Below are 121,896 nucleotides of genomic sequence, written 5' to 3' on the forward strand. Positions count from 1 at the left end.
ATCTTTCCTCCCTTATCACATTAAATTAATCAAACCAGGCTCCAGGAATAATTAATTTTTTAGAAAGATTAAATGGTTTTCAAGTTCAGGTAAAATATTTTTTTATAAAACATATTTTTTTGGTTGGTTTCGTTAAAATAATTTTATGTGGATTAAACAAATGGAAAAGCTAAACTGAAGAGCAAAAAAAAAAAAAAAAAAAAAAGCAAATAAATAAATAAAATAAAAATAAAAATTGACAGTTATTTTTCAATGTTCAACGATTTTATTAATTTTTTTTCTCTGCAACTAGTCAACTGATATAGTTTTAAATTGAGTTATAAATGTTAAACTTTATGAGTAACAAATTTACTTAATTGGTAAGTTTCGTCTACATTAAAATTGTAAGATTTTCTTTAAGAAAAATGAAAGAAAATAAAATTTAATGAAAGGAAGTAAACTTAAAATGAGTAAAATAAAAATTAGTAAAATTAAAAAGATTAAAATTAAATTGAGTAAAATTAAAATAAGTAAAATTAAAATTAAAGCAAAGAAAAAGTAAAATTTACTTATGCGGAGCAAAATATAATGTAGGTAATTGAAAAGAATTTGTAACTGCGAAGAGTTTGGACAAAGTATAATTATTCTTTCAAATAAATATTTCATAAATTTAATTTCAATCTAATTGTTTTCAATCGAATTTTGAATTTAATAAAGAAATATTTTATTATGAAATCCCTATTTTTTTTATACAGTTTCGGTTTAAATAGTTAAATACAAAACCAAAATTTGATGCCGGGGGACTATTGAACTTTTGTTTAAATTCCTCTTACATTTCTTATTAAATTTTTAATTTCAAGGACCCTAAACTAGTAAAGCAACTAAGTAAAGCAAACTATAATATAAACTTGGGGAGTTTTGGTTATATCTTAAATTTTTATCTAAATTAAGACAAAATATTGAACAAAAAATTACAAGTTTTCAAAATAATTTCGTGCAAATTTTCATAATTTTTTCAATAAGGAGATTATTAAAAATGCAGCTTTAAAGTCTTTAAATTGTCTTTCAGGAAAATATCGATAAAATTATTTTGTATTCAAATTTATTGAAGTGAATATAAAAATAAATTTTAAAAATAACTTTAAAGCACTAATCTTTTTTTTTTCATAAGCGTGTTATTAAATACTCGTTGCATTATACAATCATAAATAAGTTTGTGAAAAATCAAAAAAACTTCATTTTGATTTGTCTAGTGATTATCTCAGACAAAACATCTTGACAAAGTAACTTTTGTTAAAAAATATTGATTTTTTTTTCATCTTACTTTCGCGTTGAGTTCTACTAGCAATAATATATATGCGCAATGGATGCAAAAACAGACTATCACTCGAATTTTACCTTGCTTTAACATTAAAGAAAATATTAATCGCCTATGAAATTTTTTAATGGAAATTATCAGAAAACAGAGTGTCAAAAAAATTAAAAGAAACACGTATGAAAAGTTAAAAACATTTTTTTGTAATATTTTTAAAGAAATCACGAATGAATTTTCTGCCCATTTTATTTGGCACTCCCTAGCGATTGCTTAGTCCGCCCCTACCCAAACTCAGCTAGGTTTGGTGAAGAGACTTCCTGGTTGCCAATTGGCAATCATAGATGAGCAGTCTACCTATATTATTAGTCTATGAAAGAACTCTTCTGTATGTGTAGCTAACTTTATTTATTCTGTTTTGTGCTTTACATGAAACAGACAGTAATATTTTAAGTAAATGTGGATAATGGAATGTTTTTAATGCCTTCTGGGTTCAATGTTTCAAACAAATATGTATATAATGCAGTAAATATGTAAATAAGTTGATTGATCTAATGGTCAAAAAATTGATTATCAAACATCTTATCACATACGTCTAGCAAAAACGAATCAAAGAATCGTGATTTGTCTATAAAATTTGTATATTATTTTACAAATTAGTGATATTAACGTGTTGTGTTATCAACCGCAAACGGTTGCGCTTAGTGAAGGAAAATACGCTGAAAGAATTTTTTAAATCGCCAAATTTAAGAGAAAATAATTGTTGTTGATTGACTATCAAATTTACTACATCGATAGTCATATGTCTACTTTTTACTCTTTAAAAATTGTTGTGCATTGTCTACTTTTTAAGTATTTCATTTATGATTTTAATATTAAATTTTTTTACAGGTGAAACTAATGAATATTATAGATTTTTTTAGCTTATCGAAGTCGTTGTTTAGTGTTCTCTGATCTTATTCGTATGGATGAATGGCTTTTTGTTTGCATAGATGAAGAGAGCAAGAAATATTCGAAAAATTCTCCAAACTAGTCTTTTTGTATGTTAGGTAAGTTTAACAATTGTATAGTGATGAATTCATAATAATTTAGGACCCATTTACATAAAAACTAAATTAAATAAAAGGATATTTTATTTACTATTGAGTGAAATCCACTAGAATTCAGAAAAATGCAGTATTTTTGAAATGGTACAATACGCAAAATGAAAAGAAAAACTGAACTAATGGGCACATTTTTACGTAGTATGACTCAATCTTAGTGGCTCAAGGGTCAAATTTTTAATATGCTAATTAATTAGTGCAGATGATATTTCCAGTTACGAAATCTGATACAAAAACGCACTTTCTCTGAATAAACATTTTGTACTCTACTGATTTGGATTCCGGACCCTTAAAATATGGGGGTGGGGATAGTCAGAATCAGGAAAATAATGTTTCAATAATTTGATCAGGAGAGCTGGCCGAAATTTGAACCTTGGAGCATTTATTTTAATTTTTGTGTATTTTGTCAGATCTCTTGAACTTTTTAAACAAAGTGAATAATTTTTGTACTCAATTATGCAATTCATTTATCCAAAGACAATTCCATGCAACAAAGTATTTTAAATAATTATTTATCATCTTATTTACTAATGTTTGATAAAAGTTTGAATCGTCAGGTATACGAAGTTGTACATAATTTTAAAGAAATAATTTTAAATTACCATGTAGAAAATTTCAACGAAATAGACAAATAGTTATAGAGAAATTTGATTTTGAATATAAATTTTTTTATATAAAAAAAAAACGCGCACTGATTCACGTTTTGTAAACGGGTCAGAATATTGACTCTTTATCATACAAATAAAACACGTAACTCAAACAATATCTACAGTCCAACTTTTCTTCAATTCTTTCGTTATTAAGTTCTTTCAACTCAAGCATTATCGCTATTCACCGCTATTGCAAAGCTGAAAATTATTGCATGTTTTAAATATTTGAAGTACTAAAACAAAATCGTCAACAGTTTAATTTTTAACAATGGCTAATGCATATCCCATAAGAAATATTCTTTTTTTAAACGTCTTTTCCCAACAAACAAATGAATGAAATTTCTTGAATCATTTTTAGGAAGGGAGGTTAAAATTTCTCCTCGAAGCCGCTATCCAAATTTTAGAACCCTTCTACGCAAACGATTCTGGATTTATAGGAGGAACACGCGGACGCAAACACTTCCTTTTATTATTAATGTAATGTTCAAACTTGTTCACATTAATTATTACAATATGTACAATTAAAGAAAGAAAATCGTAATGTCATTTGTTTATTTTTAGAATCAAGTCAATAAATATAGCCAACCAATTAGTTAACAAACTTTTGAACATTAACCACATGAAGCCGTATATGATCTCATTACCTTGGGACAATGAGGAAAATACTTGATTCTGCTCTTTAACGGAGCAGTTCGGTTAATCTGCAAATTATCTAGATAGGGATTCTGACATCTTAGTTTTCATAATGTTAGGAAATTTAAGAAAGGGGACAAAAATATTCCATTAAAATACAATCATTCTATTACTTTTACGACATTGATGTAATGATTTTAATATAATGATCTTTAATTTTCCCTCAGGATATCAAGAAAAATGAGCAAGACGCCTTGTAAAGACCCATCTAACAGTCATTAATAGTAAGGTAAGGTAACTACAGGTAAGTTTTACTAGCTTAAAAAATATGAGGCTCAATTCATTCAAGAAATAGTATGATACTCTTCGTAAGCTTACTAATAATTCTTAATTTTATGGTAAGTTATTTATTTTTCCTGAATTTCTGCTTCTTATGATATTTAAAGTAATCGTAAGAAGGCAGAGTGGCTGATCTAATATTGCCGTTTTTTATATGATCTAATATTGCCGTTTTTTATATGATCTAATATTGCCGTTAAAGGCAACATTTTGTCCGGTTTTTTTTTCTTCTTTTTTTCCCCGTTTGGTACATTTTTGTTCGAGGGATCCCGTCACACATCGCCGCTTGTTAAGTCGAAAAATTCATCATTACTACGTTTGCGTTATATTACATGCAACGAAATTTGGTCGTTCCGTCATCTTATTGCGTTTGCGCTTTCATATTTTGGTTACTCTATTTTCACAGTATTTTCCATTTCTTTTTAATTTTTCTTTGTGTTCTAAGACTTTTACCACTTTTTTTCTCCACTTTCCATTGTGCTTTTTCCACGTTTTATTTTTTTCATTGTTTCTTTTCCAATTCTTTTTTTAGCTTATTTCATAATTTTTTTTTATTGATGCATTTTAAAATTGTTTATCATTGTTTCTTTTCCATTTTCTTCCCATATGTTTTTCCTATATTTTTTTTTCCATTCGTATATTTTTTTTTTCGTAATTTTTTTCTATTTTTTTTCATTGCTTTCTAATTGTTTGCAATTTCTTTTTCTATTCTTCCATTGTGTTTTTCCGATTCTTTGCAGCGTTTATTTTCTATTTCATATTTGTTATCCATTTGCTATTTTCCACTCCTATTTTCCATTATTTCAGTGTTTTTTTCTATTTTTTTCCAGTGGGTTTTCTCCATTATGTTTTTCCTATTCTTTGCAGTGTTTATTTTCTATTTCCCATTTTTTTATTCATTTACTTTTTTCCATTCGTATTTTCCATTATTTCAGTGTTGTTTTTTTTTCTATTTTTTTGTTTAGGGTTTTTCTATTGTTTTTTTTCTATTTGTTCCATTGTGTTTTTCCGATTCTTAGCAGCGTTTATTTTCTATTTCATATTTGTTATCCATTTGCTATTTTCCATTCCTACTTTCCATTATTTCAGTGTTTTTTTCCATTTTTTTCCAGTGGGTTTTTTCCGTTCTGTTTTGTTTCTATTTTTCCCTGGTGTTTTTCGGATTCTTTGCAGTGTTTATTTTCTATTTACCATTTGTTATCCATTTGCTGTTTTCTATTCCTATTTTCCATTATTTCAGTGTTTTTTTCCACTTTTTTTCCAGTCGCTTTTTCCATTGTGTTTTTTTTCTATTTTTTCCATTGTGTTTTTCCAATTCTTTGCAGTGTTTATTTTCTATTTCCCATTTTTTTTATTCATTTGCTTTTTTCCATTCGTATTTTCCATTATTTCAGGGTTTTTTTCTATTTTTTTGTTTTGGGTTTTTTCATTCTGTTTTTTTTTCTATTTTTTCCATTGTGTTTTTCCAATCCTTAGCAGTGTTTATTTTCTATTTCCCATTTGTTATCCATTTGCTATTTTCCTTTCGTATTTTCCATTATTTCAGTGTTTTTTCTATTTTTTTCCTGTGGGTTTTTTCCATTCTGTTTTTTTTTCTATTTTTTCCATTGTGTTTTTCTAATTCTTTGCAGTGTTTATTTTCTATTTCCCATTTGTTATCCATTTGCTATTTTCCATTCGTATTTTCCATTATTTCAGTGTTTTTTTTCTATTTTTTTTCTTGTGGGTTTTTTCCATTCTGTTTTTTTTCTCTTTTTTTTCCATTGTGTTTTTCCAATTCTTAGCAGTGTTTATTTTCTATTTCCCATTTGTTATCCATTTGCTATTTTCCATTCGTATTTTCCATTATTTCAGTGTTTTTTTTCTATTTTTCTTCCTGTGGGTTTTTTCCATTCTGTTTTTTTTCTCTCTTTTTTTTCCATTGTGTTTTTCCAATTCTTAGCAGTGTTTATTTTCTATATCCTATTTGTTATCCATTTGCTATTTTCCATTTGTATTTTCCATTATTTCAGTGTTTTTTTGATATTTTTATTCCCGTGGGTTTTTTCCATTCTTTTTTTCTTCTTTTTTTTCCATTGTGTTTTTCCAATTCTTAGCAGTGTTTATTTTCTATATCCTATTTGTTATCCATTTGCTATTTTCCATTCGTATTTTCCATTATTTCAGTGTTTTTTTCTTTTTTTTTCTTGTGGGTTTTTTCCATTGTGTTTTTTTTCTTTTTTTTCCATTGTGTTTTTCCAATTCTTAGCAGTATTTAGTTTCTATTTTCTATTATTAAACTTATTATATTTCAGCTTTTCAGGATTTGCTCAATTACCCCGAATAAATGAATAAGTGTGACTTATTGGAATCAGCCAGATTAATTCCAGCATTGCCTGACTCCTTTTCGTGAAGCAGCATAAGAGGAATGGCAGCGTTTGAAAGATAAAGACTGTAAGTAGAAAGTTCCATCCTTATTTTTCTGTCTTAACTGTGTTATGCATTGCAATTTTTTAATTTTACGCACCTGTCATGGAACAGTTTTTTTTAATAACTTATTGGAGATTCTAACTCTCTTAAGATCTCCCAAAAGACGCCCTTCTTAAAAGCATCATCCTTAGTGCAAAAGGATTTTAACCCCCCCCCCCGTCTACTTTTTAAAGAAGAAATTATTTTTAAAAATGATCACAATCAGAATTTTTGAGCTCCATATAAATTCTATTAGTAATTTTTACAATTTTAAATGAATAGCATTTCCAGTAAAAGATTTGGTTTCTATGTTTTATTACTTTAATTTTATTTATTCATGCCAGTGAAATATTTTAACTTATTACTTATTAATTTATTATTTAACCTAACAATGTTGGTAGGTTATAATAAACTGTAACGAAATAATTTCCATTTGCCTATTTGCAGGTTAACTTCACTCAACTTCTGCTTCAAAACGTTGCCCGTTTTAGAAAATCGTTATCTCGCTCCCGCACCCCAAAAATTTTCGTTAACTCAAACAAAAGTAATGACCAAAATAGGTTTTAGATAATTTTTAGCCTAATTTAGAAAGTAATTTGGGCAACAAAAACTTTCGATAAATCACCCAACAAAAAAGTCTGACTAAAACAAGTTTTTCAACTAGAAGTTGTAATTCTGCCTCTTGAAAATCATGAATTTATCGTAAATTTTCGTAAGCGCATTCGTCTGAAAGAGTTACGTTAGAGCAGTGGTTCCCAAACTTTTTTGACCCATGGACCCCTTTTTATAGTCAAAACTTGCCCACGGACCCCCAAGTGAAAAACTGCATATATGTACGGTATAAAAATTACAAATTAAAAAAAAAGAAACTTTTTGTTGGAGAACTATTTATTGAAATTATATCTTTTGTTCAAAATAAAATAAAAAAATTAATGACTTGGATGAACTTGATGAGATTTTAAGAGTGTATTTATATCCGGCTCAATGTTTGTGAGCACTGATTTCTAATCATTTATTTATTATTTTTTTTGTGATGGAGTTTATTACGGCACTGAAACTGAGAGAACAATATCCTCTTCTCAAGTTTTGTTTATACAGAAAAAGTTTTGCAACAAACGCAGTTTTACGATTTTACTTTTGATTAAAATTAATTGTTCATCTTATAGTTTCAAATTAGTTTCGTTAAGTTTGGCAAATGTACTGAAAATAGCCAGAAAACCTCGGTATCTTTCTACCATTGTCGGAGTACCGTCAGTAGCTACAGAAATGATATTAGTCAAGGGTATAGCTTTTAATTCAGTCAATAGCGTTTCACCTTTCGTATCGCTTTCCAAACATTTAGCAAATAACAATCCTGGTAAAATTTTTATTCTTTTACAAGGCTTACATGAGCTAAAAGTAAAAGTTTCGTTTCCAGGATAAGTGGACTCGTCAAGCTGAATAGAAAATTCAGATATTTTTAAGTACTCACATAAGGAATTTTCTAGACACTGAGATATTTTGTCAGTCCTTCTTTGTACATTATTATTGCTCCCTGGAATTCTTTTTACAATATTAAAAGCTGGTTTGTACAACCCGGTGAGTATTATCTCACTTACAGATAGTAAAATAAGCTCTTCAATAGTGTTAGGCTTTCCGTATTTTGCAATCATGTAATATGCAGAAACATGCGAAACTGTGAAAAACATGCAATCCATCGTCACCTCGCTTAGATGTTGTCCCAATAAATTGTTGCAGTGACGATGTTTACAGATATTTTTCTTTGACTGTTTGAAAAATAGTTAAATCTTTATCTTTTTTGTCACTATGGATTTTTATCAATTCTTCATTAAGCTTGGAATGTTTCATTGAATCAGTTATAGTTTTATTACATAGAAGACACATAGGTAAAGTACTATTTCCTGGTGAAGAAATATAGATATACTTCAAATATTCCACACTGTATTTTCGGCGTTTTTATTTCAACTCATTCATACTGTTATCTCTTACAAAGGGAACAAAAGCTATAAGAAAATTTGTAAATCAACTGTTTAATTTGTAACAAACCACTGTTAACAATTATAAGCACCCACCATTATTTATTGTTTACTTAGGATATAAAAATCGCTACTATTTTATTTATCTTAATTTTCATAATAATAAAGACCAATCACAATGTTATTATTTTATATAAAACCTCACGCGGACCCCCTGACGTTGTTCAGGGATCCCTAAATCAGTTTTTTTTTCACGGATCCCCTGACTGGTACCACGGACCCCTGGGGTTCCATATGGACTACTTTGGGAAACGCTGCGTTAGAAAGTTATAAATCTAAGTTGAAATTTTTTGAAGTTGTTCATCAATGATATTGTATTTTAAGAAAGTTGATTACAAATTAGGTATAAGAAAGTTACTAGGCTGAAAGAGCAAAGATATTGAAAAGAATATTGGTAGGAGTTCAGCCACTCTACGCGTACATTTGTGGTGCATGTCTATGGGTTTACTCATCCAAAAAATTTTTCCCCGGACTGTTACCAAAAATGAATGGGAAACTTTATCTGATTTCTGAACAAATAATCACAAGTTTGAATTTGAGCTCGGAATGTCTGTATAATTTAGTAACTCGTTCGTCCAAAACAACATTTTCGTTAGCCCACCCACCAAAATAAGTTACGTCTGAAAAAAGTTTTAGCCAATTTCTGACTAAAAAAAAACCAAGTTTGAATTTTGCCTTAAACGTTAACCTATTGTAAGCCCATTTAAACCTAAATTTTACCCATTCTCCAAAACTTGAATTTTGCCTCGAAAACTAAGCCCTATATTTGGACGTTGTTAGCCCTCATTTGCCCACCAAATATCTACTCTCACATACCTCTTATAAAAAGTCTTACTCAAAGAGCTACAATTTATTATGAAAACACAGATTTAAATTTTGCCATTAGCCCACTTGTAGTAACTTATTATCGTATCAAAACTTATCATTAGCTTCCTCATTATTAAACTAATAAAGTATTAACCGAAAAAAGGTTTGCGATTTTTTTAACCTTATATCATGTTTAAATATTGCATCGGAATTCGAATTCATTATAGAAAATCCTTAACCAAACCTTTATCTCTCCAGAAATACTTACAGTAATTCCATCCTGCGTGTGGGGCAAAGGTCATATCAACGGATATAATCCATCAATGTATCAAAGGGGGAAATGTATTGTTACCCAGGTTAAAATGTTTGATTGTTTTCCATTGATGGACCAACATAATTATGATGGCATCCATCCATAATTCCATCGTGAAACATATTTTTGATGGTAACCAACAAAAGTAACCATCATCCTAGTGTATGAATTCTGACTGATTTATGATGGTCCAACATAAGAATAGCAACTTGTTTCGATTGTTTTTTATGCTGAACCAACATAAGAATAGCAACTTGTTTCGATTGTTTTTTATGCTGAACCATCACGAATTTCCATCATAGTTTCTTAGAAATCAAATGTTGGAACGATCATGTACCACTATCATCCTAATGTAGGAATTTGGACTGGTTTATGATCGCCCAACATAAAAAAAAAACAAAACAAATTGTTCTGATGGTATATTCCTGCGAACCAACAAGAATTCTAATTAAAGCATCATGTAAATGTTTAGTTGGAACATCATGAACCATCAAAGACAATCATGAATTGTTGGTCCATAAGAGTTAAGCCTCTCTTGATGGTTAACCCTCATAGTATTAAAGTAGCATTTTCTATCATGGAATGTTTGGAAGGAAGTTTGTTAGCATATCCGAAACAAGGAAGAATCAATGGAAAATGTTGGATGATAATTACCATCAAATGATGTCGACCATCATGAATAGCACTGAAACTAGCAAAAATCATCAAAATGATTTGATGGGACCATCAAGAATTTTGACTTGGGGTATGAAGGACATGGGGATTTTTGAAGGACAGACTCCCGAATATTGACTAATGTTCGTCTCTAAACATTTGGCGAATGAATCAGGTTTAAAATTAGAGTTCTAGCAACCCTATATAGCTATAGCAACCCTTAAAGATTATACCACCACGTGTAGTCAATATTAGTAACCTCGTGTAGTTAATATTGTAATAAAATAGAGTAGATAACTTTCCATAATTCGAAGTTCGACAAAAAATTCTAGAACATATTAAACATCTCTAATACTTCGATTCGAACTTAAAAACTAATTGAGTCTCGCAGTGAACTGATCGTTAAGACACGGTTCCCAACAGATCACTGAAGTCAAGCTTCACTTGCTGCGGTCAATGTGCGGGTGGGTGACCACTTGGATTAGTCTGTGTAGGGACCGAAGGGTGTACGTTATGGGTCCTCGTTAAACTGTTCCACCGTAAAGTGCTCGACTTCGAGTGCAGGTCATCGGGCCACCGAAGCGGGGGTACCATCCCCTCGACAGAGGATCAAAATTGTGATGGCATGTCTTCAGATCATCCTTAGGGATGCTTCCCAAACCGTCGCTAATTGCCCATTGTGCAAATTCTAGTTCGACGTAAATGAACTACAACAACAACAATAAAAAAATAGAGACCGCTTGTATTTGTATCCATAAAAAATAGCTGCAATAATTTACATAATGAATGAACCACCATCAAAGTCATCCCTGGTCAAAATTCTTGATGGTTCCATCAAAACAATTTGATGGCTTATGTTGGTTTTGGTGCGATTCATGATGGTCCAACATCATTTGACGGTCACCATCATCCAACTTTTTCAAATATGTGTTCATGGTTTTTCATATGCCAACAAACTTCCATTTTTTCATGACGGAAAATGCTACTTTAATGCTTTGATGGTTAACCATGAAGAGAAGTTTGATTCTCATTGACCTACCATCTGTGATGATCCATGATATTTCCAATTATATATTTTTATGATGGTTTAGTGGGAATTCTTGTTGGTTCTCAGGAATCAAAACAGTTTTTTTTAATTGTGACCCATCATAAATTAGTCAGAATTCTTACATTGGGATGATGGTTGTTCATAATAGTTTCAACATTTGATTTCTAGGATACTATGATGGAAATTCATGATGGTCCATAATTTCTATGATGATTTAACGAAAATTCTTGTTGGTTCAGGAGGAATATACTATCTAAACATTTTTTTTCCATGTTGGACCATCTTATATAAGCCCGACTTTTTACATTGGTTACTTATGTAGGTTACTATAAAAAAATATAATGGTTCATGATGGAAGTATTAATGCGTATCATCAAGACTATGTTGATCCATCAATGGAGAGCTATTAAAAATTTTGACTTGGGGAAGGTTGAATTTAGTAGTTTCACAGCTATCGTTTGTTATGATTTTAAAATGATTGGTTACTATCAAAAACCAAAAGAATAAATAAAGAAAAACAATTAAAAATAATGAAAAATATGACAGTCGAAGCTTACGTAGTCAGGGGGTACCAGCCCCGGAAGTCGTAATTGCAAAACCTTTTCGATCGACAAATGTCTCAGTTGCTCTCTCTGAACTCAACTCCCTGGACTTTGCCAAAGTCCAGGTAGAGAAAATACAATAAAATTACAAAAACAAAATACAAAAGTATAAAATCTAAACTAATACATAAGAATGCAATGCATAAAAACTTACTTGAAAATAAATCCCAAAACCAAAGTACACAACTGACTACCAAGCATCAACTAATTTGAAATAAACGAAAAAACAACGCTCCCAAATTTAATGCGTAGAAGGAATTAAAAAGTCGCCCTCATTATTGAGAAACGAAACTAATAGTTTTCAATCTTTTTTCTTTAATTTTAAATTAAATATTTCAGAAATTAAAAGTAAAACCAAATTTTACTATAATCAATAATTTTTTATTATAAAGGAAATCAAATGTTAATTTTCCAAATTTTTCAAAAAATTACTTGTTGCCTCTTGAAAGCTCCCAACATGATTGCAAATTTTATTAATTTTATTAGATTGAGAAAAAACTAAACTTTTGAAAATTTTACTGCACAAATTAGTTTTAAAATGACTGAAAAAAAAACGAACTTTAAAGCCTACCTTTTATCATAAGCACCAATTTTAATTTATTTATTAACAATATCAAATTTAAAATCTAAATATTCAACATTTAAGCAATTTTCAGTAGTCTGCTTCAAAACCAAATCCTTAAGATATATATTAAAAATGAAATCATAATTATCATAATTAAATAAAATTAAATCATTAATATACCTAAAAGTTTTAAAATCATTAAATTCAAAAAATTTGGCTTCAAAAAAAGTAAAAAAATATTAGCAAAAGCTCCAGAAAAAGAATTACCTTGTGAAATCCCTATATTTTGTTTATAAAAATCAAGGCGATTAAAGGAACATTTTCAAAAAGATTAAATTTACAAATATCTAACCAATAAGATTTATTAATATTTTCATTAAACAAATATTTATCATAAATGCAACTACAAATATCAAATATTTATGCATGAGGTATACTGATACATTTAAAAAAAGTAGCTGTAGTTAATATTTGTAACAAAGTATAATTGTAAGTGTCGTAAACTACAAAAATAATGTAGTTTTCCCAATTACTAATTGAATGATTGCAAAGATATTGACACGAAAATTGCAATGAAGAGAAAAACACGCATCAGATTAAATAAACTCGCTATTAAATTGAATGTAAGAATATGTAAAATAGAAAACAAATAAATGGAGCTGAAAAGTTCCTACTTTGACTTAAATGATAGGTAAACTCTCCTTAAATAGTTGTTTACTTAAAAATTTTACAGATATTTAATTTAATTACAGAAACTTAAATAATAGAAAAAATCATTTGTCTCTGTGCTGTTACAATCTACGCTCTTTTATATATATATATATATATGTTGTTTTGTTGAAGTCCTTAGCTCGGGTCCTGTTTATGGTATTTTTGTGGACTCACAATTTAACAACGTCAGGTTATATCGCAAATTTTTGTTCAGATAAAAGGGGTTGTTACCTCAAGTATTGATTGTATATGTTTATATATGTATATTTATATATATTTATAAATAGAAAAAATTTTCTCTTTTCAGGGTGATCTTAACTATGAATCCATTTTAGAACTGACCGGAACAATTATTCATGAATGGGTAAGATCTTGTGATTCTTCTGCTAATTCGCTGGATTCCGTGAATCTCAAAACAGCTGATTCGTGGATTTCCACGACTGAATAATTTATATTCCAACAAAATTTTCTCAGAGTTCCCCTAATCTAAAATTATGCGAAATCTCGTTAATGAGATATTTAACTACCCCTAACTAGTACCTTCTTTTTTTTCTATCAAATTCTCAATCATGCACAATAACTCTTTTACGTAACGTTGTAAAAGATTTTAGTTTTCTTCCCATATAATGATATTCTATCCAATGTTGCTTAAATAACTAATATTTAGAGAGTTATTTATATTTTTAAATCTACTGTCAAACAAAATTGGATAGACTATTCAGGAGTCTGTCCAGTGTAAATTTACTACCATTTAGCGGAACCTTCATAAATTCAACTTTAGGGAAAATGCTAGTTTCACAAATAAAAAAGCAAGCTCTCATGAAAAGCCCGTTCTCTTTGCAATCTATGGAGAGAAAAAAAGGAGCTTTTCTGCCAGTTGTCTTCGTAAAGGTATATGAAAAGGTAGCACGAGTTTGGTCGTGTTTGGCACGTGTTTGGTCAGTGCTATGTGGTAAGCCTAACAAACAGGTCACTTACGCCATGTCGAAGTGATTTTTTTTTTTTGCACTGTGTTTTTTTAAAATGAAACGATGAGGCTCTCCCTATAAAATTTCGAATTCGAACATTATCTTAAACACTATTGTAAATTAATTCTAACAGAGCTTTATTTTTTTATGAACCATTTTTTTTTTCTCTGTGAAACTTTTTTCTGGATGACCCAATTGAAAACGTTCTCATAATGAAAATAATTTTTAGTGCTAGTACTGTTAAATGCGTGTTTTTATTAAATTGAAGTTGAAATTTAACTATGGACAAAGATTTTTATGGATTTTGAAATTTTGATACAATTTTTTGCCCAAAATTTTACAATAGCAGAATTATCTTTGAATATAAGGGGAAATATAGATAGAAATTTACCAGTCATAAATGAGTTTTATTTGTAGTGACAAATTTTGAAAATATTTCCTTACTTTACCATATTTTTGTGTTTTTAATTAATTTTTACCAATTGTGTCTAAATTTTCTCAAAATAGATACTTCCAGAAAAAACCTAGACAGACCCCTGAAATAGGCATTTTTGTAATATTATGATCATTCCTAAGGATTCTGAATTAGAAAAGTTCTTATTGATCTAGGAAGAACAGATTTCCTTGTTTATCCAATAATTAATCTCTTTCGAATAATATTGGTTTCATTTTTGTCATTTTGCAATGAGTTTATGAAATCTAGTTACCAAATTTTAATTTAAAAAATAGTTTTAAAAGTTTTTCAAAGTTCAAGTTTTATAATTACTTACAACGTCTGTGGCAGAATTTTTTGGGCTTTCTGCTACAAACCTCTCTAGTACTAATATCTTTCTGCAAGATACTTTTAATAATAACTAATATACATCTAACTAACTTAATTTAAGGTAACAAAAACGTTGTGTTTACAAAAAAACTATTTAAATAAAACTGTATTTTAAATGAATATGTGATATTTTTTTAATTCTAATATCATGGGCGAGATTCTCACATTTTATTAAACAAGAAAACGCATTATTTCCTTTTTCGCAAATCATCGCATTAAAAAAGAATGAAAAATCATGCAATCTGTATCAGTAACAACCGAAAAAAAGTTCGATGGCGAAATCACGCGATTTACTGCTTGGATTAATGAGAATATCGGCGCAAAACGACCGATTTCTTGAATCCGCAATTCGAATTTCGGGTGGCTTAATAATATCGGTATATTTCAAAAATTCATGAGAATATAAATAATAGCTGAGCAATAAAAGACATTGAGATTTCGAAAAAACGAAGCAGAAATTTGTTGCAATAACTGACTCAAAGACCGATTGAAATAATTCCATGGATTAACGAGAATATCAGCGCAAAATGAGGGCGTCAAAGAATGATTTCTGGAGAGGAAAGAAATCTTTCTGCAAATCATTATTCTACATTTTTCATTCTTCTCAAATAAGAATAGAAAAATCATGAACATTTCTTCCCCCCCGATGTGCGAAAAAGGTATCTTTTAATTGTAATTTTAGAGATAAAAAAAATTCGGCTGAAAACCAATTTTGTTGCAATGTCTGGCCGAAGCCAGTCATTACGGACTTTTTTTTTTACAATCCAAAATGAGAATAGAAAACGATTATTTCTTTCCACCTCTCTGATGTGCAAGAAATAAATCTTCGGAAAAAAAAAAAACTTCGAAAAATTATTCCGAAAGGAAAACTACTTTCAATCACCATCTTTCTACAAAAACTCGGTACCTTTCTGCGACTCCAAAAGGTAGCTTCCGCGTCACTAACAGCATATTTTATCATATTTAGTCACTGTGCAATCTTTGACTACGAGAGTGCTTTCGCGTATTAAAATATACTCTTTTTTTTCTGCTCTATATTTAAGCAAACTTATGTTGAGGCGGCGACTGCATAAGGATAATTACTAGTTAGTTTGCGCTTTAAAAGCTATCAAAGATTTTTGGCTGCCAAAATTATTTATATTAATATATTTGGTTAGATTCAAGAATAATTCCATATTTAATTATAAAAGAATAGGTTTTTACTTTGTTTTGATTCTTTTTATTACACTTTCTTATTACGTATTTTTACTTATACACTTTTTTGTTATTATTATTTTATTGTTTGATAAATTTAAAGTGTTTAGAATGTTTATTTTGGAAATAGCTTTTCATTATAACGGCGTTAAAGTATTTGCGCATTTTGCATCGAGCGTTGATACATCGACCGGATAATCCCAAAGTGGGTCAACGGGATAGTACAGGTTGACGGGATAATCCAGGATTCCCGTCAATGGGTCAGGGAGAACAGGAAAAACCTGCAATTGTCAGGGAATATGATTTTAACTCCAAAAACCAGCAAATAGTCAGGGAAAGTTGCAATTTCTTTACAAAAAACTGGAAAATTCCTTTTAAGAATCAGTCTTAAAATTACAGTCTTAAATATACAGTCTTAAAATTGTCAGTAACTGTAATCAGTTATTGAGATTTGAGTTAAATAATGCTTTTATAACTTCGATTACAATTATTTGTTATAAAAATTTCACATTTTAACTGAAATGTTCCCTTTCTCATTTAATAATATTTTTTTACACAGAAAATCTAAAATTTCACATTACAGATAAAAGAATCAAAGTTTTCTGATGAAAATATGGTCTCAATTTTCATTGAAATTTACCTGAAAAAAGTCAGGGAATATTTTTTCTCTCTGAAATTGAGTAGGAACCTTGTAATCCCAAAGTACAGGTCGGCAAGATAATTTCAAAGTATTCTATTTTTAATACCTTTGTTTTCAAGGAAAATTGTTGCAGAAACCCTATAATTGATTAGTTTCTTATTACGTTATAAAATGATTGTGGAAACCAAAATTGATTGTTCCATGTAAGTTGCAGTTTATCAATGCACTGATTGGTGAAAAACATTATTAAACAAGCTGAACAAATTTCATTTCGTCAATGTCTAGCACCCAAAATTTTTTTTTTAAATTTCTGCCCTGAATAAACAAGACATACGGGTATTTTTGGGATTACATAGTTTGTACCCTTTATAAGGGTATTTCAAACATTTTTGGTACTCAAACTATTTTACCACATTCGACACTGTAGTTTATGTAAACCATAGTTTTGTTGTACAATTTTTTACCTCCAAATTTCTCATTTTTCACGAATCCAGTTATATGATAATGTGCAATAATTGTTTTTATTATTTATCTCATTTATTTTTGACGTCACATTTTAAAGTTTGAATAAAGATACCTATAAAATCAAGCCAATTAGAAAGGAAATCAACACTCCCAAGCGAGGATGCTTCAATGTACCTGAGGTGACTGATTATGAGTTGAAATAAAAAGTTTAGCATTTAAAAGTTACAAAAATAAAATCTTCTTTTGTTTTTGAAATTTAATGGTTTTTCAATTCCAACTGTTCCGATCGCCATTAGTAACCGCATGTGGTTTCAGCATGATGAGGCGCCAGCCCACTTCAGTTGCTCGAAAAGCCTAAGCTGCTTCACGGAAGCTGTCAAGCATATATCGCCATTTTGCATCTATCGCATTCACGCATATATTGCTGGTAAACGCAATTTTGAACAGCTATTGCAAACCTTACACATGGCAAAGACGCTTTCAATAAACAATTTGTTTTTCATTTCGTCTCTTATTTTTGGTGTTTGCACCTCAACGCGTCACTTGCGCCCATACATTCCTATACAATAAATGATTCTTACAATGTCCTGTGCCTATCCTTAAAGTTTGTGCTATGAATTCGGGACCACCCTGTATACTGGGTGCTTGTACTAACCACCATTAGTATAGAGTTTTTAGTAGACTTGTCAAGAAAAAAAAGCAATAACTTAACAAATTGGGAGATGCAAATTACTCTTAATTTGGAGATAATTTAATATTAAGAGAATAGAGAAATGCATCATCAAACTCCATCGAATTTTTTACAAAGACAGAAAAATAAAAAAACAAAACCAGTTTGATTATCTGATATAAGTTGGAAATATTCACAAAAATCACGTTTCACCTCCTATCTATCTTCTTTGGCAATCAAGCAGGTTTAGATTCTTTAAGCCTCGCTTTCCTTTTCAAAGTGATTCGCTGGACTTGGATAGTGTATTTTAATTCTTTCTTCGCTAAAATATTTCTTGACGAGCACCAGTTCGTTATTATTATTTATTTTTGCTTCAATGTTGACAAAGATTTCAAAATATATATTCAGAGTGATAATTACAGAACACCTTTCAAAATTAATTAACAAACAGTTACGCATACAGATTATTCCATAACGATTACCTTTTATATATTTTTTCCATAATTCTTCCTAAAATTCAAACAAAATGGTATATAACATTGATATAACAAATATTTCAGAGGAGAGAAAAAAATCTATCAAAAGTGAAGATGGTACTTACTGAAAAATCAAAACATGCTTGAATGCCGCAGGAAAGAATGAGTAGTTTGAATGTGATTTAGAAAATCTTCCTAGTTCAATCAGGTACTGGTTTTCATGTTTTTCATCTTACGTTTGATTCGACAGCTTTTATCGTATGATTTCTTTCTTCCTCACTTAAATAATAATATGACTTCACTAATAAGAAAACATATTTGCTTCAATTTGAGCAAAAAAAGTTTTCAATCAATATTAAAGGTCAAAACATATTTGAATGCCGTAAAAGAAAGAGTAGTTTAAATGTGATTTAGAAACTCTTAGTTTAACGTACTGATTTCAATGTTATTCATCCCATCTTCTTTACTTTTGATTCGACATTTTCTGATCGTATATTTTCTTTCTTTCTCGCTTAAATCATAATGTGAGTTCACTAATAAGCATACATATTTACTTCACGTTGGACAAAAAAGTTTAAGGTCAATATTAAAGGAAATCTACAACTCAATAACTCTTTTATAAAAAAATGTTTTACAACGTTAGTATCTTTAAAAAGAAATAATTAACTAATATATATTTAATTAGTTCTGCAAGTATATATATATATTCAAGCTTTTCCTACATAAATTAGTACTATTTCTCCATTAATTTAGCTTTCCATAACTTAATATTTCAGTTACTGTTGATTTTAAATTATTTAGTTTCATAGATTCACGTCCTAAAAACATTGCTATAAATAAAATAAGTATAAATTAATTTTAAAACTTGTAGTTTATTATTCAAGGTTTAAGAGAAACATATTTTGACCATGTCTTTTTTATCACTATCATTAGAAGTAAAATTTAAATTTTTGTGGAAAAAGGTAGGTTAAAAATTATTTTGACTGTTACTTCTTTTCTAGTTGGTTAGCTAAAGAAAATTTTTGTTGGCTCCATATTTCCTATAATGGTGTAAACATTTGTGGCAAAATTTAAGATTGTGCTTTCCAAGCAATGAATTAGCTAAACTCTATTTTACCCAATTTATTTTTGGTGGGTGAGCTAAAGTATTCTAACGATTTTCTTCGATATGTTAATGTTACAGACTAAAGCATATTTGCGCACATGTTAGACTAAAACATATTTTGGCTCGTGTATTTTTAGATTGACTCATTCAAAATTTGTTAGGGCTTAAAATTGAACTTGTGGTCCTACATGTCAAAAATTAATTGAAATTTGGTCGGAGGTGACTGTTTTTTTCGTATGTGAGCTATCGACAAAATATCTCGAACTATTGTGAATTCTTTATTTCTTACAATAAACTTTTTTATATCAACTTTCAAGGTTCAATGTAAGCTGAAACTTATTTCCATAACTCTTTTTCGTTAATTTAAGTAACGGAATGTTTTTTCAGGCTAGCGTATGCTAGTGATTTCCAACATTGTGCTAAAATGGGTAACCTATTGCAAAGTTTCAATCTTGCATTCTCGCGCTGTAGTGAAAACACTGGATTACCATATCGATAATCTTTAGGTAAAATAAAAGTTAAAAACACACATTGGTTTTTAAATAAAATAATTTTTATTCTTTAATATAAAAAGAAACAGTTGAACTTTGTGCTTTTATTTTATTATTATTTTAAGTGATAAAATTTTCCGAGACATTACAGCGATTTCATGCAATTTTATTCCGTCAATGCAAGTTATTGTTTACAGTTATTGTTACAAGTATTACAATTATCGTTACAAGTATATGTTATAGCTATTGTTACAAGTATTGTTAATGCAAGGTATTGTTAATGCAAGTAATACATTTCCGAGCGTTAATCTAAGGAATCTTTCCAGGTTTTAGAAAGATTTCATAAAATGATCAGCAACAGTGACTATTGCTTATCTATCACACAGAAAAGGGATAAATCACACAGGTATGTGCATTTCTTCAAACTTTTACACAGCAATTAATAAAAAGACTTTAAGCTACAGGAGATTTAAAGTGCACCTTGCTGCAAATACGCACTAGTTGTTTTGTTTTCTGTCAGAATCGAACTTACGGCCCCCAGGTTTCTATCAGAGTGTGTTATTTTCCATTCGCAGTGTTCTGCAGTACATCTCAAAATGGGATTTTTTCTTTCTGGTAGATTAGCTTGCAAATCCAGCAGACGAAGCTAAAATTTTAAGAGAAAAAAAATAAAACACTAAATTTAAAAATATCAAGCATTGAATATTTATTTAAAACTTTGATTATTTACTTTGAAAATATCACGAAATTATATCCTTTGTAATAAAATTCAATAGGTGGATATCCCCATCAATACCAGGGCGAAAAAAGTAGGTACTTCAAAAACACAAGAATCAAAAAATGTAACAGAGGGAAAGTGATTAGCTAAAAGAGTTTAATTTATAACCACTCAAGTAAAAATTTTATTCTTTCTCTTTTCAAAAAATTATATATATGGTACAAAATCCTTAAGCTTTTTTTCCTCCAAAATCCTTAAGTTCTCTAAGGAGTGAACATTCCGGCAAATTCAGTTACGAAAATATATCAAATTCAATGGTTTTAATTTTCATGCATCTCACAGGCTTATGTGAAGCCAACAGGAAATGTTCCTATTTTTTTACCAGCTTTGCTCTTCATTCACCAAAAGCACCATTTTGAATGGACCATAGTATTGTTTAGTTTTTAATCATTTGCTAATTCATGTAAATAATGATGCATCAAAAACATACACATCAGTCTATAATCAAGAAATTTCTATAAAAATTTAATTCATTGTTTTACAATATTTGAAACATGAAATTTTAATACCGTAACAATATTGCTTGTATTAAACTTTAAACATTCTACAATGTAATGGTTTCAATTGAGCTGAAAGTAGCTGATTATTAATTCATAATTATTTCCGCATCGCAAGTTTGTTAACAGACAATTATATTTTTATCTCTTACATTGTTGCAGAAAAATGCTGTCTCAGACGAGTAACTAAGCAAACGTTTCACAAACACATTAAATAACAGTACTTATTAGTTATACTCAGACAATACGTTTTAACAGAGACGTCAACTACTACGTGCGAGCTACTCATTGTCCATAATGATCACAACTCATAATATTTACTGACTTTATTATTAAATACATGATCGTTAAATTAATTCCAAAATGTTTTGATTAAGCGGTCAAGATTATTAAGTACAAGATTATTAAGTTATTTTTTAGTTTTAATTTTATATATTTTTATCATTTGTCTTATTCTATGTTTAAAATCACTATATAAATGTTTGTTATTCTGTTTAGTTTTAGCAAGTGTTGCTATTTATAAATCGAGAGATCAACATTGGAATTTATTAGCTACGAAAGACCACAAGGACGTTAATCTCAGTTCTTTAAGGTTACTTCTTATTGCAGATGGATCAAACCCTTGTAAGTTTTGTTTGTCTTTAGTTTTCTTCAATTTTTCCGTGTGTTACATTATTTGTAAATTTACACTAATTTTTAGGGTCCTTCATCATCATACGATCAATTTATCAGTGTGTTTCACAGCTTCGGCCTGCGTCCTGATGCTGTATGTCCTTGTGCAGCTTCTCCTGAGGGACTCACAATTTCTGTAAGAAAGTTTGATGATAAATATTATTTTACCATATAATATGGCTCTAATATTATATCTATCTTAAAACATTTAAGGCATGTGAGTTATTAAAATTATAAATAATTTCTTTTAATTAAATAGATAATTTGCTTTTAAATAGAAGATAAAGATAAACTCATTAGTTGCATTGCATTACCCAACCAGAGGTATCATAAGTGTGGGGCAAATGAAGGCACTTATACTTAGCGCCAGTGATGATAAATTTTTAATAATTATAAAAATTTAATTTTTTAAAAGAATTATTTTTGTGTTGAAATTTGTTAACATCGTTTTCTATTTTATTACGTAGACGAAATGAGTGAAAAGGCAGTAATCTCCCCATCTATATAGGCCCCACGTAAAAAAACATCATTTAATTATGAAGTATAGAAACTAAATTAATTAGAAACTAAAATTTATTTGATTATCTTTAGGTGGTTATTTGTGACCCTTAAACGCAAAATCTTCCCTTCTAATAGTCACTAATGTTTGAGGGATAAAATGTAAAAATGAAATGGTAAAATAAAATTAGAAGAAAAAAATGTCAAGTTTGCATTTAGAAATTAAATTCAGAAAATAAAAATAAAGTATACCTATTTAAATATTATAGGCAAATCAAAAATCTGATGTAAGAAGTAATTCATTTACTTAGAAGCAGTGCTGAAAAAGAATACTTTAAGGGCGTCACAATTTTTTTTTCTGAGTAGAGACTTTTCTGTTGTAAAAATTTTTTTTTCGTAATTACGAAGGAATGTCTCACCTGTAAATTAATATTTCTAATTTTTGAAACTATAATCCAATTTTTCAAACTATAATTGAATTTGCCCATTTGTTTATGCATTCAAAGTTATTAAGCTGCACAGAACATGAAAACTTCTCATTGATCATGTTAGTTACGCTCATTAAATTTCAAAGTATCATATAATTGTCTTGGTGATTATTTTTTAATAATTGTTATCTTAAAATAAGCATATGCTATCCATTAATAAAATATATATTTTCCAGGTTTTCAAAAAGATGTCCAACAAAAATGTTTTTTTAATCTTAGACTTAGAATATAGACTTAGAATAACAACTTTGAAAAGTAAATATTATCCTTGTTTAGGTTAATTGGAGAAGTGGATTAACTATCAATTGTCTTATTGTATAGTTATGAAAAAATACTTAAGAAAATATATTAAATAAAATAGCCTTTTATCAATTCACAAAATATATTTTTATCTGCTTGCTCCTAAAAATAAAACAAGAATGTTTTTAAAATCTGAGCATACACTTCATTGTATCACCCCAACAAGGAAAACACTTAATAATATTAAGAGGCAAGATTTCAAATAAGTATGAAGAGAGGGGCTTTCAGAATTTTTAAAGCAGCAAAAAAATCTTATGTTTTTCAGATTTGTCATTTAAAAATACTATAATTCATCTCTTAATGATTTGATTTAAAACTATTGATATAAAATTTTTTAATTATCACAGATTTGTTAAAGAGTGTAGGGATAATATAATAATTTACTTCTGACAAAATTTTTTTAGCTTCAATATACTCATTGTATTTGCATTTAAAAATTATTTAATTTTTTTAACTATTTCATGAATGAAATACTGTACTTAGGTAATCAATTTTAATTAAAAAAATTTAGGGTCCATTCACTAATTAACATTTGCAAAATAAATTTATTAAAGTTTGCTTAATTCTTTACATATTTATATAAATTCGGTATGATCAATATTAATCTTGTTAATGTTTTGTTGAATATACTACTATAAATAACATTTATTTAAATTTTAAGAAAAATATACTCAATAACCTTTAATAGTTAAATTAATTAGAGTTTTAAATTATCTTTTACAGAATTAAATAAAGTAATTATTAATTTAAAAAATAGTAAGAGCCACTCAATATTGAATTTATTTAAATTGCTTTTGCCAAAAGCTCATTTTTAAGAAATATTTCAGCTGTATTAGATAAATTGTTAGGTCTTTTCCAAACTGAGACACCATTGATTCACTTGTTGTATGATGAAATGGTGTCTCTAGTTTAAGATTGTTAGGGCGGTTTTTAAAGAGTTCTGCTTTTCTTAGTTTGACAGGAAAGGACTTAAAATCTTTGGATGTAGAAAATACAGAAATTTGGACACAATTCAAATTTAATAGATGTTGGACTAGATATCACAAATCCGATGACATCTTTATCTTCTTCAGAAAAAAATGCTATGTCCTAATAATTCTATTCCTCTTATCTGAGGCTAAGTCGAGGATAGCAGAATATTTAACAGCATTGGAAGATACCAAAAAGAAACTTAATTTGTTTATGCAAGGTTACTCCTGTTATTAAATTCATGTTTTCATTTTTTTATTAAATATGCTCCAAATCTTTATTTTGCTGCTCCAAAATTGCTTTTCTCTAGCTTCAAAACCATGTTTTGCCACTTGCACCACTTCCAAAAAATATAATTTTTTAAATGGATCCCCCCCCCTTATTTCATCCTGTTCCAAATATCTGAATTCCTAACAAAATCACCACTCAGGCATATGTTATTAGAAAATAAAATTATTTTATCATGTTCTTTAAAAATTATGGTGTTCTTTCAAAAAAATGAAAGAAAAAACATCATTTCTAGAGGGAATTATTTTTTAAACTCTTCGGTGATTTAAGAATTTTTATTATTTATTTTTTTTAGAAATTTTATCAGTTTAAAATTCTAGTTGAAGCAAACCAGTCATTGGCGAATTTTTTTTTATTCCGAAATGAGAACAGAAAAATCAGGAGTATATCTTTCCTTTCAGATGAGCAAGAAAAGTTTCTTTAGAATATAATTCTACAGAAAAAAAATTATTTGCTTTTGTATTTTTTCAGCTATTTTATTGTTTCAACTCTTTCTTTACTCTGTTTTTTAAATTTAAAATCTATAACTTTAAAGATGCAGAGTATAGAAGTTTCGGTTATACCTATAATTTTAATTAATGTTATTATAATGCTTTTTTTAATTTATTGTTCTGTTTTTGTCCGTGAAAATAGTAACTGTGTTAATTCATGAAAAACTCTTGGAATTAGTCATAGAAAATCATGAAAAGTCATGAATTTGAAAATCCAAAATGTAGCAGATACCCTGTATATAGCATTTTATTTATCAATTTATTTTAGTTAGCTGTTTTGCACAATAAAAAAACTTTTTCTTGGAATTCATGTTCTTTTGTCATAAAGAATCGGTCAAGGCTAATATTTTGAAAGTTTTCGTTTTTAAAAAAGTATTATTACAGAAAGATTATAATTTTCTAATTTGGAGTATTTTAAAGCAAAATGATTATTTGAAAATCTATAATAACTGATGTTGCTTATTTTTCTTTTCAATTTTCATATACTATATATACTGTGTAAAATTAGAGTTTATTTGTAATTAAAATACTATTCAACAAACTCCTTGTATAGTAATTTCCATTTTTTAAAAATTAATATAAGAAATAACATTATTATTTGTTATGAAATTATAAAATAGATGTCCTTTAAAACTAAACTCTATTTTCAGTAGTCCATTATGATTTTTCTGTAATTCTTACTTCTGTTTATAGGGTGGTCTTGTATTTGTGTGCGGTACTAAAGATATATTTTACTAACATGTTTTTCTTAAATTTATAAATTTACATTGTAGAATCACTGTGTTTTCTGTCAGAGTGTTACGGGATGAACGGATATGCGTAATTGCAAAACAAAGACCAGATTAGGCTGAAGAAGAGGTAAGTAATTTAAGTATACTTGTAAATATTTCTTCTCTTGTTCTATAAATTCTTAATTTTGTAATTCTCACCTTATTCACTAGCTTTTTCTTTGATTGATATATTTTTCATTTCTTAGCTTGCAATTTAACAAATATTTAAAAAATTTACAAATTTAATATAATTGGTATTTACATTAAAGTATTACTGTTCTATCAGATTTAAAATTACTATTAAGTTATAAGTCATTGTTTAATAAACAGGTAAGTTAACTAATTTGTCATGATTTTTATATCAGTAAATTGACAATTAGATGTATCTTTCTATCTCTCAGTTTGAAAGTTGATAATTAACTGATTTATTACAATTACCATATCAGTAAATTCATTATAAGCTGAGTCTTTGTCAGTCACATTTTAGAAACAAGTAAACTCACCAGTTTATAAGGATTTTCACACCAAGAATCACTAGGGAAATTTCCAAAATGTCAATGTACACAAATTTTAGAGGAAAAGTTTGTATGGGTAACTTTTTATTTTGCAACTAGTAAAAGTTTCTAGCACATTGTAATTTTGTTTTCCCCTAATTGTCAAGTTTTTAATTTTTGAATTTCCTTCCAATCCAAGCCAGCCATTCTAAAGTGAAAAAAAACTTTTCTTCAAAGTATACCTTTTTTTTAATTTCTGGTATGCTTTTAAGTTTGCTGATTATACAAATCTAAGTTGCAAGGTCAAACTTAAAAATAGTTTACCCAAATGGCATACGTCAAGTACAATTATAACAATTAAAAAAAAATTCAGGTAAAAAAATTTATTTTCAAATTCTTTTTAGTCTTTTCAGGTTGCCAGCTACAGATCTTAAAAGTTAAAAATTAGTTTTTCAAATATGGTAAACATATTGTCTCATTAAAACAGAACAAAACTTAAAGATAGTATTTTTTGATAATTATGAATCTTGAATCAGAATTCATGAATACTTTCATAGTAAATTTAGTATGGATGTTTTTAAGTTGTAATATATGATTATGAAAACCCCAAGTGCCATAATTTTATGGAGATGCCATACTAACATATGCACAGCAACAGCAAAATTAGATGTTAAAGACGGCCCATTTGAAAATTATTTAGTTTCTTTAAACTAAATAATTATCAGATAGGCCGTATTATCATATTTAGTGCTGTGGGTAAAGAATGGGTTTTCAAAATATTACTATTATTATAAATATTACATTAATGAACGCGACTTGTTTCTCTTAATTTTAAATTGAAATGATTATGAATTTCCAGCTTCTCATTTATTCTTTATTAATCAGAAAAGAAATAAATGAAAGGAAATTCCAATTATTAATGAAAAAAAATTACTCAACTAATCTTCTTGAAAGCCCTGAATCTTGGAAACAAGGTTTTATCTCTCCTGCATCTTTAATTTTCATTGGTTGTTGAGGAAAAAATCGATTTTTGGTGATTAGGAGTCTCCTCTTCTCTTTAATTTTACCAAAGTATATAAAAATTGCTTGAGAACTGAGACGGAAAAGCCTAATGATCATTGATATGCTGTGTCTCAAAATACTGCTTAATATACTGTATTTTAAGAGAAATGTTCATAAATGTAATGCTTAAAACCACAGGTAATCCTCTCAAAACTATGGCAGTACTAAATTTAAAAAAAAATTATGTTTTGGGAAAACTGCTGCAGGGTGTTCACTATATTGTATTCTATTTCAATTTTGACAATTTGAATTCAAAAAACAATTTGATCTTAAAAATATTTAATCTTAGATATTTATTTTTTAAATTTTACTTTTATGTTTGTTTCCAAGACATTATTGGGCTAAAAGTACCAATTAAAAGTGTTGAATTCTGCCTTGCTTTTTTACAAAATATTTTATGTCATTTGTTCTGCTTATAGTCAAAGGGTTATTGGGATAAAAGCAAATGTAACAGTATTGTTAATAATTTTTCACTCAATTTTTTTGTTAAAAAAATATAATTGTGTAATTTGCTTTGTGATGATAATTCTAATGAACTGTTTCTATTATACTTTTTAGAGTTTTCAATGGATGAGTACTGCAAGCTATTGATAGTATTCATCAAGTTGGAATTTGCTGTCTTGCTTTAGTTTTGCCCAATTGTTTGCCAAATGTAAGTAAAAATATCCTAGAAATATCAATAGAAAAATAGATTTTACAACCAGTTTACTCTTGAAGGTTTGCTTCTTTCAATTAGGATTATTTTGTCATATTTATCAAAATATAATTTTTGTTCACTAGTCAAATAAAAACAGGATGGTCTTACTTCAAAATTGTAACATCTTGTGCAGATGTTTAGTAATTATGCAGGCAAGTCTGCCTTTTCTGCAACGATTTTTTTACTTTTCTTCCTAATGGTGTATTTGGTAAGCATTAGTGGTTAGCTTTTTTACTCTTAAAAATTTTTTCACTTTTTTAGTGTTTTTTTTTAAGATGATTAAACTGAATTTCTTTCTGAAAAATGTTTTGTGCATAAAACGCTGAACGTAAAAAGTCTATTGGATTCAGTCTAAATGCTTTATCAGTTTCTTCATTGTATATTACAGGGTGCGTAGTGTAGCAGTTTTTAAAAACTGCTTAAAGGTGCTTATTTTTGATTTATGTATTTTATAAGCCCTTAAAGGTTTTTTTTTTTGTTTTTTGTAAATAGTGCTTAGTTTTCTATCTTTAAAGAGATATTTTTCTTTGCCGAGTCGATTGTTGTTCTAAATTACAAAAGATGCATGATTTTCGCTGTAATATTTATCAGAAACTAGAATTTATTGTATTTATGTTTATAAATTTTAATGATCGAAAAAACAATTTTTATTACTGTACAGATCCTAATTAGGATTTTTGCTTGTGAAAGTGCTTAAAAATATTTTTTGAGTGCTTAAAAAGTGCTTATTTATGTTGAAAAATCTGTCTACGCACCCTGTATTAGTTTATAGTATGCATCTATTCATGGTTTTTTAAGGTAAACACCAAGATCCTGCATGTGGGTAGCATATTTTTATGTTACCCTCACACATTTTATGTTATAAAAACACAATCGAACTGAAGATCAGTTTAATCTTTTGCTTTAAATATGAATTTGATCATGGTTGGGCCAAATCTATGTGCCTGAAATATGTACTACTTTTTTACCATAAACAATCTTTGATGTGCCACCTGCCACTACCTATTGTTGTAGTACTTTTAAAGTTAATTATTTTTCATTTAATACCAATTTCTGATTTTTAAAAATGATTAATAACTGATAGAGGTAAGAATAAATTTGAAATGTTATATCTTTACAATGGAAATAAAACTCATTTAAGGACAAACAAACATTAAAAAAGAATCAAGATGTTTTTACTTATGCTGCTGAGCAATACTTGATTTGTATAAAATTCATCTCAAAAATGAATGTAGGGTTGATTTTGCAGGAATATCTGTTAGATGTATTGTGTTATGTAGGATTATGGCTAAAAAAACACTTTTTAAAAATGCCTATTAAAAATCTTAGAAATATTTACCATATACTAAAATATTTACTATAGATAAGGAGGAGTGTTTTACAAGTTCTTTCAGTGTTTTTTTTCCCTATTAATTATGATTTATATGCTCTGTGTAATTAATATATTTAACATGGCTTATTGTACTTTTTTTTAAATTTTTGGAAATTATTATTGTAAAGTAATGAAAATTTTTAATTTTAAATTAGATTTTTAATTTTTTTTGCCCATAGGAAGCTGTCACTGTTGTTTTTATAAAGTCATGGCCTTACTGATTACATTCCAAAAAAGAAATTAACTGGCATAAGTAGAGCCCCAACTCCTGAAATGATAGCTTATTTGGATTTAAATGTTAGCACAACTGGAATGCTTATCTGATATTAAGGTATAAAAATATTTTACTGTTTTATTTGTATTCTTAAAATATTGTTTTAAATGAATTGGGATTAGATATTTATAACTTTATTCAGTCTATGTATTTTGACTTAAAAAGAATTTCAGATGTCCCATGCAGCATCAACCTTTTTCTGTACAAGTATGAAACTTGCCTGTGAATTATATTCATCAAGACATATAGCTCTTTACCTTGATCCTTACTGTGGTTTAGGTTTTACCTTATGGTGTTTGAATAGGTAACTTCTTAACTTTACTCACATCAATTAAATTAGTAAAGTTTTTTTTCCTCTTAAATAGTTTAAATCATTTCCAATTTTTTTACATGTGTTATATCAGCAAAAAGAGGATTTATATTGAATTTTGTAAGTCGAGGCAATTAAAAAAATATATCTGACATCAGAATAGTGAATAAAATCCGTTCAATTAAGAGAAGATTATAAAATAAAATTTTAAATTATGTTTTTAATTTAGTCAATGAATGAATGAGGTTTTCATTTTATCCTTGTCTTGTTAACTTTATTTATAAAGTCTTCTACTTGAAACATATAACAGCATGAAGTATTATACATTTCTATTGAAGTTTCTGAGAATTAAATAACAAAACCTGCAAAAGCAATTATTTTTAAAAACCAGCTCCTGATATTTTCATTTTGCAAAAAGAAAAAAGAAAAAAAAGAAGAAAAAATTTTCTGGTAAAAATAAAAAAGTATTTTTGAGAGTTTATTCTCTTACTTTAATTTATGTAGTAATTATTCGGAAAATTAAGTTGTTTCAGTCTAATATTTTCAATGTAAGGCTCTTGATTATCATTTTTGAGTCTCTTTACAAGTGTTGCTTCCTTAAAGCCTCTCCATAAGTTAAATAATTTTCTTTGACTTTCACACTAATAATATTTTAGAAAGTCTATTTCTATCACTATTATATTACTCTTATATTTAGTGCTTTTTTTCTACTGTGTTATTAAGCAGATGATCAACATTTTGTTATTGTCATATTATTAAATATATTAAAGGATGCAATGCATAATAAACATTTTAAAATTATCATCCATTTTTGTATTTTCTGCTAAAAATATATTGCGATTCTTAGAAATTAAAATTTTCATAACATAAGAATTGCATATAGTCGCTATAGCTGTGATCTCCATAGCGATGGAAAATTCATTTAGTGGGAAATTGTTAACAATTTATTCTTATGATACAAAGATTTTAATAACTTTTCAACCTTTAGGCTTGATAAATGCGAAAGAAATTCTTTTACTATCTTATGAATGGTTGCATTCTTTTCTCTTCATATACATACACAAAAACCTTTTGGTTTTTAATATTTTTGTTGAAATTTTTTGTTTAATCTCTAAAATTCAAAGATCAGATCAACAGTGATAGCAAAATAAATATATAAATAAACTGTTTACACATGCGTTGACATAAAGGAAATATTTTTTAAAAAAATTAATACAACATTTTCTCCAAACTGACTAAAATTATTTTAACAAAATTATTATAATTTGTGTCTAAGATTATTTTTAAAAATTTTTGCCAGAAGTACTTCTTAAATTAAATGTGTTATAAGAAAAGAGTTTTAATTATTATCTTAAAGTTTTCAATACTTTTTCATGAAGCTTTGTACTTAAAGGCATCCTTTTTTTTATTGTTGACTCAAAATAATCAAGTTCCGAATATCAAAAACTAAAGAAATTTTGTCTTTATTATTCTGTTCTTGCTACAGTGGTGTAAAAAACTTGCATTTATAGTTGTCATGACCTTGCCAAGATTTTCATTCATATAATTTTTTGCCGGCACTATTACAAAAATGGCACTTTTTGTTTTGTTGATACTTGAACTTTGGTGTTGGAGTGTGTTTGCCCAACCAAAGTTTTTTTATGCTCAAAAGAAATAACAACAAATTTAGTAATTACAACTGGACTGTTTTGTGATTCTACAGAAACTGTAAGTAAGCTTTATAAAAGCTAAATACTGATATTTTGTTTTTAATAAAAATGGAATTGATGCGTATTTATTGATAGAACTGAACTCTTTAAGAAAAAGTATGCTAAAACATTTTTGATATGCTACGAGAGAAAAAAAATTACTCTTAAATTAAAAAAGAATAATTTATTGATGAATTTAACTTTCTCTTATATTTCTTCTATATTTGATATGCAAATTTTAAGGTTGAAGTAATTTTTAAATGCATTTTAGAAATTGTTGATATTTATATTTAAATAAAATGAAAATATTTAATGAAAATTTAAATATTTCTATTGTAAGAAGCCATCACTGCATGTATTGCTAATTTCTTTCGCATTAAGACATATATTTTTTTACTTTAGTGTTTATTCAGGTCACCATACCATTTTAATCCCACCATCTGAAGTTGAAATTAATCCTACCCTTTGGTTGTCAACAATTAGGCAATACAAAGGTTATAATTCATTCTAAATAATAAAAATAAGTAAAATTTTGTTATTTTTTTAATAATTTCTAATTTGTTTTTTTTTATTTTAGAGTTCGTGATACATTCTGTTCCTATGGCATTATGGAACTTTACACAAGAGGCTTAGGATCATCTATCAGCCAATTGAAGGTAATGCAATAGCCTATATTTTCACTTACAAAATTTCTCAGCCATTTGTGTGTGTGTTTACCCATTTAGAGGGTTTTCAAACACATTCCGATCATAATGTATTCTTTATCCTTTGATTCTATTTTTAAGGGAATTTTTTTGTTACAGTGACCATTAGGATAGAAACTAAGCTTGTTTTAAAAAATTCATTTAGTATCATTTTGCCTTGTACACTTTTTTAATTTTTTATAGACAAATTTTTAACTCCATGCACCCTCCTATACTCAGAACCATTGCCTTGTACCAAAGAATATTTTGAAACATTTATTGTTCTTTACAGGCTGATATAGTTTATAATGCTTAGGTTTTAGATTTAAAATTTATATCATAGCAATGTTTGATCTATTTCTGGCGAGATTCTATTCTTCGGCAAACTGTACTGACAGGTTGATCCAGATAAAACTAAATTTAAAAATTCCACAGTTATTTGTTTTATTCTCTTTCTTTGAAAATACATGATGATTTTTTAAAAGCTATTTATACATTTTGCTCTGTTAAGCAAAATTTTTTTTAGTATATGTTTCACAACTTAATAAGACCAAACAAAGTTTGTTTCGGTGATAAAATGTTTAATTTTGTACTATATATGTCTTTATCTAAACAATGTGCTCTAAAGCACAAATAATGCTTCATAAAAAGACATACCATATTTCTAATTTTATAATTATGAAACTTCCTTAGAGTGTACAATCAAACTGAAAGAGAGAAACACAGAGATGCAAGTGAAACTTATAAACAAGTTACAAAAAAGGGGGAAAAAGTGGCTGGGCTACAAGCTTTAACTGATTAATTAAATAAAAGAATAATAAAAAGTGTGCCGTTGGTGGGGTGAAAGCTATCTATGGAATTCTAGAAGGAAAATTTTGATGAATTCTAATTTTTAATTTCATGACTTTCTTTATAATATTCTATTCTTTCCAAACATTAGAAAATCAATTTTCTTATGATTTCTACATTTTAATATTTCATGGGCTGTTCCGCTACTGCACCTGTTTCTTATGTCCTTTCTTTTGCTTGATTAACTTCTTCAAGTTTGAATATTTTCAGTTTATAAGTTTTCACAATTAGAAAACATATTAGTCTATTAAGAAATGGGTACTAGTTCAAGACTGTTTTAATCCTATAAATAATGCTATGATTTCTTAACTTTTTCAGACATTCTCATTCACTTTTGGATTCTTTTCATTTATTAAAACTTTTCCACATATTTTTTTATCCTTTGATAGTGTTTAATAATTTAAAAATATTTGTTTTCTAAGCATTTAAAAAATTTTATTATAAGATAAAAAGTGTTATAAATTTCTGTGTTTTTATATTTTAGTGACTTTTTGTTGACTGTCTCATATTTGGGTTGACTTTTGAACTCAGCAATACATTTTTCTATAACTTTAAAATGTTGAGCCTGTTTGTTTGTCAGTTTAATTACTTGCCAAGAGAGTTTTTCTATTGCATTTATTAATTTATTTGGTTTTGATTATATTTTAAAATTTATCCATTTGAGAAACTGTAAAAATCTTAATTAAATCCTTAATTTCATATATTTTTTATCCTGCAAAAAATTTTATGAATATAGATCGCTATAGAGAAATGTCTCTACTGATTAGCATTCCTATTTTTTGGGTAGTAGGCTAGAAAGCTGAACTTAAATTATACAATTTAAGTAATTTTGTTGTAAATATGTAATAAGTAACTATTTGTAAGTATATGAGTCTATGACTATTTTTGGTAGGAGTAAAGAAATTTTTTTTAACATAATTTAATTATTTTTCACAGAACGGGATAAAATTATTATTTTTTGTGTTTGCAAATAAAACACTAGAAGTTTAATATTTGTTTTTGTTCTAATATGTTTTATATATTTATATATTGTAAAGCAAATAAAATTTGTATCTTTTTTTAAGCTACTCATTTTAATTATTATTATAGTTAGTCTTTTTCGTTGCAGAGAGGAATAAACTTGAGATGCGTTCGAACCTGTGTTGTTGTAGCTGAGGAGAGGCCTAGAGCTGGATTAACAGCCTCATTCTCTAAATATTTTCTGGTTTAGGCTTATCTCTTAGAGCTGTTAGCACAATCTTTGGATGTCCAGTAAATATTGCCATTTGTTTGCAGGTAAGTAATGTTTTTAATTAATCAGACATGCAATTTTTCTTAGACCCACGGAATTCAGCTTTTTTTCCCTGATTTTCATAATAAACTTAACAATTCTAAGATTGCAAAAATTTTATATATGTAACAAGGGACATCTACAAGTTTTACTAAAGTGATTGAAGTATCTTTTCTATTCAATATGTTCCTGAATTTTAATGACACTTGAACAATATTTTATAAAAAAAGAAAAACGAAAATTTTCTAATGAATTTTTAGAAGCATAAATGAATACTAGGTCCGAGTACTTATTAACTACTTTTAGTGAAATTAAATCTTGGTGTGTTGGCTATTTGTTTTAAATATTTGAATTGTTCTTTTATTTAGTTTTTTAGAATTATTTAATCCAATTTAGAATTCAATATGCACAGAATTTTCTAAATGATAAACTGAGGGGACATTAACTAACTGAATTTTTTTTAAAAAATGCTCATCTGCATTCATAACAACTGAAAAACTTTAATTAGAAATATTAATCCAAATTCAATTTTCCCTCTTATTGACTATTAGTAAGAAATTATCCTAATAGTGATTTTAATAAGCAATGGCATTTTGAATCAACTAGCAGAAGAATCTTACATTTTGAAGTGAGTTAACTCAAGATGTTTAAAAACATTTAATTTGTATTTTATTAAATACAATAATTTCTTTAAATTTTAATTTTCATTATAGTTTCCTTCATAACTTTAAAAAACTACTTTTAGTGTTTTGCTACCATGCTAAATTCAGTTTTTTTCCCAGAAACTGCTGATGCATAGCTGATTACATGAAATTGACCAAATTTTTATGATATTTTAATTATGTATATAAAAAAATGTTTTAATTTATAGCGAGACTCTAGTCCAGACCCAACAGCAGTATATGCTGATAAGAGAGCACTGCGAAATGATAGTCACATTAGTTTATATTTGATGGAGTCTGGTAAACTTTTTCCAGGAGTGAAAGTAGTCATTGCCAATCCGGAGACTAAAAGACAATGTGGAGATTCTCACCTAGGAGAGGTATAAACTACATTTTGTATATTTTAAATAAATCTATATTATCAATCATAGCTGCCAACTCTCTCAACTTGCAAAAAATAATTTTAAAAAAAATTTCAATTTTTTGTATTTTAAAATCTTTTTATTAAAATATCTAATTTTGAAAGGATAAAAAATGTTTTTGGCGTTCGAAACTAAAGAATTGGCAAAAGCAATCTAAGCTTTGTTACTACTTGAATGCCTAATGTGATCATATATTTCGCATTTTTATGTAACGTAAAATCAGTCACCTATTTTAAAATTGTTAAACATTCTGGATTACTGAAATTCTCATTTACCAAAGTTGTGAATATTTTCTTCCTGAATTTCAACTGTAAATTTCACATTACATAAATTCACATTACATAAAATTTCACATTACAAACTTCATATCATATTTAAATTCGCCGAAAGGATTTTATATCATAGTAGTACCACATTAATTTAGAATTAGAATTATAAATAGTACGTTTTACGACAAGCTGATTTAGTAACCAAATATTTCACATCTTAGTTAAACTTACCAAAATTATTGCATACTACAGTAATACCACATATTTTCAATTAAAATTATTGCACTTGACTTCAAGCGTTTTTGATACCAAATATTAGCAATAAACTAGCCAAAAAGTTTCTATTCCACAGTAGTACAGCATTATTTTCAATAAAAATTATTGGCTTTGTTGCTTGTACACTTTTCAGTAAGCCTACTTAATAACCAAAAAGTTCATATTTTAGCTAAACTTGCTAAAAGGATTGTGTGCCATAGTAGTACAACATTATTTTTACTTAAAATTATTACTAGAACATTTTATGGTAAATCTATTTAGTAACCGAAAAGTTCATATCGTAGCTAACCTTGCCAAAAGTATTATATACTTCTGTAGAACCAAATTATTTTCAATTAAAATAATTGTTGGCACATTTTGTATTTTTATCTATAAAAGCTGAATGAAATATAATTCCCCATTTTAATTATTTAAGTGGCATGTATTAGATGTTTACTTCACATGCATATGCCATTTCTCAAAAATTACAAGACAAATAATTTCGTAATCTTTTCATTTTATACCTTCCTCCCATTTTATGATGAATTTATCGCATCTGTAAATGAATTAAATGTTTATGTCTTTTAATCAAATTCTACAAAAATGTACATGATTTGTATTTAAATTGAAATGAAGTAAGAGCTTTAATTCGTAGATCAAACGTAGATTCGGAAAAATAAATAAATAAATTTAGATTGAACGAATATTTAAATTAATAGATATTAAATTAATATTTAAGTCAATTACTTTACTATTCCACCTTTTCAAAAACATTTAGAGGAGTATGGGAAAAAATTGTCGATTCTGTCATTTCCATGTCTTTATGTCTCTTCGGAGTTTATCTCATCGGAGTTCGGAGTCTATGCAATTCTTCCTTTGCCTCTCTTGAATTCAAAATTCTTTGAAAGAACAACTTGCATATGTGCATGTGTAGTTTTGAGTACTAGATAAGATTATCATTATAAGTTTAGTATTTAAGCAAAATTTACCCTGACATCATTTTGGCTTTTGTTTCATATTGTTTTGCATTAAAATATCTAAGTTCCATTTGGCATTCTGGTTATCAAAATTATGTGTTCTGTAGTTATTTATGCTACTGTATTTATTTTGTTATTTTAATTTACATTGTTATTTGAATGTAGCAGAATTCATAGATCTACCCTGTAAGAATATATTTTCATGGAATGTACGGAATCAACGATTCTTTTACTCCTCGGGGGGCTGTTGTTCATGTTCTGGCTACTTATAAATGTGTCTGATAGCCCTCTTGGGGAAATATTTCGATTGTTAAAAACTAAGATCATAAGCAGCGATAATAAGGCAAAGCGGCAATTTGCAACAACTGCAGCTTGTGCTTTGCTTTATATCAAAGTTTTTTTTAAAAAAAACGGAGAACTAGCTTTTTTTTCTCTATATATGCATTATTGTAAAATGTGGCTCTGCATTCTATGATGAAATTTAAAATATGGTAGATGCGAACAACCTTCAAATAAAAAAATTAACCTTTTGTACATCATCACATATTGATCGAACTGTTTCTGCAGACAGAATAAAATAACCTCGCCTCCACGTTGGCGTTCCCTGGGCAACATTGCGATTAGAAAGAGGCATTATAAGAACCGATTCTTTCACCACAGTGACTAAGAGGTTATGTAGTAATAGTAATAGTACTTTAATTATATTGCACTAGAACTGTATAATGGGTCCGGTCTGGGGAACATCCCCGAGTATGATCCGAAGGCATGCAATCACAATTTTGATCCTTTCTGCAGAGTGTTGGGCTCCCCCTCTTTGGTAGCTTGACGGTAGAACAGCTTAACGAAGACTGATACAACACACCCTCGGTTCTTTCGTAATTTGATCAAATTGGTCAACATCCCTTTTACTGTCGGCAGCCAATAATGCTTGACTTCGTTGATATACTGGAAACAATGTCTTAACACCGGGCCACTGCAGATAACAGGTTATAATAAAGTGGAAGTTTGATAAGTTTAGTTCAACAAAAGCAACTCAATAAATAAGCTTTTTGGTCCAGGGGGGAACTGCTGAACAGCATTAAATTGATTTAATGGCTCTTAAATTTTATTAAATCTGTTTGAACTTTTGCCAACACTGAAGGAAATGTACATTTAAATATTGACGATCGTTTTTCTACGAGATAGCTATTGATTTTAATGTAAATATTTTCGGTTTCTGAGGCATTATGAACAATATTCATATAATATGTAGTGTGATAAAATTTATAAACAACATTTATTTCAAATGGACGAATAATTAAATTTTTAATGCCAATCACGTCTGCAAAAAGGCAATTTCAATTTTTCAAATAGTTTTACCTCAGGCGTTATAAAAGAAATAAGCAAACATGTGCTGCGATGGCTCAGGGGATAGAGCGTTCGCTTTCTAATGCGGCGAACCGGGTTCGAATCCCAGGTCGATACGAATTGCGCGGTTCCACCTTCATTTGCCCTAAACTTCTTTTAACCTAAACTGTCAAAATGGAAAAAAGGGTGGGATCGAGCAGGTGTGGTAGTCAAAGATAAGAAAATAATTTTGTTCTTCAGCAAAAGGGAAAACACATGAGGGTAAAGAGCGTGTTGAAGATGATGTTAGGGATTTTTAACTGCTTTGGAACACTATAAGTGTGATGCAAAGGAGTATCAATTAAAAAAAACTGCTTATTTATTTATTTTCTGTTTCACGTGCTGGATAACATATTCAACGTAACAAAAGCGCAATAATTAGCATTATTATTTTACGCAAATTCATTCACACTTTTTATTTCTGATGTTTCTTTTTTTTCTTCCTATCTTTTAATAAATCTTTACAATATTTTTTAACTCTTTTTCCTTTATTTATAAACATTACGTGATTCTCAAGTGGAAACTTAATACAAGAAGTTTATATTGCTCTGATAACAATAATATATTTTACAATAATAACATAAAAATGTTCTTGTCAAAATTAATTATAGTTAAAAAATAAATAAATACATTGATATTTAGTATGAAAATATGCATAATTTTTATTTATTTAATTTTTGTGCATTAAAATAAATACAAAAAAATTTATAAAGCAAGAAATGAGCTCGAACATCATTTATGATTTCAAAAATAGTTTATTTTTCATTTTTCTGCATACTTTAATACATTATTTTTCTGTACAAAATTTTATTTTAACAATTTATAATAACACAATAGTTGAAATGGTGTACTGTATACTAAATTAAAAACTTTATTTTTATTTTTTTGAAAGTGATGATTTTTTGAAACTTTTATAAATAATAAAAATTTTCTTAAAATTACAAAAATTTTAATAATAGAACTAATATGATCTGATATTAAAATTATGCCAATCAGCAATAATTATTTCATGCTTTAGCCATTGATTTCTTAAGTACTTTAATTAAGAGGATTTTGAACAATTATTTCAAGAAAATTGATTTTACAAAACCTTTTTTAAAATTATTATAATTACATTTTACATTTCGTCTAGGCTAAATGTGGTACAGAATTATTATTTTTTTCTTACATATTTTAATAAAACAATTAGTAATTTAAATTTTTAATGTCTGCAAGTTTCATTAGCTGCAGATAGTATTGTACAGATATAATCGTATCACAAATTAATTTTTATGAAACTTCAAATATAAATAAACTTGTTTGCTTAAATTTAAAAAATGCTGAAGTCCAATTAACTATAATATGAAGTAGAATTGCTTTCAAAATTTTTCTGTTTGAAAATCAAAATCATATTATTAGTGAAGTAGTAAAATAAAATAACTTAAAGTATTAAAAGAAAAAATAATGATAATCAAAGATCTTAAATTTATAACTTCAGCTTAAAAAATAATTTTCTTAATAATTAGAAAATATTTATATTGGACAGATGCAACTAATTACAAAACAATTAAATAACTAGCTAGGCTTTAATGCAAATTCAAATTAGCATGAAGATAACTTGGAAAAATTTGTTACACAATTAATGAGGGTATAGGATTACTAATTTATTTAGAATCTCGTCCCATTTTTGATCTGTTATGGAAAAAGAAAATTATTTAAACAAAATTAATATGCAATCTTTATATATTAAAAATTCGTAACGCTGTTTTGGGTGTTCAATTTAACGTTACATGTTGTTTAAAAATTATAAGATAAAGAGAAATATAAATATAAGAGGACAAAAATTATAATACTTAGCTTATTATTTAGCTTTTTTTAGACTTTGAAACCTTATTTCGCTAATTTTTTATTACTTTTAAGTTTGTATTACATTTTGTTTTGCTGCCCAAATTCAGTAAAACTTAGAAACTTCAAGTTTCAAGATATGTTGGGGAAAAAAAACTTAATATATAGTGATAAGAACAGTTTCCAATTTTAATTGTTATAAGTTTCGTCAACAAATAAAATTACCTATCTTTTAATTCTTATTGAATCATTCATTTTCTGTTCATTAGGTCGAGTTTTTTCATCAAGTTCGTATGATTGCATTTCAAATCAAGTTAATCGTTATGATTAACATGTTAACAAAATGATTGAATATTTTGAAAACAAAATATTCGATCTTTTGTAGGAAATATAGGTCTTTAAGGAGTATGAAGCAATGAGGCGAATGAGAAGCAATTACAAGAGTTGGCGACTGGCTGAGTAATTTATAAATGTATAGTAAATAATATATTAATTAATAAATAACATATTAATTAACAATGATTAATCACGTTTTTATTAAAAAAAAGGGGTATTTCTGGTCTACTTAGAATGGCTGACTCTTATATAGCTTGCTTCTAACATCAAAGTTGAAAGATTAGTACTATTTGTCACTTGTTTTGTAGAAATGTAACCTGGAGGAAAGCCTGAGAATGCTAGGCTGTTAGGTTTATCTTTTTAACGACAAACAGATTGTTACATAAAAGTTTTAAATTATTTAATTAGATGTCCAATTCAAATTGTTCCAACTTTCGTTTACAATAAATTTATTTAAATGTTTTTTTTTTCGTTTTTTTTAACAGATTGTATAGTAATGTTGTAACCATATGATAACTAAGAGAACATTTTTATTAACCTGTACTAAGTTGAAGAATGCATTTACACAGTAAATCCCTAATTAGAAAAATTTATAACTAAAAATTGGCTGTTTGCTAATATGTGTTATGTTATTGACCATCATAGCAACATAATATGACAAACAGCACTACTTGTTCGTGTTGAGCACAATTTTCCTATGTAGTTACCGCCGAGTCTATTGCGAATGAGTGTATATAGTATTATCTAAAAAATTAAAAAAAAAGCTAGATGAAATGGAAAGAACTGAAAATAATGAATAAAATTATGTCGTTATAAGTACAACAAAAATAAAATTCAATATATTGCAAGAAAATTAAATTTCTTTTGTTTTTAATAGTTATATTTCGTGATTAATTTTTGTAGTTTTGCACGAAATCTTACTATTTACTTAATCTTTATTTTTTATTAACGTGGTAAAAAAATTATTAATAACTTTCCTATATAAATAGGTACAGTTTGGTATAAATTTCATAAATTTACATTTCTAACTTTATAATAAAAAATTCTATGTTAAAATGCAATATTTTTTTTAATTGCTTTAATAATCTTCTTTTCTGTTCGTTAAATTTCTATAATTATTATTTTTTTTCCTTTCTGTTTTAATATTAATGTATTTTAAGACTTTTGATATTAGTATTTTTTTAAAAAAAGAAAGTAAAATAAACATAATTTAATAATGAATTTACAACAATTAGTTTTTATTTTAAAATTGTAAATTTTAAGCGGGATACTTCAAATCTGCAGAATATGAAGAAAAAAAATATATGGCATGAAACTTTATTAAGCCATCTTACATGAGTTACTCACCAAAATTAGCTCAATTTTTTAAAAGTACCCTATATTGAAAGATTGAAAATTAAAACATCCATATATTGATACTTCAATAACTTCAAATATTAATGTTTCTAACATCAATACTCTAAATTGTATGTGATTATCTATTAAATGCAAATATTTCTTATAAATTTGTAAAAAAACGAAATTCAATTAAAAAATTTTAGGCTCATTTCTTAAATTACATTTGTTTAATATTTTTGATAAGTTATGTAAACATAAATTCTGCATAATAGATATTAATTTAAAATACCTCAAGCATTTTATCTACGAGACATTTTTCGTAATTGCACTTACCATTATTTAGTATGTAAAATATATATTATTTTTATTTGCGAAGAATACAATGGATCAACAGTTATTCTATGCCTAATTATTATAAGGTTTGTTAAATTTAATGAATACATAAAGTTGGTATAGGACACTTCAACAGTTTTTTAATCTATCGTAAAATTAAGTTAAAACTGTTTTAAGTATAAAACTGATTGATCATAAACTTAAGTATAAAACTGTTAAGAATACTAGTAACTCCTTTAGTTTAAGAAATTTATAAATTTTATTATGATTTCCAATTATAGGTTTTTTTATTTTCACTTTTATATTAATGATGAGTAACTTTAACTAAAAAATCAATACTAACTTAAACTTGATAAACTTTTTTTGTTCAATATTTTTTTTTTTTTACGTCTTTCATTTTTTCTCTTTAGTTTGATAGAAACTACTTTAGTTTTTTTTTCATTATCAAAGAAATCATCATGAAGCCCATCTTCATAATTAGAAGAATTAGTTGTTTCATTTTTAAAAATGCAAAACACTGAGTATATATCTGTACCACTTTCTTAGCAGGAATAGGCACAGTTAATTAGCTGTAAGTCTATGCAATATTTTCTAAATTAATAAATTTTTATTCTGTATTAACTTTAGAGCAGTATTCATTAAATTATATGTTTCAGTTATGATATTTAACTGTTCTCTAATTGTTCAAACAACGTACATTAATATCGCTAAGAATAATTGAGTAAAAAATTATTTTTACCTGTGAAATAAACATCAAGAAATTAAACTGGAAGATAAGTTTAATTAGGAATAATAAAAGATTGATTTAGCATATTGACTCATTTATTGTAATCTAGTCCATTTAAGCAATTTAGTCTATTAAATGTCACTAAAACAGTTTCAAATTACTTTTTACATTAGAAATAATAAATTGCACTAAAACATAAACAGAGGGGCATTTTTTGAGCCAGCAGTGACTGCTAGTTTTCTTCTCCGACCCAGTTTGTAGTTTCAACAGTCTCAGCTCATTGGTTTGGCAAACTGCTGCTGCGCTCATTGAATTATGGAAAAATAGACAGCTTGTCTTCTGTGGCGCCATGGTTAGCCTATCAAACATTGTTTTGCTAGTGTGAGGGAGATTTGTCTTTAGGATTTACGAATTAAAAAGTGCCAAAATAATGAGTGCCAATTAATAAGTGTAGATCATCATGGAATAAAGTGTTTGATACCTAACCATCACATTATTGTCTAACAGCAAGTGTTAGACAATGTTATTGAAGATTGAAATGTTAACAACATTAGTTCTTTTATAATGCAATTTTTTCTTTCTTCATTTTCCTGAGCATTTTGTTTCTTAAAGTTTTTAACGTAAATGCAATTTTTTGTTTGTAGTTTTAGTCATTAAATATGAACATAGATAAATGCGATCCTTAAAAAAATACAATATTAGGTGTATCAAAAACATAAAATGTTTTTTGTGTGTGTGTGAGTTTTTATTGAAATTTAGTATAAATATGGCAACATTACGAAACAAAATGGAGCAATAAAGACATTTATTTACATGGCACATAATTTTAAGAAGAAAAGAACTATTCAAGAATTCGTTTCATTTATGAGTATGGTAGCCAGGTTGAGATATTCCATGTACATTAAAGTATAATAATATTTACAACTTAAAAATAAAATTACTTTTATAAACTTTTTTGAAAGGAAAAAAAAGTTTGAACAACCTTATTTAATAATCGTATTTTTTTGTTCTCACTGCCCCTAACTCTTGTGAAGCAAAGCGATATTTTCGAATTTTATTACCATACCTGTCCAGTGTCCCGTTTTTTACCGAAGACTCCTGTATTTTACGAATATAACCTGTTAACCCATATATTCTAAAATGTCTCTGTATTTTTTGAAGAAATTTATTTAAAATAAATTTTACCCAATAAAATATCCGCTGATGGCAAAAATAATTGTCTTATTCCTCAACAGATAGTGCTATTGTTAGTACTGCAGTATGTTGAGTGTTATTAGTTTAAGTTCTCCTTGCAGTCAAGCTAACTGTGGGACGTTTTTCAAAATTTTACTCGTAGGCCTAGTAAATGTTGCTAGTAAAATCTCTAATTTTATTTCTTCAATATCGGCAGGTATGTATTACATTCATGTGATTGATCATTGTTTCGAAAGTATATACATTTATTTTGCAGCTGCTGTGAATTCCTTGGCTAAGTTTGGCGCTCACTGTGAAGAGCTTCCTCCTTTCCTTCCTTTCTTTCTGCAGAGGAGCCTCCTGGATTGTGATGATGAAGTGAGAGCAACCTACTATTTAAATATCTTATATCAGAAGCAAAAAGGACTTTACTCCCAATTCATCTTGAATGGTACATCTCTTTCGTTCATTAAATTTATAAATGAAGCTTTCAAATTTATATTTACAATAGTTTAGTGAAAGTAGGTATGAAGTGATGTTTTAAAAAAACTTAATTTTTTAGTATACAATCAACTATGCCAGAGATGGTTTCCAAATGGAAAATATGTACAGTTTTCTAATTATCCATTATTTAAATCTGTTCCTTTTTTTCCTCCTAGTCTTTCCAGCAATTAAAACTAACATAGTTAGCCTAATATAGCTCACACAAGAGCACAGTAATTGCGTTTCCTTTTAATATATTGTGTATAATGCATGGTGCATATCGTTTTTAAAAAATGCTTAAAGGTGCTTATTTACGATTTTCGCTTTTTAAAAGCAATTAAAACTACCTTTTTCATAAGGTAATTTAAAAAGTGCTTAATTTTCCCTTTTCGAAGATTTTTTTTCTTTACCATGTTGCTTTTCGCTGCGTTTTATGTAAAAGCATATAATCAAGAAAAGAGTTCTTTGTCAGAAACTAGTTATTTTATCATGATCATGTAAAGTCTTTGCAAATTATTTTGCATTTTGTTAATGTGTTTAGTGCTTAAAAATATTTTTGAGTGCTTAAAACGAGCACTTTAAGGAAGATTTGAGTGGCAACCCGGGTAAAGTTTTGAAATTTATATTTGCAATAGTTTAGAAAAAGTAAACTTGAATATACAGGGTTATATTATTGAAAAAGGTTATATTATTGAAATTTTTAGTGTAAAGATGGTTTCTAATGTGAACAGATTTCTATTTATGCCATATTGTTCCAAGCTGATGTTACTAAATTAACGTAAATGCTGCTTGTCTTTTTTTCACTTAGACATGAAGTACACAACTGTACAATTTCTATTAAAATTAAATAATTCTTAAATACAAAGGCATTCTATAGGGTAAAAGCTAACTGTTGGTTCAGTCCCTGGGGGCTATATATGTCACATTAAGATTTCAGTTCATTTAAACTAACAATGTATGGATTTGTAGTTTAATGGTTAGGTTATCCGTTTTCCACCGGAGAAGTTGTGAGTTCAAATTTCAGATGAGCCACTTGATTTTCATCTCTAGATTTCTGTTCTAAGAACTATTTGGTATATTTCATTCTGTTTATATTATACTTTAATTTAAATTATTTAAAAAAAATATAAACTTTCAAAAGCAAAAAAAAAGCTAAGTATTTAAGTTTCAAATTTTTTTTATCAAAGTATATTGATTACTTTTTTTTAAAAATATTGTCACTTTAAGTTTTTTGATAAACTAACTGAATTTTTTTCAATTTTATAATAAATAATTTTAATTTTTTATTAAATCTAATTATGAAAATGTAAACAAAAGTATGTTAGACTAGTTAAAAAAAAAGAAAAACTATTTATTACATAACTAGAAAATCATTCTATTAAAAATACGAAATTTATTTCGTATGCATTCTGATTATTTGAAATTCAATGGATTATAGTTAAGTAATAAATAGTTATTTTTTTCTTTTTTAAACAATCCTGATAATATAGTTTTGTTTATATTTCCATAATTAAGTTTAATGAGAACTTAAATTTATTATAAATAAAAAAAAATTAGTTATCAAAGCATATTTATCGCAACGTTTTTTCAATAAATATGTTTTATGTTAAATAAAATAATCCTTACGTATATGTTAAAAAAATAATCCTTACATTTTAATTAAAAATATTAAACATCGATTCATTTTTTTTGTTCTTACAAATTTTAAGTTTTAAGAAAAAAATTATTTAAATTCAAAAATTACTTATAAATTGAATAAAATATACTAAATAGTTATCCACTTGCAAAATAATATTTGATAAAATTCTATCTCCTCAGCTGGGACACGAACCCCCGACCTCTCTCGTATAACTTGAACAGAGTACCATTTACACTACAAACCATAATGAGCTGGAAAGTCCGTTAGTTTAAGAGTAACTGAAACTATAATGGGGCGTATTTTAACTTTAGGGCAGAGCTGGCAGCTAATTTTTACCCTGTCTAAGGTTTTCAACTATGCTCTTTAAATGTTCCAAATGATTGCAATAACAAGATGACTAAAGTCCTCCCTTTCATTGCTCATTAACGCATTTCTTTTCAGGCTTGTCAGTTTCTATTGTTGGTTAGGAAAAAACTTTGCGTTGGTACACGATAGAACCTTCAGAATTGCCTGTCGATATCGAAATTGTGCCCGTGGTTACTCAACCTTTGATAGAAGATAAGAAAGCTGGTAAGTTTCTTTTGACTAGAATTTAAGTGTATGCATTATGTGTAAGTGTATGCAGGGTATCTGTGCACCTGGAAAGTATGAGAAATCATGGAAACTCATGAGGTTCGTTATTGAACAAAATTTGTCATGAAATGTCATGATTTTATCTATTTTTTGAGAAAAATCATAGAAAGTCATGGTTTTTGGTCGCCGAAAAACCCCCACCCCCTACAATTTCATGGTGTTGTGAATATCTAAATTTGTAACAAAATCCCCACTAACAGTCATATTTTATTAAAATATAAAATGTTTTCATCATGTTTTTTCAAAATTATGGTGTTCTTTCAAAATGAAAATGAAAGGAAAAAGATTTCTAGAGCGAATTATCTTTTAAACTTCTGTGATTTCAGAATTTTTGTCATTAGTTATTTTTTTATGTTATCAATTCAAAATTCTAACTGAAGCAAGCCAGTGATTGCCGAATTTTTTTTAATTCCGAAATGCGATCAGAAAAATTAAGTCTTTCTTTTCTTTCCGATGAACAAGAAAAGTATCCTTGGAATATAATTATGCAGAGAAAAAGAAAAAAAAATTCCTTATGTATTTTTTCAACTATTTTATTGCTTCAACTCTTTCTTTACTCTGTTTTTTAAATTTAAAATCTATATATATATATGTGGATGCAGAGTATAACAATTTTGCTTATACCTACCATTTCGATTAATGTTATTATAATGCTTTTTTAAATTTATTGTTGTATCGGAGAAAATAGTAACATTAAGTTATGAAAAACTCTTCGAATTAGTCATGGAAAATCATGAATTTGAAAGTCTAAAATGTTGCATGTGTATGTAAGTATGAATATTTGACGTTGTTTGATTTGTTATTTTCAGATGTTCCCATCATTGGGAAATCCAAAGATAAAGTTTCTACTTCACGTCAAGATATGAGGTATTTATCCTTCTCTTTATTTAGTTTAACACTATTTTTTGAAACTCTTGCTCCAAGAAAAATAAAGCCACAGTATCAGTGCCTTAAATTTTATACTCCATGTGACACGTTCTCCGGTTAGTCCGACATTTGTGCCTTTATTGAATTATTTTTTCCACTGCAAGCGATGTTGAAAAAGTCAGTTAATTTGTTTTTCAATAACAATTAATAATTCTGCACATAGCCTGATGCTTATTTTGGAAGCCTACTGTTTTGTAGGAAAATAGCTCTCTTGTTTGTTTTCCAGATAAAAATTGTGTTTTTGTAGAACGTCTGGAGTATGCATAGTTTCTAAGCTCAATTTTATTTTTTATTTTATAACCGTCGTTGAACAGCCGACTCAATTTTATGGGTTTACGACTACTAATTTTTAGCTCCGTAGCCTTGTAATTTTGAACCCAATCCAGAAGACAAGGGAACTTCTGGATCGAGTATTGGGAGAAATTTGCCTTCGTTGAGGACTTTTTGATGGAGCTAACCCGCATTTGCGATTCAGGAACAGGAAGACCACGAGAACCTCCCACGGTTAGCCTGACGGCAAGGGGACTCTAACTCATGATCCGTCTACCACTGAGGATATCTCACGTCAGCACTGTGATCGGTGCAAGCCGGATGTGGAGTTCGTATCGACTGTGATCCAAACCCGATACGCCTCATTGGAAGGCGAACGCTCTATCCCCTGAGCCATCGCGGCTCTCTAAGCTTAATTTAAAGCGTAAGTCCGGTATAGCAGCAATCATCTTGATGCATCGGAGCTCTGATTAAGCAGCCAACATGAAAAGACGCACACCATGTAACGATATAAGGGTTTAACTTTTATTTTTTCTGTTTTTAATGTACTCTTTAACGGAACATTTCAGATAACCAATTGGTCTGTTGTGAATTTTTTAATGTATATTAATATATATACCTGGTAGCATGGGTATATATGCTATGGTGGACAATTTAAAACTTGACATATAATAAAAAATGACATTTTCTAAATCTCGTTGAAAAGTGGTAATAACTGCTTAAAAGTCATTTAGATTAACGATAATATCAGAAAAAACTCGTGAAAAAGCTATTATTTAAAATTACGTGGAAAAGCGTAGAAAGAACTATTTGAAAAAATCCTTCATATTAACGATAAAGCTTACAAAGAAAGTGTCGTGAAAAAAGATTATTTAAATGTGTGATTCAACTTCAGGATTAATAATATTATCACATTAAAAATTTCAAGATCTTTAAAACTTTGCGAAAATACGCTGTTATAATTACCGAATAATCCAGAGATATTCGATGAAATCGACAGAAGTAAATCGCGTCAAAAAATGATTTATCAAATATGCGATAAATAATTCACTAGTCAAAATATCGTATTAAACCTTACGGGATTTTAAAAATTGTAACGACATAGGTAGCTGTAACCGCCGAAAGAACGATAGAAACGTCACTTGAATTTACGATGAATTTTTTTTTTTATTTTAAAAAAAAGCTAATTTAGAAATGATTACTTAAATTTAAAATTCGTGTATCATACTATCGTTTTAGAAATATTGGGTATCTTTAAACTGAGCTGAATTCCGTACAATAACCACACAAAAAGTGATCGAGAAATTAAAAAGATTTTCTATAGAATCTGTGATTATTGAGCACGTCAAAAAGTGATAACTCAAAAGACCAATTTAAAATTTTTGACCAATTTGGAGAAATTTTTTTTCCGCATACCTACAAAGTCTTCTGCACACTCGATTGACCCATCTTTACTTGCTGTTTGGTGAATCCCCTCCTCATTGCAATACATACAACGTTTTACTCACCATCTATCACATTTTAATTTCTTGCCCATGTTTTAACCATGTCATCGTCTTACCTTTTTTGGTAGTTCTATTTTATGCATAAGAGACTTGTTAAATAGAGCTCATCATCCTAACGTCTTTGCATTTCTCTTCGCGATTGGTATTTTATATTGTATATAATTGCTTTTACCCAGTTTTATTCACATCGTATTTTATTACAACATACCGTTTCAACCAGTTTTATGCAATTTTAATCAATTTACACCTTTGTCTGATTTTATTGACTTCTGAATGTTTTGCGTGCCAAGTATAGTTTTAACAATATAATGTATTTTGGCAAAATAAATAAGCTTTATCTTACATTTGTTGGAGAAAAAAACCGTTTGTTTGGCGCAGCGTGTCCTTCTTTGGACCTTGTGCCATTAAATCCTACATTGAACGCAAAGTCTCCTGTTTGAGGACTCCTGTATACTGTTTCCTGTTTATCAGTATAGTATTCTCAAATTTCTCCGTATTTGTTGAAGAAATTTAAAAAAAAATTGGCGATAAAATATCTGCTGGTGGCAAAAATACTTCTCTCATTCCCCAACAAATAGGGCTATTGCCAGTACTGCAGTATGTTGAGTGTTAATAGTTTAAGTAGTTATAAATAATGGTTTAAAAATCTTCTTTAGATTAATATTTATATGCATATTTTTCACTTCACTAAATGTAAGTGTTTATATTATTATATTATTAGTGTGTAATATTATTTCCAATTTTGAATTTCTCTTTTTGACTTACATGACTATGCATAATGTATCAAAACTTTACTCATAGCCTAAAAAAATGTAGCTACAATATCTCCGTAATTTTATTTCTCCTATGTTGGCAGGTATGATTGTGTTCAAAAGCTTTCGCAGGCTGCACATACGCAGTCGGCGGGCCGCAGATTGTGCACCCCTATGGAAAAAAAAAGCATCCAAATGTATTAAACTTTTCCAATACTTTTCAATTCATTCAAATGCTTACAAATGAGCCGCGATGGCTCAGGAGATAGAGCATTCGCCTTCCAATGAGTTGAATCGGGTTTGAATCCCAGTCGAAACGAATTCCGCATCCGGCTTGCACTGACCACAGTGCTGACGTGAAATATCCTCAGTGGTAGACGGATCATGGGTTAGAGTCCCCTTGCCGTCAGGCTAACCGTGGGAGGTTCTCGTGGTCTTCCTCTCCATGTAACGCAAATGCAGGTTAGTTCCATCAACAAGTCCTCCACGGAGACAAATTTCTCGATAATTAGAAGTAGATAATTTTTTAGTAATTCCTAGAATATTAAATGTTCGAATAATTGTATCTAGAACTGATGTTATTCATTCTTGAACTATTCCTTCATTCGGAGTAAAAGTAGATGCTATTAATTAAATCAGTTATTTTATATTTTTAATCGAAATGGGTTATTTGTAGGACAATGTTCAGAGATTTGTGGGGCTGATCATAGATTTATACCTATTTTAATTTCAGTAATTCCTCAAATTGAATTTATGAAAATATGATTATAAAATAGTGACCGAATTTAGGTGATAGTCTCTTAAATTAATTATGCAATGAGTAGTTGAATTAATATTAGTTTATCAAACTAAAGATGATTTTTATTCCACAATTAATACCTTTATATTGAATTCTATCTTCGTTTATTTGTAGTTTTGTTATTATTATTATTTATAAAAATTTATGGTAATTATTTGAATATAAGAAATTTTTCGTATAATATAAAATGATTAGAAACAGAAAGAAAACACATGATATTGATAAATTTATTTTCTGTGTTTGATTCTACATCATATTTTGGTATTTCAATTAAATTAATAATTATCATATTAGTATATATAATTATATTTACTAGATTTTTTAAGATTTATTGAATATATTTAATTAGAATAAAGAAATTTTTAGTAAATGTAAGTGAAGTATTTAAGGAAGTAGCTGATTTTAAAAAAAATGGTGCGTGGAGTCCCTCCCCGCGGAAGAAGTGAAACTTCGTAATGTGGAAATGAAAATAGGAAGGGGTAGAAATTGATTTTTAGTGAAATCATATTGTTTCTTTAAGGCAAACTTTATTAACAATGCTTACAATTCACAATTGATCACATCTTTTAACTATCATTTTCGAGTGGAAAAATATCCATATCTATAACATTTACAATAGGATTATGATAACTAAAGTAAGATACGAAATGTTTGAGTTCTATTTTTTCAATATTTCTTGTAAAAACTGCATCAATGGTAGTTGGTTGTTGGATCATTCCTACCATTTATCATTTCCAATCCAAATTTGTCTTTAAGGAAGCTTCAGGTAACGAGAAATTCACATTGAAATCTCCTGCAAGGATCACAGGCCGCTCACAATAATCAATTTCTTCACCAGTAACGTCTGCCAGAGCTTGTGAACACACAGTGGATAGTGGCAATAAAGATTTTGCAATAAATAATTTAATATCCCTCATGGCTGCATTTGGTGAAATATAAATGGCAATTAGAAAAGAGAAAACCTAACAATCAATTGATATTCACAAGAGACGTACCTTGACATAACCTTAAATCCGTCGCATTGTCCGTGGGATTGTTTTCACTCATTTTTTACAATTGTTATCCACTAAGTTTGAAAATAAAAAATACTACCCTATTAAATTATATGTGTATCAAATCAAACTAAAATATTTATAGAAAAACAGTACTTTTATGACTTTTATTATTTTTATGCTAGTCAGAACCGAAACAATATGGAAATGAATGAGGGAAAACTGGATCCTACCACGTGTTTTCCCGGCCAATAAAAATGTAGCGTTAAACGTTTAACGCAACCTTGTTGGAAGTCGCATAAGAAGTATCACTTCAAAAATATTGTGGAATTATTTGTGTAAGATTAATTAGCTTTATATACTATATCAAATTTGATAGGTTTATTTCCATTTATTTTTACTGGAACGGCTCATGTTATATTTACAATAGGACTAGGAATTGTAATATGAGAATAAGCTATTTTACAATAGGATGATTTAAAAATTTTATTTGTAATGCGGCTCATTTAGTTCCTGAAGAAAGTCCTTCACTTTTATCGCCTGTATTGATATTAATTGAATCGATTACACATTTAATACGATCTTTTACTTTATCTATTCGACTAGCTGCTAATATAATAGCTGGTCACTTAATTATTGGATTGTTTTCAAGAATCAGATTATTAGAATTAATTTCTTCTTAAATTTTTCAGAGATTATTATTATTATTAGAATTTGGTGTAGCTATTATTCAAGGATCTGTATTTAGAATTTTGTTATTATTGTATGCTATTGAATATTATTAATTATTGGAAATTATCCTTATCATGCAGTAAATATTTCTCCTTGACCATTATTTATTGGAATTAGAATTTTATCGTTTATATTAGGAAAGGTAAAAATATTTATATATATAGAATATAATTTATTAATAGTTAGATTTATAGTAAGAATAACAATTTCGATTTTACGGTGACGAGATGTAGTTCGTGAAAGAACTCATTTAGGATATCATTCTAGAGTAGTATTGAGTGGACTTACATTAGGGATAATTATATTTATTATTAGAGAAGTACTTTTTTTTTATTTCTTTCTTTTGATCATTTTTTCATTCAAGATTAAGACCTACTATTGAAATTGGTTCCTACTGGAGTAGAAACATTAAATGCTTTTCAACTATTGAATACTGTAATTTTATTGAGTTCAGGGGTAGGAGTAGCATTATGTCATCAGGCTATTTTAAATGAAAATTGAATTATAGCTAAAAATTCTTTATTAGCAACTTGATTATTGGGAATTTATGTTTTGATATTGCAAGGATTTGAATATATAGAAACTTTATTTGGAATTAGAGATTCGGTATTTGGCTCAACATTTTTTATGGCTACTGGATTTCATGGATTTTATGGTATTGTAGAGACTTTATTTTTAATTGTAATATGAATACGAGTAACAGAAATTCATTTTTGTAGAAGACATCATTTTGGGTTTGAAGCTGCAGCTTGATATTGACATTTTGTTGATGTAGTGTGGTTTTTTTTGTTTTCTGTAATATATTGATAGGGTTCATAAATAAATAAGTATATTATGCATATTTAATTTCCAATTAAAAGGAGAATATTAATAATATTAATTATTATAATTGTTGTAAATATTTTAATCATAATTGTATATATATTATTTTACATCATAAAATAAATTATAGAATAGAAACATCTTCAGGATATGAATGTGGATTTAATTTTATATCTAAGACACGAGTTTCTTTTTCTTCGAGCGATTTTTCGTAAATGGTATTTTATTTTTAATCTTTGATGCTGAAATTATATTATTATTATGTTTTCTTTTTTTAATATATAGAATGATATTTTCAAGAATATGTATTGTATTTGTTTTTATCCCAATTATATCCCAACTACTCACCACCAAACAGGTCACCCACTAAAAGAAAAATTTAATAATGAAATAAATCGAGATGCTTACAGTGAATAAAGTATTTCTAAAATCGCATTTTTGAGAAACGAATTAAGTAATTTTCTTTTTATTTTCTTTAAATATGTGATGATTTTAAATTTAACGCTCGAGATTTATTGTATTAGTTAGTATTTCACCATTGTAAGAAGAGTCATTAGGTAAAAATGCCGTTCGACAACCACTTTTGTCGCGTTTTTTTTAAATCGCCAAATTTGGGAATAGTGATTTATTGTATTAGACATTTCTCAGAGAAACAAATTAGAAATAAATACAAACAAAATTTCTTATTTTCATTTAATTTGTGATATTTAAAGTAAAAATAATGATACCTTATATTGTCACATATCAATTTAATATTGGTGAAAAGCTTTATAACACGATAAATTACGAATAATTGCATTTTAATTACGAATAATGACGCGGTAATTTACGAATAAATGCATATTGTTGTATATTCTATCATTACTTTTTTCTCTATAATTACATATAATTAAACATCTGATCCCAAAGGTGGAGTTTAATCACAATCCTTCAGAGTTATCAAAAGTTTATTAGTTAGAATGTAATGAATGTAAAATTTTCCAAAGTTGTTCAAATTTAAGATTTCCTACCTCTATGAAACAAAATATTAAACGAAATGGTTACTCTTGAAGAATTAATTTTAAAGTTTTACACAATGCTTTCCGGTTCATTTTAGTTCAAATTTCATTGCAAGAATTGGAATTTATTTACCGTTGAATGCGGATATGAAAAAAAAAATCCAAACCTGTTTGAAATATCCTGAAATGCGTTGAAAATTTAAATATAAGAAACAACTCCAATACTCATCAGGTTATAAAACTGGTTTTGATGTCTGATTCGTAAGATTTCGATATCGTTTCAATTTTTCTTAACACAATTATCAATTTTGGATTCCCCATACTAGGATACTTTGGATAAGGGTTAATTACACAAAACACTGCCTGCAAATATTTTGACTTATAAGTTATGAAATATTTTTTGTGTAGGATCATAACTAAAGGTCACCATGTTTTAGCTACAACAGGACAATGGCAAGGTAGTAAATGAAAAAAATTTCCCAGAAGGGAACAAACTCCAAAGGAAACATTTGTAGATATCTTAAAGCAAGCCACAATTTATAACTATATTTTTTGCTTTATTTTAAGCCATTCAAAAGCAAAATGTCCCCGTATGAGAAGTTATATGACATAACTAATACATTTTCAGCGCTCAACTTCATTGTGTATTTGATACCTGAGGGTTGTTTATGTAGATCACTGTTTATAAGTAATTTATTTTGTAAATGAATTCCATGATACTAGTGCTAAAACACAATAATATATTATTTAGTCTTGTCCTGAGTTACTTATACTACTTATGAATACGTGATTTATGTAATGAACTGTAAGGGTTCATTACTTATTGAAGAATAAAGCTTTATTATCTATTTAATCTTTAGGGTTCATTATTACAGTTTATTTGATATGACAGATAAAACCATGGTTAAAATGTCAATTGTCAAAAACTTGCCAACCCGGGTTTTTTTCTATAGTGTGAATTTGCTGACTTGTGAGATAAATTTTATTTCAGTTATATCTAATCACAATTTGTCCAAAAAATTAAGTTTGGGAGAAAAAAAAACACCAAATAGTTCCCAAGAAATACGAAACGCTTTTTTTGTTTGTTAAAACAGGGGTTTGTCAGAAATCTCAGGCAAAAAATAAGCCTTCATTCAGAAATAATAAGTAGTATTGGTTATGATAAATAGAAGAAAAATGCGTAAAAATGACATAATAATGGTATGTACAAAAGTCGAGGAAAAGTATGTACTACAAATGTATTTCCTCAATTGTCTAAAAAAATACTTTAAATATTTTGAGGTATTTTTCAGTATTTTTTCTTTTATTTATTTAATTTTAAATATTTTTGAATTTTTTAGAAAACTGGAATTTTCTGAAGGTGTTTTAGCTGAAGCCACTAGTAAAAATCTTGAACTGAAAGGTTATTTTTTTTTTATGCATTGCCTGAAGATCTCCGAGCTCCCCGTCTTGTTCGAGTTGGTCTTGTACAACATGCGATTGCAGAACCTGCTACCGTACCAATATCAAGACATAGAGAAGCCATTCATAATCGCATTCGGGATATTGTTGAAATAGCAGCATAGTGTGGAGTTAATATTATATGCTTCCAAAAAGCATGCAGTAAGAGAATGCTTTTTTCATATTTCAAGAATAGTTTACAGTTTATTAGTTTAAAAGAATAGTTTTTTTTTATTATTTGGAACATTAACTTCAGAGCATTGTAATATAGAGGGGGAGAATTAAGGTTTTTTTCAGGAATAATGAAGTGGGTTATTTTATGTGTTACTTAATAGAAAAGCAATTTAATAGAAAAGATGGATTCATTCTAATTTGATCTGGTAACTTAAACAAATTTTTAATGAGAACATGTTTTTCAACTTTTTTATGTCAACAAAAACTCAATCTCCTTTCATTCTAATAACTTTGGGATATTCATTTGAACTTTTATTGTCTGTCATTGAGTTTTCCTATACTTAGCTTATATGCTTAAAAAACATATTTTATATATCTCCCAATTTAGTTAGTTTGTTAAGAAAAAGTCGAAAGAAAGTTTTTGATGTAAAAGATTAGTTGAAAGAAGTAGGGAATTTCAATTAATTTTTAGAGAAAAAAAAAATCCATTTTGTTCATCTAGGGGGAATTAGTTCTAAAAGCCCATTGCTGATACAGAAACTGAACGATATAGTTTGTGATGCCACACTAGGCATTGCATATTTCCTAGGTTTTAAAATTTCGTATTTTTTTTTAATCATTCTTAATCGAATTTTAATTAAATTAAACCAATTATTTAATTTTTATACATTTTATAAAAAGCTAATATAAAATAATCTTATTCTTTTCTTGTCAATCAATGTAATAGCTAATTTTTTATTTCAATACTAAAGTAAGACTCATTAATTTACTGTTGCAACTAAATAAAAAACAAAAATCTATTTTTAACTCTTTATTCTTTATTTCTTACCACAAAAATGTTTCAGTTACATAGTTATACTAATTCTAACAGTCTTTTTGGCGATTCGCTTTTGCTAAATTATTTTCAAATTTAATGTTGATTATCTTTTGATAAATCACCAACCATGGATCTCTTCAAATGATTGTTCACTGGGAACAATTCATTCACTTTTAATTTTTAATTATTAGTAGTTGAACCGGAGGCTTCGGCCTCCTGGTCCCAACCGTTAAATAGATATCTTTGCAAAGTATTCTTGACGCGAAGAGAATAATTTTCTTGATTTCCTTTGAGGGACTTCTTTTCTTTATTTTTATAATTTTAGAATGTGGCTACGTTCAATTTAAGTTTTACATTACACATCAATTTTTTCTAAATGATTATATTAATTTTTCTGGGATAAATATCCTTACATCGTATCCAAATTGAAATGCATCTGAAACGGCCATAATACTTTAATTCTACAAAGAAACTACCTCCCACTAACCCCTATGGACGAAGAATTTGAACTAAACTGCTACCACATAGTTATTAATGTTTTGGGATTATATTCCTGGTGTCATAAAATCATTGATGATACAAGTGTCATAAGCATGTTTGGTTTGAATTGTCAAAAATTTGTTTAATGGTCTAAGAAAAGAAGGCAAATGTTAGTCACTGAGGAAAAAAAGATTATGTCTATAAACAGTATGAAACTGTCAAGCATGAAAACATACCAAACCTATTCATAATCTAGCATACATAATTTTTTTTACAAAAATCAAAATTAATAAACAGTAAAAAATTTTATTGCTGAAAATATTAATATTTTGTGGATGTAGTAATTTTCTGAATATTAATTATCTGAGTAGTAAACTAAGTGTGATACAATGTTTAATATTTTATAGCAATGCCCTTTTCCTTTTGCACTAGAGAAAGATATCCGTGGTGTGAATTTGCTGAAAATGCAGAAAGGGGTCCTACGACACTCCTTTGTGCAGAGGTAATTTATAAAGGTTTTATTTCTATGAAAGAAATGAGTATTATATTTTTTAAATGTTCAATACACATGTTTGATTTTTAAACAGTTTATCTTGTTTATTTATCTCTATTGAAAATAAGTTATTTTCCCTCTTCTTGTATATATAATTGATATAAAAAAATAAACATATAAGTAGTAAAAGTATTTTTTTTCATAATGACACTTTTGAAAATTCTTCCACTAATCAACCATCAATAATTAGGTGAATATCGAAGGATTTATGAAATTTCCATAAAGGTATATTGATAGGATGCTAATTAGAAAAAAATATATGAATAATTTATGAAACAAACACAGTGACATATGCATAATGTAATATCTCACTCTGTCCAAAGAATAATTTCTCAGAGTCCCAGACTCCTACAAGGAACGTCTTTTCCTTACAGCCACTTCGTGCTAACTCTCACAAATCTTTATTCACAACATCTACACTTGATCACTGCTCCATCACAACATGGAGGCATGACAAATAGTTTAATATAACACAACTGTATGACTAATGTGTTATAGTTAACATATTTAACATCCCAAAATAAAAAACTATTTCAATATATTAATTGTGTTTCTTTATATTTTGTAGTTAGCTGCAAAACACAATATGGTTATTGTATCTAATATTCTTGAAAGAGATGAAACTTATGGAGATACTATATGGAATACTGCTGTTGTCATTTCAAGCTCTGGAGCATATTTAGGAAAATCTCACAAGTATCATATATCACGTGTTGGCGATTTTAATGAAGTAAATTTTCAATTAATAAAAAAACATTTTTTTCCTAATTATGTTATTAAAGAAAAATTGTAGATAGTCTGAGATTATCAGTTGAAACCACTTATAAAAAAAGTTGTTGTTTTATTATTACTGTGTTACAACAACAACAAAAAATTCTTCAATTTATGCATAGTTTCATGTTTAGCAAATATTTTTTATGAGCAGAGATTCGGTCATGACCTACATGCTCCAATCAACTAGACTACTTCAGTCCCTTTCTGAAATCTCACAAGAATTGACTGTATAAATTACATTCTTAAACTTGACAATTCAAGTTATCTTGTTTCTTAATATAATTCTGGCTAGAAATATGTTATTTAAACATATTTTAAGGAAATATTTTTTTAAAAAAATTAAATTTAAAAGATATTTTTTTCAATATGAAATTTAGTCAAATACTATTAAATGTGCTATCATAAATTTATTCTGTGATTTAAAACAGTGTCTGGCATTTTATTTAATTTATACCTGAAGCATTTGATTCCTATAAGCGGATGATCACTAATAGTATAACTAATTTGCATAAGAACAGAATAATATTAGTTTTGCTCTACAGTATGAGCATAACTGCAAAATAGGATTCAGTTATTCATTTTTGGGCAAATTTATAAAGCTTAACTTTCTTCTGGAAATTTCAAATAAGTCAGTAGCTAAAATTTAATGTTAAGAGTTGAAGCTAATTCTAGTTAAAGTCAAAGAGAACCTTTTCTATTTATCTGTCAGAATAGGTTTAAAACTGAAAGCTAGTCCCTATTTTGATTAGAAGAAAATTCCTCATATCCTGACATCAGGCCCTTCTGCATTCTGACAAACCCTGAACCGCATGTCTGGAGAGGTTGAAAATAATTTGACGTATAAGGGCAAGAGGAAAAGAAACTAACGTTGTAATAAAACACCTGATAATGGACAATTTCTTAGAAAGCAGATGAAAGGCATTGTAGTGCACCTTTCGACTTAACAGCTTTATTTCACTTTTCAGCTTAACAGTTCTATCTCACTCTTTGTTTTGATAGTCCTGCAGTGGACTGATTGTAAAGACACGGTTCCCAGTAGAACACCAAAGTCAAGCATCAATGGCTTCGGTCAGTAAGCGGGTGGGTGACAGCTTTGATCAGCCTGCTTAGGGACCGAGAGTGAAGGTATTGGTCCTCCATAAACTGTTCTACCATAAAGTGCTTGACTTTGCGCAGTTCGATGGGCTACCAAAGCAGGGGAGCTATCCACTCTGCAGAGGATCAAAATTGCGATGGCATCTCTTCAGATCATTCTCAGGGATGTTTCCCAGACCGTTGCCAATAGCCCGTTGTGCACCTCTTGTGTGACGTAAATAAAGTACCTGCCTTTTGTTTTGATTTAGATTTTTTGCTGTCATGAATCTGTTAACAAAAAAAAATTGAATAATGCCATAATTGATTTTGTACTTGTAAATTTGATGATACACAAATGGTTCCACTAATAAGTTTATAAACTGACAAGGACTTTAATTCGCTAACTTAAAATTTAATCTTTCAAAAATCACAATTGCCAATTATCAATTTTCAAAACCTCTATAAAATCATTGAATATTATCCTCTTGAATTGGGAAATATTGAAATAATAAAAACTGAAAAATTAAAATAAAATTATTAATGATTATTATTCAATGCCAAATTATTATTTATTAAAATGTCAGTTTCAGGCATTGAAAATTCATTCTACTTAAGGAAAATTGACAACATTTGTAAGAAATTAATCAATATAAATGAAACTAACTGAAATGACGTTAATTATATTCTGAAATGGTTTACATTTTTAGTATAATTAAGGTTAATTTTATATGCAATTTAATACCTACTTAAAATCTGTTGAAATTGTTTTGTGCATACTTCCCTTCTATTAATGGTTACTGTAAACATTACCTATATCATCTGTTATAGATTGTTTATTATTATTTGAGCTAATTTTTGAGACTTTAACTCTCATTTTTATGTCAAGAGCTAATTTTTAAAATAAAGTTTATGATAGTAAAATTCATGATAATTCAACATCTGACACCATGAGTATCTTAAGAATTGCACTAATGCTCATATTATTACAAAAATTTAATATTTAAGGCTTTTGACAGTTTAAGACATAAATTTTTGGATCAGAATTTTGGCCATGACAGTTTAAATCATGTTTAAAACATTAAAAACAATAATACGAATGAAATAAAATTAATTACCAACTCTATTATTTGTAATTAACCTGCTAAGGGTATTTTTTTATCGCAGCAATTTCATGTTATATTTTCAATTTTATGTTGTATTTTGTTTTAGTCTACTTATTACATGGAAAGTGACTTACGGTATTTCAAACTCGTTTTGCTGAGTATGGATAGGTTTCTTTTAAAATATATGATAATGAGTTTTTAATGCACACTTTTGTTTATTCTTCTATTCATCTAAATTTATCCAACCTCAACTTTAAATTTTAAGTCTAAAACGTGTAAGCATAGGTTTGATCCCCAAAACACAGTGATGACTCGATTACACAGCTTAGAATATAGATTAGTCTCACTAGTCTGGTTTTACAATCCAGCTTTGAGCATTACATTACATTAGTTGCAACCTCTCTTTGGGTTTTAAACAATTTTTTTTTAAACTTTTTTTTTTGTCGTTTCTTATAGTTTTTGGAAAAGATTATTTCACATTTTTTTTATTTTCTTAATTTTATTTAACTCCATATATGTGTGTAGTTAAGAGCTTATAATAATTTAAAGCTAATCTTAAATATGATAGTATATTAATTTTTATATCTATTTAATACTCTAAAGTTGAATAGCAAATTTTTTTAGAGCCTTTTTACATTTTTATTAGTGATATTTCGCATTACTCATTTAATATATTTTAAATGGAATTGAAATGGGCAATCTTTATACAAAAATAGCGCTTATAGTAGTAAATATCTGTGGTTAACAAATGCCAGTCTTTGCTCGTATTTAAAAAAAATTAAATTACGAGAAAAAAGCAATTTTTTGCTTTCACAATACCCAGATCTATTTTTATGTTACAGTGTGTTATAATCCTACATTATTGTTGTAATCAATGTTTCAGTTTGTAAAACTTGCTATTTATGAAACCAATAAATCAGAATAATAAATACTTAGATTAAATTAAAAACTATTCCAAATTCTTAAACAGTTGTAAAATATTTTAAGTCAAATTTATAATGAATACATCCTAAGCCTGACATACTAACACAATATTTGTAAAATGAAATGCTTAATTTTTATTTTAAATTTTTTTATGATTGTTTTCTTATTTAGGCTTAGAAAAGAATTAAGAAAAAAAATTGAAAAGTAATTTCAAATTAAGAAAAATGTTTGTTGCTAAAGAAATAACAGTTATTTCTTAAATTGTACTGCATTAAATTAAAGTATTTAACAAGAAAAGCTTACACTGTCTGCTTAATTGTAATAGATTTTTTTTCTATTTCATCAGCAGCAAAGTTTTTAATTCTGTTTTAGCTTTTTGTTTGTTTTTTATGTTAATTTAAAAAGTATTTAGCAGATTTTTTTGTCTTTTAGTGATGGCAATTTTTTACACTCTATTTTACTTTATGAAAATTTAAACTTGTGTTTCTAACATAATAAAATTTATAATTTTTTAAATAAATAATTGTATACTGTATTATTTGACAGCATGAATTTTTTAAGATTTAAAAATTTTTATGAATGCTGAATTTTTTAAGATTTAAAAATTTTTATGATTGCTGAATTTTTTAAATTAAAAATTCAAATAGCTTAGCTCTAGTATTTCATAAATGCATAGAGTATAAAAAAGGAATCTTGTGTAAAAATGTATCTTTGATTTTAATTAAATCCCTAGAAAAAGTATGTTTGATATTTATACTTAATAAATTTTATTTCATATTTTCTCTCAGAAAAGGAAATTGTGAAAAAAATGCACTATTTTTGATTTAATGAGTTTTAGACTTCAAATTATAAAAAAAAAAAAAAAAATTGAACGATTCAAATTTGTACTGAAATTTTTTCATGGAGATCATTAGGAAATTCTGGGGAAATCGATGCAAGTTTAAACTATAAAATAATATCAATAACACTGGGGTAAAAAAAATTTTGTTGCATTTATACAAATACTTGATCTTGCCTAATTTGGGTGTGGGAATTTCTAATCTGAAATAAGTTTGGCTTTTGAAGCTAAATATTTTTTTAAAATCACATTTTTAGTTCATTTTTTTTGTTAAAATGTTTAATGTTTAATTTTTAAGGCATTGTATATAATAAGGAGTCATCTAAATGTGAGGATGATTTTCTGTGGCAGTTAGGATACATAATCAGGATTAAAATTGCATAGGCACTTCCCTATTATGACCTGTTCAAAAGTATACAAAGAAACAGTTCATAATAGAGTAGCACTCCAAGCGGAATATGATTTTCCCCGGCATTGGTTCCTATGCAATGTTTATCCAGATGATGTGTCCTATCTTCCTTAGAAGTTTGTCACAACATATATGTGACCCCTTGTTTATTTTTACATTTGAATTGTACATTTTGCTGAAAATGTCCATTTAAAAAAAAATTGCTTGTAGAGAGAATCCGATTGCTGATTTGAAACTGGCTTTCTGAAAAATCTCATACAGCAAAAAACTTTTTTTTTCCTTATTGTAATAAGCATATATTAAAATGAATCCGCTGTATTGCATCTATAAAGAAGATGGACTTTCTAAATTATCCTACAACTTATGAAACAAATCATTAAATTGACTTCATTTTCAGGAAAAATTGCAATCAACATCAGTTATGGAAGGCAACATCCACAAAAGTGGATGGTTTATGGACTTAATGGTGCTGAAATTGTTTTTAATCCATCAGCTACTATTGGAGACTTAAGGTAAGCTAAACACATATTTTTGTTTGTTTGCTGTCAATAATAAAAGAAGTGTATAGATAAAACTTAATGTTTTAGGAATATGCATGTCTTAAACATTCTAAGTGAAATTTTTAATAAAATATTTTTCTAAATCAGTATTCTCAAAATATATTACAGGTTTTAATTACTGTTGGTTATGGTTACTGGTAATGTCTTTTATGATAACTGTTATGTATTAAGTAATACAGTCAATTGTTAATAATAATACATAATTAATAATATGTAATATGGCCGGAGATTTAATAATTGTTGTATTCATGAGTGTATTTTATTCAATATCATTGCTAGGCACTTTAATTAAACTGCAATTTTATGGCACTTTAATTTTTGATAAACTCCCTTCAAGCTGAAAACAGAAAGTTTTTGGTCTAAACATTGGAAAGCAGCACCACTGCTGCAGAGATATTCGTTCCCTTTGACCAGAGATAAATTATCCCAGCTGTCTGCGGCTAATTAGTGGAAACCATTAACAGCGCAGTCGCAAAAGTTGAGGTGACAGAAGTTTTTTTATTCTTCTTCGAAGAGCTTTTTTGGCTGCTAGAACCAGGAGAAAACAAACAAGCTCATGTTGCGGGGTGGCATATGGATTTCTCCTGGTAGACTGTAACGTATTTTCTTAACTATAAATATTTCTTTTTTTCCCTTAAATTTAATATTAATTAAGTGCCCTTTCGTTTATTTTATGTTTAAATTATATATGTATTAAATATTTTCGAAATGTTATGTGCACCAACCTTATCACTAGATTATCAAAATTATGCTATCTAGATCTTTATTTAACTAATAAACTTAGTAACTCTAATAATGTTGACTATTATTTCAGCCTGAATTAACTTTTACTAATAAGGTTTTTATAAATCAAATATTTTTGTTTTGTTTTGGATTTAACATCCTAGTTTTTTCTTGGTAGCTTAAATCAATCTTTACTTGTCTTTTCTTTTTGCTTATGTTGTATCTTAAGTTTTTATCTATACAATCACAATACTAATCATAATAAATAGATACAACATAACTAGTTAATATTTTACTTCTTAAAAAATTACTTTCGAAATTTCGTTAATATTCCCTCTTGTTGATTAATCTTATAACAATAGTATAATAATTTTTTAGGTCTTATTTATTTAATTGCATGTTGTAAATGAGTAAATTTTCCAACATTTCTAACTCTAAAATAAATTTAAGTACGGATATTAATGAATTAAATATTTTTTGTAGTGAGGTAAGCTAATTTTATGCATTCACATTTTATAGTTTTGTGTATAACTATTAATGAAGTCATGATTTGTGAATTGGCAGATTTGAAATAAAGAAATTATCAATAACTATACTTAAATTGATGAGTTTCACTAAGCAGGCTGGCTGGTAGTGACCAGTGGCATTCGAAACAACAACAATATAAATTTTAATTTATACTTTTAGAAAAATGTTATCAGAAATACATATTGTGAAATTGTATGTAAAAAAAAGAAAGAAAAGAAAGAGTTTAATTTTTTATATATTCTATTCCACTAACATACCTGCCAACTTTTGATCCCTTCCATTATGATTTTTCCCAGTGGTAGTAAAATGGAATTAAAATTTCAATTGTTAGTAAAAAAATAAGTTGTACTTCAAGAAGCTTCAGCTGACAACCATGATAGTAACACATATTAACATATATGCTTAATTTTTTTAAGAATACTGGTTATCAAAATAATTTAAAATACAAATTTATAATAGAAAAAAATAGCGTATATTTACTACCACTTTAAATATAAAATTAAAATTTTACGCCAAATGCGTAAAAACTGGTAGGTATGCACTAACATATAACAAATTGCAAATTAAGATTGTTTCAAACTTGTTAAATCAAATAGAAATTATTTATTTTTATTTAAGTATTTTTTTTAAATTAATTTTTCCAAAATCTATATATTTTTTAAAAAATTTTTTCCAAAATTTAAAAAAGAAATGTGACTTAAAAGAATTTATAATATAAATTATTATGACTTTTAGTTTATATTATAGTTAAACTGCAAAGACAGCTCAACTTTCAAATTAAATTTTCAAATGTTTTTTTTTTCTTCATTTTTGCATAAAATATTAGAAATCAATTACATCAGAATGCATTGATCTTTCCTTTCTTTTCCTTAATTGTTTTTTTTTCGCATAAAATTTTTAACTTTTTTAAAACAAAACATAATAGGACAAACAATTTTGTTGTAATAAGCTAAAAATGTTTTTCTTTTCATTTAATTCAAAGCAGTTTGCTTAAAGAGTTTTTAACACAATTTTCCCACCAATTAGTCTGTTTATTTTCATCTGTAAGAAATTGGTTTCTCACTATGTTGTTCAATTCAGAGAAAGAAAAATGTCTTATTCTCTTAAAGAAAATTTCTTTTTCTCTTAAAGAAAATTTCTTTTTCTCTTAAAGAAAATTTCTTTTTCTCTTAAAGAAAATTTCTTTTTCTCTTAAAGAAAATTTCTTTTTCTCTTAAAGAAAAATTTCTTATCACTCAAATGTTAGTTAATGCTACTATTATAAAGCACCAAATTGCTTCTTCCTTATCAGGTTTGCTATTAAACTTCTCCTTCATTCTGATGCAATTTTCTCCACTAATGTTTTTCTAACACTGTTTCTTACTATATGTATACATTTATACTTATTTAATTCATCTTAAATAAGATTTTTTAAGGCTCATTCTAAATAAAATTAAATGCATCATTCTTTTAACAAGAATACATTAAGTGGCAATATGGTTAAAGTAATTGTGATCCAAGGCATATTTATATTATTTTTTCTCTTATCCACAGTTTGTTAACATGTTTAAATATAATGAAACTTTTTTATTCAATTATTTCTTTTGTTAAAATCATGAATGATTTTGAACAAAAAGTATGCATAATATCTTTAATTGGTGTAATATATTAATAGTGAACCCATGTGGCCCATAGAGACATGATGTGCTGCTATTGCCAATAGCTATTCTACTTGTGCAATCAATCGGGTTGGAACTGTAAGTAATTAGTTTTAATGTTCATATTTAATTTAATTTGTATTTATTTCTGTGATATTTATTATTCTACTTCCTTAATGTCAGCTGTTTATTTACATTGTAATATCGTTATAATGGTTTTAATTAAAATAGGTTTTTATGTTGATATTTTATTTAATTAATATGTTTCACTTTCAAATTTGATTTATATTTTTGAATTACTTATTTTTCTGCTTTTTTATTAGTTATTGTTTATCTACATTGCTATATTATAAAAATAGTTTCCATAGTTTAACTTCATTTATATATATGTTAACTTTTAAATTAATTATTTTTTTTGCCATTTCTTGGTAAATTATTTGAGCTCCAATGTATATATAAATGCTCCCAGCATTAAATAAAATTGCCTTCAAAGATAAAGAGGCTAGAATACACCACTGGGTTTTTTTTTTTGACTTAAAATTCTCATTTTTCTTTAATAGAATCTAACAAAGTATGGTAACTAAAAATGAAAATTATGCCTTGTGCGATGATAACTGAAAATTGTAAACATTTTTTGCTTGTATGGTGTTTCTACTAGAAATTTATTGCATCAAAATCGTTATTATTTATAATCGTTATTATAAATTTATTCAAAATTGTTAATAAGCAATAAGTATAAAAGTATAACCTCTTAGATTCTTTTGGAAAATTTTCTTGGTTGTACACATTTTTATTTATTTATTACAATCGTATTGTGTTAGAGTTCCAATGTCTCCCAATATAAATGATTAATTCACGATTCATGTGAAATTTTAAAAAAACCTAGATTTCAAATCATATTTCAAGCTTGAACTTGTGAATCCGAAACGGGTGTATGATGCAACTTACAATTCCCATCAAACACCACTGTACCAATCCGAAAATGCTAATATTGATCTCGATTGGCTGTTCAAAGTCTATTCAGTCGTGAAAGGAATTTACACAGAATGTTTCTGAGCTACACTTAAGTATGTCTGCGAAATTGTGTACAGAGCAGTTCAGATGAAAACACAGTAAAGTTTCTTTTCCCCAAAAAATTAGACTATAGCCATTTTGTCAATGGATAACCTGTGATCGCTTTGTGGCGATAATAATTCTTTTCATTTTGTAGTGAATCGTATTTTAAATTTTTATTAATTATGGTATTATTACTTTTAAAATTTTCAGTACTCTTAAGTTGTTTTATGAGAACTCAAAAATAATTAGAGGCAATATTTTAAAAAGAGTTTAAATTGAGGGGTTTTTAATATTTTAAATGCAGCATAGAAAATCCAATAATTAGTTATGTAAACAAATTCAGATTTGTCATTCCAAAAAATTTTAATTAATATTTTAAGGATTTTTTTTGTAAACAATTCAAATCCGAAAATTTAATAAAATCATATTTGTTAAATCTTAGGAATTCAATAACCATTAATAATTTACTTCTAACAAAAATGCTTAGCTTCTAAACTCATTATATTTACATTTCAAAATTACTAAAAAATATTTTCAATCATTTCATTAACGCTAAGGAAGTCATTTTGATAGCTTTTTAATTTCAATTAGAAAAACAATGATGAATATAATGACACAATTTCTTAGAATTTTGTGACTTTTTGTACAACGTATAATTTTTTTATTGTTAATATTTACTAATAACATGTTACATAACTGTAAATTATATAAAAAAATTTTAACATTAATTTTAAGCAAATTTCTCTTTCAACATTAGTTATTCTTTAACAATCCAGTTATTTTGGCTACTTTTGGGCAATATAGGTTTATACTAAGTTTCAGTCTTTCTAGTGTTGAAGAAATACTAAGCCAAATAACAAAAAGGAACATTTTTAGGGTCCATGCATTAATTTACGCATGTAATATGAATTTATTTTAGTTTTCCTAGCTTGCTTAATTTTTTACATATGTTTACACAAATTCGGTATGGTCAATAATATTAATCTTTTATTTTAATCTAAAAAATACATTCAATAACATTTTCGAAATAATAGTTAAATTACAATTTTGAATTAATTTTTTTACATAATTAAATAAAGTAATTATTGATTTAAAAATAAAATGAGCCACTTAATACTGAATAGTTAAAAAAGCGTGTATAAATTGTTTTTGTGGTGGCTAATGTAATCAAGAAAAAAAGTTCTTCATCATCCACTAGTTATTTTATCATGATCAGTTAATGTCTTTGGAAATTATTTTGCACTTTGGTAATGTTTTTATGAAGAACTTTTAACAATAGGAAGACATTTTTTTTTATTAGTGTTCATATCCTAATTACAGTGTTGGATTTTGACGTCACAAGCGGCTTTTGATTAAGCACGTCAAAAATCTGTCGAAGGATTTCAAAAATTGTCGGACAAGTTTCTTTGTTAACATTGGGGACGTTTTATTAGCCATCAAATCATGCACAAAATACTTACATTACCATAATTAACATTTATATTATATACCGTTTATTAAAAATATAGCCAAAATCGTTAAATTATAAATGGGGTTTTCTAAAAACATGGTAATCTTAATATAAGTAATAACTATGAGTTGTTAATTATTGTCAATCTAAATATTGATTTTAAATATTTTATGCCACAATTTAGGTAGATTTTTTAGATTAAGTAAAACAAAAGTGGTCGCCAATAATTGATCTTAACTTATTAAAAAAAAAAAGCTTCTTGACTCTTATTGTTTGTTATTACTACTTACGCTACTTATGTGTAGATTCGAAGATAATGTCTAATCATGCGAATGAGGTTTTGAGGGATATTCAGGCAGCCAAAGAAAACTTTTCCGTCTAAAAAAGTTCCTACAAAACTCTTTATTATTAAAAAATGTGTCACTTTGTATATGTTTACTTGTTAAAAAACATTAAATGTTAATTTGTGTATTTATTAGTTAGAATTCCTTAAGTTTATGACTGGTATCTTTAATTTAATAAACTATTACTTTTGCAATATACAGTCGGACCTCTATTTAATGAAGTCGCTGAATCCCGATAGAAAGTTCATTACATGAAAAATTCGTTAAATAGAAAATCACCTTTTGAAATACTTAAGCAACACGAAACAGGTTTCAAATTCATAAACATTGGACATAATTAAAATAGTAATTGATACACCTTTGTCTTGTAAGCTAGTATCTGATATTTATTTTGCAAATCTTAGCCATAAAAGAAATCTACGTGTAAAGCAGGAATAGAGCAAAACATTACCTTACCCAGTGTTACATTATCATGCTACATACATTTTCAACTAAAAAAGCTGAATTTATTTACGAAATTATAGCTGCATTAATTATAAAAGTAATTTTAAGCAAACTTTCATACCTCATGCGCTCTTATGTTGAATTGATTAAATCCGCCAATTTTGTCTGAGTTTTTCGTTTGAATTGCAAACAAAAAGGGATTTTACTGCTTTCTCGAAAATTTGAAAGTCAATTCAATGTCATTTCCCCCCATAAAAGCATGCGTTAGCAAGTTTGAAATGTTCAGAAATAATAAGGGGAAATAGGGAAAGTGGATCACAAAGAAAAGTTCGCTATATAGAAAATTCGCTTCGATATTTGGAAGTTATTTTACAAAGAAATTTTCATAATGTTTTTGGTTCCTTGACAAAAATCGGAAAACTGAGAAATTCGCAAAATGGAAGTTTCTTAAATAGAAGTCCTGCTGCATTTAAATTTCTGAAAATTTGTAACATATGCTCGTTTATTGAAGAATTCAAACAAGTTTCTTGTATAATTTTAACTTTCCAAAAATATTTTTTAAAAGGTATGGTACTAAAAGAAAGAGAAATGATAAAATTTTGGTGGAAATTTCGATAAAATATATTAGGGGCAGAGATTTTTCTGCACTCCTGCTTATATGTGCAGGAATATACCCTGTAAATCATGAATATAATATATTACCTTATAAGTAATCTAATTATAATTTACAAAGTATATAAATGTTTGATTAAATAAGTTATAATTTCTTAAATCAATCTATTTATAGGTTTAGTTGAGTTACTATCAATATTCAGTACAGTTATTAATATTAATTTCTTAATTATCTGTTATTTTATAATGTTTTAATAGTTTAATAGGTCAACATTCTAGTCTATACAGCTGAGCATCAAACAAAACAACAGTTTCAAATATCGGTCTTATTCATATTAAAATAAACTTGGAATACAGATAGCTCTAAAACTACTTTTTTGTAATTCTTTGCTTTTTGGAAAAGAAGAGTAAAAATGGAAGTAAATGAAAAATGATTTTGCATATAAAGAATAAGATCATTGTTAAGTGCTTTTGTATTTTTATTTTTAATAGTCTAACAATTTTAGTTATTAGATAAATATCAGTTTGATATATTTTTATTTATAATTATTTAATATTTTCCGCACCAAAATTTCAGATTTTGGTAGTAATTTTCAAAATAAAAAGATTTTATGTTAAAATAACTCAATAACATAAGTGATGTGTACTTGTAATTTTACATGTATGGTAATTTAAAAATACTTCATATTTATAATAGCTAATAATTATCATTACGCCAAAATTTTGAGTTTTTGACAATTGTCAAAAACTATGTCAAAATGGTTTTTTGACTTTAAAACTAGATAAAACCTTCAACTGTCGAAAACTTGCCAAACCGGTCTAATTATGATATTTTTTATAGTGCTTAAAAATATTTTTTGCGTGTTTGAAAGGTGCTTATTTTCTGTTGAATGAGATTGACACTTATGAATAAAGAGAAAGTTGGACTTATTCTTTAAATTGCATATTTTATTTTTGAGAAATATTTATTTTTGCTTAAATTTAGTTTCAATATTTTGTCATTTAAAAGTTTTTAATCTCTGTACGTTATTAAGGATTAAGTTACGTAGTAAAAAATATGATGTATGTCGTTCATAATTTCTCTTTGACACTTTATGAATAAAGCCTATTATATACGAGAATTCAGTCAGGCAAAATGTTTGCTAGATATGTTTGCTATAAATCTGTTAAAAAAAATTTTTTTTTTGAATATTCATATTCATCTTTAATCACAATTAAAAATGTTAAAAAATGTAATACAAATAATGAAATTTTATCATTAGTTACAAACCTTAAAGGAAAGCCAAGGATTTTTTTTTCTGAATGTCAGTAGCCAGCATGCTGATGGACAAAAGTGATTTTGGGCACTTTAAATTTATGCAATCTTCTATCAATAATCTATGCATTTTTCTGCAAGTTTATATATAAAACTATGTTATAAAATGTATTTAGTTATTAAAAGTTTAAGTCATCTGAGAAAAATTAAGAATAAAAATATATATTCCACAATATTATATGCCAAAATATACAGACCAGTCTTTCACATATGTTTTTCAAAATGTTCTAAGCTATTCATCCTGCTGGAAAATGCTATTGCTTTTGAGGGAAGTTTTATAGGCCACATTTCATTGGTTAAACTTTTTCACTGTTGCAATTGTCGGATATTTCATTTAAGACATTTAAGGAGAACTCCAACATGATCCTTGCCCATAATTGTTGGAAAACATTAACACAGGATATTTGTCTTACAATTCTGAGGAATTAAAAAAAATTAAAATTGTGTTATCGCCAGCTTATTGCTTATACTGAAATAGGCATTCCTACACACCTGCAGTGAAATGTGAGTGAGCATATTTATTTTAAGTTGCGCAATAAAAAATAGTTATGTTTTAATTAGAAGATTTACATAAAATGGTCAATTCCACTGAATATTTTCATAATATTTAAATTTCATTCGTCTAGCTAGTCAGCCTAGTTTGAGTTCACCTAAATAATCCTTTTTGATGTGTGTTGGTTCGATTAGTAAGTTCGATTTGCAAACCAAACAAATTTTATTTTAAAAATTAGTATACTCTGAATGACCGAAATTGGTGGTTGTTAACTTCCACCGGTGAATGTTGACAATTATATATTCGCTAGTAAGAGTTCGAAATATATACTACAGTTCGACTAAAGTAAGAATTCCCCTAGTCTTTTGTCTGCACCCATGACGGTGACTATGGTAACGAGATATAACTATTGTACGTAGAGGTGTGGGGTCACTGCTTAGGACAGGTTTTAGCTCTGGTCGGCCAGAGAAAATTAATCTTTTTTTTTGGTCTATTGTGTTAGCCCTAAAGAGAATAGAAGCTATTCCGCACTGAAATGCGCTATTCTAGTTTTCGTAGCAGCAGACAGCCTCAGACTTTGTCGCGGGGGGAGTTATTACCATAGACAAACTAAAGTGCCTACATCCATGTTTTTTTAAAGTCAAGGTTGAATTTGCACTACGGGAGTTTAGTCTTAGTTTCTATATTTATTTTTGATATGAAGCTGAATAATGGTTTTCATGGAAATGAAAACAAATGCTATAAACGTTATAGATATATGTTGCTATGAATGACAGAAATTGGTGATTGTTGACTTCCGCCGGTTAAGTTGACAGTCACATAATCTGTTTGGTAAATGTCCGAATTATAAACTAGGTCCAGTTTATTGCCTCTACCCGGTATACATTTGTCCGGTATGATCTACATCAATGTTTTTTTAAGGTAAAGTGCCACTTCCTAGTATGCATTTAACCGGTACACACTGATATTATCCCAAATCTATTTTCATCAGATATTAAAATGTCGAATTCATATAATAATACAAATGAATAAGTTAATATAAAATCGGATATAAGAAATATTCTGGACAATCACCAAAACGATTATGTGATTGTTGACATTTACCAGTGAAAGTCGACATTCTCTTGATTTTGGTTATTCACGACAACATACATATGCAACCTAAATTAATGATTCTTACTTTTTGCATCATAAAAATAACTTTACCGACTCCTATGTGTATCATATCTTACTGAACTCGTAAATTTTAGTGTTGTTGAATACCAAAATGGTGGTCCAAAACTATCTTTGATTCTTTGTGTAGGAAAACACTTAGGTACCAAGAAATTATGTACAGTGATTCACTTTAGTGTAAAGCAGTTGCCACCATTTTCGGTATTGAGATAACTTTTGCTCTACACAAGTCAAAATTTTTGATGGTTTTCCATTGATGGAACAACATAATCTTGATGGTAATCATCAATAATTCTATCATGAAACATTATATTTTTTGATAGTAACCAACAAAAGTAAATATCACTTCAATCTAGGAATTCGAACTGATTTATGATGTTTTAACATAAGAATAGCAATTTGTTCTCATGGTTTGTTCCTTTTGAGCTCTCCTAATTTCCATCACAGTATCTTAGAAATCAAATGTTGGAACGATCATGAACAACTATCACCTAAATGTAGGAATTCGGACTGATTTATGATGGTCCAAAGTAAAACTTCTGTGTTTCTGGGACAATCTGGGTTTTTTAAACCCAGATTGTTTTGATGGTATTTTCCTGAGAACCAACAAGAATTCCCATCAAGAAAATGTATAGTTGAAACCATCAAGGATCATCATGGGTTTTTGATCCATGAGAGTAAAACTTCTCTTGATGGTTAACCGTCATAGTATTATTTTCCATCATGGAATGATGGAAGTTTGTTGGCATATCGAAAACCGTGAACATGTAATGGAAAATCTCGGATGATGGTGACCATCTTGAATCACACTGAAACTATCAAAAAAAATTTTAATGCTACCATCAAAAATTTTAATACGGGAAAATTTGTAACAAAAAAACGATGTCTCTTGCAGGAGAAATGGTTGTTGCAGTTGGAGGGGAAAGATGACCAAATTTGTCCTCCTCAGTGTGTCTTTATCGAATGAATAAGAAGTGGTTGACTCTATCATGCTCACCTTTTGCTATCATCAAGCACGTCAGTAGCTACCACTGGTAAATATATATTTTTAAATAAATCTTAAAAGAAATATTTTTTATTTCAAGATTTTTCTTAGAAACGTTCAGGATCTTTAAGTATTCTAAGTTGGAGCATTTTTTAATGGTGTGTACTTGGGTTTATTTCCTATTGGCCTCAGAATTGCTCCACACTTATCGCTACCCATTGGGCACCTGTGGCTAAGCCTCGACGGTGGAGTATCGACGTCCATGTCATTGAACCGCAATCCCGCTTATAGGGCTGGTAAAATTTTTTTACCGTCGTTAAACAACCAACCCAATTTTATGGGTTTACGGCTACTAATGTTCAACTGCATAGCCTTGTCATTTTGAACCTAATCCTGAAGACAAGGGAGCTTCTGCATCGAGTATTGGGAGAAATTTGACTTCGTGGAGGACTTTTTGATGGAGCTAACCCGAATTTGCGTTACATGGGCAGGAAGACCACGAGAACCTTCCACGGTTAGCCTGACGGCAAGGGGACTCTCACCCATGATCCATCCGTCTACCATTTAGGATATTTCACGTCAGCATTGTGGTCCGTACAAGTTGGATGCAGAATTCGCATCGACTGGGATTAGAACCCGGTTTGCCTCATTGGAAGGATAACGTGCTATCTCCTGAGCCATCGCGGCTCAGGCTGGTTACATGCACACAATCACCCAGATGAAGGGACTTTTCTGTACCTATCTATCTCTAGTTCATAACCATAAATTATTAAATTTCTAAATATAATATTTTACTTATTTTAACCTAAATTAATGCAAAATAAGGAAAAAACTATAAAAAATATGTTTAAATAAATGAATAATAAAATATGCTTTTTAAACGTCAAATACCATAGTTCATGGAAGTATTAATTATTTACCATTGTGTTATCTATAAAAGTTAAATAATCAAGTCATTTGATGGGTTTTTAATTTTAAAAAAAGCTCTTTTTCTGAATGAGTTCTTATAAAATTAGAAAAGTTCTTCCAAAACTTACTTAAATCATTATGACCTGATTTTTAAATTTTCAAGGTTGATATTTCAAATGGAAAGCTAAAGTTATTTGTCTAGAAGATATTTAAAATGGTTAACTGCTCCCAATTTTTAATTCGCGTAATATAACTTTATGCTGCAGAAATATTCTTTTTAACTTTTTTAATTTACACAAATTGAACACAAATTTGAATTTTTTTAAGAACGAATATATGCTAGTCTAAAATTACATTAAAAGTTTATGATCGCCATTACAGAGATCAAGTTGCAAAATGATAGTCATTTTAAAATTCTCATACTATTTTGTATAGATTGTCTGTTGGCTAAATTGAAATGACTAACGTTCGCATGCCTAATCTGACGTTGAGATTAAAGCAAAAACGTTTTTAAATTATTGTTATGTCAGACAAAGTGAAAATTATTTGTGTTTCATTAATGAAAAAAGTGGTTTTTCAATTAAAAATATTTTAAATAGACTAGTACTTTCCAATTTAAATCAAATTCTACAGATTTGTATAAAAATTTTGACAAATTAAAACTATTAAATTCAGATAACAAAAATATACTTTTTCTAACAGTTGACGCAGTGCATTGCTCATTTATTCCGAGATTGTTCTAAAAAAGGACGCGATTTGTAGTGTGAAATTTTTAATATATTTTTTGAAGTAGGAAGCATAAATTTTTTCGCTGAGTTTTAGTAGATCAACGTGATCATACAGAAAATGAAATCTTGTCCATTAATTAAATGCAACAATAATAATAAATTAAGTGCATTTTCTAAAGACTGCTCGCTTTTGCTCGTCACACCCTGGAACTTCTTACAAAGTTCATATGAGATGGCTGGGCGATCTGGAACGGATTACGTATAAAGTAGGAATCATTAAAAACAATGGAGTGGGTTCATGTTTGTTCGTAAAACTAACTCAAGTTCAGAATTGAATTGTTCTGAAAGAATTAAAAAATGTAAGCAAATTAAGACGCATTGTTAGTTCATTGACAAAAGACATGTAATTCTACTGCTAATAGCTTTAGTAAACTAAACGGGTATCCGTCCCCTGCTCTCCGACCCTTGCGGATTGCTTCGCTTACTGTCTCTACATTGATCTTGCTTAATACTTCAGCTTTTACTCTCTAATATATAATATACTTATTATATTAGTAGATCCACCCCTACTCGCTTTCCAAACATCCCCCGGATTGTCCACATAGCAACAAAATGTTAAAGTTGATCAATATTGCCTCGTTAAAGTAAGAAACTTAACAATATCATATCTGCAGAGCCGTAGTGGCTCAGGGGATAAAGCATTCAACTTCCAATGAGGTAAACAGAGTTCAAATCCCAGCAATGGTTTTTCAATACGAATTCCGCACCCGGCTCGCACCGACCACTGTTGACGTAAAATATCCTAGTCAGCCTAAACGTGGGTGGTTATCGAGGTTTTCCTCTCCATGTAACGCAAATACGAGTCAGTTTAATTAAAAAGTCCTTCACGGAGGCTAATATCTCCCAGTAATTGATCCAGGAGTTCCCTTGTCTTCTGGATTGGGTTCAAAATCACAAGGTTAAGGTGTTGGTAGTTGTAAACCCAAAAAATTGGGTTGGCTGTTTAAAGACGGTCTGCCTCTCTACTGATTAAGATTCTTTGTAGCGCTGAACAAAATTATATTATATCCGCAAACGGTTAGTATTTTAATATATTTTTCAATTATTTGTAAGCAGTAGTGGAAAAATGTTTTATAAATTAATTTTGTTAAATTATGAGAAAATATTAAAGTAGACATTTTGTTAATACTCTAGATACAAAAGAAAATCTACCTCAAAAATAAGGAGATTCAGCAGCTACAAAATAGATGATCCGAAATTCATTAGAAATTTAAGCAAAGTTAAGACTTCTTTTTCGGCAAAATATACCCCCGCTAGCTATCGCTTGCTAAACCCCAGAATTAAATGCTTTTGCAGTTCATTTCAGATCGCTTGATTATTGTTAAGTTCTTACACTTTATTTTAATAATAGTTGATGGAATGCTCTTTCTCAAGGGTGCTGGCAACCAGAATTAGTCTAATATAAACTGCTCACACCTAAGCGTCGTTCCTAAATTAAGATTATTATTATTATTATAGATTAAAAGTAGTACGCCCTTTCTTAAAAATCCTTATCCCATCAAAAAGTTAATAACTCTTTAATAACTCTTCTTCGCGTTAAGTAATCTGCAGCGATACATGAAATTAACCGGGCATTTTCGTACTTTATGTGTTTATAACTCTTTGGTGTTCAATAATTGCAGCCTAAAATACATATTAATAAAATACTTATCAAAGACGAATCACTAGGGAGGAAGGTGAGATGAAGAAGGTTAAAAGCAGTTTTCTTGCCTAATGAAACTATCGTGTTTCTAGTTATCGCTCTTTAAGCCTTTTTAATTTCCTTCGGCAATCAAACAGGTTTTTATGTTCTCAGTCCCACTCTCTTCAGTTGGGATTCGTCGGATATCGATAGCGTTTTGTTTTTTCCCCAGATTAATTGTTAATTCACGACCTCTAGTGTGTATACTTTTTTTACAATCATCTTAAATATTTATATTAACATCGGTCGTTACTAAGCACCCTTTATATTCTAGGGCAATTTAAAGAAATAATAAAACTGCTTAATTTCATGCTAATATGTTTTTGCTTTGAAAAAGGTAATAAGATGAATCATTAAATCAAGGGCTAATAAAACGACCTTTTAATTTTCAAGATCGCGTATGAGTCAACATTTGGTAATTAGTTGCCAACATTTGGTGGTTACTGTTAGGATTAAAGTAATAAAAATTGCGTATCGATAAATCAAGGTCCAATCAAACGACCTTTTAGCTTTCTATAACACGTTTAGCAATTAGTTACTCGCGTTTCTTTTCATGAACAACGTGTAACTAATATCATATCAATTTCGATATTCAGGGGTAATATCATGACAAATTAAAGTATCGCAAAATATAATTAATAAAAAATACGCCCTCTTATTAAAATTTTATTTTAATCACATCACGTAAATCTTATACTCAACTTTCTACTATATCGTAATTTCATATGAACTCCTTTTTTTCTCCTCCTCCAATCCTTTTTTTTTACAAGACTGCAAATTTCTGGTATGTTGGGAGCATATGTCGTTTACGGAAAAAGAAACCTAAGAGAAAAGCTTTTGAAATTTAAAAAACATAAACGAAAATCAAGTCTCCAAAATGTTCCATTCAAACCATTACAGAGTGGGACACTGCTAATTTATTGATTCCAATACATATGAGGTCCTTGAATCTTAAAACTTCTAACTTTATAGTATATTTAAAAAAAATTTCATTAAGTTTTGATTTTTGAAATACACTTGAAAAAAATATTTTGATTTCTTATATTTTTCAGGTTTTTTTCTGGTCATAAGTATTGTTTTTTTAAAGGAAAACCTTAATATATACAAATAATATTAAGAAAGAAAATGAAGATTAATTGTATATAACATATTAAAATAGTTTTTGAAAGTGGTAAATCCATACAGAGTTATTCATATCTATCACATCGATTATAATGCATCAATATTTCTCGATCAATTTATGTTCATCTTCACTACTGGTGTATAAGTAGAGCCCCTGATTTTGTAAAATTTTTGAGGTTCAAATATTTGATATACGTATGCATATTGATATATAGTATTTTAATTATTCTACTCTTGTGTGTTTCTTCAAAAGACAACACTTTAGAGCGTCCCTTTTATTAATAAGTACTGGTCTCACGACTTAGACCTAGTCATATTTAGTTAGTTTTGATGGTTGCTACATTTGTGTTTGGTGCAGTATGACCAATTTTAATTCTTCTGCCATTAAGCTTTACATATATTGTAATCCATAAGAAAATAGTTATGGGCCTTTATTTTGTTTTAACAAATTTTTTTTTTAATTTTTACTCTCCTTACTGAACGCATTGTATCATATTTCATACATTCAACGTTTTGTGTTACTTTTTTAAGTAAGGGGAAAATTTTCTTGCGGAACATGATTAAAAATATATACTAAGCGCAAGTGCAGAATTCCATAATTTTAATAAAAAAATTTCATACATTTTAACTTTCAAAATTATTTTATGAGCTTTTCAGCTTTATTTGATGTTCAATCCTTTTTTCATTTTCAAAAGGTAGCTTTCAAGTGTTTACTGTAATCAACTTGAAGAAAATAGTGAATGAAGTATTCAATATAACCACTTTACTATTCCACAAATGTGCAAAAAGTTCAGAGATGTATAAAAAATTTGTTTTGTTTCAAAAAAGCTAGTTTTCAGTTCATACACCCTTTAATCCCTTTCAGAATTTATTTATTATTTTTTTTCTTAATTTTATCAATTAAAATTCTAGTCTAGGCTTTTTATATTACGCGTACTTTAAAAAAATAAAATAGCTTTAAATAATTATATATATATCTGACAGTATTTAGTTATTTGCTTTCGTATTTTTTTCTAGCGTATTTTATTGCTTCAACTCATTCTTTACTATGTTTTTTAAGTTTAAAATAAATAAATATGAAGATGCAGAGTTTTGGTTATACTTATCATTTCAATTAATGTTATTATAATGCTTTTTTAAATTTATTGTTGTGCTTTTGGGGAGAAAATAGTAACTTCGGTAAGTCATGAAAAATTCTTGCATAATTACTCTTCTTTCATTTGAGATGTCTTCTCTTTTTGTAGAGATCAAAAAAATCTCCCTCAAAGATATGCTGTTGCAATTAAGTGATGAAGAAGTTGATAAAATGTGGGAGCAGTTCTGTCAAATAATTATGAAACAGTATGAAGTATTTTGAAGAATGACAACGAATCTCCTAAAAAGGTAACAATATATGCTTTTTGCGGGATTTAAGTCATCTTATTTTTTTTATAAAAACATTCAAATTTTTTTATTTTTTTAAAAAAAGTCATTGATATAAGTCCAAAATTTTTTTAAAATAATATTTATGTATTTTCATATTTTATTATGTATAGAGCGCCGATTATCCGAACTGCTCGGGACCGAACGTGGTTCGGATAATGAAAAGTTCGGATAATTAGAAAGTTGTTTAAAATCTAGTTTAAATGATTATTATTTATGCGCTAACTTCCCTTCACACTTTTTCAAGGCTTAGGACTGGCAGTACTATCCAAAATAGCTGTGGCGTGTTTAAAATTTTTCCTTTTTCAATTTTTAAATATTTTTTTATTTATTATTTTTAAACTTTTTTTTTCATTTTGAATTATTTTTATTATATTTCAGCTATTTATAATTTTTTTTATCAATTACTGATTTTACAAAATTTGATCACTTTGTTTCGAAGAAGATGATCTTTTTTGAGCAGCCATATCCCTTATTCTTTTTAAATAAATCAACTGAACTGTATAAACATCATTTTGACGTTTTAGCCAATTCATTGCAATATCTAACGAATTGCATGCTTCTTTATGAGAAGGTCCACTATCTTGAATTTTATCCTACTCGTCTGTAGAGTTCCGATTTTCATTCAAAATGTCAGCAACAATTTCATCATTTAAAATCCTGGGTCGTTTTCAGTGTCTCGACACCAGTCTTCTATTTCTTCTGCTGTATAACCTGGCATATTTTCATCGGGAAGATCTAGCAGTTCAGAAACTTCAACTTCGTTTTTTTTTTTTTTTTTTTTTTTTTTTTTTTTTTTTTTTGTAAAGAATTTTATTTCAAGATTTAAGATTGCAAGCACTGTAATCACTAACCATAAGTGACAAGTACCCATCCCCCAATTGTAGAACTTCAGCACTCATCTATTCACAAGTTCCTTCCTCATTTCAACCTGTAGACTGTCAAATTGAAGTTCGCATTCTTGGAAGATAAATTTCAGTTGAAGAGGGCTAAAGGGGTATGAAGGTTTAACTGTATAACAATACATGTATGTATTGGCTACTATAAGAAAGCTGCTAAAAAAGGTTGTTAATTAAATATGGTCTTCAGATGTAGTGGATATTATTTATTCTTCTAAATTTAGAAAAATTGTCGATAAGTTAAAAAGTATTCTAAACTTTAAAAAAAAAAAATCGAATTTGGACATGGTTCGGATAATTGGACGTTCGGATGATCGGCGCTCTACTGTATATGTTACCGGCAAAGTTTGAAATCTGGCATTCTATCGAATGTCTAGGCATTGTGTATAATGCCTAAAACTAGCTGGCAATGTATGAAACGATTTATATTTCACACGTTTCCTAGGTATTCTATAGAATGTCAAATTAGAAACTGGCAAAGTATAAAATACATCTATGATTCGTTTCGTAATGAAATTCAAAATGTCATTCAAGCCTGCCATGTTGCAACAAGTAGGTTAATTTCTTATTTTTATATGAAAATTTTGTTTCCCTTAATAAGAAAGGTATAAATTATGTTTTGTACAACTTTCATTTTTCTTCACGCATTTTGAATAACATTTTTATTTTTGAGAAATACATATCATTTACATAAGAACCTCATCAGGACGTTTTTTTTTCTTCATACTTTGCCTAATAGCATTTGTATATAGAATGCCTAGGTATTATATACAATGCCTAGGGAAAGTATGTAATACGTCTCATATTTCACACCTTGCCTAAAAACATACGGCGTTATATACAATGCCTAGGCATTCTATAGAATGTCAGCGTTTCATGCTTTGCTGGTAACATATACATCTTCTTCTTTTATATATCTGGGCAATTCTGTTGTAAGAGTCAAACAGTTATACCTAAAATAAAAATGATTATTTTAACTATAATTATAAAAATATAATAATGGTGTCGCAGTTTTCTCTTGATGTCGGTACATTTTTTCCCCAGAAAATTACATAGTAGGATCCAGTTTTCCCACAATTAATTTACATGTTTTCTTGAATGTCACCAACATAAAATTAATTAGTCATAAAGGTATTGTTTTTCTGTTAAGTATTTTGTTTTTGTAAGCTTTGAAAGTACTTACTATTTAAAAATACATATTGCACCTCATCTGTTTTTCTCAGTTAAAAAGAAAAGAAAGAATGACCCATCATTAATGCTCATTTATAATAAGATTATGCTCTTGTTCTTCTGTAAAAGGTTTTTAATTATTATTTAAAAGGTTATTTTTTTTTGAAAATTGAGAATTACTGACACAGAGCTGTAAAACATCTCCACAAAATTGAAAGGCAGAAAAAAAAGATTAAAAAAATTGCATCATAAGTTACTTGAAAACATTAGCCAACCACTATGAATTTAGAATTTTATTTTTAGAAGACTATATTACTTCGCTTAAATAAAACTATGCCTTAATGCAGGGGTCCCCAACCCTATGCCCGCGGGCACAATGGAGCCCGATGATCGGTGTAAGTGCGCCCGCTGCTTGTGCCCAACGATAAAAATTTCAGTTTTCCATTTTCCCATAAAATGCCATGAATTTTTTTTGCTTTTTCAATATAGTTCATAAATACGACCAAAATGGAAAACGCCAGGAAAACGTCCTCCATCCCCATAGTTATAAGCACAAAGCAAAATATAGCGTACCTATTTTCCACTTGCCCCAAGTCTTTCGACAGGGAATATCATAAAATAAAAATATAGATCACGACTTATAGATGAACACCTTGACGATTGCTTGCGAGCAGAAATTTCATCATATTCTCCCAATTATGAAGCACTGGCCAGTGAAATGCAGTGTCAAAGATCACATTGACTGTATTTTATAAATTTTAAAATTAATTTTTATACTTCGCATGTTTTGCAAACAATTTAGTAATCATTTTTATTTTACACGAGAATATTTATACTAATTATATTAATACGTTAAATTAATTTTTAAAATTAATTTTTTGTACATTATATGTTGTGTGTATTATTACCTATGTCTACCAACTATAAATTTATTTTGAAAAAATAAATGGTGCCCGCCACTCGACCGATGTTCTGGTACTTGCTCTTAGGTACAAAAAGGTTGGGGACCCCTGACTTAATGTATTTTGTGCAGTTTGTTATGTTACAGTACTCTTTGTTATGTCATCTACATTTTTTTTACTAGTTGTATCAAGAGATCAGCCAAGTTATTCAAGCTGTTCCAGATACTGCTCATGTAATGCTGGCAGAAAATATACCTATACTAAAGGAATTTCTTCATTTAGTTGTATTTTTGAATGGTATTTATTTAAAAAATAATCTTTAATTTAAAATATGTTATGTGTAACAAATTTTCAAAAGTTCAAGCACTCACAAGCAGCACAATACTTCAAAAGTTTTCATTTTGTTTACTATTTCCACTAATATTAAACATTAAAGTTTGCATTATTTTAAGTGTAAGAAACTAGATGTGTACCCAATTATTAAAGCTTTTCTTTTCCCGAAGGAATAAAAATATTAAAATGCTTATTACACTTTTACATGAAAATTTTGTAATGTAAGAATATTCATTTATTTTTTGTGTTAGTAATATGTATCAAATTTTATCTCTTTTTTTAAAAAAAGTAATAATAAACAAATTAATTTATCCTTCTGATGTCAATCTATAAAAAATCAGATAGGCTTAAAAACTCTGCAAAAAAGCAGTCCTCAAAAAGGACCTTTCACAAAATTCCTAACTGAATAAATGAAACAGGCAATTAGTAGAAGTTACTATGGATTAATAAATTTTAATATTTATAGATATAATAATGTTTCTTCATTTTATTTCGCCACCTCTTTTAATACAGCATACATTTTTTGGAAAAAGAGGAAGAATTTATATTGAGCCTGCTCTCAAGTTTTTTAGTGTCTAGTTCCACCCAAAACACAAAGTTCAAAATGCTCATTGTTCATAAATTAGTGTGCAAAAATAATTAAAAAAAAAGAAAGCTAAACAAATTTAAAATAATAGCTATTATTCAAGTAATTTTTAAAAAAAATTTCGTTACTATTTGACTACAGTTATGTACATAATCACTTAACAGATTTTCACATGGTATATTTACAAAGATTATGTCGTTTATTAGACAACAGTAAATTCTTTTCAATCCTGTGTTGAAGTACAAAAACAACATCAATAATTCATTAAACAGGCAATTCAGCAATTGATTCTCTTGAGTTTATTGCACTTGAACATAAACTAATTTCATTTTCTATTAATATTGCTATTGTGTGGTTAAAAGTATTTCAGTGAAAGGAAAAAAAAATGAATGTTATTTCAGGAATCCTACTGAGCATTCACCTGGAAAGCTAGAAAAATAATATCTCTGTGAAAAGATGTATTCCATGAACTACATCGACAAGAGTGAGATTCTTGTTTCAAACTCTCTCATATATTTGCTCAAGCGATCTACAAAGCAGCAGTATGTTTGTTTGTTTTCAGCATATATTGTACAAACTCCCGTGGCAGAATTTTTTTGAGCTATCTGCGACAAAACTCTCTATCACAAATATCTTTCTGCAAGATACTTTAAACAAACATATATGTTACATATTTAAAATAACAAAAGCGCTGTACTTACAAAAAAAAAACTGCATAATTTTTTTAATGAAACATGTAAGAATTTTTTATTCTAATATTATGGGTGATATTCTCGCATTTTGGGGGGAAGGCACACAAATTATTTTCTTCTTCGCATTTTGTAAATAATTATGCCAATATAAAATGTCCTGAAATAGGTAGTAGTAATTGCCAAAAAAAAAAAAAAAGACCGGCGCAGAAATCACGCAAATCGGGCTACTCAAATGCGTGTTTCCTTTTGAGATTACGTTTTAATAAATAATATAGCGGAAAAAATATTGGATTTAAAAACTCTGGAGAAATCAATATTAATATCTGCCAAAAATTTGATAGAATTATTGCGTTAAAAAGGAAATACTCAAATGGACGATTCGAATTTTCTATACTGTTTGAAATATACCGGGATGTTTAAAATTCACATGAAAATAAATATTTGCCTAAAATACAATCGAAACATTACATCGTTTTGCGATTCTATCGTCATAAATTGAGCGTGTCAAAGAGTGATTATTTAAATGCATGACTCAAATATTATGTGTAAATTTCTGTAGAAAAGATTTTTTTTTTTACTTTTTAAACGAAAAATCTTTTTGCAAGAGCTCTGTAACATTCTGCGACAATATTTCCTTGTCGCTACGATTCTGCCACGGGGTTTTCTTGTTTAATTTACGTTTACTCTCTGTGAGTATTATATATTTATAAATCTTTTTTTGTTTGTTTGTTGCGATGTTTAGAAAAAGGATGTTAAAGGAATCTATCCTTTGCGTTCACTTATTCCAAAGATTCTCTCCATGAATACTGTTGATTCAAATGAAGTTTGGGAGCTGTGCAAGAAATGTGCTTCATCTCAACTATATCCATCATCAGCCCATGAAGTAATAATTTATGCTATTTTTATATAATTAGCTGTTTATGAGAGTTATCTATTTCAATGCAGAATTTATTTTCCTTTACTTGTGGGGTTGTTTGGTATCTTTGTTAGAGTCCCCACTTAAGCTCTAAAAAGAAATCTAACTCTAGGAATGTCTTCCACATAAAAATGTTCCTGAGAACGGATTATAGGTTTCTTCATAAATAACACTAAGTTTAAATAAATAACTATCTTTATTAACATTTAGGAAACTTGTGAACTTAACTAAAACATTCTAACATATATAAAACTTAACCACTTTAACATTGAAGCAGCATAGAAAAAAACTTCGAAAAGGTAACCGGCGAGAGCATGCCGGACTGCTAACTAGAACCGACGGGGAGAGAGAGCAATCTGTGGGGAGGCGGCCAAGTTATATCCAAAACATACTGTGCGCGTTTTGCTGATTTCGCCCTTCACGCATATCTCCGTGGATACTATTCAGGTATGAGGTTTACGTCAATTATCGGCTGCAAGCGACGTAGTCCGACGTCAGATTCCTAGTTCGGACTTTGCATTTCAGACCGCAACGCCACATACTAATGACTGTAAACTATCTTTTCATTTTCTCAGATTTATGTTTTATATTAAAACAATTTTACTTTAATCTATTTTTTACGCACATTATTTATTATAACAGATTTTTTAGATCAAATATGGAAATGAAGGTTTCTTCAGTCAAATTATCAGTTTTCAGTTTTTTGAATGCAATTTTCAGTACATCAATAACATTGCCACTGCACATGACAACGCAAAAGAAAAGTTATGTATACAATGGTTGATCCAGATTTAATTTTTTGAGGCCGAGTTTTGTGGGGGGAAATATATTTTTGTGAAAAATGGAGATATTTTTTGTAGAAATTTCTTAATGAGAAACATTCGGTTTTAGCAGTCAGTATTTTTTATTTCTATTTTTTTGTAAATATACATGTGCTTTTCCAATTTTTTTATTTTTCTGTGCTGCTTACCTTTTTAAATGATGTTATTACGATGTGTGAATTTCGAATTCAAATTATTACTTTCTAATACGTTTGGTAAATTATTACTTTCTATTACTTTCTAAAACCGTTATATGGTTGCTGATGTTTTGATTTCATCGAAATTCGTTATTATTTCTCACACTTTTTTTTCTAGCAACACATTTGAATGCGTAAGGCTGAGAAAAAGTCTTGTCATTAAATTTGATCGGTTAATAGCCAATACATGGATTCCTTAACTTTCCTAATGCACTCAAGATACTCCCCTTTTTGATTGCTTGTTGGACGGAAGTGTCCTGTGGGGTTTACCCCTGTCTAACCAGACTCCCCCGGCCATTTTCTAAATTTATCAATTTAAATTTACTTCAAGTACCAAATATTTCTTGATAACCTACATAAAATTTCCTGAATAAGATTTTCATCTGGAACCAGACCATAGTATTTGATAGTTTACTGATTTTTTTTTTTTTTTTTAGATTTGTTTTACTATTACCAGGGGTCTGTCCAGGGTATATTTACTACCATTAGCGGTAACTTCCCAAATTCAACTTTAGGAAAACAGTAGTTTCACAAAATACTTTTAATAAAACAAGTTCTCGTGCAAATCCTGTTCTCGTTGCAATCTAGGGAAAAGATGGAGCTTTTTTGCCAGATGTCTTTTAGGAAAAGGTAGCACGTGTTTGGTCAGATACTGAAATATTATAAACCTAACCGGCCGCTGACGCCATTTCAAAGCAAGCTTCTTTTCTCTTTTTTTTTTAGCTGAGTTTTTTAAAATGAAACAACGAGGGTCCCCCTTTGTAAACTTTGCAGAAAGTCAAAATTCAAAATTATTGTAAACATTCGAACATTATCTTAAACACTATTGTGAATTTATTCTAACAGTTCTAATTTTTCCTAAAAGTTTTTTTTCTCCGTTAAATTTTTTTTCTGTATGACCTAGTCGAAAATGTCTCATAATGAAAAAGACTTTTAGTGCTAGTAGCGTTAAATGCATGTTTTTATTAAATTCAAGTTGAAATTCAAGTATGGACAATGATTTTTATGGAATTTTGAAATTGGATGCAATTTTAAGCCCACAATATTACAATAGCAAAATTATATTTTTTAAATGGGGAAAAATATACTGAAATTTAGTCATAAAGGATTTTTATTTGAAGGGACAATTTTTGAAAGTATTTTCGTATTTTACAATATTTTTGTGTTGAGCTTTCATTATAATTTTTAATTTTCACAAATTATGTCTAAATTTTCACAAAATGGGTACCTCATTAAAAAACCAGACAGATCCCTGATTACACTTTATATGTCACCTTGTTTGAATTTAAAGGATCTACCAGATCATGACTTGTATTAAATCTGTAATTTTTGCAAGATAACAATGTAATATTATATAAAGGAATTTAGTTGTCAGAATTTTTTTTTTAACTTTCTTAAACTGTCCTACTTTTTGATGTATGGTTCGAATTTTTACCTTTTCTGCCTGTGTGGACTCAGTCAATAGCTTGTGTAAAGTTGCAATTGTAAGTAAATGAGAAAATAAACAGGATGCGTAGAGTTTTTAAAAATTGCTTATTTTTAATAAACGCTTCTTAAAAGCTGTCAAAAGTGCTTAATTTTCTATGTTTCAAAATGAGATTTTTTTTTCTTCCCTGCGTTGATTGTCGTCCTGAATTACCAAAAAGGCACGATTTTCACGATTTTCTTTGCACTATTTATAAGAAACTAGTTATTTTATCATGATTATGTAAAATCTCTGAAAATGTTTTTGCATTTTGTTGATTTTTATGTTTATAAAGTAAGAGCTTTAAGCAATAGAAGGAAACACTTTATTACTGTACATATTCTATAATTTTTCAATAATTATAATTTTTTTAAATCATTTCCTATACCATAGGTGTTTCAGGTATCCAATTTTCAATTTTCAAAAAACTACGGATTTTTAAATTTTATGGCAATTAATTTTATAACTTTCATGTTTGTGTGGCAATTGCACTAAATTCTCGCATTTGGTTATAATCATCCACACGGAATGTTTCAAAATGTTTCAGAAAATGTAACTTTTGAAACATATCCAACACATCAAAGAGGAAGATGAAAAAAATCATCAATATTTCCCTCATTTTTATTTTACTGTCCTCACTCAAAGTTTTTAACATTATGAAATCACCCTAGCCCCTAGCCTTTGTTTGGATATGACTCTGATTCTGGTGTATATATCTGAGTTATTGTAAGTCCTCGTATCTTTCACTCCCACTCTTTTTTCGCTTGAGATAGTAAACATTTTTTGAGGGGAAAGTATAGAATGTATATAAGCAGTTTGTAAATAATAATTTTTCATTATAATGATAGCCGAATTTCTGACAGAAAATTGTCAATATCTGAACATAGGCAGTATGATTTTGTTAAAGAAAATTTCTTGAATTTTTCTTTGTTTGTTTTTGACTCATATCATGGTTTGATACTAACATTATTTGTTTCGAATGTTTTTTTTTCTTAAATCCAGTGTCATACTCATTTTAAGGTTTAGAAAAATTACCAAATTACCAAATTACTTCTGTATTCTTAAAAGTAATTCTCTAATAAAAAATGCCCAAGAAAAGCATACCTTAAATGTTCTTAAAATGAAATAAGAAAAAAAATAAATCCTTTGTAATGAAATAAAAATATTAATCTGAGACATGGTTTCTATTCTGAAATTTCATATAACATACAATTGTATTTAAACAGTTGAAAAAATGAGATGCAATTTGCATTCAAATTTGAAATTAATATGAAGATCTAAAATAGCAAAAGACTGAAGAAAGGAAAATTATTTTGATACAAGTGCACCGTCAAACATAGTTCATAAATAAACTTCCACAAACTATGTTTTTAAGCTTAATTTAGAAATATGAATTCATTTATGATTTGTAAAATTATTTTCTCTAGCAACTGTGTTTATAATATTTTCATGAACTTTAAAGCCTGCTACAATTGTCAAAGAATTGGAGTTTTCTTTGCTTCTGAATTTCCTTTTTATTGAGATGTTTCTCAAATTTTCTATTAATTTCCATTTTTATTTTGAAATTTCTTTGTTAAAAAGTTATTTTAATTTTTTTTAAAATTTTTTTTATTAATTTATTTCTCATAGGCTAACATTAGATTACTAAAAATTGCATTTTATAAATTAATTAGAAGAATATTAAACGTCACAAATATTGACACAGTATTTAAATTATTTTTATTTTAAGTATTTCAAAAATTGCTTATTTTTTGAAGAAAAAAAGGGAAAATAAAGGCATTTAACATTCATTTTAAAAACTAAAATAGTTTGGTTTTCTATAATAACAATAATGCATTATAAAGTTATTAATTTAAATCAAATCTTTTGGGAAAAAAAAGTTAAAGAATATTCATATCACATTATGTATAAGAAGAAAGCTTATTAAAGCTTTGTATGGATTTGAATTGGCATAAGTGCAACAATACATTAATAGTTATTATGCATAATCTTGAAAGTTATCTGTTTACATAAATTTGTTACAAATAACATTTAAACTGGTTGTTTTTACAATTACGTAACAAAGTATTTCTTTTCCTCTATTATTAGAGGGTCTTCTTGATTTTAAGTGCCATTTTAGTGTGTGTGATGCGTCTCTTTCAGTTTTTAGCAAAATTGTGAAAATGTCTATTAAAAAAATCTAAAAAAAAAATTCTATAGTAAGAGCATATGTAATAAATAATTTGTACATGTTTTACATATAAATGTGCATGCTTTAAATGAATGATGTTTGATGTTAAATGCATTTGTTGAATTCAACTTTTTAGTTGCATACCTGAGGATTGCAAGTAGCGTATCTTTTACTTCAAGTATAACAGTTACTGATTTTCAAACTAATTATCAAATGTAAAATTCCTTGTTAACTTGTATATTTTTTACACTCCTTTGTAAATTCAAGTTTCTAAAGTTTCTAAATGGAATTTGTGCCACATTTTCGTTTGATTGGAATGTGAGACACATAGAAATGTTTCCTCTGGCTACAAAAAGAAAGCGCTACAGTAAATTCTACCTCAATTATAAGCATTATAATTATAAGTAATTAAATTCTATTCTCAATTCTATCTATTTACTATGATTTCTACTAAAACTGCAGGATATCTGGTTATACGCTTAAACTTTTTATATGGATGTTACAATCACTTCTTTTAGTATTAATTAAAAAATGGATTTAAAATATATTTTTTTAAAAAAAAAGTTTTTAAATTTAAAAAGGAATATAAAATTTAAATTACACATTATTATGCCAACATATATGTATTTCAAATTATTTTCTCGAAATGGTTTTGACATTTTTTAATGCTATATTTAATGTTATAAACTTTTATTATTGTTTATTTTAGGTGAAAGGGAAGTTTGGTAAATTAGTTAAGGTAATTCAAACATTTATTTAATTTGCTCTTAATTGTCTATGAATTGTATCGTATTATATTAATTTTATTTCATTTCCAGGCTGTTGTCTGTTCATTACCAGTTGAAGATGTTGTGTTATCGGAATCTAAAAAGCTGTTGATTAGACTGTGTAATGAAATCAATAGGTATTGTTTTAATAATGCTCCATTATGTTATTAATTATATTTATTTTAAGATATTCCCTTTATTGCTGTAGCTTTTTGCATTGGTTTTGTAATCAGTTTATTTTACTTATACTGTTTTAAATTTAGTGAGGCATGTAATTTTTCCATTAAATAGTGAACTTCAGAAAATAAATGATTTATGTTCTGACAAAAATTTATTGGAATTCTGCTGTTCTAAAATTTAAATTTTGTTCATCATCATCAATGGCTCGACAGCCCAGGGTGGACCTTAGCCTTCTCAAGAAGTTTTTTCTTGGCTAACCTTTTTCCTGCTAGCGTTTTCCAGTATATAGTTTTTGAGACGGAAAGTTTTTTTTTCTAGGCCATCTATCCATCTCAGATTTTCTAGATAGATTCCAAATTCTCAAGATAGATTCTAGATAAATACACAAGTGGGCGGCCTTTGTGCTAAAATACAAACTAAGGCAAACAACGATAAAGAGCACAAAAATATTGCAAAAATACTTCATCATTGCAACACTGTTGCACTGATGAAGGTTGCCCTGTGAGCATCCGAAACAGCTGTCTGTATTTCATGAATATTTTTGTGCTCTTTATCGTTGTTTGCCTTAGTTTGTAGATTCTAGATAGACTATAATCTATCCATCTCGTGTGCCGACTGGTCTGGCATTGAAAACTCTTTTCGTGGTACGGTCTTCATCCATTCTGATAACATGTCCTGCCCATTTTATTCTTTGCTGTTTAATATAGTTAATAATGTCAGGTTCATTACATGATAGCTCTAGATTTGGTCTCGTGAGCCACACACCATTTTTTTGAATTCCTCGGTGAGAGGCCGACATATGAGGATGTTTTTTTCCTCTAATAGCGTAAATTATTTAATTTTCTGCTAATTTTTGCCGCTGGGGCTGTTGTTTTTGTTTTCAGATTATTATTGTCATTTTTAATTGTGTAATAGATATTATTACTTCTATTACGACTTTGATTTATTATAAAATGAGTAGTCACTAAGGCTATTAAAGTTTTTTCATTTGCTTTTTTAATGTTTTTAATGTCCTTTGTTTCTTTCTCGTGTGAGTATGCAATGCTGTTTAAGCTTAGCTGTAGTTGATTTTTCCGAATATTTTTTTTCTTTTTGAAGCAGTACAAGCGTAAATGTTAAAAATATGCAGATGATAAGTACTCGGTGCATTTGCATTTCATGTATTTTGTATTTGTTATCAGTATAATGATTTAAAACCACAAACCAACAAAAAGGAAAGCTTTGTTTAATGCTGGTTGTCATTAAGATGGAAGCATAAGAATCTAGAAACATGAGATACGATGTTTGGAAATGCGTGATTTTTAGAACATTTGGGTGCTGAGTTATTGTTTTTGAAGTGAAAGATCTGAGGTTTGGTTATTTAAAAGATTATAATTTTGAATATTTTTTTTTCCTTTGCAAAATTTGCTTGATCTTTAATAAGATAATTTATTTTTTCATTATGAATTAAAGCGTCATATGTTTTTGCTAAAAATTTATTTTTGTAACCCTTGTTGAGCAGCCAACCCAATTTTGGGTTTACGACGGCTAATATTCATTTCCGCAACCTTTTAATTTTGAACCCAATGCAGGAGACAAGGGAACTCATAGATCAAACATCGGGAGAAATTTACCGAGGTCCTTTTGATGGAACTAGCCCGTATTTGCTTTACATAGAGAGGAAAACCACGAAAACCTCCCATGGTTAGCCTGACGACAAGGGGACTCTTACCCCGAGCCATTACAGCTTGCTAAATAATTTTTGTATTTTTTGTGAAATATGAATACATACTTCTTTTCTGCATCTTTGGTGTGTTTTATTATTAAAGAATTTACAAAATGATGATGCAAGAAAAATATTTACTCAAAAGCAAATAACAATTAGTTTTGTTTTAAAAAATATGCGTGATTTTCGTTTTCTAAAAACTTTTTTTTAACCCTAAAGCTTATTTTCTCTTGCATTAATAATCATTTTTAATTTTATTCACTGTATAATGGAAGAATCTATTGCTCTTGAGTTGGCTCCAGTTCAAACTTGTTCTGATTGATACTTTATTGTAATCATGGTTAATTAAGAAAATTTTGTCATAGGTACAACGGACAAGTAACAAAAATATATTACTAATTCATACACAATTTCTATTTGCTTGTCTCTATATAAAATCATAAAATATAGAGAACAAAAAGAAACAAATAAATGGAGAATAGATTATTTACAATATCGATAATAATATAATATGGAATATGGACAATAATAGAATATGGAATCATCAGATGGAACGTCATTCCTAATTATGAAGAAATATGCTATTTTGTGACCAAAATTCATATAACCAAAATAGCGTACCAATCGGTAACATCAATTACTGGCCAAAGAAGTCATGGATTATTTATTTTATAATGGTCTGAATCAAATTTTAGCGGTTGTAGTTATTTAGTTAGAGTTAGTTTTGAGCTCTGGTTGTGATTTTTTCAATTTAAGATATCTTTCTGTTAATCCTAAATTGTTGACAATAACTTTGAATGTTAAAGATTTTTACCTTTTTCATTTTTTAATTGGAAACTCTGTTGCTTCTATGTTATCTCGAGCTCAGATTAATTTAAATTCTATGGTAATACTTTTTTCAGTTAAAAATAAAAAAATTTTAAATCATATTTTCACGTTTCAGTCAAATGTTTTGCCCTTTTATTGAAATTAAATTACTTTTCAGGTTCTCCTCATTCAGTGTTTGCTCCTTACTGGTCTAAAACTCTTCAAACAAATTTTTACGGTATGTAAAATGAATATATGTAGAATTTTTTTTCTTTGGTCTAATTATAGGGGTGCGCAACGTGCGGCTTGCTGACTGTTGATGATTAACGAAAAACTTCCTGTATTTGTTTGAAATATTTAGGGGGACTTTGAGAGATATCTAATTATTGTAGTGCACATATACCCATCGTCTGTACCCTGCCAACGACACCCAGGAATTCTAGTTTTATTTCAAACTTCTAAGAATTAAATAATTATCAAAATTTAGCTTAAATCAACGATCGAAACTTTTCTTTTATTTTCAGCAGAGGATAAGAATTTGAAAAGGTCTTATCAAAACTAGATAAATACTTCCGGATTATTTTTTTATCAAGACATGAAATGTCTCTAAAAATTTATTTATTGGTTTGATTTTTATTGTCAATTCATATTCATACTTAATTAATATTTTTTTCAGAAATGAGTGCATTATGTTTTAATGAAAATTATGTTGAAAATTATTTCACAAGTATTTATTTGTGCAAGGAAAGCAAGTTTGGGAAAGAAGATTTTTTTTGCTGGTTTAGGTATGTGTTTTTATTGTTTATTAAAATGTCTTAAAATGTTCCCTGATCCATGACTAATCAGTTTCAAAAAAAAAAAAAACATAAAAATTTTCCAAATTTTGTGTTATTTTTTCTATTTATATTATAGCAGTAACATACAAATTGAGAATCTGCTTTTAAAATAAATTTTTATTTTATGGGAATAACAATGATTTTTAACAACTTTGTTACTCATTGTTAACTTATATAGTAGGTAATTAGATACTTTTTTATTAAGTAGACAAATTTTAAAAAACATTGCACTTTCAAAAATTTGAAAACAAACTGTAAATTGATCACTTACTGGCTAATTTTGACAATTAGATAGGAATGTCGTTCAAATGTCACCAACACTGTCATATATCCTTAAGAAAATTACATTAAACTCATTTTTTTTAACTATTCTAGTTTTAAAATAGTAGTTAGTTTAGACTGTTTCAGATTTTAAAGAATTTGCTATTTTCTAATTATTTGCTTTTCAATTTATGAATAATTTAGGTGATTAGTATTTAGTTGTATTATTTTTCAAATGTGAGTTTTGAGAAACAAAATAAAAACTAAAATGAAAAATATCTATCAGCTTTTATTATTAATATAATAACTTGCATTTTTTGGGGTATGTTATGTTCAAACTAGTATTTGTTTTTTCCCCCAAAGTAATAGAGCAATATCAAATTCTTGCTATATAGTATATTATTTATAGTTTGTTTAATCCCTATGTTATATTAGCATCAGTATTAATTCAATAAAAATATAGATACTTGCTAAAGAAAATATGCAAAATATTTAGACCTTATATCTTGTTTTGCTATAATCTTTTTTCAATTTGTTAAACATATGCATGTGTCTTTCTTTAGAATTATTATCTTTTAATATTATAAGTTATCCAACAGTTATCCACCGTATACTTTTGCAATGTGCAGTTACAGAGAAAAGAAATTGGAACCTACGGAAATGATGCAGCTGGATGGATATACTGTAGATTATGTTGAACCAGTGCTTGGTATTAAATTTTCTATTTTTAACTTTATTTACTTAGTTTTCTAGTTTGTATTTAATTTATATGCATAAACTCCAATAACTAAACTTTTATACTTTTACAAATTATTTTAAATAATTTGTTTGATAGACCTTCAACTGAAAAGAAAAAAAAAGAGCAAATACATGATTATTACACTAAGCAACTAATCAGAAACAATTAACAAGTCAATTCAACAAATGGCAGAATTTTAAGCTTTAGCGATTAAAACTCAACTTAACATACTTCTTGATTAACTTTTCTTATTCTCGTCTATTTTGAATATAGAGTTTTATAAATAATCAGTGCAAAACAGCGCTGAACTGCGCACACAGTGGAATGGTGGTCCTCGTGTAGCTTAACAAATATGTACTGGAATCATCAGAATCAAATGAAATTCGCAGCAAATGTCAATTATAGGATATTATGCAAATTAATAAAGTTTCAGAGCCATCGCGCGTGCGTGGCGCGCGCAGCGCCCTCTGAATTGATGCTGAAAGCGTATAAATAAAGTGCTGTAGCGGGACGTTGAAAATAGTCTATGATTATTTGTTAGTGGCAAACGTTTAGTGAGACCTGAGTATGCCTCCACGACGGAAGAATAAGAAATTCAAACAACTTACGGAGTTTGAACGAGGGAGGATAATCGGCCTTCGAGAAGGAGGATTTTCCTATCGCGCAATAGCAGCTCGTATGCAGCGGAACAGTTCCACAGTGATGTGAGTTTGGAAGCAGTGGACCGACGAGCACCGAACAACTCGAAAAACAGGCACTGGACGACAGAAGGTGACGTCAGAGCGCGATGATCGACACCTGCTCCGCATGGCGGTGAATGATCGCACAGCTTCCTCCAGGCAGCTGGCAGCACATTGGTCTACTGCTACAGGTGTACAATTGTCGGCTTCGTCAATTCGTCGTCGTCTGCTGCGCCGTGGATTGCGTGCAAGGGTGCCATTATACAGGATTCCCCTCACGGCGGATCATCGACGGCTGCGTCGGCAGTGGGCTCTTGAGCACAGAGACTGGCGAGCTGATTGTCACCAAGTTGTCTTTTCAGATGAATCACGCTTCAATTTGTGGACCCATGATGGCCGTGTTCGTGTTAGACGTTATGCCGGTCAACGCTGCCTTCCTGAGTGTATTATTGAACGACATAGTGGTCGAACACCCGGAGTTATGGTCTGGGGTGCGATTTCGTATCATGGACGATCCAATTTGATACGAATTGAGGGTAATCTCAATAGCAACAGATACGTCCGTGAAGTGCTACAGCCCGAAGTCGTTCCTTTCCTTCAAGGCATCCCTGGAGCTATCTTTCAGCAGGATAATGCACGCCCACATGTTGCGCGGACTGTTAGAGACTTCTGTTCAGCACAACTCATGCAACTTCTTCCTTGGCCTGCTTATTAGCCGGATATGTCGCCTATTGAGCACGTGTGGGATATGGTTGGTCGGCGTCTCACTCGTGATCCGCGTCCTGCAGTTTCCGAAGACGAACTTTGGTTGCGCATACAAGCGATATGGAATTCTCTTCCTCAAGCAGATATTCAACATCTGTTTGACTCCATGCCACGTCGTATAGCAGCACTTATTGCAGCGCGTGGTGGCTGCACCAAATACTGATTTCGGACGCTTAATTTGTTTCTTTTGTTTTGAAAATTTCATCATTTATTTGTATCAGTACAAGTCGTTTCTGCATTAAATTTCATTTGATTCTGATGATTCTTTCATGGTGTTGCATTTTCTACAAACAGCAGTTTATATATATATAATAAATTTACAAGTGTAAATTTAACGCTAAGTCATCAGCTTTTTCTCTTTCAGAAAACTTATCGGTTAAAAAGTTTTAAAGAGCGCAGAAGAAAGTTTTTCATTGGATCATAACAACTTGAGGTTATGCTAAAAAAATAGAATTGGTGATAGAATTAGATAGAATTAGATATCTAAAAAATAGAAACTTCTAAAAAGTCTTAAAATAATACAGATCATGAACAACTTCATGTTCTGATAGTTTTTAAAATTGTTTAAGAAATGTAATTATAGAATGAGTTAAATTTTTTTTCAATCTTGTTAAATAATTCATTTGTATTCTACCATCCAAGGGAAAGAGGCCCTTTTCTGAATTTTATGTTTTTTTTATTTTTCAGATTTTTTAAAATTTTTCTGCTACCAGTGTAAACAATTTTTTTTTATGTTTGCTGTATTATTTTATTTATGATTCTAATACAATATTTTCAAAATACAATGCTTATATAAAAGAGTATAACTCTGGAAGATTGAAAAATATTTGAAATTAATTTATATTACCAGTATATGTTTTTTTAATATTATATTAATTATAAGCATTGTTAAGGTTAAAGCTTCATTGTGTTAAAAATAATTTTCAAAAAAGTATTTTATTCTTTATTTATTATTGAATCATTAGTGCTAAAACTTATTTATTGCTTAAGTATTTTATATTTATGCTACTCTGACTTTAATAAAAATTAATTATGCTTATTAAGCAATAACGCATTAAAATGTAGTTGATAATTAATTAATAATGCTTAATAAGTAATGTTCAAGAGTAACATTTTCATTAAACTGATTCACATGAAGAACTCATTCTTTTATATACATTATTAATATAATACTTTGATATCAAATTTTAATATGTTTAGTTGAACTGTAATGTCATTAAAATTTTGATTGAGTTATAATAATTTAAAAATTTGGTATTTTTGTTCTTCGTTCTCTTGACTTTTCTTGATGCTTGCAATTTATAATGCATGATTAAATTTTAAATATTTAAAAAGAGGTTAATGAATACTTTATCATGTTTCAAAATTTGTTAGTTTTCCAAGTTTTTAATAAACAAGAACAGTGTATTGATAAACATATATTATTTAATATTATATTCTAACACTGTTATTGTTAATAAATTTAGGTTAAAGTCTTTTGCACTTTAAGTGATCTAAAAATTAATTTTTGTTGAGAATGTTAGATAATTTTATGAAAAATATATAGTTACATCTCCTACAACAGTTTTTAAATTAAAGGTTTCTTTAAACGCAGATTTTTGGCATCAGTATTTTATTTCTCATTGTTTATTCATCATTGTTTTATTAATGTTTTCAAAGTAACAGTTTCAATAATTGCATTTGTAGAGTAAAATCAAAAAGCGATCCTGGGTTCTCGATGGATGCCTAGAAAGAGTGTCGGAGAATTTTGAAGCTGCCAAAGAACTTATTGACTATGGTATGAGAGGAGGCACAGATGTAAAAGCACTCGTTGCCATTGGCTGAGGCGAGGATCAAGGCAGGTATTGATTGTACTTTAAATCACATAGTATGTGACTTTTCTTTAGGGATTGCAAAATCTCAAAATATTAATTACCTTTCAATGAATGGCATAGTATGTTACTTTTATCTGGGATTTGTAAAATCTCAAAATATTTACTTACCTTCCCATAAATTGCTGTAGTATGTCACTTTTCTTTGGGGTTTGTAAAACCTAAAAATATTTACTTACCCTTCTATAAATCACAGAGTATATCAATTTTCTCTGGGGTTTGTAAAATCTCAAAATATTTACTTACCTTCCCATAAATTGCTGTAGTATGTCACTTTTCTTTGGGGTTTGTAAAACCTAAAAATATTTACTTACCCTTCTATAAATCACAGAGTATATCAATTTTCTCTGGGGTTTGTAAAATCTCAAAATATTTACTTACCTTTCTAAGTTTGTTAGTGTACAAAATGCATACCCCAAAAGAAATTTTTACTTGTCTTAAAATGCTTATTTTCTTGAATGCTACTAATAAAAACATTACTTTTACAAGTTTTTCAAAAAAAAAATTAATAAATAAGTAAAAAAAAAAATTTTATATATATATATATATATATATATATATATATATATATATATATATATATATATATATATATATATATATACACACAACCAAAGTTCAAATACAACTGCTTTTGTGCTTCCTTTCACATTTCAATTTTAACTTTTATATTTATTATTTTTTTATGCACAGTGGTTGACTGTTGTAATAAAAATAAACACGACTAGTAGAATAAAAAGAGAAACTTTATAATTTCTCAGTTATATAATTAAGTTGTTAAATTAACATTTATGTTTTATTATATGCAATAGATTTCTCTCCTTCTCTTTGATACAGTTTATCCAGCATCTTTGCAATTTTTTGTCAAGTTGGAAGGGGTACAAATTCGGTATTACAGTTCCTGAATAAATTTTCCTGGTAGGCATATAAGTATAAAAAAATATAGGCATGCTCAGAAATTTTATATAACTTGGGCAAGTCTGGCATTAAAATTTTTTTGACCTCTCTTTTGTTTGGTTGATGTTTTTAAGAAAAGCATTTATTTTATATTTTATAATTGACATTAAATAACAAATCTACAGCGGATCTAATAGACTTTAATTTTGAAGCAAACTCAGAAGACAAGAGAACACTTGTAGTTAGGCAAACTCATAAACCACTTATTGAGAGAAGGACACATATCACATTAGTATAAAAAGCTTATGAGTTAGTTGAAACCCTTGATGTTTGCTTTGTTGAATGTACATTTAAATATTTCTAGGCTTCATTTTATGATGACTTTGATACCTGGAGCATTTTGCTTATAACATCAATTATGATGCTGGTGAGATTTATGAGACGAGAATAATAAAACAGCAGAAAAAGAGAGCTGAGTTATTGAAGGAGGTTACTTTTACAAAGTAATTATAGCTCTTAACTCCTCGTACTTTCTTGTAGTAATAAATATATCATAATTGATATTTGGATTGATTAAAATGATGTAAGCTAGAATTGATAGTAAGATTGATATTTCGATTATAGCTTATTGCAAATTATGTTGCTTATGGTAAAATTAATGTGAAAAAAGGGTTATACAAATATATCATTGTATCGGCATAGTCAATGAACTTGTTGTTGCTGAATGTTTAGTGACATTTTAAGAACATTGAAATATTTTATGTTTAAGAATAAGATATTGAAATAATATGTTGCATATTGTATGATTCATTGTTTAAAAAATTGCTTCATTTTGCTAGATATTTACGTTACATGGTTTTCTTTGGATAAAGATGATTAGCAAATAGCATCCACATGTTTCGATACATTCTGAAACTTACGTTCGCAAATTCACCATAAAATGTCGCACAGCATATTCTTCAATTACGATAAGCTACATTTACCACCAAATACTGCTACTATGATTATTTTTGTTTTATATATATATATATATATATATATATATATATATATATATATATATATATATATATATATATATATATATATATATGATATGATACTCTCTTTTTAAACAGAGCTCGTAAGGCCCTTAAGATACTGAAATGGGGGCACGAAAACTTAGAAGATTTTTTTTTTCCTAATGCCCGCCTGTGTTAACATCCGTCAATTCAGGCATCTACAGGGCGACAGATATCTGTGTGGCCTAAGGATTCCTAACGAGCATCAAACATTCTCAAAATTAAGTGTTCATTCACTGGAAAATTTGGTGTTTATTCAATTTAAGAACTGTTCCTTCACTTGGTTATCTTACTACTTATTATTTAAACCACCAAAAGCTTAAAACAATATATTATGTAAGTTATCTAAATATATTTTACATAATTTGCATTTAATAACAAATATGTCGACATGCATTTAATAACAAATACGTCATTTAGCTAAAATTACAAATTTTGAAATTTTTATGATTTTTTTTTTAAAGACAAGCTGAGCTTAAGTATTCCATCACTGGTTAGTTCACCCTATAAGATTTTGAGAAATTTGCGATGTTGTGAGAGATGCTTAAAAATGTTGACTACGTATTTTTATTAATATTTATAAAATATATATTCAAGAAATTGATGAATATTTTATTCCAAATTTATTCATTCGTATGTATATTATTGAAATTTTATCAGTTATTGAGAAGAAAAAAAACTAAAAAATAAAAAATAATCACATTAAAGAAGCACAATCTGTTGTATAATCATATTCTATCAGAAGCATGCTTTTATAAAACTCCACATTCTCTGAATAAAATGTATTTTATTCAATAAAATGTTTTATTCAAATTTCTTTACTAAATTGCAAATAGAATTTTAGACGACTAAAAAAGAAACATCGTATTTTATAGCTTAAAAAAATAAAAATGAAAAGATAAGCAAACGATTATTAGCGAAAAAAATATGAATGAAATTTTATGCTAAGCGCGCGAAGTCAAGTTCCTCGCAAGTTTATCACATTTTAATATCAATTGCCCCATTTAATCATTTCTTCATTGTCGCCAAATTATTTCTTTAAAAATAATTAATTTTAATTTTTCTCAGCTTCTAATTAATAAAAACAGTTGAAACTTTAGATTTTTCAATTGAAAAATATGTAGATTAATATGGTATAAAAAAATTCATACCTTATAATTCAAAAAATTTTCATCCTTAATTTAATTAAATAATAAAAAATAATTAACAATTATTAAAAATTATTTTTTTCATGAAATTATCTTTGGGTAAATGAGTTTTATGACTGGGTGAAATTTTCTTCGAATTGCTTTATTAGTTTTTAAAATATGACTAAAAACGTAAAAAGTGAAATTAACATTAAGGGGTACGAACTTTGGATCGCTCTCCTGACCAAACTATGGGGACCATATTTCCCAGATTGCGGCTACCCCCTATATTTTGAAGGTTAAAAATCCAAATATGTAAGAAAAAATATATGTTTATTCAGAGAAAGTACGTTTTTGTGTCTGATTTCGTAACTTAATTAATAGCTAGCACTAATTAATTAGCATATTTGAGGTCACCCCCAAGAACCATTAAGATTAACACTTAGTTCGTGAAAATCCGATCATTAGAACGAGAGTTATTCAGGGTGATATCTTTCTTTTTTTTGCGGACTGTGCAAATATATTATTGTATTGGCATAGTCAAGGAATTTGTTTTTATTTTCACAAGATTGTTGAAGTTTTCCTTTTTGTGTAACATTAGTTAATATCTACTAAAATGTTCATTATGAATATTATTCATTTAAATTTTAAACAATTGTATTGTGATTAATGTTTTATAATATGCTGCTTTACTTAAATGCAAACCTTAAAATTTAATTATGCCCAATTTTAGATAAATAAACTCATTTTTTTTTAAAATCCATACAATTTTGTAACCATTTTAACGAAAACACTATAAAAAATTATCTAAGCTATATTATTCCGAAGGTGTAGGAGTAATCATAGTGAAACATTGTTTGCGCACATTTTTCAAAATTACTATAAAATAACATAAATTGATTAGATGAAGACCTCATAGGTTAAAAAGTGATTAATCCATTTTGCTCAAGTAATGTTCAGCAATTTCTGAGCAATTAAGTTTTCCTTGCAGAAATATGTTATAATAAATATATATTTTAGGAAAATCTGCTTTATCTCTGAAAACTATTATGACTTTTTACAGCAGGGTCCACACATAATCAGTTAGTAGCAAAATATCTGTTATTAATTTTCGGATTTAATCTGGAGCAGAAGCTTCTAAATTATGTTGAGAGGCTATAACTGCTTATGAGGTTTCTTTTATTTCTACACTTATTCTTAAATTTTTTCTCACAATGTTCTGTCTCTTAAATTTATGTATTTCTAAAGAAGTAATGAGTTTCATAGATTTTAAAGTGTCATTTAATGTTTGATTAAAATAAAATTTTATTGTTTTCATTTAGCATTCTTTCTCTCTTTCTCTTTGTACAATTAAACACATGTTTACATTACTCAACAAATTATTTCTGCTTTTTTATACCAATATTTAAACTGATATATGTTAGCATGTCTAGACCGTAATGCAAGAATAATCAATGTCAATATTTTAAAATTAAATAAACTAGGGATTTAAAATTCTTGAAGAAATCTTTTAATTAGCACTACAAAGTTGAATGATATAACTTTTCTAGTCTGACTTTTAAATTTGAATTGCTTGATTGTTCTTATCAAAAAATTTAGCCCTTTTCTACTGAAAGACATTACATTTTGTCAAAATTTAATATTGATATATACTTTTGGGTGTAATTGTTAATTCAGTGTTACTGTTAGTTATACGACTGCTATGAAAATAGCGTAAGAAGTAATTAAGAAGAATTTGTACTCTTCACTTGCATTCCCTTGTAAGATTTAGCTGTATTTACAGTAGCTGAGTTATGTATATTTATTCCTTACGAGAATAGAGGAATAAAGTAAAAAAAAATTTATTTACTGCAAAAATGTAAATGACTAAAAATGTTTAACCAAATTTAGCATTAAATATTCCTCTATTATCTTTTGTTTTACTGGTCACTTTCATTTTGAGCCTCTAAGCATCAATATTTCAATCAAAGTCATACATATTTTTTCCTGCTTTACTCTGATAAATAAACAATTTATTTCTTGAAATAATGTAGGCAACTTAAAGTTTAAGAAAAGGCAAAATTAGCTCTGTGAAATAAAATAAAGCTCAAGTACGAAGCACAAAAACTACTCACCTTGAATATCTTATGATATAAAGATGATACAAAGATGTCACCATTGTATTTCATAGAGAAATGCTTAATCTTGGTTTGTAACGTTTTGGTGTTTGATATTGTAATTTAAAATATTTTCAGCACTTATTGTTTAGATTATCTAAAGTGTGCCCCTCAAGATAGCCACAGTGGCTCAGGCGATAGAGCGCTCACCTCCCAATGAGGTGAATCAGGTTTGAAACCCGGTAATGACTGGTCAATGCAAATTCTGCACCCGGCTCACACCGACCACAGTGCTGATGTGAAATATCCTCAGTGATAGATTGATCATGGGTTAAAGTCCCTTTGCTGTCAGGTTAATCGTGGGAGATTTTGTGATTTTTCTCCTCATGTAATGCAAATTCAGGTTAATTCCATCAAAAAAAGTTCTGCAGGCAAATTTCTCCCAATACTTGATCCAGGAGTTCCCTTGTCTTCTGGATTGGGATCAAAATTACAAGGCTACGGAATTGGACATTGGTAATCGTAAACCTAAAATTTGGTCCACGGTTCAACGCGGTTATAATGCAAGATTCACTATGTTCTCAATCGATGTCATCTCTTATTCAAATTTTTTCATTCATCAAAATTTAACAACTATTAAGCCAATAATATTTTATCTCTGATTATGGATTAGGGTTTACGTCAAAATTAACGATCGCCGCAGAATGGCTAACTACTACAAATAGTGATTAAAACTTTAATTGCCAGTTGCCACCTTTTATTAAAAATGTGAAACATGTGCACTTTATTATTGGTTTTTTTGTTAAATAAATATGGAATTAATATGAATATTTCATAACACTTAGGAAATTATTTTATTTCACACTTGTTTTTTTAAATTTTTTTGCATTTTTCAATTGTAATATTTACCATATTTTGAGAGATGCTTTAAAAGAAATGCCTGATATTATTTATTGACAATTTTTAACCATTTAAAATTTTCTATTTTTGAAAAAGTTTATACTGTTGAAAATGTTACAACTGGCTGTTGCCAAATTTTCCTAATTTTGCCCTATACCATCTAAGAACTCCTGACTATTTTATGCGCATGGGCCTCAAGAATTAAAAATTATATTGCCCTGCATATCCTAGGTTTGATAAAATTTTAATTTTAAAAAAAAATTTCACTTTGGTAGAAAATATATGTCTAGGAATGTAAATATTTTAGACTAGATAGTTCAATAAGAATACCATAAACCTAAGATTTACCTGACCAAGGAATACTACCTAGGATTCAATCAGGATACAATAATATATCAATTAAGGGTGGTTCAAATTTTTAGCTAAAATTAGCAAGATGCTGCTGTGGGGATGTTTATTATATTTTAATTAATTAATGTGAACATCGTCAAACTTTTAACTTTGTTTAACTTTTTTTTCTCTAGATAATCCTAGGTGGTGCTGTTGCAGCACAACAGCATTTTTATCCCAAGTTTTTCAAACAATTCCGATCCCAATGTGGCCTGGAAGCGACCATTCAGTTTTCTTTTTACTCTAATTGGGAAGCGGTGGCAACGCCTTTCACTTATTTGGGAGCAGAAAGGAATACTCAGTTATATGGGAATACTCAGTTATTTTTCTGAGACCACATCACCTTCCGAGTCTCTGTTACCTTTCTACAAGTAAGTTCCTATTGTGGATCCCTCATAAATTTATAGATTAAATGTTTGTTAATAGTGTGGTATGTAGGGTGTGCAATATAAAGAAGCAAGTACCTTAATAACATTTGATCTAAAGGTTTGCTCTAAGGGGCTATCTTAATCAAATCATTAAGATAATCTCTAAGAGGCTATCTATTTAAGATAGCATCTTAGTAAATGAAGATTCAATTATTAAGTTAAAAATATTGAAGTGTTTGCTTTCTTTATATTGTTACTTTAGGAATGAAGCTGCAAATATTGGTCTAAGTTCTTTAAAAACAAAGTAAAAATTACAAGTGAGTTCCTATTGTGGATCCTTCATAAATTTATAGATTAAAGGCGTTTGTTAATAGTGTGTTATATACAATGTGCAAAATAAAGAAGCGAGCACCTTTATAATTTTTCATGCACTAAGATGTTCTCTTAATAATTCTATTAATTTAGCATCTTAGAACATGAAGATAAAATCATTAGGCCAAAAGATATAGAAGTGGTCATTTTTTTTATTTTGCACACTATACTTTTGCTTTTTGTATGAATCTACTAATATTATTTTAAGTTCTTGAGAAGAAGAAAAATGAAGAGTATTTAGTTAAGCGTTTAATCGCGAAATTCAAACTTGTGGTTTCGTACATATTAAGCCGTAGAACCACGGTGGATAGAGCGTTCGTCTTCCAACGAGGTTTCGAATCCCAGCTATATCTGGTCGAAGCGAATTCCGCATCCAGGTTGCACTGAACACAGTGCTGACGTAAAACACCCTGAGAGGTTGACGGATCATGGGACCCCTTGCCGCCAGGCTGACCGTGGTAGATTGTCATGGTTTTCCTTTCCACGTAACACAAATGCTGGTGAGTTCCATCAAAAAGTCTTCCACAAAGGCAAATTTCTCCCAATACTTGATCCAGGAGTTCCCCCTTCTTCTGGACTGGATTCCAAATTACAAGGCTATGGAGTTTAACATTTGTAGTCATAAACCCCCAAAAATTGGGCCGGCTGTTCAACGATGGTTATAAATATTAAGTCGTACATTTTGAGAAACTTACATTGGCCATAACTTTTCCTGGTGGGACAGCTAACGATACGTTTTGTTAAAGCACCATATGCTCGAATAATTTTGTGAAGTCAGCCTATGTTTTGAGATTCTTTCTAGATTAAAAGTTCGCATAAACTTGTTTTGGCTATATTTTTTTCTAGGTGGTATAACGAAAAATTTTGTGGTGCCAACAGTTTCTTAGAACTTTTGGCAAAAATTTACAGTTTTCTTGTACTAAATTAGCTAAAACTTGTTTTGGTCATACTTTTATTGATGGGTGAGAGAACAAAACTTTCTGTTAATATAACGATTCCCTACAATAAATTTATTATTTAATCCAACAAGCTTATATAAACTATAACAAAATAAATTTCTAACATGGTAGCTATCGAATATGTCAACGGTCATCTATGAAAAGGTACCCCATCATAGAATCGAGTTAATATGTCTTATATACTAGTGAATATTTATTGGAATTTTGTAGTGATAGACATACTGCACTGTGTTAACAAATTTGTACAATATACTGACATTTGGAGGCTAAATTCTAGCTTGTGATTTTCAGAACATAAGTTAGCAATAACTTGGTTTGCATAGCTGGCAAACTTAGGTTGTAGTAGAATTGTCATGGTGATCATGTAATCTAATTCTTAGAGTGTTTGTTTCGAAACATATGAATTATACAGGCATTATGATGGTGAATATTAATTATGCGGGGAATATTAATTATGCAAATCAACGGTACTAAATTTATTAATAATTGTTTTACAAAAAAAAATCTTTTGAAGTAATAATAATTTCATATGAAATCTAATTGTTTTCCGTGCGTTTTACAAAATTGATTGTTTTTATGGGGAGCTTAAGTTACGTCATAGAATTAATCGGTATTTTGTAATAGAATACCTCATAGTTATAGAAAAAATTTCAACTTAATGCTGCGTCAATTTTCTGGTTTTTGAAAATGTAACCAAAGCTTCTAAGCTTATTTTTTCTGACAGATTTTGAAGATGGTAATGAGCAATGCTTATGAAACATACTAAATTTCCCCTCATTTTTATAGACTAGGTAGGATAATGAAAATTTTTGTAGTGCCAACAGTTTCCTGCGACTTTTAGCAAAATTTTACAGTTTTCTTGTACTAAATTAGGTAAAACTTGTTTTGGCCATACTTTTATTTATGAGTGGGTGAACAAAACTTTTTGTTAGTATAATGATTTCCTACAATGAATTTATTATTTAATCAAACTAGATTGGCAGCTTATAAGAAACTATAACGAAATAAATTTCATTTGCCTATTTGCTGGTTAACTTCACTCAAAACTAATTTAAAATAAGTTCAACAAAATAAATTATTCCATAACCTCTCTTAGTGTAAAAAAGTGATATTTTTGCATATATAATTAAATGTCTTAGCTTTTCAGTGTCTTTTATTATAAAAATTTTAGGAGGCCTTCTAACTGTATAAATAGATATTAAGCAATAAAGTGAAATTAATTAACAGTTTCAGTATACAACAATTAAACTCTGGAAATATTATAAAAGTCTTGAAACCACGTAACACAATGTATTTGACAAGTCTGTTCAAAATCATAGAAGACGCTTTTCTGTCCTTTGACAGAATTTCCGATTACGACAGAGACTGAATATGAACTTAAAAAGTCTGAAATCTAAAACTAAATTGTTAAAAAAATTATATACTGGGTTGCTTGTACTAACCACCTTTACTATAGGGCTTTATAGTAGCCTTGTCAAAAGTAAAAATAAAATAACTTAATGAATTGGGAGATGCAAATTATGCTTAATTGGGAGATAATTTAGTTTTTGGTGAATAAAGAAATGCATCATCAAACTTCTTCGAATTTCTTGCGAAGACAGAAAAATAAAAACAACAAAACCAGTTTGATTGTCTGGCAATCAAACTGGTTTAGATGCTTTTAACCTCGCTTTCCTTTTGAAAGTGATTCGCTGAACTTGAATAATGCATTTAAATTCTTTCTTCACTAAACTATTTATTGACGAGCACTAATTCGTTATTTTTTTTTTACTTCAATGTTGACAAAGGTTTCAAATGTATATTAAGAGTGGTTATTACAGAACACCTTTCAAAATTGCTTAACAAACAATTACGCATACAGATAATTCTATAACCATTACCCTTGATATATATGGTTTCCTATAATTCTTCCTAAAGTTTAAACAAAATAGTATATAGCATTAACATAACTATTATTTCAGATAAGAGATGAAATCTATCAAAATTGAAGATGGTACTTACTGAAAAATCAAAACATGTTTGAATGCCGTCGGAAAGAATGAGTAGTTTGAGTGTGATTTGGAAACTCCTCCTAGTTCAATCAGGTACTGGTTTTGATATTTTCGATATATTTTTCGATACGTTTTGATATTACTTTTGATTCGACAGTTTTTATCGCATGTTTTCTTTCTTCCTCTCATAAATAATGTGACTCCACTAATATGCATACATATTTACTTAATCAATATTATGGGTGGTGACTATGAAAAACTACAGTGCAACAATCTTCTAAGCTTTACAACTCTTTTATAAAAAATGCTTTGCTGCTTTAGTATTTAAAAGAAAGAATAATTAGCTAATGTATTTAATTAGTTTTGCAGTTTATTTATTTATTTATTTTTTATTATATATATATATATATATATATATATATATATATATATATATATATATTGTAAAAAAAAACAATTCCATTCTTCAATTATTTAATAATTTTATTCCAATAACTTCAGCTCAAAAATCTGAAGATAATAAATAAATTTTGAAAAACAGGTAGAATAATTTTTTAAAGAATATTTTGTCCTTCCGAGTAACAATTCACTTTCTACATAAAACATAAAATTTGTTCTTTTTAATATTTGTAGAAAATTGGTGAATTTTTGCAGTAGCCTTCCATATGCTAGATTGCATCAAATAAAAAAAAAATTAATGCCTTACGTTTTAACTAATATTAAAAAATGTAATAAAGATTCAGAGCATTTGTGTGATTCTAGTAAAATTTTCAGATTATTAACAAAAAACAATAATAGAATATTCATTTCGTTGTAACAAAAATAAAAAATTTGCAAAACAATTTGAAACAAATAATGTTATTTGCTCTTAGATGGTTCACATATGATTATTTATGCATTAGGATAAATTTAGGATTATGATTTATGGTATATTGGCACTAGTATATGCATATCTTACTAATGACGCCAATTCTAAGCTCGCAACTTTTTTATTCTTCAAAAATATTCAATATATCCTCCTATAATGTTAAAAAAATATTCAGAACGGTATAAGCATTTTAGTGTTTTTATACCGTAAAATAACTGTTAACATTGATGTTACAAGCTATTACAATTGACAAGTAAAACAACATAAAAGAATTTAAGTAAATATTGTAGAAAAAGAAGTATATACAGCCTAATTTTAAAAATACGTGTATAATTATTTTATTCATATATCAAAGATGAAAAAAAAATGAAAAAAACTTAATATTTCAAGTACTGGCTTCTTTTTCTTCATTCATGTATTATTAATCGAAAATTAATATCCTAAAGCAATCATACCTAGCTGCGCTGTAAAAAATTTCGAGCTATGTTGCGCCTAACATTGGTATTCATTTGCTGGCTACATAAATTCGTGTTCAGTTTTACTATATATTAGTGCTCTTACTAGCTCCAGACAACGACAGAAGGTTGCACCAAACATGGGTATTTTGAAAGAACCTAATATAAAATAAAATATAAAATAAAGAGACGATAATATAAATAAATTTTACATAAATAAAATCATAATTTAATTATTTAAATTTATGAAAATTTCAAAACACTATTTTTATTTTAAATGTGTCATTTAATATACATATATATAAATAAACACATCTAAAATTAAAAGTTTTTTTTTTAATTTTTATGGATTTAAGTAATTAAATTATAATTTGATTTATGTGAATTTGACTTAAATTATCGTCTTTTTTTTATAATAATTTAATAATGATGCTAACCTTTTCTGCTTTTTTAGCGCTTTCAAAATATTGTCTTTCATATGAAAAATTTTTTCTTTCTTCAAAATGATTTATCTAAAACTAGGAGGCTCCGCCCCCAGCTCGCTAACGCTCGCCAACCCCCGAGAATTGCTACGCAATCCTATGTGATTCACGCCGTGAACCATGACTCGCTGCGCTCGCTCGCCAATGAACACAAAGTTCTAGCACAAAGACATAGTATATTATCATCAAAGTCATAGTATTTTATCATCAAAGACATAGTATTGTACTTATGTAGAAGAATTCTATCAATGTTCTTATTGGCTTTTAAAAAAGTATATTAGCTATTTAGATTGAACATGGTGAAAAAATCAAAACATTAGCTAAATGAGAAACATATTAGCAAAATAAATTATCAAATATTGCAGTTACACACCTAAATTCAACTAAATGTGTATAATAAATTAGTTAATGCTAGAAATTCTGAAAATTTTAGAAAAAAAATTTTATTATTTAAAAATATAAACTTTAAGCCCTAACTTTTCCTTGTGAGATAATAACCCTCAAAAAGTCTTTCATTTTCAAGAACACAAAAATTTGTTTTATCGCCAAATAAAATATTTCTTGGTGATCAGCATTATTGAAATCAATTTCTATATTAATTAACATTTGTGATAAAGTACATAACATTTTAGAACAAAATAAGGATGTTTTGCATACAATAAATTAAAATGCATGGCTGTTAGCATTACCCGAGAAATACCACGTGGAGGTCGCCATGCTACATTTCTAATCGGGGAGTTTTGATTTTGGCAGTTCCCCTTACCTACTGCCAATAGAAGTTTCAATTAAATTTTTTCCAAAAAACATTTTTTTCTGCAAAGCTCTAAGAAATTAACACTAAGAATTTAGAATTTCTTTGAAAACACAATTATAGATTTGGCATCTTGGAGCAATTACTGAAAGGCTGTCAAATGACTTAACTCTTGACAGGCCAACATAAAGTTGTCCATGTCTAAAAACTTGTTTAGTCAATACTAAACTGATTTTCTCAAACATCTGACTTATTTATAGTCATTATAGTCATGGAGAAGGCCAGCCTAATTAATTCCTAATTGAGTTTAAATTAAATATTATCATGTTTTTAGGGCATGAATCTGAATTGAACAACCTGATAATGCTCACTCTGGTTATTGTTTCCGTTTTTAAAAGCGCTATATGTTGAGCCACCTCATGTCACATTTGCCATGTGACATTTTTAGCAGCAATCATTGGTCGATTTTCTAACGTTGCCATTCGGGAAGTTGTAATGAGGCTTTTTTTTGGTGCCGTGTAAGAGAAATATATATATAGATTAAAATCATTTTTTTCAATTCATTCGTCAAAGAACCAAAAGATGCTATAGAGTTAGTACCACTAATGTTTTAAAGAGAATTTTAATTTTAGGCTCATTCAAATTCTTATTAATGTATTTTGAAATTATTTAAAAATGAAAATATTACTTTCACATGTATAGATTTATATAAAAAAGATATTGGATAGGTCATTCTCTAATCTTTAAGGAAACATTTCAATATTAAATATATTGGCGTATGGAAATAATAAATTTGAAGTAAATTAAGAAATGTAAAAATAATGACATGGAAATATTAACAAAAAATATACAGATCTAGATCGATATTCAAACATAATTTATTCATTTACAATCACTTTGATGTTTGTATACATACACAGAATGTAATAATTTTAATGCAAAATCTTGAAATTTAAATATATTATAATTTTTATACAAATCACAGCATTCATCAAAAAAATACATAATATTCACTCAAAAATATGATAGATTGTATGTTTTTGTTACTAAGAAAGTGCATTCAATTCAAACTTATTTTTAATTTACAATAATTTAAACAAAATTTATGTTACCTCAATGTTTACAGTTTTAAAATTTGGGATCATCAAAAAATAGTTTTCAATATTTTAACAAGATATTAAATTTCTTGATATACTCTGCCTCATATGAATTAAAGTTTACAATATAACTAAATCACTTTTTTACAAACATAATTTACTACTTGATAAAAAGATAAAAATTTCACTCAGTTTGGAAAAAAATTACTGTCATTTTTTTACATATTAGTAAGTGATGGTGAGTATTTGATAAAAAGCAATATTTTTATAACATATTCATTATTACAATTTTTCTGGCGCTATTACTTGTACTACATTACATTTTTCAGTCGATTGTAAGAAAAACAACAAGATTTAAAAAGATTACAAACAAATTAAACTTTGGAGCCTTTTCACAAAATAATGTTTTTCCAAACACAGGTTCTTCATTCTCAGAACTTGAAACTATATACATTCCTTGTTTGTAAGTTGTTCTTGAAACTAGTACCTTAGAAGTTTGAAAAAACTGTTTATAACCTTCTATAATTCTGGTATTTCGGAAGAGTAAATAGTTTTATTGTTTAATAGTTTAATAGTTTTATTGGCTTTGTACTGGTTATGATAATATTTTTTCCTAAGCTTCTTTCTTCATTAAAAGCATTCAAGTTGTTGGCGCCTTTGTGCTAATGAAAGAAGATTAAAAATAATGTAATTTATGGCAATAAAATGTATAGGAATTGAAGTAATTTCACAGAAGAAGCAAAATTTTAACCCTTATATTTTTAAAACAGGGAAAGGTCAATCAAATCAAGCCATATTTTAATTACTTTTTTTAAACCACAATATTTAAAAAAAATGAGAAATTGTCGTTCTTATGTAGAAAAGATTTTAAACATTTCACAATCTGAAACGTTTTTTCGAGACCAACTATTTACAACTATTGCATATTTTTTTATCTTAAGGCTCCTTTCACCAACAAAGATCCTGAAAAGGAAAGTTTTGATATTAATGTAATTATTATTATTTTATTATTAATATTATTGAATTTAAATTATTATTATTTTTTTGTTGTTGTTAAAATGAGCCAAGGCATCCAAGCAGAATTTCACCTTAAGGGAAATTTTGAATTGAATTTCATGCAGGGCGACCCCTCAAAAAATTTGCAGAAGGTACTGTCAACTGTTAAAACATTAAATGAACAATATGATCATCACTTCCATAGATCAAAGAGTTCGTGTTGAGTCTAAGATTGCGGGATATGGTTGCTGATAAACACACAAGCAGTATTCATGTGGATGGTATTAAAACTGCACATGTTTCTGAAGATTGTCTTATTAACTAAAGTTCTTTTGTTTCATAGAAGCAAATATAATTCAGAATTTAAAAAAATGCTATTATAATTAAAATAAAACTTTTTTTTAAAAATTTATTTAAAAAAAACAACTTTAAATATTATATAGAATACATTTGACCTTTTTCATGATCAATTGTAACGCTCGATTTTATGTTTATGTTGTCTTTTCCCTCGCTCACAAAACGCAAAGGTAGGCTAAATTAATATACATAAATCTACAAAAATAAGATCGTGTTTCTCAGATACTTATCCCTTTAAAGAAAGCGAGGAAACTTTCTTTTTCGCAGTACCCTATATTAAAGCTTCCCAGTATAGATGCCCTATATATTCGTACATTTAATACCTATTAAAATCGCTTCAATTCCCAAGAGTGTCTATAATTAAATACACAGCATCATTGGTGTCAATAATAATATGGCAGTTTTTTACATTTCTCCTAAACTAATTAGTGGCATTTCTCTATTTTGCTTAATAGTTCTTAAATATATACCTTATTGCTTTAAATTTTTAATTAGTTCTTTTTACCAAAATTAAGTTGCATTGGCTCCAATTATATTTCTTTACGCTTCTCTCAAACGAGTTAGTTCAATTTTTCCATTAATTTTTCATTTTAGTACTACACTTATTTTTTTTTTATTTAAATTTTTACAGATTACCAAAATTAAGCATACTTGGATTCGAAAATAATAATATGACTATTTTTCACCGTTCCCTTAAAAGAACCTCTTCATTTTGTTTCTAAGGGCATAATTTTTGTTTCACTAAAAACCTACTACAAAGTGCATCATTAGTGTCAGTAATACAGTGGCAATTTTTTATGCTTGTCCTATATAAATTAGTACTATATCTCCATTAATTGTTCTTTTCATTACATAACTTAATATTTTTATTTCTATTACTCCTTATTTTAAATTATTTAGTTTCATAGATTCAAGTTTTAAAATCACAGCTTTAAATAAAATAAACATGAATTAAATTTAAAGCTTGTAGTTTTTTATTTAAGGTTTAAGAAAAACTTAATTGGACCATGCCTTTTCTAACACTGTCATTGGAAGTAAAATTTAAACGTTTTTCGAAAAAAGTAAGCCAAAAATTATTTTGACTGTTACTCTTTTTTACAGTTGGTTAACTAACAAAACTTTTTGTTTCGATTCTATATAAACTAATATTATCTATGATTAATAATATTAGATTTCGTATTTTCTGATATTATTTTGCGTCGCATTTCATTTTTGGAGTAAGCAAGGGGAAGATTTAGACGGTAGTAGAATAATTCGGCCATGTAATTTTACTTGATTCCTTGTATTCTTAAGAAAGAGAAAAACATGGAACAATAGTTTTATAATGTCATTCCACGTATTATTTACATAACAGTACAGAAACACTATATAAAATTATTTTACCAAATTCTGCTACCATCAATTTTTCTCCCTCTTATTCCAAAGTATACTTTGTGACCAGTTGGTTTTTAGGAATAAATATTTCAGATTTAATAAAGAAATAATACTTGAGCTGCTAAATTTTTGTTGGTATTTTTTCTATCTTTTATGCAATGTGTTGTTTGATTAATTTTATATCATTAATAATTTTCAAGTGTTTATTTTTAATTTTAAATGAATTCCTAGTTTTTTCAAATGAATTAACTTAATCTATCTTGGCAGTTTTACTAACTCTTGTCACCTCTCATTTTGCTCTAGCCATTTGTAATTTCACAATTATCATGCATTGTTCAAATTTTGAAATTATATGATAAAAACCAAACTATATTATTAAAATTAAATTTACATTTGAATTGAGGGAAAATTTTAACCACCAAAAAAAGTTTTTTTTTCCTAAAATCCTAAGAATCCTAAAACAAAATTTTTTAATTTTTAAATTCCATTTTTTGCAATAATTGACACAAAAAAGAACATACTTCAAAAATATTCAGATTACTCACTTCTACAAATATTTCTTCCACTTCTTTTTTCACTGAAATTAAATGGAGAAATACTTAAGTAACTTTATTCTTTCAATATCTGAAATTTTACTTAACAAAATACCTGAATCCCAAATGAAACGTGAAATTTTTCTAGGGTGGGAAACCAGGAAAGTATCTAATATTATAAAAATAGCAGGGCTCAAAAAAACTCAGAAATTTTACCCGTCCCCGAGGACGGTTTGTCCATTAATGCACCCGTCCTCCGTTGAAACTAACCCGTCGCTTTTAAATAAATAAAAATATAATTTTCTCCTATTTATTACAAACATTTATATAAATTGCACAATGAATTAGTCGTTACTAGGATTACATTATACAGTAATAAAAGAAATACTAGGTTACTAATAGTAACCTAGTATTTCTTTTATAAAATAATTTAAATGACAAGGGTCAAGTTATCCGAGGGTACTGCGTTTTTTAAATGAATCAAATATGACGTTTGCCAGTTCCACAATCAAGCCTATGATTTACAGAGGCTTCTGAACAGAAATCTGAAAGGGGTTTTCCATTTATAGATGTTCATAATTGCTTTTAAAGCTTCTTGTTTAAGACCAGTACGTATTGTGTTTTTTTTTTTGTAAGTTTATTGCTGCAAAGCCCCTTTCAACCACTGCAGTACTCCCAGACAGAGAAAACATCAATATATGTGCAGTATGTTGCTGTATTGTGGGTCATTTTGCTGCCTTGTAACTTACAAGACTCTTGTAAGATAATAAAAATTGAAAATGTATCACGAACATTAACGGGAAAATGGCCGTCTGCGCGGACGTCGGATACGAGAAATTCGTTGTCCGCGGAGAATTTTTGACCGTCGAGGACGGGCGGACGGGCTGTTTTTCGAGTCCTGAAAAATAGCCAGTAATTTAAATGCAAAAATAACTTTACATGGGCACATCAGACATTTTCTACAATTCCATAATTATTTAGAGGTGCTACATACTGAACCAACAATCTTAGCCAAATAAATTACATAACGTTTTAATTTTAAAACCGAAAAATAGGAGTAGTTATTATGTTTTATCAAATGTAAATTTGCACAAACATATAATTGCATAGGAGAATAGACGGAAAAATATTTAATTTCTTACATCATCTTTTAAAAGCTACCATTAGTATGAATTATCAAAATTTATCTACAGTCAATTAATCTTTTGAGAACATTTCTATAATAAAATAGATTTTTGCTTAAAACAATTCCATTTCCCGTGTTTCGCTATTTATAGATAATACATTAAGAACATAAATAGATTTAAGAAAAAGTTGGTGTAACGTGTAAGCAGTTTAAAACAGAGCTTTTTATAAAAATAAAGTTAAAAAAAGTAATAATCAGAGGCTGGATTCAAGTCTCTGATATTGATGAATTAGCCATAGAAAAAATTAGCCACATAAAAACTTTGTTTTCGCAAAGAATATTAAGGACCTTACAGATTAAAATTTAAACAAGCTTCTTTTCTACATTCGTTTAAATGTTTTGTATTTACACATTAATGCTCTTCAGTTAAATTTTAAATATTAAGCCAAAGAAATTTTTACTATTATCATTATTTTACTATCACTTTTGATAAAAAAAAATATGTATGGGTGATTCTTTTTGAACATGACAATTAGGACCAAAAAATCTTCAAAATAATCTAAAAATTTTTGTATATTTCTTTAGTTACACTTATTAATATCTTACAGACAGCAGTGTAGTTCATTGACATTTGCTCGAGAAAAAAAATAAAATCGGAAATTCACCAAATCTTGTATGACAGGAAAATGACATATTAGCTTAGAAGTTTAAAAAACTGTCATTTTAACTTAATAGTAAGTAACTCAACTTAAGCCTTTATGTTAGATGAACCATAAATTGCTTAAATTAGTTATTTTTATCCATTGTAGAAAGAATCAAAAAAAATTTTGTTGCTGATATGTACAGAATAAAATTGTGTATAATAATCAATCATTAAATAAATAAATAACTTTGATTACATCCAAGCATTTTACAATCATACATAAACATGGTATTAGGTTTATATTTGCTTTCCCTCCTTACAATATTAGCAGTTAAAGAAAATTTATGGTAACACTTCAATGTCCTGGCATTCATAAGCCAGGATAATGACAAATTCACCATTTTATAGCATATAACTTTACTTTAATTTAATATTTTGGCCTAAGACATTTATATTCTGTAGAAAACAACAGGATTTTTTAAAATAACTCAGATAAATCTATGTAGTTTGTTATTTATGATTTCAAGAAAACAGGAAAATAACACAAAAACCTACTCACCTCGAAAAATCTTTTGAAATATATTTTAAACCAGAAAATTGGTTCTTTATTCATGCAACAAGACATGTTTGTATAGGAAGGTATCTAATCAATCTATTAACATAAGATATTGATTGCTGGCTCTATCTATTTTGGTTATAAACCACTAAATAAAAGTAGCCAGAAAAATGACAGATTTTCTTGGGACAAACAAATTATTGACAGAAAAAATTATTTTAAACGAAGTTTTTGTAAATAGTACCCTCTGAGTATATTCTAGAAATGCTTACATCGGTTGAGATAAAAAAAATTATATATTGAAAAATGTATGGGAAGTTTTGAAGCTAGCTATTATTGAAAACATTGTTTGAGACATGCCAGAAAAATGATATTTTGAAGTTCAATTAAATTTTTTAATTATACAAAACAGTCATTGCTAGCGCAGAGTAATTTTAAAATGCTAACAGCGATGCTATTTATTAATTTTTTTTAAAAAAAGTTCTTTTAGTATAATAGTATTAGATCTTGGAGCAAGGGACAGTGAATTGTCATATTTCGTGAGAATCACCCTTATATACATAAATGCTAGTACAATGCTAGTAGTATAAATATACTCCTTAGCTAGAGTTAATGTTTAATGACAATGTTAAAATAAAAATGAGTTTGACATGTTGAAAATTTAAAAGTAACCAAATTTTAAATATATCTGTTTTCATAATACCTCAGCAGCACTAAAACAAATTCCAAGCATTGTATTTTATTAAGTTTTATTAACGAACATATCTTATCTGTCAACTACCATTATATAAAATTCTGAAGATTTATGACGAAGTTCCAGAATAAATTACACACTACAGTAGTTAAGAATTGAAAAAAAGATTACGACAAACATTATTTCACAACATAATTTTTTTAATGAAAATAAACTTTAATATAAAAATAAACATCACTCAATTATTAAAGCAATACGTTCTGACCGTCATTGTTTATTATGACATAGATAAGCTATATTTAAAATACAAGTCAAAAACACATACTTGTTATTAAAAGAAATAATTTTTATTCTTTAATATAAAAAGTAACAATTGGACTATGTGCTTTTATTTTACTAAAGTGATACATTTTTATTTTCCTATTTTCCGAGAAAATTTTCCGAGAAAAAATTTTCCCTGTTGAATATTTGTACAGTTTTATTCAATCAATGCAAGTTATTGTTTACTTGCAACTATATTTCCAAGCAATAAACCAAGGAATCTTGAAATGCTTTTTTGAAGGATTTTATAAAATGATCAACAACAGTGAATATTGTGTATATTCACTGTTGTTTTACAAAGTATAGGGATGAATCACACAGGCATGCGCCTTTCTTCAAACTTCTACACAACAACCAATAAGACTACTTTAATCTACGAGAGACTTAAAGTGCACCTTGTTGCAAATGCACACCAGTTGTTTTGTTTTTTGTCAGGATCATACTTACGGCCCCCAGTCTTCTACCAAAGTGTGTTATTTTCGACTTGCAGTGTCCGGCAATGCATCTCAAAATTGAATTATTCTTTTCTGGTAGATTAGCTTGTAAATCCAGCAGACGAAGCTAAAATTATACGAGAAAAAAAGTATAACTTTTCATAGAAAACACCTAATTTAAGACTATTAAGAATTTAAAATTTATTTGAAACTTTGATTATTTAATTTGAAAGTGTTTTTTAAGACATTGTGATATCTTTTATAATATAATTCAATGGGTAGAACTCAGAATTACTAAGCATGCAATTTGTCTCACGTATTGTCCTGCATCCTCCCTGCATTAACCCATCAAATTATTTCGGTTTTCATTCCCGACCGCTAAAGTATTTAATAAATTTTTCAGGTAATTTTTGAACTGGAAACAGAGATAAATAAAAAAAAAATAGTTATATTTATTATAGTAGTTTTTATAGCTGTAAAAACATGTTATGAAAAGATATTAAATATATACTTTTTCTCACAGGGTCTGTAACAAGAGTCAAATCTGTGGAAAAATTTGAATTCAATAAGAAGTGATGAGAAATTAAAGATTTACTTATGTAATCAGGAAATGACATAACCTCTGATTCCTGTCCAACCCTGGTCCAGAAATATATAGATCAAGTCCATCGCCCTAAGAGCACCACTAGTCCACAATCCTTCACAACAATTAATAGCATAAGCAGAAGGACAGGTCTTTTCCCTGTCGACAAATTTCAAACGTTTAATGTAGTCGCTTTGTAACCTAGCTAATGCAGTATGTTCTGCAGATCATCAAATGGCAGAAACAATTTCCATCGTACCTATTGTTACTAAAATTGTTATAAAGTATATTTGATATAACTAATATTTATATAATATTTAATGCTAATAGGGCTAAGCCAGTCATGTAATTAAAAGATTATTTTGTGTGTGTCATTTTTACAACCGAAGAAAAAAATTTTTTAGCTGAAGGAAGAAATAATTGGTGGAGACACTCGCTGACTGAATATTCTTTTAGCAAAAGAATTTAATATTTGCCATCACGAATGGACTAAGAGACAGGGGCTCCTGCATTATGGAGCCTATTCAGTCAGATTACTTTGTGCAAAACAATTTTAAATCTACTTTTTATTACAAATTTATTTCCAATTTATATTGAATTCATTAAAAACTTAGTCAATTTAATTACAACAAAATCTTTTCACCACCATCTCATTTAAATATGCTCATCTCATAGCGCACGTCACGCTACCGATGTTAAACTCACGGACGGCCAAAGACATGAAGAGCAATTATCATATTATAGAAGCATCTAACACTAAGTAACCCTCATTCGTAAATTTAAAACCAATAGGCTGCTAGATTATTGATCTAATATAATAAAATTCAGTACCATTCAGTAAGTTAATATGTCGACAGGGTCATTTCTTAGACATAGCCATTTCATCGACAAAGTCAGATAAAAAGGTTATGTAAAAAATTTTACAGCAATAAATTTAGCTTCCTCCCCCCCCCCTAAAATAGTGTCTAAATATTCATCGTTATATTTTTGTTTTACTTTTATTTCTAAAAATTTCTTATTTTATTAATTTGATATTAAATAATTTGATTACTAACGTCATACTATATCAAATACAGAGCGTCTCCATTATAACTAATTTTGAAGAGCATCGAACTCTAATTCTTTTAATTAGTTTTTTT

General features: G+C 28.1%; 1 protein-coding gene, 1 long non-coding RNA gene and 1 pseudogene across 4 annotated transcripts; all 3 read left to right on the top strand.

The window, feature by feature from the left end:
* The first annotated feature begins 18,519 nt into the window (after positions 1 to 18,519).
* On the top strand, positions 18,520 to 56,191 carry LOC147812541 (coatomer subunit gamma-2-like). The gene is made up of 14 exons (XM_087161912.1): positions 18,520 to 18,644; positions 20,359 to 20,438; positions 21,806 to 21,931; positions 22,008 to 22,115; positions 25,787 to 25,871; positions 27,898 to 27,991; positions 29,588 to 29,739; positions 32,258 to 32,336; positions 34,321 to 34,487; positions 35,354 to 35,524; positions 44,462 to 44,635; positions 46,748 to 46,876; positions 47,749 to 47,806; positions 56,077 to 56,191. The coding sequence occupies exons 10-12, from the start codon at positions 35,500 to 35,502 to the stop codon at positions 46,771 to 46,773; spliced, it is 225 nt and encodes a 74-aa protein (XP_087018038.1). The 5' UTR covers positions 18,520 to 18,644; positions 20,359 to 20,438; positions 21,806 to 21,931; positions 22,008 to 22,115; positions 25,787 to 25,871; positions 27,898 to 27,991; positions 29,588 to 29,739; positions 32,258 to 32,336; positions 34,321 to 34,487; positions 35,354 to 35,499; the 3' UTR covers positions 46,774 to 46,876; positions 47,749 to 47,806; positions 56,077 to 56,191.
* Positions 55,934 to 84,996, top strand: LOC147812542 (beta-ureidopropionase-like; annotated as a pseudogene). The gene is made up of 10 exons (XR_015433415.1): positions 55,934 to 55,959; positions 56,077 to 56,338; positions 58,055 to 58,149; positions 58,769 to 58,930; positions 63,720 to 63,834; positions 66,788 to 66,869; positions 74,553 to 74,691; positions 80,387 to 80,525; positions 83,718 to 83,832; positions 84,856 to 84,996. The product of XR_015433415.1 is annotated as a beta-ureidopropionase-like (transcript).
* Positions 84,997 to 85,919: 923 nt separating this feature from the next.
* LOC147812543 (uncharacterized) lies at positions 85,920 to 121,622 on the top strand. 2 transcript variants are annotated; one of them, XR_015433283.1, is made up of 11 exons: positions 85,920 to 86,029; positions 91,425 to 91,454; positions 91,534 to 91,619; positions 94,353 to 94,412; positions 94,851 to 94,959; positions 95,871 to 95,980; positions 99,142 to 99,296; positions 100,588 to 100,726; positions 105,932 to 106,168; positions 109,458 to 109,580; positions 120,698 to 121,611. It is a non-coding gene; the product is annotated as an uncharacterized LOC147812543 (long non-coding RNA). The 2 variants fall into 2 exon arrangements; XR_015433284.1 differs by lacking the exon at positions 105,932 to 106,168 and having other exon boundaries at positions 120,698 to 121,622.
* The last annotated feature ends 274 nt before the right edge of the window (positions 121,623 to 121,896 follow it).

Source organism: Parasteatoda tepidariorum, chromosome 4, assembly GCF_982258835.1.
Source record: "Parasteatoda tepidariorum strain Cologne lab strain chromosome 4, Ptep-v5.0, whole genome shotgun sequence".
Lineage (NCBI taxonomy): Eukaryota > Metazoa > Arthropoda > Arachnida > Araneae > Theridiidae > Parasteatoda > Parasteatoda tepidariorum.

Bases quoted from the DNA above. Each gene is read 5' to 3' on its own strand.
- LOC147812541 (XM_087161912.1), top strand. From the start codon at position 35,500: ATGTGGAGATTCTCACCTAGGAGAG. The intron at 35,525-44,461 runs GTATAAACTACA...TTTATTTTGCAG, and splicing joins GAGATTCTCACCTAGGAGAG to CTGCTGTGAATTCCTTGGCT. The intron at 44,636-46,747 runs GTACATCTCTTT...ATTTCTTTTCAG, and splicing joins CTCCCAATTCATCTTGAATG to GCTTGTCAGTTTCTATTGTT.